The 144179-nt window shown below is 46.2% G+C and overlaps 3 protein-coding genes across 4 annotated transcripts; all 3 read right to left on the bottom strand.

Annotated features, from left to right (window-relative positions):
- Positions 1–14172: 14172 nt before the first annotated feature.
- On the bottom strand, positions 14173–15364 carry LOC140214408 (phosphatidylinositol 3-kinase regulatory subunit gamma-like). The gene is made up of 2 exons (XM_072285777.1): positions 15342–15364; positions 14173–14518 (listed from the first exon to the last, which is right to left on the bottom strand). Exons 1-2 carry the CDS (start codon positions 15362–15364, stop codon positions 14173–14175), a joined length of 369 nt encoding a protein of 122 aa, XP_072141878.1.
- Positions 15365–19671: 4307 nt separating this feature from the next.
- On the bottom strand, positions 19672–20544 carry LOC126518116 (uncharacterized). The gene is made up of 3 exons (XM_050167970.3): positions 20241–20544; positions 20044–20137; positions 19672–19892 (listed from the first exon to the last, which is right to left on the bottom strand). The coding sequence occupies exons 1-3, from the start codon at positions 20464–20466 to the stop codon at positions 19709–19711; spliced, it is 504 nt and encodes a 167-aa protein (XP_050023927.2). The 5' UTR covers positions 20467–20544; the 3' UTR covers positions 19672–19708.
- Positions 20545–46934: 26390 nt separating this feature from the next.
- On the bottom strand, positions 46935–115445 carry LOC126518117 (phosphoglucomutase-1-like). 2 transcript variants are annotated; one of them, XM_055064383.2, is made up of 9 exons: positions 115364–115445; positions 70364–70409; positions 69780–69820; positions 66607–66658; positions 57625–57903; positions 54324–54610; positions 51852–52155; positions 49730–49864; positions 46935–47268 (listed from the first exon to the last, which is right to left on the bottom strand). In XM_055064383.2, the coding sequence occupies exons 2-9, from the start codon at positions 70385–70387 to the stop codon at positions 47179–47181; spliced, it is 1212 nt and encodes a 403-aa protein (XP_054920358.1). In that variant the 5' UTR covers positions 70388–70409; positions 115364–115445; the 3' UTR covers positions 46935–47178. The 2 variants fall into 2 exon arrangements, with proteins under 2 accessions (XP_054920358.1, XP_054920359.1); XM_055064384.2 differs by lacking the exon at positions 115364–115445 and adding an exon at positions 113370–113382.
- Positions 115446–144179: the final 28734 nt, after the last annotated feature.

The raw sequence follows: 144179 nt of genomic DNA, 5'->3' as shown, positions 1-144179 counted from the left end.
TGTTCCGGGAAAGAGTAAAAAAGAAATAAAACAATTTCTGTTAATCTCATTTCACATTTTTTTCGATGCTCGCGGCCCCAGTTCGTCGATGTTAATACTATAGCGTGACGTGTTTCCTGTTTCCAATTTTCGCCGAGTGTCCGCTCTTGTTCAATCCCTCTGAAGTGCAATTCGAACTGAATTCTCGAATGGAACCCTCGAGCAGTAACCGCTCACGTACGCGATTGCAAACTACGCCGGCAACGAATTGATCCCGCAGAGCATCATCTTGCGATGCAAACGAACAATGTGGCGCTAGCTCCCGTAGAGCGGCAACAAAGTCATGAACGGACTCGCCTGTGTGTTGGCTGCGGCGGTGAAAGCGATGACGCTCGATGATAACGTTGCGCGACGTCGAAAACTGGTGCAGTAATGCGGCGAGTGCAGAGTCGTATTCGTCAGGAGGGGCCACGACAGACACGTCATCGGCGAGTTCTGCGGCACTTGGCGCTGCCGGTGCTGCGGCGATGGTACCTGCATGTAGCGTCTTATAAATACACTGGCCCTCCGCCCGCAAACAATGCAAAAGAATAGCCTTGCGTTGCTCCTTCTTGAATGTGGCGGCTCCGGATGCCAGCAAGTACACGTTGAACATCTGCTCCCACTGCTCCCATAGCAATGACGGACGGCCGGGCGTCGGAAGGAAAAACGGTGGCGGTGCAAGCCCGGTGAGGCTCATGCTGGGCGGATACGGACGGCGCAGCGGGGTTGGGGGTACGTTCACGACATCTTCGTTGCCAATGTGGTATTGACCGAAGGTGGAAGTCAGACTCCAGCCGTCCCGATGTAAAAAAGCCGTTTATTTAACATATACAATCAATATATATAATGAAGAACAGAAGCGCCCCCTGGGGAATAAAGAACTGAAATGAATAACGAAACTGAATATAACAGCAATGTGTCAGCATAACAACACACACTGACCAATTGCACTGACCCACCATCTACGGGAATGCGACCAGCAGCGTTCGGGAACGGTGACCAAAGTACAAGATGTTGGCACAGCGCTGTGTCGCCGCTTGACACATGTCGTGTACGTGCCGTGTGAAGTGTAGTTATTAAAGGGCCCCTGAAACGGTTCGGACAAATTTTGTAGGCGCATAGGGTACAGGTTAAGTAGAACATTCGCACCACAATTTAAGTGAAGCGTTACGTATTAATAGAGTTACAAGCAATTAGAAGTTACCCTCCTCCCTAGCCATGCCTTTCCTCCTCAACTCGCTCGCCGAGCGAGCGGCGCTAAGCTCCGCCTTCACTGGTCCTGCGTCACGATGCAACGTCACATCGTCCACTTCCGGTTGTTGGAGCACGCCTCCTCCCGCGCGAGACCTCTCCGCTGGCCGCTTGGCCGTCGACCGAGAGCCATCGAAGCAGCGTGCGTTGCGAGCATTCTGTCGTAGCGCCGAAGGTGGCCGGTATTCCGGTAACCACGGGCAAGCTGGTCATTTCGGCAAATGACTGGAGGCATAAACTCAAGCTGATGAAGGAACTTCAGAGTAGACGTACGTGAGCAGCCTGATCGGTCTGCACGGTCCAGACACTTGTTGGCGCAGCGCTTAACCAGTCAAACGAAGCGCTAATATTGCTCTAACCAAGTGTAAAACATTTTAAACATTTATAAGAACAACGTGTTGATGATTACACTCCTGCGAAAAATACACACCAGCAGCAAAGAAGAATGCACTTCGTTGCTGCTACTGTGTATGGTTGAGCTCTGTGCCACCAGGTGGCTGCACCGTACAGACCATTCACATTTACCTTTCTGCTCATCTCATGGCTCATCCCGGCACAGTCAAGCGGCCAGACCCTGTCCCCTTGCGCTTGTGTTTGCCTAATACCGGACTTGCGAAACGCTATTGCGTTAGTAATCTTCCGCTGTAAAGTGACGGCCACAAAAGCGCAAACCCTGGCGCCCATCGGATAGCCGCAGTCCGATGCGCAGCAGCCAGTTCGCTCGTATGCTGCCTTGCAGAGGGACACGATTTCGCAACTTCACATCTTTCCAGTCGCTACGTCGGCAGCCCACAACGCAACAAGGGTGATTCATCGTGCTCACGAAAAGACTGATCGACACTGACGGCGGAGCTCTCGTCAAAGACTGCGCACGTTGTAACACAAGCAGACGACACTTGCTGTGTGCCGGAAGTGCTCAAGTGTACTAAAAAACTATTCTTGTGTATTCTCTTTAAGTTATTTTCTTTTTACAAAGACAAAGTAACTAACATTCCAACTATTACGAGCATCATTTGTTCACCATAAAGTTGGAAAAACTATCGACCACGCGCCCTGGTCAGCCAATCAGATAGCTCGCCCATGTGACGTCATATGGGTTATTTGCATCATATGGGTAGGGGCGGCTTAAAATTCCGCCGAGCAGTGCGCTGCCATCGACAGCGATGTGCATTTTTAAAACCTTATAAAAAATTACACGCTTTACGCAGAGCACTTAGATGTGTCAATTAATGATCAGAAGGACCTACTCTAACGACTCAGTACGTTTGTAGAAAATCGCCAAAATCGTTTCAGGGTCCCTTTAAAGGGACACTAAAGGTTACCAGAAAGTCAAGTTAAAGTGGTAGAGCAATGTTCTAGAACGTCTAAGGCGTCAGTATAATCGCGAACAGAGCTTTAGTAACAGAGAAATTGAGGTAAATGCATGACACGATTTGAGACCCCCCCAGCGACATTCCGGTACTAGCCCGATGACGAAAGCACTCCTCATCATAATTCATGTCACTAGTACTCAACTACTCGTATTAAAAAGATCATTTCATTAGATTATAAGACGGAAGAAAGAAAATGCTACTTGTCTACTTCTATTCGATGGATGGGTGGATACAACTTTCTTGTACGTCCGGCAAGGTTTCACGCGACCCGGGCTCAGGTCTCCCACGGAGGAACGTCTATTCAATTCTAAGAAAAAATAACATTTTGACGTTACCCTTGAGTAGTATGGGTGATCGAAAGGTTTCGTTTCCGCTCGACTCTGCGCGCACGACTTTGCGCTGCGCGCGCTTTGGAGTTTCAGTTGTTTCTTTATCGCGTCGTGCTGCGGTTGTCCTGCTGGCTCGCGAAACTTGCATTTGGAACAAGCAGCGAGAATGCCACGTCCATGTGATGTCGTGGGATGCGCGAACGGTCCGCGGAACTTGGCCAAGGGCAGTTGCAGCGGCGAATCGAACGTTACTTATCACTGTTTGCCAACGAGTGAACCTCTCCGTTCGAAGTGGTGAAGTGCCGTACCTCTGCCACAGCGCCCTGGCAAAGAGCCGAAAAATCACGTAGTGTGCTCGCTGCACTTTCGTCCAAAGGATTACGAGTTCAACGCCGACTTACTGAAGTCGCATGAAGTGCCTTCCAAAGCAGGCCGTCGTCGTAGTAGTACGCAACGATGCCGGCAGCGCGAGCCCTCAACAGCAGGTCACGTTCATCAGTGCGTAAATCGCTGAACTCGAGCCCAGCATCACGAGCTAATGTGTCGTTGTCAGGGTCATCCATTGTAACGAGCGTCGAAGTTGGCGTCATAAAATAAAAAACCAGCTTATCGTCGTGCGCTTTCCCTTCCGCTAGCCACCATAGTCCCGCTTTCGCGCTGCTGTCGGCTCTGTCTTGGCTCTTTCTGGCCGCGCGTTTGCGTTTCGTGCAGAAAAGCCGTAGCGCCGTCTGCGGGAGCCGTTTTACTCACCGACGGCGCAACGTCACTATGAGACCATGACGTCAATACTCCTCGATCGGAGGGCGGGTGATTTGAACTGCGCTGGAGGTACGCGGACGCTTCAGAACGCATTTTCTCCTAAAATAAGTCTCTTCTTCGCACAAAACAAGCGCTTCGAGGTTTCTGGGATGGTATTTCAACAGTCTACGTTGACTTAATATTAACCTTTAGTGTCCCTTTAAGGGCGACCTCTGAGGCGGTGCACATTGCCCTGTGTACTGTCCCAGAGGTCAGGGGACAGGGCCCTTTCATTGAAGAACAGGTAGTGGCGGCCAATGTAATGATTAGGGAGTTAGGGCGAGCCCTGAGGTGTGATGTGGATGTGAACAGAATGATCGGGGGGGGGGAATTTTCCCCCCTTTCGGCCCGGATGGTATTCACTACGCTACACCAGCGGGATGGCAGGTAGGGACGAGGGTGGGTCGTAGGGCTCAGGCTTTTTTGCAGGCAAGCAGGGTGACCCTGCATGCCAAAACATAAAAGATAAAGGACAGGGGAGGGGGGGGGGGGCTGGACAGGAGCACGGAGGAGGAAGAGGAAGAATGATGATGAAGCAACATTTGCTGGGCCCGAAATAAATCGGTGGTGCATGCAGGCACCAGACGGGGTGGTTCCCTAGTTACGGGACCCATATGTTTCCAGCAGCTCCTGGCCCCTGTCCGTCAGTGCGAGCTGAATCGGTAGGGCGGGGCTGGATAACAAGGTCTCCCATCGCTCAAGGGGTTGGGGATGGGGGGTGTTGGTGGGATGGGGAGGAGGGGGGGGGGTCTTGAGTTCTGTGCACTCTGCCAAGACGTGCGGCAGGGTGCCCTTTTCTCTTCTGCAAGAAGGACAGAGGATATCGTATTCCGCAGGGTACATGCGGTTCATGAGTACGGGATGCGCAAGCGATCCCGCCTGCGCTCGACGCAGGATCGTCTGTTGTTGCCTGGTGAGTTTGGGGTGCGGTTCTGGCAGTCTGCACCTTTCCTCTCGGTACATCCGGGTAATGTCCCGAAAGCTGGTAACCGGGTGCGGTAGCTCTTCCGGCTCGTGCTCGGCCCGGACTGACATTTCTCGGGCATGGTAGTCGGAGATGGTGTTGCCTGCTACCTGCGAGTGAGCCGGGACCCACACGAGCTCTATGGCTCTTCCCGGAGGCTAGTGCTTGGCTAGAATGGCTCGGGCCGCGGATGAGATTACCCCCCTGCGGAAGCTTCTGTAGTCTGTCTGTGAGTCGGTTACTACGGTGTCCGCGCTCGGCTGTGCGAGTGCGAGGGCCACGGCCGCTTCTTCGGCAACTGCGGGGTCTGTTGTCTTCAGGGACGCGCTGACGATCAGCCTGTCTTTTGATGTAACCACCACCGCTGCACGGTCACTGTGTTTTCGGAGCGAGGCGTCCGCGTAGAGGACCGTGGGGTTCTCTTCCAGCTTCCGGGCTAGGGCGTTAGCTCGCGCGGTGCGCCTCTCGTCGTCCTTGCCCGGCGTCGTGTTCCGGGGAAGGGGTTTTGTCTGAATGATTGTTTTCCAGTCTTCCGTAAGGGCCGTCTTTATGGGTACTGAATCGATCTGCCATCCTATTTTGCGTAGGACGGCTCGTCCGTGTTCCGTGTGACTGAGCCGAATTCTCTGATTAGAGAGGTGGGCTTCGATGAGCTCCTCCACCGTGTTGTGGGCCCCCATGTCTAGCAGTTTTTGAGTGGACGAGTAAATGGCCATGCCCAGTGCTTGTTTCGTTGCCTTACGAAGCATCGTGTTTAGGGTGTCCCTATTCGCCTTCGTCAACTGGAGATACGGTGCGGAGTAGGTAACCCGCGACACGACGAACGCGCGTACCAGGCGCATGGCATCGTCCTCTTTAAGGCCTCGGTTTCTATTAGATACCCTCCGAATCATACCAAGTAGAAGAAGGCAGTAAATGTGGGGTTCATCAACATGCAGGGGGGAAGAAATCGCATTAAGTGGGGCGAAATAGAAGAACAATTACAAACGGAAAATTTTCAGGTATATGGAGTTGCCGAAACCCATTAAGAGATGAGGAAGAGCCACCATTCATTGCAGGATACACCTGGGTAGGGTGCAACAGAAAAGGGAAAGAACGCAGAGGAGGAGGCCTTGGGGCGCTAGTGAAGGGACAGGACTGGGAAAGGGTAACGGAGAGCTGCAGTGAGCACATGTGGCTCAAGGGCACCGTAGGGAATGTTGAGACAATCCTGGGAGTTGTGTATCTGAAAACGGCGAATGAGTCGAAAGAGGACAATGCAAAACATTTCAAATGTATGGCCAAGGACATCAGGGAGTTAGCTATGAAACGGGAGATAATCATCCTAGGTTACATGAACGCACATTCGGAAAACTTTCGACGGGGCGAGAGATCCAACAGGGCAGATGTGAGTAGATTTTTGTGAGGCTCATGATTTTGTGATAGTTAATACTGAAATTAAGTGCGACGGGAAAATAACATGGGAAAGAAATAACACCCACTCGACAATCGACTACTGCCTAATGTCCCACAAGCTGTATGAACGGTTGGGATGTATGGAAATTGATAAGGAAGGTACAAAAAGCCTGGGGAGTGATCACGAACGAATCAAAATCAGTTTTGGAAGGACAGTACCACTGGTAGAAACTAAAGAAAGGAAAGGTATGAGCAAATTGAATGACAGGCAGCTACAAGAAGTAGCGAAAAACATTGAACGCATGGTATCCAAGCAACCGCAAAGGGCATGGACATACGACGAGTTAATAGGTATTTTTAAACGAGAGCTAGAGAAGGGACAGATTAGGAAACTAGGAAGTAAGCAGGGAAAACATAAATCGAAAAGCTGGTGGGACCAAGTTAAGGAGGCCACAGAGCAACGCAAAAATGCGTGCAGAAAACACAGAGCAGCAAAGGGGAGCCACACCAGAAGAGGTGGAGACAAAATGGGAGGATTACCTTGCAATGAAAAGAGAAGCATTGACATTAATTCAAGCCAAGATAGCAAAAGTTAGGGTACAGTGGTTGTTAGAGATACGAAAAAAAGACAGAAATGCCACTAAGAAATTTTGGGAACACATAAGGCAACAGAGTAAGAAGACACAGGTGGTTCAGCACTCACTGGCCACACCAGAAGGAACAAAGGTAGAGGGAGAGGAAGCTCAGGAATATATTAGGTTAACAATAGAGGCAGCATTTGCAGAGCCAGTGGGTAGCCAAATGGTGAACAATGACAACAGCAGGACAGAATTAGAGGAGTACAGAGGGATGACAAGGAATGGGACAGAATTGAACACAAGGTCCCCGTGGGAACAGCGACAGGACCTGATGGCATACCTATGAAATTGATAAGCATATTAGGCCAGAAAAGTAAATTAAAATTACGACAACTTATTGAACAAATAGTAGTAGGGGGAGATGTTCCACAGGACTGGAAATCAAGCAGAATAATATTAGTTTACAAAGGTAAAGGAAGCAAGGACAACATTAAATCCTACAGGCCAATAACTGTCAGATCAGTCATATACAGAGTAGCAATGCAGATGGTGAAAAAGAGAATGGATGAATGGGCAGAACGTGAAGAGATCTTGGGAGAACTGCAGAATGGATTTAGAAAGAACAGAAGGCTACATGATAATTTATTTGTTATAACACAGTGCATAGAGAAAGCGGCAGCCAGGCAGAAACCGCTATGGATAGCTTTTTTAGACATTAGAGGAGCCTATGATAATGTAAACCGAGAAAAGTTATGGAGCCACTTGAGGGAATATGGTCTAGATAGAAAGATGATTGGGTTCCTACAACAAGTTTATACAGATAATGAGGTAGAGATAACATGGGAGGGGAAACTACAAAGCCAGCTACAATAAGAAGAGGTCTCAGGCAGGGCTGTCCATTGTCGCCCCTGCTTTTTATGATTTACATTAGCCAAATGGAAAAGAGACTAGAACAAAGCACAATAGGAACCGACATAAGCTGTATGCTGGAAGGGCAGAAGGTAGCTCAAGTACTAGCCGGACTGATGCATGCAGATGATATTGTACTGCTTGCTGACACCCGAGTAGGGCTACAGGAACTAATGAGCATATGTGGAGAGGAGGGAGAAAAATTGGGACTGCAATTCAGTAGAGAGAAGTCTGGGATAATAGTATACAATGAAGAAAGGGGGGAACCATTGGAAATACAAAGCACCAAGATTGATCGTGTTGAAAAATACAAGTATTTGGGCATATGGCTAAACGAGGGCAAAAAGTACTTGAAAGAACAGGAAAAAAATTATTGATTGGAAAAGTGAAAAGGAACTCAGCTGTAATGAAACACAAGGCACTATGGAACTATAATAGGTACGAGGTGGTTAGGGGCGTATGGAAAGGGGTTATGATACTCGGCCTCACATTCGGAAATTCAGTCCTGTGCATGAAATCGGAAGTTCAGGCATGCATGGAAACGAGTCAGAGAAGTGTAGGCAGGTTGGCCTTAGGAGCGCACGGGAACACCCCTAATGAGGGAGTGCAGGGGGACATGGGATGGGCGTACTTCGAAGGTAGAGAGGCAATAAATAAGCTAAAATATGAACACAGACTCCCAGCACTGGAGGAAACAAGGTGAGCAGAAAAAATGTACAAATATCTATACATGAAAAATTTGAACACAAAGTGGACACTCAGAACGAGGAAGCTGAGGAATAGATACCTACAGCCGAGGGAGGGGGTCCAACGTGGTTCTAGTGTGGGAAAAGAGGTGAAGGAGACGGAAAGAAAAATGTGGGAAGACAGAATGCTCGGAAAGCCAGCGCTATCTATGTATAGGTCACAAAAACAGGAGATTAAGAGGGAGCTCTTATTTGATAACCCGCGGGGCAGCTCACTATTATTCGAAGCTAGGACCGGCATTTTGAGAACGAAAACATACAGGGCTAAATTTGAAGACGTGGACCTTTGGTGCACAGACCTTCGCCTGACTCTGGCAGAGGGAACAGTGGCAGATATGGAAGGGGCATTAGGTTTTCCCGGGGAACGAGGGCAAATAGACGAGAAAAGAGTGGCAGTAACGAAGGGGAGGCTAGAGGATTGGTGGAGGAAGTCAAGGGATAGATAATACCATAAATCGGGGAGATAATGTTTCCTCTACTTTTTTAGATAGTTATTTTAGGGGGAGGAGGGGTGTGAAAACTAATCTAAGGAGAAGAGGATATAAAGAAAGGAAAGAAAACAGGAGGGGGAGCAAAAGGCTAGGTGGCGCCAGCCGCCGCCCGTTACAAAGGGTGTAGCCGCCATCCATCCATCCAGTGAGCGTCCGTGCGCTTTTCTTTTTTTTCCCGGGTATGTATTCGGGTATGTATCGCGCGCGACGCGCTTGCTCCCCACTTTTCTCCTTTGGGCACACAAGACTGAGTAAACATCGTCGGCTTACTGATTCAACCCCCCCTCCCCCACCCTTACGCGTTCACTCGTACGTACATCATGCGGTGCTCGGTCACGATGTTATCGCCCTTGGACTTCATATGAAACATGAGGACGACGGCAGGAATGCGCCTGGCGTGTCCATATAATTGGTGTCGGAATAATATAGTAAGAGTATCCGGCAACTGAAGCGTCCCGTGGCCCATTACCTTCCGCAAAAGAAGTAACAACATCAAACTTTCACCATGGGACAATTCGCTGCGCCGCAACAATGTTTTTTTTTTTTTTTCCTTTGTGGTGCGGGGGCACCGAAATGAAGAAACACAAAGTATGTTGGCTGCAATCGAATGCCTACTTTGGGCACCTAATGTGGCTACAGAAGGAATATCTTAGCAGGATGCGCCTGTCCCGCCTTCTTTCTTGTGATCGTCTACAAAGCGCATTCAATCTTTTCAAATACGAAGGAATATCGAAGAAAACGTGAGACGCTTGGTCTACCTGAAACCATATGCATACTGCTCAGTATCCTACACTGGCGAGACAAGACTTAATGGAGAGGCTGCGCTCAAGCGAACGCGGTGCAATCCGTCGAGTCCCCACAGTGATGGCGGCGAGCAACCATTGTTTCTTTTTCTCGTCTGCTAGCCACTAAGCGTCCAAAACTCTGCCAGGTGAAAATCCACTCGGCCATAGCAAACCGAACGTACACCGAAGTGCGCCGCGCGGTGGTCGGGGCAACACGAGAAAAACGTATGCGATCTGGCTGGCTTTGGCTGCTCACGGGTAGGGTAACGAGAACAAAAAAATTGAAGAGGCTCAATGTGTCCGCGCGACTAACTGTCAAAGCAGTAAACATAAGTAAGTACGTAGTTACCTTGGCTGGCTTTAGCGTCTTGACATGGTTGCTTTGGCGTAGGTGAAAGAAATGGTGGCATTTTTTTATGGGACATGACGGCACAAATGATCCACCACAACGCTTCGTCTTACCGGACCTCGCTGCGTGCTTTGTCAACTTGTCTGATAGTGTGTTGATTTGGCTTGTCTCATTGTATGTTCCGATGTAAGACTTTAGAAAAGACAATGCCCTTTGTCGTCAAATGTTTATAACAGCATTAAACCCACAAAGTTCCGCAATTGAAAATCTAAAGCACAACTTTGGAGATGTCAATGCACCTTTCACATCAAAGTTTGAGATTTATACCCAGAAAGTTTTGGAATTGACATACATGCGCTCCGTAGATTCCGCAGCCTCCGCGAGGTGCCACGGCGAGCCCATTTGCCATCAAAAAGCCCTTGAAACTTTGTGCTCAAATGGGGCTCCTTGAGCATTGCGTGACTCCCGGTATATTGGCGCTGCCGCGAAATCCAGCCCGACTTCGCAATGTTCAAGGTGAAATGTCTTTTCGAGCGTGAAAAACACATTCTAGACAGAATACAGAATGATTTCCGGCACAGGGGGTTGCTTTGGTCGGAGGTGCATGGACAGCACTAAAATATTTCGGGGGGGGGGGGCTGAAGCGCCATAAGCCCCCCCCCCCGCTTCCGGCTGCGCCCCTGATTTACATAGTTAATTCACCATAGCAGCAATCACCTAAAAGAAAAGTTTCGTGGTTAAGATCGAGAGCCAATCAGTTGCAAACGATGAAATGCTTCATGGTGGCCCTCGGTAGACTTTATCGGCAATATGGCACACCTTTCACTCAACTGTTGCAACCGACTGTCGTTATGGGCGAGGCACGCATTGTTCACGAAAACCATCAGTTTACTACAATTTCGAATTGAAACCATGAAGCAGCTTTTTACAGCCCCAATTGCAATGCCTTAAGTATACTCGATGTACTACAGCGCAGCCTAGGGTGCCTAGAAACGGGAAATTCAAGCACCTTCTGCCTCACCATGTCTCGATCCAGCGTTAAATATACAAACTGAGAACTATTCGCTTCATCTGTACATAAAACAGAACCTCGCAAATCTTCGCAAGGAAAACACCACAAGCCTTACATATTTCACTTGATTTTTGAACCTCCACTGGGTAATTATATCTTCAATATGTCCCATAATACTTACTAATGACGCTTCGGCTCCTTTCTGGATGCAGCCATACGGTCCAGAAGGCATATTTCACTAAAAAAATTTGGGTCGAGCAGCCTGTGTCAGTTCGCCGAACAGATTCGTTATGTATATTCCTCAAGCAACAAACACCAATAAATTTCTGAAGTGAGTTGCACGGAAAAGGAAATATATACACAGGGTTTCCTGTGGCAGATATCTCAATTCTAGTTCATGAGCTGGTCTATTCGAAACCGCGGACAATACTTGCACAAAATATTGAGACAAAAAAATTGACTAATAAGAATTCACTAATTAAGTTAAGTAATTACATTGTGGCCCATATTCTAATTTACGTATTCTAGCCTTGAGTTCGCAAGGCGGATCCACTTGGAACCAATTTTCGAGATTACACCAGTTTCGAGATATAAATTCCCGAACTTTGCGGAGAAATGCGTTGGCGTTCCAGTTAATTTGTTAACAAAACGTCGTTTCGTGTTCTGAAGCACACAAGTAACCGGAACGCCAATGCATTTCTCCGCAAAGTTCGGGAATTTATATCTCGAGATTGGTGTCGTCTTGAGAGTTCGTTCCAAGTGGATCCGCCTTGCGAAGTCCACTGCTAGAACTTGTAAATTGCAATATGGGTGTTGATAATTAGGTACAAAGAGAATTAGTGAATTCTTGTTAATTAGTCAATTTAGCATTTCGTTTTTTTTTTGTGCAAGTAGTGTCACCCACTTCGAGTAGATCGGCTCATAAACTAGAATTGAGCTCTCTGCCACAGGCAACCTCTAAAAATTTTCAAAGTGTTTGCTGAAACACCCTGTATATATTGGTATTACTTTTACTCTCTGTTGGTCCCTGCGTGGGAGACGTCCACTGCGCGCTGACGCGCGTCCTGCAGGACGTTTAATAAAGTTTATCCAATTACTTTTTGTATTCTGCAAACAGCTGTAAGCCTCAATCAGCTTTACTTCAAATTACTGCCACTTAAACACATGAAAAACCGCCTACTTTTGAGACGCAGTTAAGGGGGCAATGTCGTGTTGTTATAGCGGTTGCAGGGGCGTCGAGCATCACCAGCGCCCTTCAGCCACTCGCGTTCAACCGCGGTTGCTAAGGCGCTCTGCCTTCTAGATTTTCAATATATGCGGACCGGGCTCTTCCACGGTCCCTACTGTTCCCGCGGAAACATCTGTGATGTTACCACCTGTTTCACCGTGCCCGGCAGTCAGCGTCGGAGCGTAAACGAACTCGACCCCACTCCGCCATGCCGGCACGCCTAGGGACAAATGCATCAAACACGCACTAATCTCCTCTGTAGTGCCGTAGGCAGTCATATATAAAAGGAGCAAAAGTCCCCACATTTTCTCTCTCGCACCCACTATTACTCACGCATGCATGCAAACATCCGGCGCCTCCGCAAGTGCCATGCCTCGCTGTACTTCCACGTCAGGTTTAGTGATCATGATGAAAACACAAAATAGCGTTTTGCAGAACTCCCGCTTCCTCCAAAATATTTCAAAACACATGATCTCTCGACAGTAGAGTGCCAACATCGCGGATAATGGCGGCCGTGCGGCCGCCATGTGTCGAGAATAGAGCCTTTCCTCATGTTTTGGTGCCAATAATTGTAGCTTCGAGCTAAGTTCCATCAATGCGCAAATTAATCTCGCTTAGGCGCCCCACGAATTCCATGAATTTCAACATTTCTACATCTCGAGCATGCTTTCATGGCTTAGTGCGTCTTTAAATTGAGCTATATTGCTTTTTGTTCCGGGAAGTTCTTCTGGTAACTCATTGTTTTTGGCAGTTCATTAATTTGCACAATGATCAGCAACTTTGACAAAAGCTCGTTGTACTTGGCAGAAAACATTTCAACTCCCTCTTTCATTGCTCCAGTCAAACTGCACTGCTCATCTATTTTTTCTCCAGCCTTGACTCATGCTGCAAAAGCTTTTCACTTAGGTAAATCGTTGGCCTGTGTGCTTAAATCATCTCGCTCACTTGCAGTTACCCTAACCATTTCATGCTCACTGGTATCAGACTCTTGGAATTCTTTTTGCTTTCATTCATCACATCCCTACGTCGATAAAATGCTTGACACTATACTTTTCAAAGTGACCTTCAATACCTCGAGCAGTTCCCAATATGGTACAGGTTACAACACTCGCTGCAGCCTACATGTCAAACTGTTGGTTCTTGCCAAAATTCGTTTGACAGAAAAACAGTTATGCACAGCCATAATTCACCAAGTAAGACGGAATGCAGTCCAGTGGAGCACAGAATGGCAAAATGGAAAAGGCCTCTTAACCAAGATCAAGAAAAACCAGTCAGAGCCACGTTCAATGCTGTGCCAGGGCCACAACATGGCCTTTGATGCACCATCCTTTTTGTGCCGCTTAATGCCACCATATCCGTAACTACTGCTCACAACTTCCATGACAAGCTGTTCTCTGCTTTGGTGCGAAGTCTTATTTTCGGCACAGGATTTCCATTCAGCAGTTTTGTGTATGCAGGCAGGGACTGGACATAGGTTGCTAAGATCAGAAAAAAACATGCCAAGAGCTGCATGAAATGCTCCACCGGGCTGTAAAAAGTCTGATGGAGCCCCAAATTGCAGAAACTGGTTGGAACAGTTACATCATTCAGATAGAGCGGTCTGAGCCAGTCATATTTGACAAGCCGTAGACATATAGCGTACACATGTTTCAGCTGATCCTTTAATCAGGTAAACAGTTTACAGGTGAGAGAGTATGTGGATCTGCGCCACTGATCCACCCTCCCTGTACATTGTACAGCAGTTTTTGTAACAGCTGTATAATGCCTTTGGGCCCTGTGCAGCTATGTGTACCTGGTTGAGGTCTTCTACACTGGAGCGAATGAATAAGCAGGTAAGGAAAACAACGGTCTTTATTTGACTAGAGAACATTGGTGATAAAAAAAGCAGGCTATGTGCACATTATGCAGCAGGTGTCCTGTACTGTACAAGAGGGGAGCCAGCCTCAGCTGGAGCCAAACACCGCGTAGGCCATGGTAGTCTTGAGCAGTGGGTTGTGCTCCTCGAGTGAGTTGTGCGCATAGTGCTGCACCAGGCTACGCAGTGTGGGATGTGTGGTGAGTGGCTCTGCAAAGCCATACCCACGCTCAGTGCGTAGAATTAGGCAGTGGTTGACTTTGCCCTCAGCCACAATGGACAGTGCAAACTGTCCTGGATTCTTGCTGGGTCTCAGCAGGAAAGTACCATCGCAGCGACCTTCAAGCAGGCGCATGGCTTGGCTTCGGTCACAGTCGGCTACAAACCAGCTACTGTCAGAAGACGCCTCTTCCAAGCTGCCACTTGCACCTCTCCTGCATTAATGTAGAGAATGTATTAAGACATTTTTATGGCATACAGTACTAATGTCTTATCCCTTCCCCATGTCTTGAATATACAAAGTGTTTCACGTAACTTGAACCAAGGATTTAAAAAAAGTGGTTGACCCCAACTGAATGAAAGCAACGACATTGGTTTGCCGTCATGTGGCACTCCTTAGGGTTTTATATTGTGGCACTCCTTAGGTTTTTATTTTTTTTATATTGCACTTCAGGGCCAAGTGCGTTTTGTTACGTTGTAGAGGGCATTCGTAAACGACCGATCCAATTTCTTGTGGCAACATACATGCTGCGTGGCGATTTTTTCCGGCGTTTAATGAAAGTCAGCGAAATATGAAATAAAAACTACGCAACTGCGCTCATGCGCTGCCGTACTGCAGCGCTATCAGCCGCACTTCGTGCGAAAGAACCGTGCATGCGGACCATGGTGAAGTGAGCGGCCGAGGCTCTAGGCATTGGCTTAACAGTGCGTCAGCATCTTTCATGGTGGCACAAGGAAAAGTAGCACCATCGTCCCTGATAGGCGATAGGCTCGACGCACAGTTGAGTGCAAGACTATAGCGCACGAGCACAGTCATGTGGTTTTATTTTATATTTCATGGGCTTTCTTTATACGCCCAAAAAATCACCATGGACCATGTACGTTGCCACAAAAGATTGGATCGGTTGTTTTGAAATGCCCTTTATACGTTTCTTTTTAGCAGCATGAAAAAACGAGGACACAAGAAAGAAACACACACCACACCATGACTGCTGACTGTCAACTGTTTATTTTTTGATAAGCAAGCAACATACATACATTTCAGTCAGGAACCTGTACATGTGTCCACATTGTCACTCTCACATGTGCTGATAAACATAAAACCATAAAAGTTACCTGCTGGGTAACAGTGTAGACCAAGATTGAGACAAGCGATCACCAAAATAACTGTGAGACATTCTTGCAGTATCATCAAAAGAGAGAGCTAACATAAGAAGAGAATACAGGAAGAAAGAACAGGAAGAGACCGCTAGCATGTGATAGAAACGGATATGGCACTTAACAGAAAACCAGTGTAAAGGCAAAGGAGGAAGGCATAAAATCGTGTGAAGAAAAAAAGACAAAAAAAAAACCTTAACAAATGGGGATATCACACTGATCAACAAATAAGGCAATGGCTTCATGAAAGCAAAAAGGCTGAGAACAACCATAGAAGTGGGGGTGACGGAGACAATTTACAAACGTGGCTATAAGATCTTTTCACCAGGTGAGGAGGAAAGGGCGCGCAGCGAGCATTTCCTCCTCTCTGGCTTGTGCGATCCAGTGCAGCGCTGCTTGAAGGTATTGCTATTGCGTGCTGCAGAACAATTTTGAGATGCTTTAGATCGTACTTTGTGAAATTTACACAATGTTTGTTCATATAAGGTCATAACTACCGTTTCATATAGGCATCGGTAACTACAGTACGCAGAAATATCTCTTGGGGGCACAAAGATGCAACGCGCATTATCAGCCCCGGAGTGTGTATGTGTAGTGAACTATATCACATATATCTGTTTTAATTCACTGAAGAGAACCGGTGTCTCTCTATTACCAGCATGAAATGGTAAATCTGCTCACTATCCAATCGCTTGGCATAGGGACTAAAACATAAAAATCGGCAGGCGCTATCAAATGTTTGTGATACACTGGCATCGTTCTCACGAATTTCAAGTCTAGTAGGCTTGAAATCACTACATATGAGGCCGATGGTGCTGCTCAACACATCGATCACTGCGGTTGGTGAACCAGCATGATACATATATAAGCTATGTGCTTCGGCATTGCCTTTTTTGCCCTGGAACACCGTGATATCTGTAAGGGATCGCATAAAAAGAATGGAATGGATATTTTTGAGGACAAAATTTCCATAATACATGTGAGTGCGTCGTAGAGAATAGAAGGAACACAACCGAAAAAAAAAATTCAGTTGTCATCCTCTTTTTCAAAAAAGAAAGAAAACGGGCTAATGCCGCAATACGACCTCGCACAGTTACGCCGCACAACGTTTATAGATCTATAAACGTTGATGTCGTATGCTTGAACCACGCGTCGTATAGAACAAAGATATCTGTAATCCAGCAGCTATCACTTTTCTGGACAAGCTTAATTCACACTGTAAGGTATGCTGTTATTCTAACCAAAACTATTTTATTCATGGCTGGAAACCTCATCCACCGAACCAAGTAGTCACACAATGTAATCTGCAGCTAACAGTTAGAACGCTTGTCAAAGTATAACAGCACAGCTTCTCTTGTAGCAGAACGGCACCCACGATGTTACGATCGTCTCGTATGTTTCATTTCTCCTAAACCGCAGCTTAGAACTAGACGATAGCACTGCAATAAGGTCACATCAGTGAATGGAACATTCAGAAATACACAATTGATCTCCGAGGCTTATTGTAGGCTCAAGTATGCATGCACACATTGCGCTGCATGCTCTGTCTGCCTCAGCGCCAGCAGAAAGTCCAGCCATAATGACTTAAACCGCTTCAGTACGTCTCACGGAACCGTTTACCACGTAGAAGAAGCATGTCATACTCAATAGACCGCATGAGCGTGAAAACAAACGCCAGAAACTACCGCCGAGCGTATAACTGCCATGAGAGACGGAACGCTAGCCCAAGCCAGCATGCCGACTGCCCATAAACGGCACCACTGAGTAGCAATATGGTGGCACCCATGAAAAAAATGGTGTACAGAAAGAGCGAAACCTGGTGAAAACCTGGTGAGGGACACTGGAAATTTGGGCCACCTGGGGTTCTTTAACGTTCATATAATCTAAGTACATGGGTGTTTTCACATTTCGCCGCCATCGAAACGTGGCCGCCGTGGCCAGGATTCAATCCTGCGATCTCGTGCTTAGCAGCCCAACACCATAGCCACTAAGCAACCAAGGCAGACTTATCATGGTTAGCGGCCGGGGAAACGAAATCAGCTGCCGTTTCGTAGCAATGCTAGCATGGTGAGAGTGCAAAGAGTTAGTGAAAGAGCGCCTCCTTTTCCCTCTGTTTTCAACAGAGCCATCCACATATTGCGCTAACTCGGTTTTGAAGCTGTTTGCCACATGTTCATGTGTTCCTACTCATATTGCTCACGATCGTACTTCCATTTCGTCTGCTTGTTTCCACGTTGTTCAGTCATGCGTGTCGACAACAAAACTATGTCATTTTCTACCATGTTCCAGCACGTGATCATACTCTGTGACCCAATTGTGTTTGCCTCGGTGTTTGTGCAGCACTGACTTATACCGCTAGTCAGGTGTTTTTGTGCACAGCACGCAAAATCGTGCGCTGCGCGAAAAGAGACTAACGCAATAGCTTGTGTGCGACACTGTCAGCGGAAGTGCGCCGCGAAATAAATAAAGGGAGGGGGAAAAAGGGAAGGCGGGGCCTGTGATTTATGCATCACGTGATCCTTGACCTTCGGCACGGGAGGAATGTAGGGAACGAAGGAATTTTGCTTGCAGGGGCAAGTTGAGGCAAGTGGAGAGAGTTATGCTGGTGGTGACGCTCGTTTCCTAAAATCGTGGGTTCGCAATCATGGGTTGAAAAATTCACGCAGTGGAACACTCTCTCGAGGGAACGCAACTTCCAGCGTATAACCGAAATTTTCTATGTGGCTTGGTGAGCGGACCTTTAAAGCAAACATCGGCCTCCTACAGTTTTACAAACAAATGAGATGGTGCTCCAGATGCTGGGGCGTCCGGTAGGTGCTGGCACGGGCAGCGAGGCGATGCACTAGACCTGGTCACGGTGACACAGTGAAGATATGTATATTACATAATTAGGAGGGAAATCACCACTGGAAACACGCGGTATGATTTTGCATGCTAGCCTCTGTTTTATGCATATGATGATCGCCAATACAAATATAAAAATGGGCATGTGAGCGAGTGGCAGGTGCGCTCCACTTAGATTTGGAAACCCATTTACGCTCAGAAGACTTTGTATCCCAGTCAAGTACAACACAAAACATTTTTGCATGATGCTACTTCGTTTTACGTGAGCACGGTCAATAAAAGCATGTCTACGTAAAGAAGCGCCATTCTCCGACGGCTCCGCCGACCAAGGCAGTAGGCCTAACTCGCTGAACCTCGCATTCACGGCCGATGGTGCTTGCGACCTGGCAGCAGCTTGATATAGGCCGCTTATTTTCGCCAGCAGGATTAACGCGCTCTTAACTCTTTCGTTACCACGAGAAATTGGTAGTTCTTTATAGGTCTCGTGAAAAAATTATTGAGCACTACAAAATAATATTCCAGCACTCATTGCAGCATAGCATATTGTGCATAATGAAATGCTCTTTCTAAAAAAACATGTTGCCAAAAAAAAAAATTATTTGTAAAAACAAAAATTCTAGAAAGCGCCATTTTTGCTGCCAGTTGATAAAAACAAACAAAAAAACGATATCTACAAAAATATTAATAGCAAAGAAAATTCAGAATATATATTTCAAAGATAAATAACCCAGAAATAGTGCCTGAAAGAATACAGGCTCAGTACACCCCCGTTCTTCGAATACAAAAAAGAAACCAAGACCAGTTCATTGCTCATGCCATGCAATGAAGCAGTTCCTGGATATTGTGAAGCATAGGTGCCCTCCACAATTTTTCCAGAAAATGTATGGTTTTTGTTCAACTTTGTAGTCCACGTAACACATTTTGCAGTTCCTCCTTTTCGGCATCTTCTGAGGATGGTCTGATGAGAAGTCCAAAGAATGTACTTCACTAGTTTGTCTATAATCGTGCACCTTTTCCAGGACCGATCGTTTTCAGCAAAGCTGGACAACTACAAGATTATGCATTCAAGCACATCTGTTTGCATTTTTGCGCATTGTCTTTATCAACTCTGCACAAAAAAAAAAAACAGTAGAAAGATATCCCACACCATTGTAAACTGTCTTGCGCCGATCCGTAGTGCTGGGCCGAGATGTGCTATGGACGGCTTTCTTGGCGTGAACGGAAGTTTCTTTGCTGCCGATAGCAGCACATCATAACCAAGCGAAATATACACGTTGAAGATAATCAGTAGAGCTCTCAGGTGATGAAAAAAAGATAGGCAGATAAGCGTGCACGAGGAAGGAGACCATTCAAGGCCGTTAAGGAAACTCGCCGGTGAACAGCTGCGGATGTCCCATGCCGACTCAAAACGTCGCCGTCAGAGCTTGAATCTGCTTTACCGTCATCTTTGGAATCATAACTTGAGTTCTCACCAGTAAATTCAGGTGCGGGTGCAGCGTAGTTTTGAGCAGAACACCCCGATCCAGTGCATCCCGAACCAGAAATGTGCCGTCAGCGGCATCCTTGAGCTTTTCGGAGCACTCCTCCCTGCAAGACACAGGTAGTAAGCAACAGCGAATGGGCACCAACTGTCCATCTTTCGGTATGAGCAGCGCTCACAAATATGGGTACAAAGAAGAAATACACTGGACATGCACTGAATGAATGCAATGAATGTGTACAATTTTAAAGCACCAACCTGGATATGTCACCCCAATACCAGGAGGCTTCCAGGAGGCTCCGGTCCACTGGTGGCTGCTGGCTGGACCTTGATGGCCGCCGAGGTGGCAGCGCTGCACACAAATCGCACTATGCTACAGAAGCTCTTCTACTACTGCATGGCAAAAGCATTGGTACCAGGGAAATAGTCCTGGCCTACGAAGAATGAAAACCCACCAGGCGTGCGACCATTCTGGAAGACAGGCAAAGGCTCTCCCCAGTCCCCACGCAGCAGTAGTATCTCAAGTACACGTCCATGCCACCGTGCATTGCGCGCCATGGCCACCACTTGCTCCCAGGGTGGTCGCACAACCACAAAGGCCAAGCTATGTGCCAGCCGCAGGGGACGCTCACACCGGCCCCGGCTGTGGGCCAGCCGGCAGATACGGCAGAGGTGGGCCATCAGCGCCCGCAGGGCTCGGCAGTGCACTGCAGGCAGCTGACCGACCAGCCGCACCACACCTGCCTCGTCACCAGCCTCTGCAGCATGAATCAATTAGCTTGAATGATGATGAACAGTTAAAGCTAGAGTGTCTAAAGGGACCAAGCCTAAACAAGAAAATGGTTATCAGCAGGGAGTCAAACCAAAAAGCTTATGGGTTGGGTTTGGATACAGACTTCTGCATATTTTGTGGTTCAGTCCGAGCCCTAAATAAAAAATATAACAGCTTGTAATAAAGGAGAATGAAGAGATTTAGAAAAAGTTTTCAGCCTCACACACTAATTTAATTTATTGGAGTGAAAGATAGTGCATTTCAACCCTCACATGATGCAAACAGATGCATCTCCTGTGTCGCTCAAATTACACAACCTATTGAATGCACTGATACCTGACACGTGCAGGTGCACTGAGATTTGTTTTCCAAGGCCCACAGTGCCCAATGCTTCGAAAACACACTTCATTCTATTAAGTTGTGCATGTAAGATGGCTTGCACCTGTGCGAAACTGGCCTGTTGAGGTTAAGGGACAAATGAGAGACTGATAAACTAAACTTCACAATGATTCATGCCTGTGTCACAGGCGTTGCCTTTACAAATGATGTTCTGTTCTGTACAGTCTGCAACCAAGTTGTAACAATGCCATACCCGTGTAAGTTATATTATTTCCAAGGGCGGAAACTTAGAAGCTATGTTTTTTTGCACAAGTGTTTGAATTAACACGGCTATTATGTTATGGGCTTTCGCAACATTTTGTATTTTGCTGTACAGTTGATCAAGATTGATTATTTTATGACTATGCGGCACTGCACCCGGTAAGCAGCTACCGAGATTGCATTTCTTTTTTTTTAGATGTCTTATTTTGCAAAGCTAACTCACTCTACACCAGTGGCCTGGTATCAATTCAAGTACACGAATGAAATAGAACAAACCTACACTGCAAATTCCTTAAGGTTAAAAATAAAAATAGCTGACTTCCGTTAATTCGATCTTGATGGGTCGAACCAAATTGGTCGAATTAAACAAGAGGCAGAAATAATGCCAAAAGACACTGCTGTTTATTGGAAGTTATTTTCCACTGTACTTGAAGATTTATTGAATATATCTGAAAAAATAAAAATAAAGGCAAAACACATTCCAAATCGAGGTAAACATTTTCAAATACCAATGAAAAGTAGATGCGTACAGAAGCAGATATTTACGAATATGAGCTATTTATATCAACTGAAAACAAGCTCTTTGGTATGAGGCCTGAACTTTGTCGGAACGAAGATTCTCTCTCAGCAGCTGGAAAGTCAACCTCAACTGCCCCAACATACTCTCAGCCTGTACAACACAACACTCAGTGCTGGGTTGCACTGCTTTGAAGTCTATTTTTGTTAGGATGAGGGACACCTGCATTTCGGCGTCAGCCAACACTTTGTTTTTTGAGTTCAAGCTTCTTCAAAAAGGCGGTGGCACGCTTCCTTTCCCGTTAATTCTTCAATGCATGGATCCTGTCCCGTTCTCGTCCTTCCACCACGCCTTCACCCCACGGACCATTTGAAGCATCTTCTTGGTCAGTTGTACAGTCAACATCCATTTTTCGGACTCCCAAAGGACCGTGAAAACCTCAAAATTAAAAAAAAAAGAAAAAAAAAGGAAGCAAGAAAGAAAGAGGGATGCCTGTCAAACTGCTCTTAAGGGCTCAAATCGCCACATGGATGTCCGAAAAAGCTCTGGAGACCTTCCAGTAGATTTATTAGGCATATCGGTGCTCATAGTGAGACAGGAGATGGGGATGCACACATGTATAATTAAGAAATACATACTGTGTCCCGTTACAATTGCTCCTTTTCACACTTGTTAAGCTTCACCGAAATATTTTTCAGATGCTTTGCCGCCTAACACTGCTCTACTGAGGCGAAGCTGACTGTCAAGCACTGGCATTATGCAATGCATTGTTTTCCGAGCTTCGAAGCCAATCGCGAGGATTACAGAGGCCTGTATATATATATATATATATATATATATATATATATATATATATATATATATATATATATATATATATACATATATATATATACACACACACAGGGTACCCGCCGTGGTTGCTCAGTGGCTATGGTGTTGGGCAGCTGAGCACGAGGTCGCGGGATCGAATCCCGGCCATGGCGGCCGCATTTCGATGGAGGCGAAATGCGAAAGCACCCGTGTTCTTAGATTTAGGGGCTCTATAAGATCCCCAGGCGGCCGAAATTTCCAGAGTCCTCCACTACGGCATGCCTCATAATGAGAATTGGTTCTGGTACGTAAAATCCCATAATTTAATTTCAAATTTACACAGGGAGGCACACAGTCGCTTAAGATCGCTTAAAAGAAGTTGACCATCAGGACTAGAAATTTCGTAATAAATTATACAATCATCTGCAAACAGTAGCATTTGAACATGTATGTTTTCAGCAATGTCGTTAATGAACATTAGCAAGAAAAGGGGACCTAGGACAGAGCCCTGCAGAATACCGGAATCCACTGGGACCCCATCAGAAATGACACCATAGGTAACTACACTTTGACGTCTGTGCGAAAGATAGGCGTCAATCTACGAGAGAAGGCAATCGTGTTTTAATATGGGTTTTAATTTCAGCAATAATTTGTGATCTGATACGCGGGCTAACGCCTTCTCGAAGTGAAGAAAAATTATACCGACTTAACTTTGCCTGTCTAATGCTGCTGCCAAGTCATGGACATCAATCAGTTGCGTAATAGTGGAAAGATCGCGACGGAACCCATGCTGTGGGTTATCAACAACGTGATTCTCCTCGAGAAAATTGTTATGAGTTTGCAGATGTGCTCTAGCAATTTGACGGAAGTACACAGAAGTCGGCCTGTAGGAAGAAGTTGCTGACGGGTTTCGTTCTTTAGGAATCGGAGTGATTATGGCGAATTTCCAATATGACGGCAACTCTGAGCATTTTATCTATTTCTTAAAAACGAAGGTTAAGTACTTCGCACACCACTCAGCACAGCGGAATAAAGGTTGTTGGGTATTTCATCCATACCTGAACTGTCTTGGTGTCTAAGTTGAGAAGATCTAACACGCTTTCCTCGGTTATACAAATGTCAGTGATTGGAGGTCAATCAACAATGGAATATGACTGTGGTATGAAACCGTCGTCATGTGTGAATACCGAACTGAAGTATTGTTTGAGCGCCTGTGAAATTTCTAACTTGTAGTGAGTAGTCGCGCTATCTGTAGAGAGACCAAGGATCGATTTCTTGCGTGGCGCAAGATATCGCCGGAACTTACTTGGAGATAAGATAAGAAAGTTTCTCACACGCACAGTGAGGAAATAGTGTTTAGCCTTACTGATAGTGTTTCGTAATGACTGGCGTAGTGCGGAAATCTTATCGGCTGTGTCGGTGGAAGCCGTTTCGTATTCTGACGTCTTGCTTTTTTCAGTTTACGCCCCAGATGCACAATGTTTTTCGTCATCCATGGATTGCTGCTGCGCACTATTTTCCATTTTATTGGCACAAAATCATTTATGCATCGGTGAACTATGTTTTTGAAGAAGACCCACATGTGCTCAACAGAAGAACTCTGATTCATACAAACAAGAAAAAGAAGAAAACGAACTGTATAGTTCATCTAAAGTATCGACGTCACTGGCACGTGAGAACAAGGGAATAACTGTCTCTTTTGAGGCTTTGGTGTAGTGTGCAGTTACAAGGTTAAATTTAGCATTTTGTGGTCTGACAGTCCTTTTAAGACATCCACATGGGTCTTACGGCGTACCAGGTTGGCGGTAACAAGGAAGAGGTCCAGAGTTGACTGTGAGCAATTTTGTACGCGAGTGAGCTCTGTGACTATCGGAGCCAGATTATGCAAGAGCACTACGTCGAGGAATGATTGACAGGCACTACACTCTAAAAACTAGGAAGGGTATCGCAGGAGTGAAACGGCCGTTTCACTCTTCAAAGCGTCGTTTTACTCTCGCAAAATGTCGAGGAGAGTGAAATGCATTGTTCACTCTGTCACCAAGGAGAGAGTGAAATGTGCTTTTCACTCTCCCCTTCAGAGAGAGTAGAATGCCCGTTCTACTTTTGCGGCAATAGAGAACAAAACGTAGCGTAATCTTCTGCTTCAACTGTAGGCGGCTGGCCCCGAACATGGCAATGTTTCATTCATGCACGCTGAGCAAAGAACACATCGTTTTGCTTCTAAGAGAACAGGCCGCCGCAGTTCAAATGGAACGCGTAGCGAGCGCTCTACTTTTTCACTCGGATTTGCTCCACCGCGCGCGCGCGTGCGCGCTCAAGATCGCGGAACAACACAGCACCGGAGAAAGGTGATCCACAGCACAGGAGCTGCGATTGCCAGCCGAAGGAGGTCGCGTGGCAGCCATCTCGCGTCGCCACGAAAACACGACAGTCGTTCGTCATGCCTTGGATATAACAGCAAATCATCCACGGTAAGTGAATTCTAACTTAGGTGCACATTCTCCGTATATGTCATGCTATCGCCAGGAAGTCGTCGCTGCGCTTAGCCGACGCGATTGACAAAAGACTAGGCATACGCGCTGTGTCTCTCGATGTCAATCGAAAAAGCCAGTCGTCGCGATAACTGCATGTGATTTTGTCACTTTGCCGTTGTCCGTAAGAGCTTTAAAAATCGCAAACGCTGCCAGAACTATGGTATGTTCAATAAGACACCAGGCGAGAGGACGCTTAAAATGGTTCGTTCACCAGCCCGTGATTCCGAGCCTATGCGGAGCGTGATTAGCGTGCGTTTTGTGTGTTTGAATTTATTCAGTTTGGCAGTCTACTGTGTACGGAACGCTGTTGAACTAAGGAATCACATAACAGAAGGCGTCATTTTGCTGGCAGCATGCTTTTTTTATAAGTAAACCGCGTGCTTGACGGTGTCTCGCGCAGGGGAATCTGCGACCACTGAAGCTACGTGCAGCACCAGTGCTAGTTAGAAACTTTGCCGCAGGCATTCAGCTGCATGCTGCAAGAGGTCAATTGGGCGCGTTATCTTGAACTTACTGAAAACGCATGAGGAATCCATTTTTTATGCTGAAAAAAAGTATAAACCCCATATAAGCGATCTTGCGCGCGGCAGCTACAAGCGACGCGATGGAGATGGCTGTCGCGTTCGCTCGTCGCCAACAAGTCGTACTCCGTGCGAGCGACGATATTGAGCGACGCCTCCCCGGTGTTGCCGGCATGAGGGCTGCAATCATGCGTGACGCGTGCTTTAGTAATTTACGTTGATGTATTTTGCGATAAAAAGTATCATAAAATATTTCCGGAGGTATTGCCGTAGGTTCTCATCCTTGCACGTATAAAAATTGAATCATTTGCTCGTTCCGCGCGACAATCGGTAGTATTTGAGCGATGTATGTACATCCAGTTCCGGCTTCGCGCTATTGGCTAGTCGCTCATAGCACTTTCGGGCGACGAGCGATTATTTATAGATTTCCAGAACCGAGCCATCTGTTCAAGCGACGGCCCGTTTTGTCGCTCGAAACCGTCGCTCGTCGCCGTCGCGCACTAAATCGCTCTCACAGTGTTTATCCCTAAGACTGAACGGTTTTTGCTCATGTATTGAAATGGTGTGATTATAGGTAGGTCTGGTTTTGTCTCCTGTTGCGGTTTTCGTGCACGGTGCGAAACTGAAAGGATGCTTATGTCTACGAACTCGGTGAATTGTCGAGCAGCTAGTTATGCATCGGCATCGAATATAACGGCTGCTGTGTGGAATTACAATTGCAAGGGCGCTTTGCATACGCGTATTGTTTTGGACATGCCTGTGCATTTGCTAATATGGGTTGGCGTGTCAGAGTTATGTCATTTGAATAGCTAAATCAGCCTTCCTCTGGGGGTTACAAGCGTAATGTGTGCATTTTGCTATTGCATGGCAGATCAAAATTTGTTTATCGCTTGAAGATTTTTAGTAGAGAAATAAAATATCAAAATAAAATGTTGCTTTAATTCCGTGTTACCAGTCTGTCGTAATAAACTAATAACTGCGGTTTTACTGCAACTTTTACATGCCTTCAAGAATCTAAAATGCTAGATTTCAAACTGCAGCAGTAGTCGGCTTTGTCAAAAATGAACTCTATTGCGCACCTCGTACATGAAAATAAGTTCACGCCTTTTAGTAAGCTTAGATGCAGGCCGCAGTGAACTTTCTTGTTAGTATTGAAATGTGGGTAAGCTTGCCATAACAAGCCTTGTTGCCCTTTTTTATAGGCACATCCATATATCCATTGAACTGAAAAACAATATTTTCATCCCTACTGAGCATCATGTTTGCAGCTATAATCCTCAAATTATGGCTACAGCAGTGGCACAACCAGGGATGGTGCGGGGGGCACACTGGGCACGTGCTTAGGATGTGTCACAAGTGGTGTTTGTGATACACCAGACACATGACAGACTTATGATGTCTGAAAATGACCAATATTCTATTCATTAGCAGGAGTATTCTAAATTCGTGCTGAACGAGGATGAACTGTTCGTTATATCTTTTTTGTGTAAATCTAAAATTGAAATTAATTAAGCAGTTGACTGTTGCAGTCATTTGGATGTTTTGCATGCATTTCACTAAGAAGACTAAGACCTAAGACTTTCTTTTATTGCCATGGCCTTGACTGTCTTTATGTTGTTTTGCACCATGCCCTTGTGTTGACTTTTGCATACGATATTTTTCAGGCACCCGCTTTATAGAACACAAGAAGGCAGCTGCAAGGACACGAGGATGTGAAAGAGCCAGTGCAGCGTGACTTCACGTAGTGCAGAGGAGCCAATGCCAAAAAATCAAAATACATGGGCATGCAATTTGGACAAGAAAACTAGTATGTGGGTATATTGGGTGTACGATTTGACCAAATGTAAACAAAATCAAGATACAGTATGTTACACCAAGATGAAACTTCTCACGTGCTCCAGGCAGTTATCTTAGCATGGTATACTTATGTAATGTCTCCGATTGGAAAGTCAAATCAAGTATGCTCTCTGGAGACAAACACATAGCAGCAAGTGTCATTGAAAAGTTAGAGATGTGTTTTAAAAAAGCTGATTAGTTCTGAGAAGTGACTGCTTTTTGTCTTGCCTCTCAACAGATACATCCATGTGATAAAATATAGTTGTACAATGAAATTGCATATTTGCTTAGTGACATGATACATACTTGCAATGAGCACGGTGCCTGTGTTTACTATAAAAAGCAACAGCCCATGCTTGGTTAGGTTAGGCCCACTACAACATACAGGCATTGGTGATTGGCGTTTTTTTTTATTTCTGTGTCGTGAGGTTTATTGACGTGCGTATAGGTGCAATGGCACGCAGTATGGCTAGTACAAAAGGGGGGGGGGGCAGATATATGTAGCTCACTGTACACGACACAGGGCAAAGGAATTCCGTGTTCAGCAACTATGTTAAATGCCATGTACGTAAATTTTACAACGCTACTCATTCGAAGCGCGCACAGGTGCATATTGAAGAAAAGTTTTCCAGGAAACATAATTTAGTGCGTAATTTACACTAATTTTGCTCTAACCACAAGACATAATAATTTGAATATACTGCACAGAAAAACCTAGAGCGAATTAAATTGTGTGTCAGCTTCGTGTACATACATATAGTCTCCTATGCATTAGGTTTTTCGCATAATGCATTACTAGTTGACAGCCTATCTTATCATGTGTACTCTGTTACATTACAGTTGTTTATTAGTTTACTCATAGTTTTGCAACTTATGAAATGCCGGTGTATATATATTTTCAACATTTGACATAACCCTGTATGTTTTGTAGGGACAACCCAGGACGTGCATTTCTCAGCACCCCGTCAACTGCCAGAAGTGACTAGAACACAGGCCACCAGTAAGTGGACATCAGTTGCAATTTCACATTATGCAGTTGGCTGCTGCCTTGTACTGAGGCTTTTTTTTTAATGAGATGGTGGTGTCGTTCTAATGTACATTTTGACCACAAAGGTGCGATCATGTCTCACAGAGACATATATGGTTGCTATTCTCTGCGAGGGATGTGTTCTCATGTTCGTGAAACATTTGTGTTTGGCAGTATTGTCGCCCAATGAGTCAGTCGCCACTGCCGGCAAGTAGTTGCGAGAAACACAATATATTATGACGCTGTAAAGTTATTTCATTAATTTGAAGGAAAACTTTGCAGCAGGAAGAAAGGTTGCTATTCCAGGTAAACGTCTTTTTCTCACAAGTTATTTAACCAAACTGTGGATGCGTGAAATTCGTGACTTATGAATAGATTTTAATTCATCTTTTAGTAATGCTTCTAAAAGAGACTAGAAATAGCATGTGACTACCTCTCCAATCAGCAGATCATACACTTACAGTCATAAGTGGTAGTTCCATGCAGTCTCGCACTCTATATAACCTTTCCTTTCAGCAGCATTGGAACTGGCGGCTGCATTTTGAGAAGGAGGAGTGCACTTGGCACTGTATATGCATGTGTGAATTCGGTTTTCTTTGTATGTGTCGGCTCACTGACACAAACAGTGCTGGAATCAGTTGTACCATGAGGCTGACGACGCCTTCTGCTGCTAGAAATGCGGCACTTCATATTTTATTGTACTGCATGACATTTAAATCAAAGCTAGCACATCAAATGATCAAGAAAACTAACCGCTGTTATAGCAGTTTTCCTCAAAGAAAGCTTGTCCTTTATGGGCTGTGTTAATCTGAGCTCTCCACCGATGTTTCAGTAGTATTATCCCTTTGTGAGTGAGAGATTCGGGGCAATTAATCGTGTTAGTCTTTAAATGGTGTCCTAATTATGTGTATTTGTTGCAACAAAGTTGTCTAGATTACTTTATTGTGTAGTGTAAAGCTTATGAAACCATCAGCAACTAGTGAGTTGCTAACATGCATATGCATTTGTCACTATACAGCTGGCACTCGGCTGTACCACTGCAGTGCTGCGGAAATTGCCTGCACCAGCGGCTTTGCAACAGCTGTTTCACAGCATGTCGGTATTTGCTGATATATATAGTTATGTTGGGATGGGTTAGTAATACGGACCACTGCTACTCTGTATTGTGACAGATCCATGTGATAAGTGATGTAATGGGCTCAGCAAAAACCTGTGAATGTTTTACTATGGTACATAAAAAGGCTCTCCTTTTCGTCACTGGAGCAGGGGAGAAGAGCATGCAGGCACTCCTGAATGTACATATATTTCAAAACATGAGAGACGTGTATATGTATATATATATATATATATATATATATATATATATATATATATATATATATACATATATATATATATGAATATATTTATATATATATATATATATACACACACACACACACACACACACACACACACACAATTAAACTAAAGGCAGGGACATTCCATCTTTCATTTTGAATTGACTTGTACAGCGCAAAAATACAAAACAGACCACAGAGAAGGCCGCATGTTAACAGGTTTGATACACACAATAATTCAACAGATTTGATACTTTAGGTGTGCTATTTTACGCAAGGGGGAAGGGAAAGGGGAGAAAACCAGAAAAAAAAGTGGAGTGGAAAAGAAAGGAATCGTGCCAAAAAGCATGAGAAACATTGTGCAGCCAGGATCGCCAGCAGGACATTTAAAAAGCACTCTGATAAAATTACATACAGGGCCACCTTACGTATTGTTTGTTTCAATCAACTCAGATCACATGCAGCCATTACTGCAATGAAGTTGTTTCCTTATGTCATGAGGGAATGATGTGGGCCCAAAAAACTGTTTAGAGCTGAAGGATTATATTCCATGCTAGCCTCATTACCTGCTTTTTATCATATTGTTATCAGCTGCTTATGTTAGGGACAAAAAGTAAGAGTACGAGCTTTTTCCTGATTCGCCATTCCACACAACATGTCTTTGTGACTAATGTCCATGCAGATGATCCATAGATGAAAAATATTCAGTACAGCAGAATCTCATTACAAGATACACTTGGTTGTAAGAGACATCTGAAAATGGTTTGGTTGGTTTTCCAATGCTTGCCACTTTAACAACACTGTACACAAGAGACACCTTTGTTACCAACGACTTTTTAAGTATTCACTACTTTGAAGGGACACAACCCAGACACATTCACTTCATGCACCTTGTGTGCTCTGAAGGGCGTAAAGATCACGCAATCCTCACACAAGTCAATTGCGCATGTCTCTTAAGCATGAACTAGAAAAGGAGGGCAACGAGGACAGTGCAGGGCAGAAAGTGTCGACAGTTGAAGCTGACGAGCGTCTAGAAGCACTTCAAAGGCACTACGAGCAACAAGGCTTGCAAAGTGAAGTGTTTAACTTCCAGAAGTTAGGAAGGAAGCTAACACAATCTACAGTCACTAAAAAGCTGTGAATGTTTTCTTTAAAGGGCCCCTAAACCACCCAGGTGGAAATTTAGTTGCGGTGTTGCAGTTGTACATGTTAAGGCAACGAACACGTAGCCACGAGAATTTTTCGAAACGGTGCAGTAATAGTGGAGCTACGTGTTTGATTATCGAAAAGTAGTCCCCCCTCATTTTACTCTTTCATCTGGTACATGCCATCTGGACAGTATCGTGTTTTCCTCGCCTAGTACACCTCCAAATGTTACGGGACAGGCCATCACCAACGAGCTCTGTTGCTGCCGCGCAGGCCCGTCGTCCTGCGAGGGGTGGCGCTAATGACCTCGCCAATACAATGGAACTGTATGGTGACTCCAGTTGAAGAGCCTCATAGGGAGTCCCTTCTGTTGGCGTTTCTGTTCTTTGCCCCCACTGGCTGCCCACAATGGCATCGCGAGCAACGCGACGAGGAAGAAGGAGTGTGTATTTGCTTGCAGGCCTTGCCGGCAGTCGTACACTTTCGTTCGACCACTCGACAGCACCGGAAGCTGGTGACATCATGAGAGACAGCCTGGTGATGTCAGGACAAACTGGGGGGTGCAGGATAGGTCCAGAGAGGCCACGGGGTCGTTTTCTTCATATTGTGGTGCTCCCACAGGTGCTACACACTGTGGTGCTTGGCATCATCAATTGTGACGGCATTATGATTTTGATGAGCGTGTTTACTTCAAATGTTCAAAAAATGTCGAGAAGTGGTTTAGGGGCCCTTTAAGCCACCCTGAGCAATTATTCCTTCAGATATATCTAAACATACTTTAGTGATGATGCATAATAAAGTGATCTAGTCTGGCTCCTCAGTGTTTTAAAATTTTTGGTTTCAAGAGACATGTTTCCCGTGCCTCTTGAGTATCTCTTCTAATGAGGCTTAACTGTAATGTACACACACAATTGTGTAACTCCTCCTGCAAGTATTATTCATTAAGCCTGGTCACTGATGTGCAAAGCTTGTGGTTAAGTTTTGATGTCCATACTGTTTAGAGCTATGTTTATTAATTCAGGCTGTTCTTATTGATTCTTCGATGCAGGAGACAATGCCTACGAAATTATTGGCCCTGGTGACGAGAGCCTTCAAGGGGCAAACGACATCTCTGTTGCAGAAGTGAGCCCTATACCACCTGAAGTTACCATGACAGGTGGCACGGCAGCAATAGATAGAGACGGCCATGTCTACTGCAGCTGCAACAGTGTACGAGGCAAGCAGCAGTGTGTCAGCATCAGCAGCAGTGTCAGAAGGAACCGCCCCAGGCCTAGTAGAGTAACATGTGTGTTATCACTGTGACTTTTTTGTAGTGCATACAACTCATTTGCTCAACATACAAAAGCTTTGCACCACGACTGTGAGCCAGTGTTCTTGTGCAGCAAGTGCCAGACTAAGTTAAGTGTTATAACACAGTACAAGCATCACTTTAAGATATGCAAACATATTACAGTTGTTGCCTCCCCAGCCAGCCCACATAGCGACAACAATGTGGAACACATGGTGGGACACACCCCTTCCCCATTAGAAGATAGTAGAGACTGTCAGTGTTGTTGCTAGATTAACTGGTCTTTGTAGGCAACTAGAAGGACAACACAGGTGTCATAGGATTGTCGTTTATGTTGTTGTTGTTGAAGAGGTAAAATAGAAGTTTGATGCAGCTGAAGTGCCAACTGATATTGAGCAAATCAAAAACAACCACCTGAGAAAGCAACACTATCGAAATTTGGGTATCTATGTGCCGCCAACTCTGGTAAGGATGGCATAGGACAGAAGTGTGATGAAAATCACACAGACACTGCTGTTCCAGCACTGGCCACAGTGAGCAGTGACTTGTAGGGCAAGAGAGTCAACTGAAACGAACATTATGGCATAGTGTCATGCTCCCATGTGACCACTTTCCATGTTATTTTGCATGATACAGCTCAACCTTCAGAAATGAGACTGCAACTTGTCTGTAAAAAGCTTTCACAAAAAATTATTCATAACACTATTAACAGAGCAGTATCTTCTTTTTTTGTGGGTTCGAGGTTCCTGGGTGTCCATTAATGCAAAAATTGTGGAAAAAAAGAACATGTGTCGTACTTACACCTTTTTAACAAGTACGAGGGGGACAGAACTTTTCTATTCATGCATCTTCATCATACTATCAAGTTTTTAAATGCCTTTTATAATTATTATTACCAGTTGTACCTGAGTGCATTGTATGCATTTAGCAGGTGTAAAATCGGGTCAGTTGGATCAGATGCCTTATCTGCAAGGGAGCCCTATATTCAAGAAATGTGAATTAAAATAGGTACGTTAGAGACGCAGTCTTTCAGCACTTTATTGCTTGTGGTTCAAACATTGCCCAATACTTTTGTGGATGGCAGTTTCAACCGGCACAGCACTGCGATTTGTCACGGTTACGTGTCTTCAAAACGATGTTTACCATTTGTGTTGATCTGTTTGTGTGTTCATAGAGCAAGTTTTTAATTTATTTTTTTCCGCATTCTTGTGCTTGCACTAAGCTTGTATAAGGCAGTTACAAAATGGGCGTCACTATAACGAAGTTTTCTGTTGAGCTTACACTTGCAAATAATAGTGTTCAGATGGCCGCACTTCTATGTAGGTGCACCGATAGCTTTGTGTATGTTCTCATGTTTGTATAAAGCTTATATAAGCTAGTTACAAAATGTATGTCACTAAGCATTGTGATATTCTTTAAAAAACTGCTTGGTTTGTTTTACACTTGCAAATTAGTATTTAGGCGGTGGTATTTCCATGTTGGCCCACTGCTAGCTTTCTGTGTGCTCACGTGTTTGTATTAAGCTTTTACAAGGGAGTTACAGCATGTACGTTACTAAGCGCTGTGATATTTTTAAAGAACTGCTTTGTTGGTTTTACACCTGTGAGTAATAGTACTCGGGTGGCACTAGTCATGGGTAGGTACACAGGGACCATTGTATACATTATGCTCATGTAAAGCAGTTACAAAGTGTATGTCACTAATCACTGTGATATTTGTTGGAGAATTGCTGTGATGGTTTTACTCATGTGAATAATAGTGGTCAGGACACAGTACTTACGATGTATAGTTGAATTTATACAGTGCCAAGACATGGGCTGTATACGTACCAAAAGAAATGTATGTCATTATATTGTGATCATTACTGTTTGGATTTTATTAAACTCTAATAACGTTTTTTCTTGTATCTATTGAGGTATGGCAATTTGTCATGCAACCAAACTGAGGACCTGAACTTGTGCATACAAATAAACAGCCAATTTAAGAGTCTACTGCTCATATTCTGCGAAACCAGTTTAACAAATCTTGTACTACAATGCTGGAAAAATGACAGAGCTGACAGGGATGTACAGAAAGAGTTCTGCACTGGCTGAAGGACTGCCCCACACTGGAGTTGGTAATGTTGCGTTCATTGGAGTAGAACAGGAAGTGCACTTCTAATAAAAATGTGACAGTCAATGCAGAAACAAGGCAGACGAGCAGATGTGGCACACCTTTTTCAGGGCCCTCCATGCCGACTACTGCATTTCTAGTCTTCCTGTGCTCTTCGTATAAGCCCCTGTTCAGCCAAGGTTTTTACTCCATGACAGTTGTTCTACTGGGTTCGTAGCAATATTGAAAAAAAAGTGCAATGGTTTTCAAGAATTTTCGACGCCCCGACACAATAACTTAAAGGACCTCGTGCGATTTTTTTAGTAGTTTGGACAGGCAATAACTTTTTCACCAAAATCGTTAACGTTAATGCAAACAAAAGAATACAAAACAAATCGCATTTCACTGATTTCAAACATTTGAAAGACTGCTAATTTGCCTTTCACCGCTCATCACTAAACGCACACAAGGAAGCATTTAAAGAAATTGCTCGAAGTTTTTCTGCAATAGCACAATTAACTACTTGGACCTGCAACATTTGCAGTTTTTGAATACTGTTTGGTTTGACAGTGTATGTGATATCATCTGTTGCCTCAGCTTTTCACGACCAAATAAGCAATAGTCATTTGTAATTTCCTTTTATTGTGTCTAACTCTCGATTTACTCATCACGGCTTTTCTTTGAATGCCTCAACTGTTGAGCTTCCTGCTTCTCCTCCAAGTACATTTGTCGCCGGTTCCATGTGTCTAAAACTGGTATCTGCAGCTCCTTTGTAATTTCAACTTTAAGGATGTCGCTTTCCTTCTATTACCTCCACAGACAATTCTCTGTGGCATGCGAAGAGTGTCACAGAAAGAAAAAAAAAACGCTTGGCAATGTCTGCTAAGTCTAGCCAAGTGTACAAATTTAAGGACTTTCCAGTACTTCTAAAAATTCCAGGGTTTTCAATGCCTTGAAAATGGCATTTTAGAAATAAGGGGTTTTCAAGGATCGCTACAAACCCTGGATTCTAGCACCTAAATAATTTTACAAGGTTATTTTGGCATGGAGTTTGGAAATGCATGCTTTTTAGCTAACACTGCACCATCTCTGTGCATTGAAGCCACGAGAGCGCAACCATTTTGGAGTAACGAAAAATACTGAAAGCTTTTACTACCACTCTTTCTCTATGGAGCTTCGTATTGCCTAGTTTACGAATGTGCCTGGTTTTGGTGGGCGTTTCTTCGACATTTTCTGTGAGAAGTAGATGACTAACCCCCGTATTCAGAAATGTATCTTAATACAAAGCTCATGCTTGACTTTATATAAACGACGCCTGGTGGGAACGTCCCCTAGACGCTCACTCCCTTTCTTTTGGTGCGTTCACGACATGCGTCATTTAGATCAAGTCAAGCATGGGCTTCAAGTTATGATGCATTTCTGAATATGGGGGTAAGCGTGCGCAATTCCGGGCAACGCATTGTGCCATTGACACTGAGAGGAAACGGGAAAACAAAGTTAACGCCCTATGCTCCTAAACTTTCGCTTACCTGTGGTATGCGTGTATCGTGGAAAAAGAAACAGCGCAAACACCAGGACGAAAAAAATCAACCACACCAGCGCTTCGTGGTGTGGCATGTTTTTGCGTTGTCCTTGTGTTGCGCTGTTTCTTCTAAAATGCTGAACCAACTAGCCGGCAAGTCCATCCTGTGCATATATAAATTGAACACACGCATGAGTGTAGATGGTCTTCGAAGCTTTTAGAACGAGCACTGCCACAGGATACGAGCAGTGCATGCGTAACAAGTGGACACATTAGTCATTTAAACATGCGTGCCAATGCATTTGACGCGGCTATCGGCATAAGCAGTCTCCAAATGCTGGAATGCATGCGCTTCAAAACGCTAACGATCCGCTGCTATTGCAGGACAACAGCTCACAGCGGACTGAACCAAGCTCTAAACTAATGCACTTGAAAAGAACGCCTACACGGCAGCGTGAGGCACGTCGAAATGCCTGGTACTGGCGTCGCAGTTGCTCACCAGTATACGCGCGAATTAAATTCACATACGAGGATGGTTGGCGCAATACTTTGTATCCGCGTATTTTGGAGAACATGGACTGGAGAAGCACTCGATCATGAGCTGAACGGCACATTTGTTATTTTCCTGAGGTGACGACAAGCCGTGAATAGTTCTCACGTTGTCGTCTACGTTGTCTTCCTTCGTTAGTCGTAGCAAGGAATGGAAATGATGCAAACGCACACGCATTCCAGTACACAACAGCACAGCACACTGCAGAGAAACCCCACCCACCACAGCCGATTCATCAAATACGTTCGGTATATATATAACCTCTAAAAAACACTACTGGGCGTGGCGGCGCTGTGGTGTAATGGTTATGATGTGTGTTTTCAATTGTACAAATGCGAGTGTACGCGGGTTCGAATTCACATGATGTATAGAGCATTGTGAGACTTGATAAGTATGTGATTCCCTTGACAATTGTATTCTAATTAGATTGTGTGACTTCTGATTGTGAAATTTGCGAAGATATTTGCAGATTAAGTGTTAAATTCGCTTTTTTCTCTCCTCAGTGGCGTTCGTGACGCATACACATAGGCCGCTTCAGAGCAGTCACGCCTCACGGTAGGCAGCAAATAGCCACGAAAAAATGACTTTAAAATCCTGCATAACTTTGCTCACGCCTATTCTGAAGGCCGCTTGGAATCGGGCCAGTGTCTCTGAGGAGCCGCCTAGGGAACAGTATATCAGCGGCCTAATTTGATCAGATTGCCTGCATACGTGACATGAGAAGTAGCCTGCATGCGTGACCAGGACTTGGCTAAGAGGGTATTGGGAAGAGTACTAGTACTCTGTTCTGAAGGAGTACAAGCACTCTGTTTGGGGGAGTAGAAGTACTCGGTCTGGCGGTGTACTATTAACCCTGCGGGGAGAGTATTAGCACTCTGCGGAAGAGTAGTAGCACTCCCTGTGGGAAGAGTATTATCACTCTGCGGAAGAGTACTAGCAATCCCTTGCGGTGGAGTAACAAAACTCTGTCAGGAGGAGTTGACCTACTCTCTCTCAAAGAGGGTCGATCTACTCTCGAAAAGAGAGTGAAATATGGCACAAGCAGCTACTCCCTCAAAGAGAGTGCCCGGCACTCCCTTAGTTTTTAGAGTGTATATATTTCACTAGTACTTTGCATATTGTACGCATATTTTTGTTTCTAATTATCTCGTACATTAACCTTGTGTTCTTTGATATGTGTCATCTCTATGTTTCCATAACGTGCTAATTACTACATTTTTATTTATTTATACGCAGCATCTATTTCATTTGCTTGTATTTGTAAGCACCTTCCTTGTATTTGATTACTTGCTTCATTAACTTTGTGTATTCTGATGTGTATCACTGCTATGTTGCCATAATGTATTAATTACTATATTGTTAAACTACTAATACGTCCCACTGACAGTTTTTGTAACTTCGGGACCTCCTTCTGTACTAATGATGAATGATGAAATAAAATTTAGGTATTCTGCATCAATTGTGTAATTATTAGGTATTAAACATCACCATTGCTAGATGTCACAGAAGCACCACTCCCGAGGTTTTGAGCCACCTCTAGTAGAACGAACAAGTGATCTTTTTTCATGAAGTGGATTGGCTTCCCACATGACATCATTAAGAATACACAAAGCAAGCCTCCTCATTAACCCATTAGGGACCGGTTTCTTTTTTTTTCTTGCTATGTTGAAATAAATCTAATATATTAACTTACCTTTGTACTAATAATTCACTTGCAAAAAATTATTACTCTTGCCTAATTAGATTTTGAAATATAGCCCGTGACCATATGGTCACACTGGGCCCTTACGCTACCACACACATTTGTATGTGTGTGGTAGGGAAGGTATGAATTAGAGAGTTTCTCCAAAAAAGCAGGGCTTTGCTATAGATGTGCCAGGCTGTAGATGTGCAGGCAAAGAGCGAAAAAGAATGCAATAATGTTTAACAATAGCACAATGACGACAGCAACCAAACCAAAGCAGCAGAGGGGTACATGTGGTAGCAGAAACTTGCACTGTACCTATTGCACTTATAATCTTGTACTGCAGGTGAGTGCAGAGAGTAAGTTACCGCTACTGCACACTGTACAAAACATAAGCGCTCTATGTAAACTTCGTTTTGAGGCCATCATCACCACAATAACAAAAAAAGCTACATCTCTAAGTGACACAGGGACACACTAGGTTCAAGTAAACTGCAAGTAGCCAACACTACTGTCACTGTACAATGTCGTGTCCAATGAGGCAGGACATAGCCAAGGCCACATAGAATAAAAGTGACATTGGAGAGGAAAGGCTTTAGAGGAGGGTAATTTTTAACCACTTGCAGCTCTTTATATAGCATGGTGACATGAAGCTTTTTTGAGTAACCATTCGAGAAGAGATACTGTGTACGTGTAGGTAACACACAACTAAAATAGTTTCAGGAACCCTTTGGGTGATGAGGTTAACATTTAGTCTTTTTTTCTTTATGCACCGACAAGGTTCTGTTACACATGTACAGTTTTTCCGTGAACATTTTTTTCCCTTATCAATTTGGGTTGTACCTGTTTTTTCACCAACAAACTTCCAGTTGTGAATAGGTGCTCGTGTGTGCTTCTTACTTTCCTTGTATGATTTTGTTCTGTTTTCTTTAACTTCAGTCTTTCCTCAGCGGCAATGCTGATGTCATTGTTATTGATTTCTAGTGCTTTAGGCTAATATGGCCAGTCCTACACAATAGAGAAAGAGTGAAATAAAGAAATGCACAAGATATGCATGCTGGGATGTGAAGTGATTGCTTACGATGGGGCAGGGTGGACACCTTAGGGAATGATGGCTGGAACAATGTAATAATTATTTTCTTTTTCACACTTTCTCATTGGTCTCAGCAGCATTCTGCTTACATTATCATCAGCAGGTCTACCAGTAAATGATAAACAAATTCTGACATTATACCAGCTAATAACTGCCTTGCTCAAGATGGACAACTGAGCTATTTCATGATAGGTGTGTTTGAAAACTTGCATCAATACTGACTGAAGGAAATGCTATTTTGCTTCAGCTACCTAGAAAGAACTAGCATTAGTGGGGTTGATCTCTTGATATGTCTTATGGTAAACGAATGGAGGTGCATTTGCCCATTTAGAATGATAATAGTGGAAATTAATGGGACATTGAAAAGACACTTCAACATTCCGACAGTTGTTACAATTATGAAGGGCATGACAGTTCCCGTAGCATTACTGTTCTGCTTACCATTTAAAGGTTACCAGCTTACTGCTGTGGTTTGGACATTAAACTCTACATTCGACCTCACATTGTGTGTTCTTGTACCTGCCTTGAACCTCATCCTTTCCGTGCATATGAGGTGTGTTGAAAAAGAAACCGAACTTTTGCTATAACAGCTTTGCTGCTTATGGTACAACATCTTAGGTGCTGTCCCCTTCAAAGTAGTCCACTCTACTGGCAACGCACTCTTCCCATCTTTTCTTCCATTTTTGGAAAGCCTCCTGGAATGCATTTTCTGGAATGGCATGCAGGTCTGTTCTCGCATTGTCCTGGATCTCCTCTACGATTTGGAAAGGGTCTAGGTCCGGAGAATATGGTGGGTGGGGCACAAAAGGAGTGTGGTGTTTCGCTAAGTAGCTGCGAACAAGGAGCGACATGTGAGCCAGGGCATTGTCATGATGCAACATTCAAGCCTGATTTTCCCACAATTCAGGCCTCTTACTGCACACAGAATCTCTCAAACATGCTAGGGTTCCCTGGCAAACTTCTTTGTTTACCATCTAACAATGTGGCACAAATTCCTGATGGGCAATGCCTTTGCAGTCAAAAAACACAACCAACATCACCTTCATTTTTGACCGACTCATGCGTGCTTTTTTTGGATGAGGAGAACCTTTGGCCACCCACTGCGGCGACTGCACTTTCGTTTCAACATTGTAGGCATAAGCCCATGTCTCATCGCCTCTTATGATGTTCTTAAGAAAGTTTTCATCGTCATTGGCAGCGGCAAGCATTTCCTGGCTGATTTCAACATGGGTCTGCTTCTGTGCACCAGACAACAAACGTGGCACAAATTTTGCACTGACACTACGCATCCCAAGTTTGTCACTCAAAATTTCATGACATGATCCTATGCTGATACCCACTTCATCAGCGACTTCTCGAACAGTCAAACAACCATTTCCATGAATCACAGTTCGAACTCTCTCGATGTGGTCATCATCTGTGGATGTGGAAGGTTGTCCAGGCTTGGGATCGTTACCGACCAACATTCTTCCCTCTTCAAAACGCTTGAACCAATCATAGCACTGCGTGCGACTCGTATAGTCCTCCCCGTATGCTTGGCTAAGCAACTGAAATGTCTCTGTGAAAGCTTTCCCAAGTTTGTAGCAGAACTTCACACACACACACACTGTTCTTCCAATTCCTTCATTGTCACTTTGGCACCAATCCGAAGAGCAGCTTGTTCATGTGCTCACTTCAGCGGCTGTAGCCCGCCAACTAACGGTCAGAGCGAAATGCGGCAAATGGCAGTTTGTTGTCTAAACCTGCCGCTACATGCGCTCAGTAGCCGCAGCGCACTCCCTCTGCTGATTGGCATGCTATTTCAAAAGTTCGGTTTCTTTTTGAACCCACCTCGTATATATTACTGCACACACACACGAAAACCTTGAGTCATAAGTGAGCACTGTGTCTGTCCCCTTTCCTTTTCCAATCAGTTGACGCTGTTTTCGTTCTAAATACCTTCTAGGAACTAGGCCATCAAGAAACTGTCTTGCAAGTGCCCTATATTATCTGTGTTGTACAGTCCAGTTTGTCAGTCCACCTAAATTTAGCATTGTTTATAAATTCTGCTTAAGTGCTTCAAGATTTTGTGTATTTTATTCTGTACACTTTTACAGGTCAACACCACCACATATTTCATGTAAGTAAAAGTTTCTATGCAGAAAATGCTCGTTTTATTTGAATACCAAGCAGTTTAAGTGATAATGTATGTCCTGACTAGGTAAAGTTAGTGAAAAGTGACCAAACATATTTTTCAAAGATAGGCTATGTATATGTACTACAGGCAATACAAACCTCTATTTGCATGCCGCTGCTATAGGTCCCATGACCAGTGTGACTTGCTTTCTGTAAGCAGTACAGGCTGTACAGAGCTGTCAAGTCAGCTAGTCTTTAGTCTATCTAGCTTGCTTTCCTGGTGCTTTCATGTATACAAACCAGAAGGCCGCCTTCTACAGTATTATGCTTAAGATTATGAACGGTTGTCTGACACTGTGCCTTGCAATGTTCACAGGCATTCTGCTTACCAGGAGACATCATTTGTGTTGGCAACAGTAGGTGAGAGGTAAATAAAAAATAAAGTACACATTAATTTAAAAGCCTTCATCTTCACTACATTGTGCAACATGAGGATGCCTTTCCAAAGGAATGTAGCCAGTGCCATCTGCAAGCACATTGCTCACCAGCTGCAGTGGCTTCATATCGACACAGGTGACACGCAACGACATCATTGTGCTTGAAGTGAGGTGCATGTAAAGCACCACAATCCAATAAAACTGCTCATCTTTTATACATGTACTGCGTTTTTGCTTCCACTTTGAGGTTGACATGACGAGCCTGAATTCCATCAGCCATCCCATACAAAAACTGTCCCAACTTTCATTCAAATGACTCAACCTAACTGTGATAGGCTAGCAGTTTTCTTGCTTGGATATGCTGTTCAGTTTGTGCATGTTATAGTGCAGGCATACCACCAAGTGAGTTAAGCATTGTGAAAATCAAGTACACTACATTGCCTACTTAAGCACATGAACATTTAAGTAACAAAATCTTTTTCTGCTCATGCAGTGACCTACAGCTACAAAGGAAGACACAAAGACAGTGCAGACGTGTAGGTAATATCAAGCTTTGATGCAGACATAGTAAGCTGTGGTGAGGAATGAAGTGTAATCTGTGTTTCCACTTCTGCATGAATTTTGTGGAAGTGCTGGAGGGTCGAGGTTTTATACAGCTACTAATTTATGTACGTGGTCTAATAAACCATTGCAAAGTGAATGTGTGGCATCAGCAACAGATAGCCAGGCACTATCACAAAAAGAAGCAAAATAATGCTGGGGAGTGGTCGAAAGCTGCAGGTCTGGAGGAGAGAGATAAAAGGACAAAACTGCATCGATCAATTGGACATGACTGAAGGCATGCACGGTATGTCGAGCAAGAAGCAGACAGAAGGAGTATTAAGGAAACGCATGAAGGAGAAGTCTGACAGTGTGTGAAGGCAAGAGCATCACATAAAACGAAAAATTTGAAGAAAGTAGCAAATGAATGGGGAGATCAGATGCCAAGGAGCAAGCATTTTCCGCTAGAAATGTTTTTGCTGTTGTGCCTTAGCCGTGGTGCTGTAAATGGAAGGTGGAAGAAACAAGTACAGTACAAGTTGAAAAAGTGTTGTGGCAAGCGTGAGCGGCATTAGATCGGTGCCTCATCAAAATGATTGAATTTGCAGTGCTCATCTGCACTCAACAAAGTGTGGTAACCTGTGCTGCTGGAAGTGTGTGAACTATCTCGAGATTAAATGTACAATCAGCCAGCTCTTCCAGATTCAGAAAAGACTTAAGACCAGAGGTAAATTTCAAAAATTACAAGACGGCAACCTGATTTGATAAATCATATTTTGGATGTTTCCAGTAGAAGCACTTGCACCAATGGAAACAGCTGCATTAAAGGTTGGACTTCAGAAAGTGCATCAACACTACACCAACAATAAATGCAATTCCACTACATGGATGACTTGCCTTGTATGAAAACATTGTTTTCACCTTTTGCTCTCCTGTTCGCCACATAAGCATTGCAGATTAAACGAAGTCTCACTGTTTCGTGCGATGCGTTTGTCACTGGCTGACCACAAATGAATCGCTGTCAATGTCGTGTAATGAGCATTAAAAAATTCTCTTCAGCTCCTACTTTGTGACTGATGAGCCGGCTGTGCTTATATAGGTGCGGATCCACCTCCAGAGGGTCATCACTGAATTGCATTCTTTTTTTTTTTTTTACAGGAGCGTGGACGCCTGCATAAATAATGTTTTTTGACTGACTGCACATATGTTACCAGACTTTTTATCAATGTTTTAAATCACCCACACAGGCGTACGTTATCCTCTTCATTAAGTACAGAGGGTTAAACATCGACAAAATGATGCAGCTCAAATAGCTTGAACGTGTATGCGTTTTCTATCCGCAGTGACAGACAACATGGCTCGAGCGTTGCACAATGCCGTTTGCCTAAAGCCAGCTTCGCTGCAGGTTACCAGTGTCGCGCAAAGAAGCATGCGCATTGTATTGCGGCAAAGTATACCAATAGTGGAAAGCGGCCACTGTGATATACGTGCCCACTTGCCGTCACGTCTCCTGTCGCAGTACAAGCACGGAGACGCCGAACAAGTGTACTGGCAGGCATTCAGAGCTATTTCGCATGCGGTTGTAGCGACCTGAGCCCTTGTTTCGCCCACATAGAGCGCCCCTTATATGAGCTAGACATTGTAACAGCCGGGATTATTAACTAGCCAATATCAGTGTTACTGTACAGCTTTCACAAAGGTCTACTGCTATGAACTTTCATGACGACCATTTTTCTGTAGCATACATTTCTTCCGTATTCATCCGCAGGGGTAGTGTTTTGCCAGTGTGGCTGTACAGCTCTCACAACGAACTACTGCTCAGATTGCATGGCGACGCAAGTTTTAGTACTTACACATACAGAGTACAAGATTTCCATTCCCACGAACCTCCAAGTGTGCTGTATTCTCAGTTACATTAAGAACTAATGCATCGGCACGGCAGTTAATTCATAAACTGTTTCCGTTCCCGCGATTCCCCTAAAGTGTGTGGTATGCTGACCTTGATCAACGACACTAATGAACAATGCATCGGCACGACGTAATGCTTTGCCACTAAAGTTATCCGAGAAGACACCTCACTTCCAAACGTATCCCCTTGCGACTATAAAATTTAGTATGCTACCGTCTCAACAAAATAGCAACAAACTCACCTCGGACGCGGCTTTTTCGCCTTGCCGGCCACGCATCCTGTCGATTCTGTGCTGCAAGCTCGGCTAGGGACAAACGGAGCAAACGGTTTTCTTCCCCATAGTACCTAAACGACGAGAAATTTTGAGCACCTAAAGTCCCCACATTTCTCTCTCGCAACCACTGCTCCTCGCGCGTGCGCAGAAAGAGCGGTGAAATCCAATTTCGATGTGCTCGTGCGGAAAGCTACCCCCGTTGGAGGTGAAATCGTTCCGCCAGGGGAGAAACGAGCGCTGGCGTCTACGATGAAACTTGGCGTGCGGTCGTCCATGTCTAATATCCATACGCTATGCATGCACAGAAGCATTAACAGATCGACAGGCACTCCCTCTGGTTCCGCGCATGGCAGGAAGCGTATCCCGAAGGCACTTCACGGCAAATCCTTTTTAAAGCTGCGTTTTAGAATGTCCCGCATGAACACTACGTCGCGGCAGTCCAGAAAGATACGCTCAATCGTCTCCGGTTTTTTGCATATAAAGCAATTCACAGAGGAAGGTACAAAAAAGCCTTTGCTTTGCAACTACGGTTTCACTGGGAGAGTGCCTGTATGCAGTTGAAAAAAGAAAGATTTAACAGAATCTCTTACCGGCACTCTTTCAACTCTCTTAAGAACATCTCGTTCGGAACCTAAAACAAGTACTGTACGATACAACGGTACAGGCAAGAATACATCAACAAGATCTTTATACAACTTCTTACTAGTAATAGCGGCCAGATATTCACTAGAAAATCTTGCTTTTAGTATTTGGAAAGACGCCACCACTTGACGCAAAAAAGCACTTAAAGGCATTGGCCCCGTATACATGGACGACACTACATAATCAGGCAATGAATCGCGCAGTCGAGCTTGAATCATTGTTCTCAGAAAAGCATCCTTTTGATCACGCATGCTGAATGCACCCTGGCCGCTCACTGGGCTTTCAGCCGATGACAGAGCATGGAGGATGTTGGAACAACTGTAAGGGCACCGCACCACAGCGGTATTACGAGTCAGTGCCGCATAAACACTGAGGTAGACGCGAGCGGATGAAAGAACATGATCGCGCGCTGGAGCACGGTAGAAAATGGCGTAGCTTCGTCCTCTGCGCGCGCGATATGCCCGATGTGGGAACAAGCTGACGAAACGGAAGTGCTTTCGCGCTCAATATGAGCTGGAACACGCGAGCCGTGGCCGCAGCTGCGCTCTCGAGAAAAAAGTGGAGAGGGTTTCGCCATTCCAGAAATGCGCATTAACTGCTTCTCATTAACTGAAATGCGCAAAGCAGACTGCTTTGCGCTGTCTGCTTTCTTCGCGGACGATTATACAGTGGCCCGCATAGCAGCCCGTAAGTAGCGCAGTTTCGCCATGGCGCAATGCTTGCGCATAATTAGACTACTCCCAAAGTTTTGTTTGTTTGTTTATCCGCGATGGAAAGATAGATGCTCGGTGGGCTAGTGTATTACCGCTCCGTGAAGAAAGCAGACGACGGAAAGCAAGGGGTTGCTCAAATGGCGACACCCTCCCCACTGTTTTCTCGAAGCATCGCTGCGGCCACGGCTCGACATCTTTCTTCCTACGGTACACAGTAAAACAAAGAAATGCAGACATTTATTACTTCTATAAACTTTAATTCATATGTTGAAGCAAAGGACAAAAAAATTTGTTGCCTCGAATAATTATTGATGTTACGAGTCACTGTAGGTGACGTCACTGCACCGACATTTACGCAGGCGCACTTGGGCGACTAATGTAGACTCTCCGGCTGGGAGTGCGTTGGCTGCAAGGAGATGGGCGCACGACGTTTGGTTTGAAATGCCAGCTCGTTTCCTGACGCGTAGCGGTGTAATACTTTGCAGACACGATCGTTAGCGCGTATCGCATGCACTGCTCTTGTCAACTCGAAATGGCGAGACCTGGTGACGGGCCCTTTAGCGCGCGCTCCTGTCGTGTTCATCCTCTTCGGACAGCTCACATATGCAAACGGCCGCCGCACTACACACGCATGATATATAAATAAACGCGAAATCGTATCAATTCTTATATCTGGCAAAATTTGTCATCTGGCTGAAAATGGCGTACGTACACAATCATCGTCGCCATTACGAATCTGTGCTTTCGAATTTTCTGGGCGGAACGCTGCCTCCTCTTCGTCTCACTGGCATTGGGAAAGGATGGAACGATGCCTCGCGAGTCTTACACCTGTGGATGTGCGATACTGCACGCAACAATGCCCTCGATGCTTATTTTTGCAGCGCTGCTAGCACATCACTAAAGGGTTTGACAAGCGACCGATCTACGCAGCATACGCTGTTGCTTCGGAATTCATTCGCGCGTATCCCGGATAGAGTGATTCGCGCCGCGGCCGCTGTGGGGCGTCCGTATCGTCAAAAATTGCAAATGCGGAACATCATGCCGACGGCGACAATTCGCCCTAAGTGTGCACATAAATTCTATCTAAATAACAAAACAAAAACTGTAAGCGCATTCACCGCGCTGGCATGTTTTGGGGCATGCGACGACCGGGCGGAACTCACATTGTATGTGCAACGAAATAAGTCCAAATAAGTGGGTTTTATTGCCTCGAGGAGAATCAAATGTTGGCGGAGCAGCGGGCACGGAGGGTACGCTGCTCTGCACGCAGCGTCGTGAGATGCCGTTCGACCCATTCCTTTGTTGGCAGCTTCTGCGCAGTACAGCCTTGGCAACGGGGACTAGTTGCGCCCCGCGCCGGGCGAGCGGGGAGGCGGTGGTGGGGGGGGGGGGGGGGGGGTTTGTGGCGGCGAGCGACGCCGGTCCCAGCTCACGTGATCACGGTCGGCCTGGTGCGGCCGATGAAGTTCTTCATGTCCGAGATGTGGAGGGCGACGGCCACCAGGGGACGCAGCATCTTCTGCGTGGTTTGAAAAATGAAATGAGAAGAACGGAAAAACAATATGCGAGGCGCTCGGCGTTTTGTCGAGCGCCAGCTAGTACATATTGAGGATATGGCGGCCTAAGAACGCGAAATTACTTAGAAGGTGGTGTAACCAAGGTGATTATCTGTGTGTACCACGCAAAAGTACCGCAAACACACACACACACATTGTTGGAATGTCTCAGTGTAGTTGTTACCATAGTTGATAAATACGTGGCCAGTCGGTATGAAGCCTTGGGGTTTAAGACAGTGAAGATTAGCTCTGCAAACATAAGCGAGAGACGTTTGCAGTACTGGTGGCGCGTGGTAGAAAAGAAACACAGCGATAACCAATAAAAATTGGTACATAGCATCAGAATGATGTAACTACGGATTTATTGTAGGCATTAGAAGTAGAATAAAAGCATGCCTACCATCATAAAATTAAGTTGGATATGAAGTTGAATAGTACGTGCTGGATTGTGACCCACACGTTACAGCCCCTTCTCAGAAGGATATTCAGCCATAATTATCTACATTACTCGCAGCTATAGATGCAGCGATTGATGTATGTTGCTTCTAATGCTTGTGAATATCCGTTAAAACGGCTATCCGGTTTAACCGGAGGGAAATGAATCCGGTCTGGAAAACCAGTTATACGGATTTTGAGAAACGGATATTCGGGATATCAGGTTTAAATAACCGGTTAGTCGGATATTCGAACACGAATTGTTGGCGCTTAAAAAAGGAAAGGTGAGGGGGTCAACCAGAGCAGATGTCGGGTTGCGCGAGCGTTTGCAAAAGTAACTACAAATATAAGAATACAAGATAGAAAGAGAGGCAATTTCGAAACAAGTACACGAGAAGAAATATCCGCCTATTCGAATGACCAACCGAATAACCTATCACTCCGGTTATACGGTTTTCAAATCGAACAACCGGTGAATCGAATAACCGGATAACCGGTTCTTTTCCCTGCAAAACCGGTTTGAGGTTGCTGCACTGGCCGTAGCTACGCATTCTCGGCAGACCGTGACACGATTCCGGCACGATGACTCCCTGCCGCGGTGACTCATTGGTTATGGCGCTGTCTTCTGCTACTGAGTACTAAGGTCGCTGGTTCGACTGCCATGTGCGGTAGCCTCGTTCTTATAGGAACGCTTCAGTCGTCACTCCAATTTCCATCGAGTTACGAAGGCTTAGACGGGTCCCGCGAATATAATTCGACCACATTATATATGATCAACAAATCCTTTATGCGAGGAACTTCTGTCCTCGGTGAACACACTTCAGGGCGCCAAACGTACCGAACCCTCAATGCTAATGCGTCACTGTGACCACACGGATTTTAATGGTTTTTTTTTTATATTTAGGCCGCGTTCGCTCAATAAAAGTTCCCGAAACTCGCTATGTTCAATCTTTGGCTCCATTAGAACACAACGGACGGACGGAAAAAGCTTTAATGGGAAAAGAACCTGCGAGGTTGCCAGCCCGGGCTCAGGCCACACGGGCGTTATGTGCGGTGAGGCATAGCCTTTCCACCGCTGCCCGTTGGATAGCCCACAGTTGGTCGTCTAGTTCCGAGCTAGTCAAAGCGCTTAGCCATCACTCCTCGAGAAAGTCACACAATCTGCTCGCGCTAAAGAATTAGCCAGGCCCTAGAAGACGCTGCAAAAATCCATGGCATCACAGCGACATGGTGCGGGAATTTCAAGGCGGCGTCGCCACCTGTCTTTTGTTATTATGTTTTTTTTCTGGCTTACCAAGTGTATTATCGTGGTAAGAGTGCTGTTTTTGACATTGAAGCAGCGTAACTTACCGATACAGAAGAAATCTTCTTTCTCTTTAGTGTCCTTTTAAAGTCAGATCATGGTTTCGGTACATATATGAAATTCCAGAATTTCTTCTGATAGCTTTTTTTTTTACTGAGCAACAGCGGCAGAAGTACGAAAGGAAGACACTTTGAAAGGCATGACGTCACAGTGACGTACCGACGCTGGGCCTTCAGGGCGATATTTAAGAATAACACCATCTTCATTTGCTTTTCTTATAATCAAGCTCTCACCGCCATATTAACTAAAATACAGTTTCGAATGAATATTTCCTCCGTATAAACTGATTAAGCACTTCTCCTAGACCGTGTCTAACTACTCCACGGCCTCTGCGCAAGCTTTACGATAAGTGATGCTGTATAACCGGAGCGTTCGTGACAAAGAACAAACATATCTAAAAAATTACAAAGGACCAAGAGAATTGAGAAGGTTCCGACAGGCACACACATCGTTTGATATGCGAATAGCACGTGCCCCTGGAAACAGACCCTAGACGAATGAACGATGTCCCCCCAAAAAAAGGTTGAGTTGGGACTCCGTGGAATCCGGAATAGCCTCGCATAAAAATAAATGTAGGACAGCCACGGGCGAGCTTGCAATCACAGAGGGGCGGGGAGGACGGTTACCTGCGAGTCCTCCTTGCACTTGAGCGGGTCCGGCTCGTAGCTGTCGATATAGACCCGAATGGTGGCACCCTGGCTGCCCGTTCCGCTCAGGCGGTACACAATGCGGGAACCGTCGGTGAACACGATGCGCAGGCCCTGCGAGGGGGAGCGTTTTTTTGGGGGGATACACCAGAGGACCGCAGTCGTCCATTATTCGGGTGGCACGCGTCCCGATTGCGTCGAGTGTGCAGTCCCCACGACAGGCTCCCCACGACCGGAAGCCATCTACAGATATAGGGGCAGCGGTGATTCGTGAAGACGGCATGTCTAAAAAAAAAACCTGCCCCCATTTCGGCAATATGGAAAGGAAGATGGGCGGGAGCTGTGTGGGCAAGAGCGCCAGAGGAAGCCAAGGCGAATCGGCCCAGAACCGAGCGCGAGGTAGGTTTTAGTACTCCTGGCGCTCGAAGGCAGAGCTACACGCATGGAGGAAGGAAAAGAAAGTGAGGAGGGAGCATAACGCAACGCGATTGAAGACAAACCTTTCGGCCCAACACGTGATTGCACGTCAAATTGCGCGGTGGGGTTTTGGTGTACCCGCTCTGCTGGCAGAGCCACGGCAGGGCAGCCGAGCGAGCGCGCACCGAATAAAAACTACTGGCATAGCTATTGGGAGCCAAACGTCTAGCTCCGTGGTGTCTCTCGACGCAAGAGGTCACGTGTTGGGCCGCCACTGAGCAAAGCGACTGGCTTTACGGAGCTTGCGCTTTTCAAGGCTGGCCGCGTGACGTAATGATCTAACTTTTTCCTTCCTCTATGGCAATACGGCAGGATAACCGAACCAGCGCACGTCGATTAAGAGCTACTGGGAACCAAACATTGTGTGCCAATACGCCGAGTCTCAGAGGTCACGTGTTGGGCCGACAGTGCGAGGGAAAAAATGCTAAAGAAACTCTGAGAATTGTCTTCTAATGCGTAAGTATTCTTCGGCTCGGCTGTTACTTCGCTTTTGCTAACTTGCTTTTCCTAGCTTATGCCTGCCAACCCATCGCTTTTCCGGTGCCAAAGAAACCCGTGTACAGAACGGTGTAGTGATGGCTTGCCAGGAAGCTGCATGATACGATCAAAGCGATCGTATCAACCGAGTCGGGGCGCCGTCACAACCGGTTTCACAACAGTTGGTTTCACAACAGCTGGTCTTTTTTGCTCTTTCTTTATTAAATTTAATTTTCCATTTTTCTGTTTTTGTTACGACCTTGAGGCGGCGACGTCACCAGTGTTTTTTAACGCCACCAATCATTTATTTTTATTATGACAAATCATTATTATTATACTATTATCACATATACCAATCACTTGTAATTCTGACACTCAGCAGCCCCACAGCAGGCTTACATACCCGTAACGCGGGAAAGTAAGCTTTCAAGGCGTCCTGAAGAGATCGATTTTGTCTCTGATCAAGCTGTTTTTTTTTTTTTTTTTCGTCACGATTGTTTCTTATATCGCAAATTACGCATTCTTGTGCAGTTACAAGGCCTTACACTTTTCGTGTGACAAATCGATTTTGCTGGGGTACTCGCCAAAAAATGCTTACGCTTTAAAAGCGCAAGGTATAGCTTGGCGGAGAGTTCGCTTGTCAACTGGCTGGCTGCGTGGCGTAATGCTCCTTCCTAGTGTAGTTCCTTCCTTCATTCCTGGAACGCTGTGTCGCGCCTCAAGAAAGTTGGGTCCGAGACAGCGTTGCAAGGGACGCGACGCGATAGCCCGAATATGGTTCGCCGTAAGAAGATTCTGACCCGATGATGATCCACCGGCACTCCCTTTGAAACAGGGCCGTGAGAAATAGTGACCTAGCCTGCTTAGGCTAAGTAAGTATGCTATTCATGCTTTTCAGTCTAGCATTGTGTCTACGCGTCTCCATTCTGTTCCTTAAAACCCGATGTCGCTGACCGACTAAGAAGTGCGGGAGCGGGCCGTGCTTTAGCAGACGACCACACGACGCGAAGCCCCGCCTCCAAGCCCCTGTGCGCCTGCGCGGCTTAGCTTCGATGCGCGACCACGCCGTTGCGCGCTGGCGCTCCGCGGGCCACGTGGCCACCCTGCCCACGTGATTGCGTTGCGCGTGCGCATGTTGCGCGCCTACCTGCTTGATGGAAGTGGACCCGTCGATCGGGTCGGTGTACGTGAAGTCGTCGGCCTTGGCCACGGTGTAGACGCGGCCGTCGCACAGGAAGCGGCGCCCCTTGAAGGCCGGGTCGTTCATGCGGCCCTCAATGTGCTGCATCAGCTGGTGCGCGGCGCCGGTCTCGCACTCCTCGTAGTCGTAGCGCGTGAAGTAGTTGCGCCCGTAGCGCGCCCAGTGGTCCTCGCAGATTTCCTGGACGCCCTTGCCGCTGTGCGCCAGCACCGACAGCCACGCCAGGGCGGCCCACACGCCGTCCTTCTCCCTGCGCACGACACGGCGCCCCGAAGTTGCTGGAACCGCGAGTGTCCCGCGTAGCCCCCCCCCCCCCGCGAGACCACCAAGGTGAGGCCGCTCGCACTCTGTTCGCAACTTTCACTAACGTTACTAGAGAGATTTAGTTTAGGGGACGCAAGCGGCTTGCGTACGCAAAAACTAGTGGTAGCGGTCTGCGCATGCGCAGTAGCGTCGCCGCTAGTTCTTGCATACGCAAGCCGCTTGCGCCCCCTAAACTAAAACTCTTTACTGCGTATAGGCTCCCTTTAGGGAGCTCCCCGAAGGAGCCTATATACAGTAACTCTAGATTGTCACAGACGGTGGCGGCGCCACGCGGTCGGTTCGCGAACTAGCGAAGCAATGAGCTTGCCTCTGCCGAACTGGCGGCAGCTGCGTTTTTCAGGCACAAAAAGAAGTTCGTTTTGGTGCGATGGCGTCTCGGAGAATAAACACAAACACGGTTAAACACTCACTGGACGCGGCGCCTCTGTCCAGCGTGTCTTTATCCGTCTTCGCTGCGCCAATGCACCGGATTGAACCCGCATCAGCTAGCCCTAGATTCAGTCCTTCTGAACAGAAAGAACTGGGGGCTACTTGCTCATATGAATACCTTTCCAAAGTAGAAGTGTTGTATATAATGGGGGAGGGGGGTGTGATAATGGTTTGCACAGTAAATCCTAGAAAAAAGAAAGGAGCTGTCGAAGATCAAGGGAGGCAGAAAGAAAGTGCACCCGCCTCAGTGAAATGAATTCATCCCGGAAGGTCGGCGTACAAAAGTGCCCGTTGCATTATCCCGAGTATCAGGCGCCCGGCAAGTGCCTTTCCTATGCCCGTATAGCAACATCTATCTCGGCCGTCTTGTGCGTTGTTTTGAGTTCTGTGCGTAGTTCTCGCACTCTAAAGGTGTTTGAAATGTACGCACCACGTTGTGCCTTATACCGCCCGTAATACATGTCACGGAAAAAAAAGCAGGGAATGCAAGCCATAATCTAGTAACGTCGGTGGAAAGCGGCCGCTCTTTAGTCCGACAAACCTTGCCGAAAGCGGAGGGACCCAACGACTATACACCGAGAAGTCCGTGGTCCCCAAGCGTCATCACCGCCGCTATCGTTGCGCGGTGAACGATCATAGGGCTCATGGGCCTCATACACTAGAGTTTTGAACACACCTTGCTGCGGCTTGGGGGCGAGCTAGTGACGAGATTCTCTGGGTCACAGCTCTCCGCATTGAGTTACGCTGTCGCCGGTTTGTAAAGCCAGTCTCGGTTGCTTGTATTTGTGTGTTGAGGCCCATTTCATATTTTATTTTGGTGTTGCTACTGGAAAGGACGCCTGCGTTCGCTGAGAGCAGTGTGCGGATCATCTCGCCGAGATTGCGCCGCCTGTTCTTCGCTTAACCATGTAGCCACGCACAGAAACTCGCAGAATTTAAAAGAATGTCTATAATGGTGAAGAGGCCCACATAATTAAGCGAAAGTTCATAGAGCGATTGAAACTGTTTACAAGTATATGTTGCTTGCTGAGAGGGAAAGCGAAACAGTAAACGCGTTACTGTCAGTCAGTTACAGCACGATGTTAAAGGACTGGACATAAAAAGCGGTGTTTAAACATCTGTTGTCGCATTATGTGTCGCTCTACACAAATGAATCACAAAAAACGCAATCATTGCTGCTGTGCATCGTTCTTTCGCTGTAAGCAAAATTACTAAGCGTCAGCGCTAAGGGTACAGACACTCAATCGTGGTATCTGCCGACGGCCATGTCAGAAAATGTGCTTTTGCGGAACAAGCACCTATGTGGCCTGCAGTCTCGGCGTCAACACATACGGGAAGCTCAGTCCCGGCGCTAAAGCCGGCATCTTAATTATTAATTCTTATATTATTCTGATTAGCTGATCACTTCATCGTTCGGGGGCCACGGTTTTGAGTTGAGGCGCATTACGCGAATAGATACGCGTACAGCAACAGTCAAGCCGTGGTAGCTCGACATCGCGAGACTCGAGCGGTCCATACTCGAAAGCGGCAGCACACTGAAACTGCGTCTAATTGGTGCCTCAGCTCTCCGTTACAATTGTATGCATTGTTAATAGCCGGACGACCACGACACAGAGGACGGCGGCCCGCCCCACTCGAGGAGAAGCGACACGTCCGCCTACGCACCGGACGTGGTCGGAGCCGGTGCCGAAGCTCTCCTCGCCGCAGAGCGACAGGCGTCCGGCGTCCATGAGGGTGCCGAAGAACTTCCACCCGGTGGGCGTCTCGTACATGGGCAGGTCCTTGGCCTTGGCCACCCGGTCCACGGCGCCCGCGGTGGGCATGCTGCGCGCCAGGCCCCGGATGCCCGTCGCCTGGAAGTACGGGATGGCGTGCATGTTGTCCGCTAGCACGGCCAGCGAGTCCGAGGGCGTCACGAAGAAGGCGCCCCCGCCCAGGATCATGTTGCGGTCCTGCAGGTCGCGCCACAGTCATATCCTCCGCTGTTCATGAGTTGGTGGCACGTTACAGGTGGTAGAGACAAACACACACAAAAAAATGAGAACCATTCTACTCTGTGAAGATGGAATGGAAGCGAAAGCTGACGACAGTCGAAACTCTCAAACGAAAAGCAAAATGTTTTCGCTGCCATTCCATCTTCGCAGAGTGGAATGGTTGTCATTTGTTCGCTCAGCAGCGCGGGAACGTTCTTCGTCGGTGGTTGTTTCGCGCCGGCGCCGTTTGCATTCTCGTAGCTGTTCCCTCCGGCGCTCCTCGTACGCATGTTGTTCTTCGGGTGTGCGAACTATACGTGTCCGCCCCATCGATAACGCAGCTGTTTCTAGCGCCGACACCTCTCCTGTTTATATAGTGCGATAACCTTGAGGTCACGCTATTTTTCACGGCGGGCGTTCTAATCTGTTCCGCATTTTGACATCTGCGCCACCGCATTGCACCAGTATGGGTTTGTTAGAAATCGCCAAGTCCGTTTCTGTTGCCGGAAGCCGAAAAAACTACGGAAGGTTAGTCATATACAGCTTTCGCTGTAAAATTCTTGCATCTCGCCGTTGTTGCTTCATTAGATACCTGCAAACTCCATCTACGGCGACGGTGTTGTTTACATGCTCTGCTATTCCGAACAGTTCGAAACGGGCACCAAAGCAGCGCGGTTTTCTGGCCCAGTGTACACGTTGACGAGCGCTCTTTTTGCATCAGGAAAATGTTAGGTATACCGGTCATGTGTGTCAAACTGTGCAGTGACGCACAGGTCATGCCAGGGGCTGATGATGATAGTGTGTGGTGTTTAATGGCGCAAGGGCCACATATGACCAAACACTGACATGACGCGCGACGATGTGTTGTTAATTAATTCTAAATGAAATGAAAAATTGAGTGTTAATGGTAGATGTTACATGGCTGTGAAAAAGGCCTAAAAATCTGTCACTGTAAATGGTGTAAAATTTGTAGCTATTGAAATAATCACAATGATTAGTGTGCGCTATGACGAATAGAATTTCATTAGGAATAGACGATGGAATAACACATATCGGTGACAGTAGTGACAGCGCTCCAAGAAAGGCAAGGGCTGATAGGTACGTGCTACAATTATGCTAACAAAATGATTTTAGGGTGTTTGTTTCGGCTATTTGTTTCGAAAAGCAGTTTAAAACTGTTTTCATGTTAAAAAGCGGTTCAATACTCACAAAAGAATATTGGGTGCAGAGGGATGTGTTCGCGATATGCAGAAGGGAAAAACGTTTTTCTTCGTTGCTTCCATAGTAGCTAGGGCACACTGGAGAAGAACGTGAATAACTGCTAGAGTATTGCCAGACTTGTTTGCTACACGTCGGAGGATTGATTCCAGTCAAGAGGTAAGAGTGAGTACACTAAGTGTGTCCTCACGCCAGGGTCAGTGGCCGGGATCTACACGATGGCCGTGCCACGGAAAGATGGGCGAGCCATCATGGGCCATTCAGCACTTTCATTCTACACTTCTCACCCAATACAGTTCCTCTGGTAGCTCTTTGTTCTCCCAAAACGTGCAGTGCCCTTCTCACTTTCTCTCTCCTATTATCTTTCACGGGTGCGTCGTTAGAACTCGGTTGCAGTCTGTACGGAACATTCTTTGAAAGGTCAACACCTGTCACACAAATATGTGTAGTTTCCAAACCTTAATATATTGGTTCCTTGCTGGACCCTCAACGTCAACGGGCGAGGTGCAGGTAGCTGTAAGACAGCTTACAGTCGCAACTAAATGGAATCAAATATGTATTTGTGGAATCAAAAATGGGCATTGTGGCCTTCTAAAACCACTTCAGTACCTCTACGCGCCTCGAATCACAGTATATTCAATCTATAAGACACCAGAGAGTACGTCGGTCTGCATTACGTAGGGGCAGAAATAAATTGTTTCACTAAAACAAATTCGCGATTGGGCTGAAAGACATTGTTTTCTAAAATATTAATTTCTCCTTAATTCCGAAACGTTATGAACCCGTACGAACTGGTTCGAAGCGTGATATATTTTTGCCCCCGAGGTGAACCTGAACCGAACCGGAAAATATCCAGAAGCATGAACCTTAACCGAACCTGAGAACTTTTCAGTTCGACACTCTAGTCCTTACACAATCGGAAGACTTCCAAGGATACGACCCGAGACCGACGAGCGAAGCTTTCTTGGCGAACGGATTTTTTTTTTTTTTTCGTACAACCTCAAGAAACATTCGTAAAGTAAGCAGCTTCTGCCAAAAGTGCCCGGGCTGCTCGAAACCGTCATGTCGATCGGCTGTGTGGTGAAGCTTCCACGGCGATATCCTGACTCTACAGACATCTGGATGGCGAGCAAGAGAGTTCTGTTTATTCTCCGGGGCACCGGGGCTAATAGCCTGCTTTCAGCTTAGAAGTCGCGCGCAACGTGGAGCTTGTACTTTTGACGACGAATGTATTTGCATACTCTCCGCTATATCCGACCATTTACAAAGATTTCTTTGAACAGTCGATAGAAAGTCTAGAGACCTTCGTGTATAAGTCGATAGACAGTACACGAGCTCATGACCTTACACTTTTCCAACTTTTTCCTAAATAATATATGTGGACCATCTGTAGGCAAATCTAGGTCATAGACTAGGTCATAGACAGTATAAGGACTTATGACCTTGCACTTATGTCGAGTTTTCTCTATAGAATATCTAAAGACCTGGAACCAAGTGAAAAACAACCTAGCGACTTTTGTTTACTCTTTATGCTTTTACAGACAAAATAACAATACAGAAAGGCAAAACAGTCTGCAAAAAGTCTAAAGACTGTCTAAATCGATTCATGGTTAGAAATGTACGCGCCTGTGCCTCCGCGATACCGGCCACTGCTCCACACCCGTTACGGGCTCAGCAGGAGAAACCGTTGTCGAACTCCCCTTTGTAACAGCTTAGACCATTAACGAGGGCGAGAGAAAAATGAAGGAGGAGGAGGAGGCGGCTTATATACCCACCCCGTCTCCGTCGAAGGCGGCGCCCATGTCGAAGGGCCCCGTGCGCATCTCGTCCACCAGCTCCTTGGCGTACGTCAGGTTCGGGTCCGGGTGCTTGCCGCCGAAGTCGGCGAGCGGCTCGCTGTTGCGCACGTTCTCGAGGGGCACGCCCCGCAGCTCGGAGAAGATGCGCCGGCAGTAGGGCCCCGTCACGCCGTGCATGCTGTCGACGAGCACCCGGAACGGGGGCCTCGCCTCGCTGCCCACGATCAGGTTGCGGATGGCGTCGAAGTCGAACACCTGCGCAGCCGCGGAAGAGCGTCTCTTTCGAGGGCCGTTGCCTCTCAGAGCATTCGTAGTCGAAAAGAAGAAAAAAAAAACGAAGTATTTTGTTCGCGAGGATTGTTGGCCTCTCCAACTGATTGGCTGATCGATTGCTTGAGTGATCTACCGATTTCTGTAAGTAGGTGGAACGGCAGGTCGGTCAATAAGCAGGCGGGTGGGTAGGTAGGTAGACTGGTTGGATGACTAGTCGTCCAGTCTCATTTCGTTACCTTAAACATCAAGTGCAACGAAACTTTGGTCTGCGCAAAAGCCTAGCCTTAGGATGGTGTACACATAGCGCGGCCTACGTGCAGAATATTGCTTTTGAAATACGCGTGCACGCTTCAACTAAAGCACGAAAAGATTTACATTTTTTTTAATACTGAAACTTAAGAAAGAAACGACGCCATTACCACTTGCCGGCAGTGACGCATAATCCAGAACACGCAGCTCTTGGTCATGACCTCCGAGAGAAGGCGGCGCCCGTGGCGCGCTCAAAAAAAAAAAAAAAAAAAAAAGGAAGAAAGAAATCTCGGAGGCGACGTGCGAGGATTTGCGTCATATCCGCTAACCGCCAGATGTGTGCGTTGTCTGCAGCTAACAAGAAAATTAGGTAATTAACAGACCTGCAGCTTCGGTCAAGACTGCTTCAATAGTATGTATTACTCATTTATAACAAATCTAGCCAAAATAAAATTTCGCTGTAGTTGGCCTTTATACATCCCCTCGGTGGTGGTCGGGCGGCTAGAATTCTAGCCACCCTAGTGGTGACACTGCAAAAGCGGTGGGTAACGTCAATGCACTGCCAATATATTTAATGCAACATAAACACATCAATGCGTAATCAGTAAAGTCACAGTAGACTTAAACGTAAACACAGTAGAATGAGCACGTTCAGAGCTTCAAGGACGACTAGTTTTCCTTCAATACTTTGGACAGTGCTTTCCGAACCAGCAATCTTAGAGCCTAGTTCTTTTACAGTTGACATAGATTATCCTACCTGCTTTAACTTAACTTCTATTGCTCCCAATCGTTTTTGCATGGTTTTCTGTCCTTCGAGTAGCTGACGAACCAGTTACTCAGTAGTACCGGGCCCAGGGTTACACTCAACGTCCCCGCAGAGCATGCGAAAAACATTCCGTAAGTACAAAAATAATTTACACACACTGTGAGGGCACCCCAGGTCGACGAAACAACGATCGCTCGTTCTAATAGAGCCATATTTGTTACTAGCGTGCGTAAAAAGCAGGAATGGGTTCATCGTAATGTCGTTAGACTGCCAGCCGGTGTGCCCACTGAACGAATCCCAGACCGGCTGTTTCTTATGTAGGGTGAAGACGATGACGTCGAAGGGGGTGGTGTCGAGCTGTTCGTGTGGATTTGATGGGCCAGTTCTTATTCGCGGACTTCGTTCGAGTGTGCCGAGCCGAGCCGATTAGCGATTATTACCCCCCTCCCCCCGCAACCCGTATCGCTCTGGGGTAATCTGGTTTGAAAAAATCAGCCCGGTGCACTTGTGTTTGAACTAAGATACGACAAACAACTTATGAACGGCAGGGGCTACGTTTTTGACGCTTAAATGAAATGCGTGACAGAAAAACCGTCGCCGTGTCAACGCGCAAGGAACATAGTTCCTGCAGGTAATTTCACTTAGCGGAGCGAGAGGCAAAGTGGACAGACTTCACAACACCATGCGTCCATCTTTTTTACGAACATTAGAAGTGTGCCGAAGAAATATTTTTTTATTGTCCTCGGCGTTTGGACACTTGTTCTCCACACATTTTCGCCTTAACAGAAACATGGCTTTCGAACATTAATGATTCTCAAATCCTTGATGATGCCTATCGCTTCGCTACATATAGGGAGGATCGTGCTGTGCGCCATGGAGGCGACGTTTTACTTGCCATTTCTAACGACATTCCTTCTGCACGAATTTCTGTTGATACCGACCTCAAAATCGCCTGGGCTTCACTTAAATTGAACACCGGTAGCGGTTACAGGCGTATGCTACCAATCTCCTTCTTCCCCACCTACATTCGGTAGCGAATTGCATGATGTTTTTAATAACGTATCACCATGCTTTCCATCATCACCCCTTTATTTATTAGGTGACATTAGCCTTCCGAACATTAAATGGAACACTCAGCCTCCTTCATTACTGCCTTTTTCGTCTCGGGCAAACGAATGTTTAGATTTATGCTCCACTTCTTCCTTTTCGCAAGTGGTCAGTCAACCAACTGGGAATACTGCTGCCATCTCAAACACTCTCGACCTAGTACTTACCACCGAATCAAAACTAACTTTCAACATTACCGTCCTTCCGCCTTTAAGTGACCACTCTGCTATGCATTTTACCATCATTGCCAACCATCCGAAACATATCGGGAAAAAGAAAACAGTACTCGACTATAGAAGAGCAAACTTCGAGGCCATCAATGACAAATTACATCCGTTTCTTGACACATTCCTGATTAACTTTGATGACCGTTCTGTGCAAGCTAAGTGCGACACGTTTATTCATAAGGTAACTGAACTAATGAATAAATATGTTCACAGCCGTATCTTAACTACAAACCCACAAGCCCCTTGGTATAACACTCACATTAAACGACTTTCTAACCGTAAAAAGCGTATCTACCGCTCAGCTAAGTTGTCGTCACGTGCTTCGCGTTGGATGGCATACAAGGCGGCTTCTGACGAATATATTCAAGCGTTAAAACATGATAAACGTACTTTTTTTGCTGTCACTCTTCCATCTAGTCTTAAAACAAGCATTAAAAATTTTGGGCAATAATTAGACTTGTTTGTGATAACTTAATCTTATTAGACGACTCTACCGGCCAGCCTGTTCCTAAAAATGGTGCTGCAACTCACCTTAAGGAAGCCTTTCTGAACAATTTTTCGGAAGCTGTTAGTGAGCAACTTCTCGAGTTACGTGAATATGATTATCCAGTCATGTTCGCACTAATAGTTCATACAACGTGTGTTGCTAAACTTAGTGACAAAGTCGACTACAATTCTTCACGTGGCTTCGACTCAATTAACAATAGGTTCCTAAAGAACACTTCCGCATACAGTTCTATTATACTAACCAAACTTTTTCAACAGTCACTCAAAACATGCGCTTTACCTTATCTGTGGAAGGTTGGGAAGGTGATGTCGCCCCACAAATTTGTTAACAAAAACGTATCAACCAACTATCGCCCCATCTCGCTTACCAGCACGTGCTGCAAACTGTTAGAACACATTTTATTCGCAAATCTTGTCAACCTATTTGAAGATAACACATTTCTTTTACCTGAATAACATGGCTTTAGGAAATCGTACTCATGCGAGACAACTCGTATCCTTCACTCATCAGACGCATCGAACTTTCGATCGTTCATCATGCGCGGTCTGCATATTTTAAGGACTTCTCAAAAGCATTCAAGTCTGTCACACACGTCTAATTTACAAATTACCTCATTTGAATATTGATGCTAATCTTTTAAAATGGATCCAATCTTTTCTTGTTCATCGCTCCCAATACGTTACTGCTAACGGCTGCAATCCACCGGTGAGCTCAGTTGCTTCCGGAGTGCCCCAAGGATCGGTTCTCGGTTATTTGTTGTTCTTAATATATATTAACGACCTTAGTTCACAAGTAACTGCTAACATTATTTTCTTCGCGGATGACTGTGTCCTCTTTAGGGAATTAAGTACAGATTGTCATACTAACCGTCTTCAATCGGACCTTCATATAATATCTAACTGGTGCAGCTTTTGGCTAATGGAATTAAAAGTTCACAAGTGTAAAGCTATGCATGTATTTAGGACACCTAACGTCTCTCAAGTATACTATTTAATATACCTTCCTTCAGAACAGGTAACTTCCTACAAGTACTTAAGAATTCATATCACATACAACCTGACCTGGGCAACCCACATTAATAATATAGTGAACAATGCCTACCACGCTCTTGGTTACTTAAGGCGAAACTTCTTAAGGCTCCAACTCTGACATTATTGCGTTATAAGACATTGTCAACATCATCATCATCATCATCATCATCATCATCAGCCTGGTTACGCCCACTGCAGGGCAAAGGCCTCTCCTATACTTCTCGAACTACCTCGGTCCTGTGCTAATTGTGGCCGTGTTGTCCCTGCAAACTTCTTAATCTCATCCACCCACCTAACTTTATGCCACCCCCTGCTACGCTTCCCTTCCCTTGGAATTCAGTCGGTAACCCTTAATGACCATCGGTTATCTTCCCTCCTCATTACATGTCCTGCCCATGCCCATTTCTTTTTCTTGATTTCAACTAAGATGTCATTTACTCGTGTTTGTTCCCTCACCCAATCTGTTCTTTTCTTATCCCTTAACGTTACGCCCATCATTCTTCTTTCCATAGCTCGTTGCGTCGTCCTCAATTTAAGTAGAACCGTTTTCGTAAGCCTTCAGGTTTCTGCCCCGTAAGTGAGTACTGGTAAGACACAGCTGTTATACACTTCTCTTGAGGGATAATGGCAACCTGCTGTTCATGATCTGAGAATGCCTGCCAAACGCACCCCAGCCCTTTGTTATTCGTTTGATTATTTCAGTCTCATGATACGGATCTGCGGTCACTACCTGCCCTAAGTATATGTATTCCCTTACCACTTCCAGTGCCTCGCTACCTATCGTAAACTGCTGTTCTCTTCCGAGACTGTTGAAGATTACTTAAGTTTTCTGCAGATTAATTTTAGAACCACCCTTCTGCTTTGCCTCTCGAGGTCAGGGAGCATGCATTGCATTTGGTCCCCTGAGTTACTGAGCAGGGCAATACCATCAGGGAATCGCAAGTTACTACGGTATCCTCCATTAACTCTTATCCCAAATTCTTCCCAATCCAGGTCTCTGAATACCTCCTGTAAACACGCGCTGAAAAGCATTGGAGAGATCGTATCTCCCTGCCTGACATTGATACGCCTGAAATTAGAATACGCTACATCAGTCTGGGACTCTAATAGCCTTAACCTAGTTAGCGTATTAGAATTAGTTCGCAATAACGCTGCTTGTTTTATTCTTTGGAATTATATCAGAACTGCTAGCGTAATAGCCAAGAAAACTAGCCTTTCTCTTCATCTCTTGCAGCCCGGCGTAAAGTTTACCATTTATCGTTATTTCACAAGATTTTTCACCATACAACACTGCGCGATGTATTCATTCATACTGCACACTACGTATATCGCCACATCAATAATTCTTACAATGGTTCACGTCCCTTCTTGCAGCACAAATACATTTTCCAAGTCATTCGTACCTCGGGAGTCACTACAGTGGAGCCACCTTCCCGCAAGCATTGTATCCATCGGCAATAATTTCTTGTTTAGTGATGCCTTAACCAGCATCATTTGCTAGAAAGCGGTTTCATGTACTTGTACATCTTGTTCTTTTTTTTTGTAATAGCTGTTGTAACTGCTCATTGTATTACTAATGCATAATTTGTCAAATTGCATTTTTATGTTGTATTTTTTTCTCTTGTAGTACCTACTCTTTGAATTTACCTGTAACCCACTCCTCTCTGTAAAGCCTTCACAGGCCTTGAGGGCATAATAAATGAAATGAAACCAGGAATCTAATCCACTCCCATCAAAGGCCGAAGGTTGAATTCCCACCCAAAGACGTGGGTCTGAGTGCCTTAATTAACTGCAACCTACATAATACCTGTGCCATAATTAACATCGCCTTCATAACGCCAAAGGTCGTGGGTTTGACTCCCGCCCGATGTCCTGGGTTAGAGTACATTAATTAGCTATATATTATTTATTGGTCCCTATTAGCACCGTCCTTATTAACACCAAAGATCGTCAGTTCCAGTGCCTTTATTAACTCTATCCTTATTAACTGTGCTCTAATTAACAACACAGGTCGTGGTTTCGTAGCCTTAATTCTGATACTATGGCACACATTCACAATGGTGGTTCGCCAAGAAGCGGTACGTAATGGGTTCGGCTCCCATCAAAGGTCGAGGGTTTGTAGCCTTTTTGTACATCATGTGCTAACGCCGACAATGCGTGATTTTCCGCCTCATGAGCCAATTATTGCTATCGCATTAGAAATAATTTTTCACGACTTGGCATCGTACGCATTATTATATGATGTGCTTTGACATTAGCAATAACACAAAAATGCAGCCTACTCCTCTAATCAGAAATCTTAAGGTGCATTGCCATTTGAGTCTCTGATGTACTTGTGATGCCAATAAACATAAGGCGATGCATTTTTAATGAGTGTTTGATTTCACATGAAGTTATGAGAACAAAGAAAAACTGCGCAAAAAGAGGGCAAGACAGAGAAAGAACCACACCACACAGGCGCGCACAGGCGTCTACGCCTGTGTCGTGTGGTTCTTTCTCTGTCTTGTCCTTTTTTTGCGCACCTTTTCTTTGTTCTCATAATGTTATAACAACTAGCCCCTCACCGTACGCTTCTAGACTTCACATGAAGAATACATAACGCTCTCAGCAGAAACTCATTGTTCATCTTCGTAAGGGTGTGAATAAACATTGCCTGCTAGCGAGGACCTATCTAATGTTCCGGCATCGACCTGTTTGGCCGCTATAGACGTGACCGCAGGAAAACGGAAGCTGGTAAACGAATCCCATTCTACAGTACACAGGCTGCTTCGCGTGCTTAACAGTGCAGCCTCTCCTAGCAGTCTCTCTAGTCTTTTGATAAAGCTTTGACAGCTCAACCTACATCCTAACATTCTTCAATGGATTGAAGAATTTCTAATGAATCCATGGTAGAATGCATAAGCGCGACTGAACGAGGACGTAGCAAGAAACAGATTGACAGGCACAGTGCATTCTACGTCCTTGTTCAGTCACGCTTATGCACTGTACCATGGATTCTAACCAACTAGCCCGCCAACGTGTTTTAACCATCTAATGAATCGTTCTCAATCAGTATTTGTTTATAGCCACCTGTCTAACGCACTTCCGGTCACATCAGGCGAGCCGCAAGGAACTGTGCTCCGTCCTCTTTTATTCCTAATATACATTAACGATTTGCCCGGTCATGTTTCCTGCAGTATTAGAATGTTCGCCGACGGCTGTGTCGTTTACAACACTATTAGTAACGTTCATATTCAACTTACTCTTCAGGAAAATGTTAACAGCGCATTTAATTGGTGTGAGAACTGGCTAATGTCCCTCAATCCTACTAAATGCAATATTGTGTCCTTTTCTCATTGCCATAGTCTGCATCGCTTCCAGTATTCCATCGCTAACAACACAATTGGATTAGCACCATGTTAATAATAATAATAATAATAATAATAATAATAATAATAATAATAATAATACTTTATTGATGACTTGAGAAACATACAGTGGAAGAATCGGGCCTGCCAAAGCCACAGTGGGCTTGAACGGCAGTGCCTCGCAGACAGCGACAGAGCCATCAGTAACTCGTTATTAAACAACAGAGAAAAAAAAACACACACACACACTCACATGACAGGCTTCCAATCACGCATTCATGTGTCTAAGACCCTTTCTAAGACCATATTTCGTTTTCACATCTTGTATACTTTGAGGAAGTAGATTAAACATTGCTGGGACATAGTAGTTACGAAGTCTTCGACCATATCTCGTCTTACAGCATTTAAAGTATTATTATTATTATTATTATTATTATTATGCAAAGAGGTTGCTGTGAAAGTACTGGCCGATATAACCTTATAACCTTCATGTACACGAATGGTATATCTAGCCGGTCCTCCATCGAGCCATGCGTCAACGCAGTTACACTGCGTGGGTTACTGCTAAGAATAATTAATTGTTAGGCTTGCAAAAAAAGACAACGCACCTGAGTGCATTTTTTTTGTTGCGCTAATTTTAATCATCAGCAAGTGTTACTGTTAACTCGGGCCTACCGCTTTTTGGGCCACGTGTATAGAAATAGGTTTCGCAATGCAACACTGTTACGCGACCTCTATACATTTACTTCTTGTGATTATATCGAGGTGTCACGTGACACTGCGTTACTTCCTCAGAAGGTGTCGTGACTCCCATTAAGCAGCGCCCGTAGCAATGCGCACCCGGCTGATGATGATGAAACCTAATTACTATACCACTTCTTCCGTCTGTCTTCCACTGCACGAGCACTGCACGAGCCCTGCACGAACGTGCAGTGCTCGTGCAGTGCTCGTGCATTGAACACGTCCCTGAACTAAAGGACATCGTTAGGCAACTAAAGGAAATTGCTGCTGATACCAAAGAAATAAAGGAAGAACGTCTTGCAGAGAGTGCCCGGAACTCTCTTTGTTTTTAGAGTGCAATGCACTCGAGCTTCTAGATTAATTTTCCGTGGGGTACCTTATCGAACGCTTTGATAAAATTTAAAAAGAGCATATCAACTTGCCCTGACGACTCAAGTACTTCAGAGATTTTGAGTTGTTGTTTTGAGATTTGAGTTGTTGTTTTGAGATTGTTCTTTATTGAAACATATGTTCTGTGCATTGTATGGGTGATTCCAATGAATGTATGCACTGTTTGCTTCACTTTGCTGAGCGCTTCTAGGCTCCGGCTTACGTGGGTGTGAGCTATTGCATTTTTTGCTTGCTTACGGGGTTATCAGCCATTCGTTCTCTCACGCGACAGACAAATTTTTCGTTAGGAGGGCATAGAAAAGATTGGATATTTACTTACTAAAAGAGGTGATGCAGAAGTTCTATCAATTTGAATGCGATGAAGCCGAGAACTGCACATGAGACAAAAGGCATTACGTCAACAAGGTCAGCATTCTCAAATTGAAGCTGTGTGAACGTAACAATTACGAAGAGTCACCTATATAATTTTCAATCCCTGTCGAGTGCCAAATCACCTTTGTGGAAATCTCGCAAGGTATATTTCATGCAAAGATGTGGTTTTATTCGAGACAAAATTGGGAATGAGAGGTGCTCACAATATTTTCTCTAATTCAGGTTGTTCGTATGTGGCTTAATTAAATACTATGTGCTGCATCGGTGATCTCGACGCTCGAGATCTTCCTGTCACTGTCACGCTCTTGAGTCAGAGGGCCACTCTGCGAAATCGTGATGTTTCTGGAAATAATAAGGTACGTTTAATACTAGCGTGTAGGCTTATACCATTTCTACTGATAGTGTCGGCAGCAATACGGACAGACTTGGCTATTTCCGCCAGTACCTTATCACATAATTAATCTGCAGTGCATTTCGTTAACCATTCATTAATAATCTTAAAATGATACTTTGTTCACGTGCTTATTATATCTATATATATGTATGCATAAATTGAACTCAAACAGAAGCGACGCATTATCACAATGATACATGAACGCCACTTATTTGACCAACGACAAGTTCTTCAGCACGCAAGCCAGGGTTTCGGGCCGACGCCCGTCTTGTAGTGCACTAAGCGGCATGCTTACTTATGGAGCGTTCTACATCCTCACTGGGCCATATGGACGCTACCCAGCGAGAAAAAGAAAAGCGGCTCAACGATACACGACAGGCAGCGAAAGCCGCCAGGGCGACAGGGTGTACTGCCCAGATAGAATAAGAATGAATTCTGTAGTCCTACGCGCCAAAACCATGATTTTATTATGAGGCACGCCATAGTGGGGGACTCCGGATTAATTTTGACCACCAGGAGATGTTTACCGTACCCCCATTGCACGTGGCGCCGGTGTTTTTTGCATTTCGCCACCACTGAAATGCTGTCACCGCGGCCAGCATCTGATATCGCCCCCTCGTGCTTCGCAGCACAGCACTAGAACCGCAAAGCCATCGCTCCATGCAGAAGCGCCTGAACGAAACGCCACACAGCGTGGCGCCATTTCTTGAGGTAATGCAAAACCCGCGCCGCGGCGCTCGCGGGCTGCTGGCGTTCACCACTCATCGGCAAAAGATGGCAAGGAAGTGTGTATATGGTGCTCTGTAGCTGCCTTTTGAACGCTGCCATTGGAAATGACAAATAACAGTTCAGCACACTAGGACTTACAGCTTGAGCGATAGTGTGGACAAACACTAAGAACTCGGAAGGAATATTTATAATATATTGTTTGGGCAGTAACTAGCATTTGTAATGGGGTCCTGTATAAAGGGTTGGGGGCCAGAGACTGCATTTTTAATGTTTTGATTGCTTGCCCGGATGAACTCGTTTTGCTCTCGTTTGAATGCCCGGATATTCTCGTTTGAGTGCCCTGATAACAGCTCTGGCTTTTGGCTCAAAGTTACTCGGCGGCCACCAATAAAGGCAGCTAAACGCATATCGTGGTTTGAAAGACAATGCAAAAGCTTCACTGCTCCACCCCGAGACGTCGTATATCCTGTTGAGAGTGTGGATTTCTACTGTTGCAATCAAAACTTAAGGGGAAGTTCTAGCTCTGGGCCAACTTGAATTTACCTACTAAAATGCATGCATAACGCATAAATTTCCCTTGACAAGCCAATGGCATGAATGAAATAGAAGTCGCTGAATATAAGAATCATTCTCAAATTCAAGGAAATGTAGCAAGCCGTATTTTAGTTCAGCATCCCAAATCTTTTCCTTGGAATGCCGAACATTTGGAATATTCCATTATCAGGGCTATTTGGTGCGTGGTATCTGCTAAATATTCGAAAGTCTGCAAGAAAGCATACGTTCCACTATGAAAAAAGTGGCATGGAATTCGTGAACTTATTTACATATACATCTATAAATACACTGATGGCCACAATTATTACCCCAACGAGCATCATACATTGCCTTCACCCACCGTGGTGACATAGTGGCTGTAGCGTTGCGCTGCTAAGCCCGACGGCATGCACTCAATCGTGACCGCAGCGGATGCGTTCTGCTGGGGGTGAAATGCCAAAATGCCCACGTACCGTGCTTTGATTGCACGTTAAATAGCCCGAGGTAGTCAAAATTATACGTGAGCACACCACCACGGCGTGCCTCATAATCCTATTGCAGTTCTGGCACGTAAAACCCGAGAATGCAATTAACATCGTTTTCATCTTCACGAGTGGCGCAGTTGCACCCACCACAACGCTGTTTCTTTGCGTGATTTGGTGTTTTGATTTCGGCGTAGCTTGTGAGTGGTCTAGCTAGAAAGCATCGAAATCGCACGAAAATATTGTCGTCACTTTTGTAAAAGATGACCAAAGACTACAAGACATTACACACTAAACCAAGTAAAGTTACCACAATTTAACGGATCGAACTGAGTTGGGCAACATGTTCCTGCCTTCTTTCTTCACTATATTGCGCTGCCCCTTCAAGATGTTCAACCAGTACCAACTCGCACAAATGTCGATCCTTCTAAAGATTTATGTATTTGCATCACGATAACATGGCTTGAGATCAATTTGCAGGTTAGCATACATCTACACATGCCTGAATCTCGATGTCTGCTTTAAAAAAATTAATTGGGTTTTGCGGGCAAAAACCACTATCTGATTATGAGGCACGCCATAGTGGTGGACTCCAGATTGCCTTGTACCACTTGAGGTTCTTTAACGTGCACATAAATATATGTACAAGGGTGTCTTTGCACTTCGCCCCCATCGAAATGCGGCCGCTGTGGCCAGGATTTGATCCTGCAATGTCGTACTTAGCGGCCCAACACCATATCCACTAAGCAACCACAGCCAGTTCCAAATATCTGTGTCTTTGTTGTACATTGTCAATATCTCAATTGGAAACATGTAATACCCTCCCGCCAGCAACGGTACACCTGAAATACTAAAGCCACGGTGACTCAAAGCGATGCGTAGAACATATATAACATTAGGCTAGGTATTTAGCGGTCATTGTTTTGTTCCACTAACCATAGCCAACTACACAAATGAGTGCATAAACAAAATATAGCTTACTTATTGCTGCTACGGCCAGCATTGCCAGCTCTACTGTACGGCTGAAAAGAAAGAGAAAAGCGGTGTCATGACGGAAAAGCAAAACATTGTCTTCCTATTCAAGGTCTTGTCGATTGCATGTACTTATTAGGTGAGAATAAATAGAAGGTCTCGTATCGACTGTCACTCCGAAAAGATCACCCCTTCACCCTGACTGCCCGCCCAAACCTAAACTGGGCTTTGAAAGCTGTGCTCAACAAATAAAACTTCTTTATTTTAATATGTCTTTTTGTTACCATTGTCCAACAACTAGCTGTGATCTGAAGGATCACTCTGTTTCTGTTAAAAATTTATTTCCGAAGTTCCATGCAGTCGGTAAAACGAGCTTTGCCACGGATCAGCACTATTTATGAAGAAGAGGCGAATCTGTTCTGCAACTGACGGCGACAATTTCTTAGCTGTCGCCAACTCTCGTTTTTTAGTCAGTTATTGGTATTCAATTGTATATTTTACGTATGCTTCCTCTTGTTTGCATCTATCCCCGCAACACCATTGCAGAAGCAGCGTTATTTGCTCTCATGATGAAACAAGTTAGTGGACGCTACCAGTTTATGCTGAGAATGGCACATAGTAACTTCATGGTCTCTGCTCCTGCAAAAACAAAATATACGAAGATTAACTCATTACTACGGAAACTGAAACAAAATCACAGAACTGTTCAGTGACCGTAACGGCTACCGGCACACTGCATACAAACGCTTTATGCGGCCGCATTGACATGTAATTTGAGCCTTACGCCACACATAAATATGGCATCTGGTATAATACATTGCAAACCGTCCTCAGCAGTTGTGGTGGTTTTCAACAGCTTCGCTGGACATCCCACTTTGCCAGGCGGGACTAGCGATTCAATTTTTTGTACCCACAAACATATCCACCGTAGAAACAGTAGTGAACGCAAAATCATGCCCTCCCGCTGCATCGAGACATGGCAACAATCCAAGTGCGCGATTGCACTAAGCCTGCACTGCGCATGTCCACGCTGCACTGCGCATGTCCTCATTTTACCGCCCGCATCTAATCGAGAGGCATAATTGCCCTTTACCCAACTCTGCCATATAAAGCCGATCGGCTCCCGCACGGCCTTTCATGGGTTTCGCAGCACGACAACAATGGCGACAAACGCTGTGGGCACGGCGGCACTACTAGCATGCGGTGCACTAATCCCCTCAGCTTCGTTGTGCAGCTCGCCCTTGGTCTGTGTTTTCATGGCACCAAGAGCAGCATCGACCATCCCGGGATAACCTTTGTCACCCCACCGGTGAATGAAGCGGTCGTCCACGTGTGGGATACGCTGACATCATCAGACCTTCATCGACCAAGTCACCTTGAGACGGCAACATGCGCAGACTGTTCGGCGCATAAGCCGCTGCGAGCGCCACCACAAGAGTGGACAATATATATCCCGCACGGGCACTACATTGGCAGTGGGCACGGCGGCACTACTAGCATGCGGTGCACTAATCCCCTCATCTTCGTTGTGCAGGTGAGAAGGCCTTTTGGAAAATGCTTCCGCACTAGCAACCGTTTTTTGGTGGTGCTGCCGTGCCCGCAGCTATGTCACGGGGTGTTTGATACGGCTGTGTTTCTGTGGAAGTTGCTACTGTTATCGGGAGACGTCGAAACAAACCCCGGCCCTGAACTAAAGGACATCGTTAGGCAACTAAAAGAAATTGCTGCTGATACCAAAGAAATAAAGGAAGAACGCCTTGCAGATATAGGGACCAAATTAAATGCCATTGCACTTCTAGAAAATAAAGTACAATCTTGTCAGACCGAGATTTCCCGCATGTGTCGCGTAATAGAAACAATGGAACAAAGAATCGATGACGTTGAGAATAGAAGCAGGAGAGCTAACTTAATTGTTTATGGCATAAAGGAATCAGAAGAAGAAACAAGCGACAGTTTTGAGCAGATAGTTAGCGGAGATATCATACAAGATATCCTAGAGCTGGACTCTGCAGTTACCATAGAACGCATACACCGGTTGGGCAGACCGCCAACGAAAAAAGACTAGGCCGATAATTTTTAAACTTCTGTCGCGAAGCACTTTGAACAGTAAGCGTTCGCGACTAGAACGTTGGAGCAGCGAGAGGTAGTGTAGCCGACCGAGCACCGAAACAAGGTTGTTCTTTCTCGTCGTCGTTGTCTCTCTCCTAGCCACAGCCCCACTGCTCCCTATTTTACAGTACAGTTATCTCCCCCGCGGAGAAGGAAGCCGTCCCGGTGACCTACGGGTAGGACAGCACAGGCGGATCATAGTAGGGCTTGAGACGCTGGGCATGCACAATTTCGCGTCCACGACGGCGATGATCCAAAGGTAGCTCGAGGGGTTCCACAATATAGTTGACTGGAGACGTTTGTTCGATCACGCGGTATGGGCCTTGGTACTTCGACGCGAGTTTCGGTGACAGTCCAGTGGTAGAGGCTGGAACCCAAAGCCACACTAGCGAGCCAGGAGGATAGGATACAGGAGCATTGGAACTTTCTCGATGGTGCTTCTGGCGTTGCTGGTCTTCTGACGTAAATATACGGGAAAGCTTGCGACACTCTTCTGCGTGTGCAGCAGCTTCGGATAGGGTAGTTGTTTCCGTGGAGTCAGGGCGGTACGGAAGGATAGTATCCATTGTTGAAAAAGGTTAGCGTCCGTACAGGAGAAAGAAGGGCGAAAATCCCGTGGTAGTCTGCGTGGCGGTGTTGTAAGCGTAGGTCAGAAAAGGTAGAACATGGTCCCATTTGGTTTGGTCGGATGCAACGTACATGGCCAGCATGTCACCAAGAGTGCGATTAAAGCGCTCGGTCATGCCATTAGTCTGCGGATGATACGCAGCAGTGGTGCGATGAATGATGCGGCATTCTTTGAGGAGAGCCTCGATGACGTCGGAGAGGAAGACTCGGCCTCTGTCACTGAGTAATTCCCTGGGAGCTCCGTGGCGAAGGATGATGTGGCGCAGAAGAAGCCAGGCGACGTCACGTGCAGAAGCGCTGGACAAAGGGGAAGTTTCCGCATAGCGCATAAGATGGTCGATGGCCACGATTACCCAGCGATTGCCATCTGATGTGGTTGGCAGAGGTCCATAAATGTCGATGCCGACTCGATCAAAAGCACGTGCTGGGCAAGGCAAAGGCTGCAATGGGGCGGTTGAACGACGAGGGGGATCTTTACGGCGTTGGCAAACCAAACAGGAGCGGACATAATGATGGATGAATCGATACATCCCCCGCCAGTAGTAACGAAGACGTAGACGCGCGTATGTCTTCAGTACCCCTGCATGCGCGCACTGGGGATCGTCGTGGAACGCTGCGCAAATATCCGAACGCAAGTGTCGCGGGATGACAAGCAACCATTTGCGGCCGTCCGGGAGGTAGTTGCGACGGTACAGGAGCCCGTCGCGAATGGAGAAGTGATGTGCTTGGCGACGTAATGCGCGATTGTTAGTGGGTGTCGATGGGCTGGACAAAAAACGCAGCATGGACACAATCCATGGGTCTTTCTTCTGCTCCAGAAGAATGTCCGTGGCAGCAAGGGAAGACTCGGACAATGAGGCGTTCGGGAAGCTAGCCTCGTCTGTTAGTGGCGAACGAGACAAAGCATCCGCATCCGAATGTTTTCGGCCAGAACGATACAGTACGCGAATGTCATACTCCTAAAGTCGAAGGGCCCATCGAGCAAGACGACCGGATGGTTCTTTTAAGGATGACAGCCAGCACAGCGAATGGTGATCAGTTATGACATCAAACGGGCGGCCATAAAGATACGGACGGAATTTGGTTATGGCCCAAATTATAGCCAGGCACTCCTTTTCTGTGACAGAATAGCTCAATTCAGGTTTAGTGAGTGCACGACTGGCGAAGGCAGCGACGTACTCATCGAAGCCAGCCTTTCTCTGAGCGAGAACGGCCACAAGGCCAACGCCACTGGCATCCGTATGTATTTCAGTTGGAGCACTGGGGTCGAAATGGCGCAGGATTGGTGGTGACGTCAAGAGACGACACAGCTTTGTGAAGGCGGCATTGCAATTGTGACCAGGTTGAAAGGTTGTGGCCACCATGAAGAAGCTGCGTTAAAGGTGCTATTATAGTGGCAAAATTGCGGATGAAACGGCGAAAGTATGACGCTAATCCAATGAAGCTGCGCAGTTCTTTCAAAGTCGTTGGCCGGGGAAACTGGGCAACAGCTTGTAGTTTCGCCGGATCAGGCAGTACACCTTTTTTCGACACGACATGGCCGAGGATGACCAGCTGTCGGGCAGCGAAATGACACTTCTTCAAGTTAAGATGGAGGCCAGCATCGGCGATGCACTTTAGGACGCGTTCAAGTCGAAGTGGGAAGGGAAGTCCGGTGAATAGATAACGATGTCGTCCAGATAACACAGGCATATCTGCCATTTGAGGCCGTGCAAGATGTTGTCCATCATTCCTTCAAATGTGGCAGGCGCATTACACAGGCCAAATGGCATCACGGTGAATTCAAATAAACCGTCAGGTGTGATGAAGGCCGTTTTCGGACGGTCTGACTCAGCCACTGGCACTTGCCAGTACCCGGATCGTAAGTCTAAGGATGAGTAGAATTCAGCGCCTTGGAGGCAGTCTAGCTCGTCCTCAATACGGGGTAGCGGATAAACGTCCTTGCGTGTGATCTTATTAAGTCGCCGGTAGTCCACGCAAAAGCGAATTGTGCCATCTTTCTTTTTTACCAGCACTACAGGAGAAGCCCAGGGACTGTGCGAAGGTTGTATGACACCGCGTTGGAGCATGTCTGCAACTTGCTCAGCGATCACGCTACGCTCCGTGGCGGATACACGATACGGCCTGTGGCGTAAAGGCGCATGGTTCCCGGGGTCGATGTGATGGACAACAGTGGAAGTACGGCCTAAGCGAGATTGTTGTAGGTCGAATGACGTGCGAAAGCGGTCTAGAAGATGGACGATCTGGGCGTGCTGCGCTGGAGTGAGGTTGGGATCAATACTCTGGTAAAATGTTGGGTCACATGGCGGCGTGGGAGGAGAAACTTGAAGGGCCAGAGCGTCAACCGGAGGAGAAGCCGGGTCGTCAGGCACATCGTAAAGGAAGCTTGGTTCGATTTCGTCGGCATAACCAAGACACTCATTGTGGAGCAGCCTAGCAGGGCAAGGAAACAGGTTCGATACATAAAGTGCGCTCGAACCTTGTCGAATGGCAAGAAGGGCAAAAGGAAGCAAGAAAGGATGGCGGCGAGCAACAAGCTTAGAAGGCGTGAAAAGAACTGTGGAGTCGGAAAACCCAACGCAGGAAACGGGTACAAGTGCGGCAGAGTATGGAGGAATCTCGGTGTCGGCGGTGAAGAACACACGACAAGAAGTGTCATCAGTATCTTCAAAAACGTTGGTGCCGAATGGCGACAGCGCGAGTTCAGCACGGGCACAATCTATAACGGCATGATGAGAGGACAGAAATCCCAGCCTAAAATCATGGCATGGGAGCAGCGAGGCAGAACAACGAACTCAATATGGTATAAAGCGCCGCTTATAACAACACGCACGGTACACTTCCCTAAGGGTTCAATCGGCACAGCGCTTGCTATACGTAATGAAATGGCTGAATAAGACGTCGCGACTTTTCTAAGGGTAAGACGAAGCTGGTCAGAAATCACTAATATTGCGGCTCCCGTGTCTACAAGCGCATGAACGGCAATGTCTTCTGCATAAACTTCAAGGACGTTCGCAGGAAATAAATGAGGTTTTGAGGAGTTCGCTGAGATCGCAGTTCTTGCCTCCGGAACTGCGGTCCTTAGTTTTCCTCTCGGATAGCTTCAGGACGACGGATAAGCGGCGACAGAGAACGCCGACGGGGAGACGGAGACCGACGGGTATTGAAGGGTCGGGAAAGAGGAGACGAGGCTTCGAAGGGCTGAGCGGCAGTAGCAGAACGGGACGGAGAGTCGAAACGGTTACTTTGTGCCCTCGGAGAATCCGAAGGATACCATCCACGCCGGCGGCAAAGCCGTGCTACATGCCCAGGTAAGCCACACGAATAACAGATAGGCCGATTGTCATGGGTGCGCCATAGATTGAGAACAGCGGGCGTAGACTGTTGGAAATATCGGCGAGGTGGGCGGACGGGCTGCTGTGGCGGCCAGTAGCTGCTTGGGGGGGGCAGGCGAATATATTGCAGCTGCTTGCGGAGGTGAGGGAAAGGCGCTGGTAAATCTGGGTTGATTACCTGCAGAAGGAGGCCTTGGATTGGCGACAACGGCAGCGTACGTAAGTGGCACAGGCATAGGAGGCGGTTGATGAGCAAGTGGTACTTCGTTAGCGACTTGTTCTTGTATCAGGTGACGGAGATCTGGAGACAAGCGCGGCTCTGAGGCTGGAGCGACGGGCAGAAGAGAGAGTTGGCGCGCCATTTCTTCTCGTACAAATTGCTTGATTCTGCCGAAAATTTCGGAACTGCAAGGAGTAGAAGTGACACCATCACTCAGAGCTGAAAGCGCGACGTCCGGAGCGAGAGCTCGGCGCGTAGAAAGCCGCTGTTTGCGCAGCTCCTCATAGCTCTGGCAAAGCGTTATGATGTCGTTGATCGTCTGAGGATTCCTTGCCAAGAGCATCTGGAAGGCGTCGTCTTCTATGCCTTTCAATATGTTCTTGACCTTGTTATCTTCGGTCATATCTGGGTCTATACGCCGGCAGATGTCGACTACATCTTCAATGTAGCTTGTAAAAGTTTCGCCCTTTTGTTGGGCACGACAGCGAAGCTGTTGTTCAGCCCGAAGTTTGCGCACAGCAGGGCGACCAAATACTTCTTTAAGTGCCGTTCGGAATGCTGACCAGGTGGAAAAATCAGCCTCATGGTTGCGGAACCAAAGATGGGCGACCCCGGAAAGGTAGAATGGGACGTAGCCAAGCCTGTCAGCTTCAGACCATTTGTTGTGGGCACTCACTCGGTTGTATGACGACAGCCAGTCCTCTACGTCATGATCGTCAGTTCCATTGAATATGGGAGGATCCCGTTGGCGTGGCGCACCAGGACAGACGACTGGAGGCGGTGCCATGGGTGGCGCGGTAGGGCTAGTCTCCTCAGGCATAGGAGATGTGACAGGGATCGTCCGGCTTCGGAGTTCCAGATTGGCAATAGCTCCAGCACCTTCCACCAAATGTCGCGAAGCACTTTGAACAGTAAGCGTTCGCGACTAGAACGTTGGAGCAGCGAGAGGTAGTGTAGCCGACCGAGCACCGAAACAAGGTTGTTCTTTCTCGTCGTCGTTGTCTCTCTCCTAGCCACAGCCCCACTGCTCCCTATTTTACAGCACACTTCTAAATTCCCGCGACAAATCGGCAATATTGAAGAAAGGTTTTAAACTGAAAGGTTCAAAATTTGCCATCGGGGAAGATTTTTCTCCTAAAATACGAGACATTAGAAAGAAACTGGAATAGTGCCAAAGAAAATCGCGACAAACACGACAAAGTCTCCCTTGCCTTCCACAAACTGTACATTAACAGTCGCGCCTTTGTTTGGGACGAAGAAACCAATGACAAAGTACCCCTTAAAGAAAACGAAGCGGAATCAAGCAAAATAAACGGCCGGCCAATGACGCGGAGAAGAGCTCGATAAGACAACTAACAATCATAAATGTAAATGCAAGAAGCTTACTAAACAAAATAGAATCTTTCGAAAACCTGTTAACTGATCGCGAACCTGATATAGTCGCCGTCACGGAAACGTGGCTTTCACCGGATGTTTCCAACCAGGAAATCATTCCACCTAACTATTCAGTCATTCGAAAAGATCGGAGTTCCCGTGGTGGTGGCGTGGCTCTTGTGATTAAGAAAAACCTTCCATTTGTTTTACTGCCAGATGTGTCAGGTGCTGAAAGCGTGTTTTGCAGGATTCTTTGTAACAGTACTACTATTTGTGTGAGTTGCTTCTATAGAAGCCCCTCTTCGGGTGATGAGAGCATTTCTGCCATTCATGAGTTTCTACACCGATATGCTAACAACTCTAGAATCATCCTTATGGGAGACTTTAACCTTCCAGACGTAGACTAGATAACTATGCATCAGACATCATCTTCTTCAGAAATTCTGTTTGACCTAATGTTATTATTTAACCTTCACCAAATAATCCTAGAGCCGACGCGTAAGCAAGGTTCCGCAAACAATATCCTTGACCTTATACTAATCAGCGATCATTTTTCAGGGCACCAAGCACAGACAGAAATTATTGAAGGCATTTCAGATCACAACATACCGCTATGCTTGTTGCCTCTGGACTGCTCATTAAGAACGCCTTGTAATACGTCTATAGTACCCAGCTTCGAGAAGGCGGATGACGCCAGCATACTAACCCACCTTGCGCACGAATTTCAAGCTTTTACTTAAATAACCTCCGACCCGTGAATCGATGTAAACACAGCCTGGATTCATTTTAAGAATATGGTTTGCTACTGCGTGACTAACTATGTTCCGTTAAAAAACAAGCGATCCCACACATTCCCATTACGGCATGAATAGATAAGCTGACAAAGAGCGTATGAGGACGATGACGTGAAGCCGACAGCAAGACGATGGTCGGATTGCGAAGCAGGGATGACGACAATATGGCAAGCATAGCGGCATCCCGACGACGGTATGTCAACGAATGCGTGACAATGAATGTGTCACAGTGCAATGAAATGACAGCCTATGATCACGATTGAGCGTAGATAGCATGATTACGGTGGCGAGATGACTAAAGGAAGTTTCAAAGGCGTTTGTTTAAATTAAGAGCGGGGTCAAGTACACAGCCAAGCAGACAGACAGACTGAGTGCGCGAGAGATTGGCTCAAGTAGGCTAATAATGCTAACTGCATTACAAAATGTATCACCCACCCGACACTATAGCCGGAGGCCCCCGCCGTGCTTGCTCAGTGGCTATGGCGGTGGGGCTGAGTACGAGGTCCCGGGATCGAATCCCGGCCACGGCGGTCGCATTTCGATGAAGGCGAAATGCGACAACCTCGGGTGGTCGACATTTCTGCAGTCCTCCACTACGGCGTGCCTCGTAATCAAAAAGTGGTTTTGGCACGGAAAACCCCACAATTAATTGTTTTATAGCCGAAGTTACAACGGAAGCCCACACAAACTTCGTCCTTGTCCGAGTATCAAACGCTGCGCTGATATGTCTGCCTGTTTACAGTTGTCAACCAACTTGACCACGGTACGTGATCGAGTACCCTCCTGGATAGCTCAGACGACAGAGGAACCGGCCCGGAAAGGCACTCGACGGCCTTCGAGTCTCGCGCCAGGATGAATGTTTCTTCGACAGCGAAGCTTTCTTTCTGGAAAACCAGTAAAAGTTTCTTATACATGATCGGCTTATGTCGTGTGGAGACAATTTTCGTTTTTTTAGATAGTTTGGAGAACAATAAGGGCTGGTATATAACAAGTACAGCGTTGTTACACTTACAACGTTGCAAATGCTTCGGTTACGATATCTTAAGATAGCGGTCATCGTTGTTACACTTACAACGTTACAAATGTTTCGGTTGCGCTATTTTAAGACAGTGGTCTGCCCCACACAAACGAAATTACCACAAAGCCTGCTCGGCGGAAAACATCGATAACCAACGCAAGAATCATTAGCGCTTCTTCCAGTCACCATATTAAGTCGCAGTTTCGCCCGAAAGGCAACTCGATTGCGATAGCAAATTATTAGGCAGCAATATATGAAGTAAGGGCAGTTGTATTAGCGGTCGTGGGCGCTTAACAAAATTAACCAGCATGGTGCCACGCGCGCACCGACAAACATGAACTAATCTCATTGGATGGCCGCGGGCAATCGCTATCGAAACACTGGGATGAGTAAGAGCGGCAGCGACGGTAGCGAGCGATCTGCCTTTCGTGCTGCCTCTCGCTCCAATGCGAACTAAGCGCCGAGAACATAGCGCACACGGAGCTCCTCGTTACGCCTAAAGTCTGTATCCGCCGCGGGTCACCTTGAAGGCAGGGCCCAGAGCGGCAGGAATCAGGCGCGCCATTTACGGAACATTACGACGACAACGACGGTGACGGCGAAGCCGAGGCCTACGACAGAAACGGGCTAGTGGTATCGATATAACTGTTATCACAATAACAAATGCACTCCGAAGAGTCTGGTATCATGGCTGTGTAGACAAAGTTGGCTTTGCGTAGAGGACACTTCATAGTGCGACGCAGCGTGGGCGTGAACCAGCGTCGGCGGAGATTGGCGACGCCGGCCGGTAAAATGTAAAAGTGTTCCAATCTGTTTTTTTTTATTACAAACCGGCCAGAGCCCTCCGTGATGGGTCAAAATGGCTCGGGCTCTGCCCATGTGGCCGTGGAGGCCACCCACGTGGGCTGGACAGGTTCGTCACGTTACGGTGGAGAGAAAAACCGAAAACCCCATATTTACCTACAGTCCACCGCGTACACCGCGCCGGGTAGCTAGACGCATGTGCATTTTACACTAAAGTAGGGGTCTCGGGATGATAAGCAACCTCGAGCTCGCTGCAATGTGCAGAGAGAAAGTGATCTCAAAGAAGGAATTAATGCTATAGATTGTGCGCAATGTGCAGGGGAACGCGCCATCACCAGCGGCGAGACCATTTTCCTTCTTCCACTGGTGAGACGCGGCCACGATGCATTCTAGGTGATGAGGCCGGTGCGGAATGCTGCCTGCCGCATGTCGCGAACACCAACGGACGCCGGATTAACGTACGCCGGATACGTCGGCCACGCGTCGCGTCGGACTTTAGAGCGCGGCGCTTTCACTGGCGTGGCGTCTACGTGCCGATAGTGGATGCGTGTGAACGCTGTATTATCTAAACGTCGGGCTGTAAACTGGCCTTACCAGTCCCCTATCATACGAAACATAGAACACGTACAGGCGCCGAAATCTTAAACTGGTGTGCGCGAGCGGCGACTTTTCCGTTCGTCTGCGCCGTATGACGGAACCAGGCTAGAAACAGTCCGAGGCTAAGCTCATGCGGACGAAGCGCGCTCAGCTGGGCCCATCGTCTGCTAGACTGTTTCCAGCCTCGCCCCGTCATACGGAAAAGTCGCCGCTCGCGCACGCCAGTCAATGATTTGGGCCCCTAAGGCGCGCTCACACTAGCGGGAGACTTCCCGCAGCGGCACAGCGTCAACGTCGATGCTGCGTCGCGGCTGCTCGGAATGACGATCAAACTGCGCGCGTTTTCTCGCTGCGGTTGTCTTGGAATGTAGAGAGAGGAGGCGTTGAGGGAGGACCCTAACGAGCAGAGAGGGAAGGGGATAATCATGTGACACCAGATTTCCTACGTGGTCGTCTTGACCGTCTGCTAGCTCTCCTCGCGTCACGAGACGGTCATTAAGGCCCAACCACACGCAGCCCGGGATACGCGTCTCGCTACGCGTACACGTAAGCGTACGCGTCTGCGTGCGCGTACGCCGGTGATGAAGGGAAGGGCATCCAGCCACACGATACGCGCACACGTGCGCGCTTTGCTACGCGTAGCACAGGGCTGACAGACCAGCGGCCCAGCGATGGCGGAAACGGTCGTCTTTGGCTTTGAGAAAAGTTTATCTTTAATTTCATTATGGCTAGCAATTTTTATTAAATTTATCAATGTTAGAGCTAGTACATTGTTTTTAAGTTTAGAAATGCACGCTGTTCGCATCTATACATCCTTATGGCAAGAAAAGCTACATCAATTATCAACATCACGCGCGATAGCGTCTGCTTGCTCACAACTGCAGCTGACATCTGCGCGCGACCACGCATGACGTTGCTCCCGAGCTCTTGCTTAGCCGCTTGCTTCGCCGGCATCAGCGTTCTCTCCCCGCAATGTACCACATGAGAAAGAAGCTTTTGCTGCTGTTGCTCTTGCAAAGGCGGCGGGAGCGCAGAGAGCGTCTGCGGCCTCTGCGGCGACGTTGGTGGGTCCGGCCAGTCTTTCAACTGCGTAAAGAAGAAGGACTTTACGGCTGTGAGTAACTTCTTTCCTTTCGATGGGGACGCTCCAAGCATCTGAGAGCAGTGAGTACCCGATCGCATCACGCTCCGTTTTTAAAATGTTATCATGCGGAAATCTTGCTGAACACTACCAATATCTTATATCATCGTGTTCGTAAAGTCACAAGGTTTCCGAGGATACCGAATTCTTGGACGTACGACGACTTCACGAAGAACTATCGTCACCAGAAGATTCGACGCACATGTGGAAGTACTAGCGCTAGTCGACATTGGCCAGCGACGCGGCGCGGGAAGACTCTCACCTGTGCCGGGTGCGGTGCTTGTGTGCGCTCGCAGGACTCCAATCAACATTTTACGGCCTCTACGGAGTTTTCCTAACGCCAAGAAAGTCGAAGGTGAGCCGTTCCCCCCTCTTTTCAGACTTTTGAGTGGGAAAAGACTCACGTTTTGACGGAAAAGCCCAAGCCTAGGATTAGGTTTACTGCTGCGGACGGCCGCGGTCGATCCTTTTCCTTTGGTAACCGAGCATGCCGGACAGTGCTTAACAATTCTCAAGTCCATATGGACGTAGATGAGCCGATTCCGGGCCCCTCTCGGGCGTCAGACCTTCAACCAAATGAAGCGGGGGACATCCTGCAACATGTAACCTCAAATAATGAGGCACGGGGAAATAGCGACGCGTCTCTCGAGAACGCCGAGGATGTCTCAGCGTCTCAAACATGGACGGAGGACGGGTGGCACACCGTTCTATCACGTCGCAAGAAAAAGAACTGTAAGAAAAGCGAAAAGGAACCAGAAGAGGGAACCGAAATGAATATCAAGAAATTCGAGGGTGACTCGACAAAACATAGAGAGAGCCAGGCTAACAGCAACTTCCGACGTAGGAAAGGCCGTGGACCTCCGCCTCTCGCGAAGGATGACATCAAGGTCATTTTGAGGCCACACAAGGGCCTCATGGTTAAAGATCTGCTTTGATCGGAGCTCACTGTGGCAGTGATAGAGGCCTGCCAAAATACCTTTGGAGGCAGCAGTTTTTTGCTGCGGATCCATCCCGGATCCAATATTGTCATATTATCAACACCACACGAACAAGTGGCGGGAAGGCTGCGCGAAATCAGACAACTAAAAATCAGGGGGCAACTTCACTCCTTCAATGCATATGTGGCAGACCCAGAAGATGTTCTGCGAGGCATTGTTCACGGGTTAGCACCCGGAACACCTCAGGCGGAACTAATGGAGAACCTACGGATCCGCACTCAAGGTGTGAAGATTGAAAGAGCCCGCATTCTGGGCTCGACCAAATCGGCGATAGTGACTTTCACCGGAAAGGTGCTTCCAAGGTGTGTGTACTTTATGGGAGCGGAAGCGATCTGCTACCCATACAAACCCAAAATACAGGTTTGCAAAATATGCCGTTCAACGGGTCATCGTGCCGATGTGTGCCCAACACCCGATATCAGCATGTGTTCCAAATGTGGGGCAACTGAACCTAATCAGGGGCACGAGTGCTCACCAAAGTGTGCCATCTGTGGCGACGAACATGCGACGGGCGACAGTTCATGCCGAAAGAAGCTAAAGAACATCGCCCCCCGAACGTCTAGAATCGAGCAGCCTCGACGGAAATCGGAGTGGGTTAATTCGAAAAAGGACTTCCCCGAACTCGAGCAACAAAGGCACCCCCGATGGTTCAGCTCGGAAAGGGAGGAATCAATGGGTCAAAGGAAGTCCCGATCAAGATCACGATCAGGATCAAGACCAACATCGAGGGCACGCCAAACCAAAGCCAACAAACCCGAGGACAACCCTTGGAAAACAAACCTCAAGAATACCTCGACCAACGAAAACGACAAGAAGACGTCCCCCCAGACCGGAACCGGAGCAGAAGAAGCAGCTGCAAACCGACCAAACAATCAGGTGAGCTTGGCGGGGGTCGTGTCTCCCAGTGCTCCAATAACAGACAATCAACAATATAGAAAAATAATTGATGAAAACAAAAGACTAACGCAAGAAATTAAACAGCTTAAGATCCAAATGGAGGCAGAGCGCCAAGAATTCCACTTGGCAATCTCCTCATTGCAAAAGAAGTTCGAAAACACAGTTAAAACGCTGCAGGCCTCTGGCTCGGCGGTCAACCCTAACGGGCAGGAGTCACAAATACATCCCACCCAAGAAAAGGAAATGGAACTAGGCGGAGGAAGAGGTGATGAGCTTCTTGGCATCCCCACGCACACGAACAACCTTATAAAACAAATCCAGAACCAAGTCCAAGAAAATAGGAGTAGCATTGCGAATCTCCACGACCTTTTAACAAATTTCATGTCAGACATAAGATCACTCATCGGCGAGGAATTAAGAATCCAGAAGCAATATGTAAACGAGACTGTGGGGGGCTTGCAGAGAGCAATTAATAAGCGTCCTCTCGCTACCCAATCACCCATAAAACATCAAAGGCGGGTCGGGACGACGCGGAGGCTCTCGTACATCATGGCTCAAACTAAATTGAAAAGTGCGGAACAATTAGAGATTTGGCAATGGAATTGCCGCACTTTTCACAAGCGCGCAGCCGCACTCAAAAATTATATAAACGGTGCACCAATCCGACCAGATGTAATATGCCTGCAGGAAATTGGCCCCAAAGTGGTCAAGCTGCAGGGATATTACACCCTGCAAAATTCAAATTATCCCCGCGTTGCCACCCTGGTGAGCAGGACTATCGCGGCCAAAGCAGAACAGATAGAAAATATTCCGATCAATCATCAGATAATAAGCTTATTCCCTCTAAAAAGAGGCAAGGCAAGAACTGTAATACTAAATTTGTACAGTCCCCCCAAAAACAGGAATGAAGATTTTAGCGAACTCCTTGCGGAGGCTCTTAAAATCTCGGGTACCAAGGACCGCCTCGTGGTGCTGGGAGATTTCAACGCTCCCAACACCGCATGGGGCTACCCGAAAGACACACCGAAGGGAACGCGTCTCGAACACGCTGCATCCAGGCTGGGGCTGAGCCTGATCACACTCCCCACCATGCCCACCAGGATCGGCAACAGCGTGAGTAGAGACACGTTCCCGGACCTCACTTTCACACGTAACATCACGGACGCTACCTGGACCAACCTAGATGAAAATCTAGGAAGTGATCACTTCCTCATCAGCATTTCCCTATCGACTTCCAAACTACGCCGGGTGGCGGGGGAAACGACTCTGACAAACTGGACAAAATTCCGACTACTCCAACCTCCACCCAATGCTGAGCCGGATTCCATGGGGGAATGGTCCGATTTCATTAAAGCAGCACACGGGGGGGCATCTAAAAAGATTACACGGACGGTGGAAATACCAGCAGTGGACAGCCACCTCCTAAGCTTGTGGGAAAGCAGGCGTAAGCTGCTAAAAAGGTGGCGAAAACAACGCTTGAACAGAAACCTTCTGCGTAGGATCGCAGCTCTGGCAGAGGAAGCAAATCAGTATGCCAGTAAATTGGCAACTGAGGGCTGGATCGAGTTTTGCAATTCGCTACAGGACACACTGAGCACCGCAAAAACCTGGGCCATCCCGAGGAATATCCTAGCGCCGGAAAAGTCCAAAACCGCCACCAGCTGAACATTGCAAAGGATCGCGGAGGAATTTCCAGGCACGAATGAGGCATTAATAGAGGCTCTCAAGGAAAGATATGTCGGAGGGAGCGCGATACAGTCAACAGGCCAAATTAATTATACGGGCGCCCAAAATTCGAAGCTAGACGCCCCAATATCCACGGAAGAGGTTTTTGCGGCAGCCCTGGCGGCCAAGAAAAATACAGCCCCTGGCGCCGATCAGATTACCAACGCTATGATTAGAAACCTTAACGATAAAGTCATAGAAGCTATCACTAGGCAATTTAATGAAAACTATTGGCTTAAGGGAGAGATCCCCGAAGAGTGGAAAACTGCAACAATTATTACAATCCCAAAACCCGGAAAGAAGCCATCCCTGCAGGCGCTCAGACCCATTTCACTGACTTCTTGCATGGGAAAGCTCATCGAACGGGTCATACACACTAGGCTTCAAAATTTCATTGAAGACAGGGGTTTGTTCCCGGCCACCATGCTGGGCTTCCGCAAGGGCCTCTCGACACAAGACGCGTTTCTCTTATTACAGGAAGAGGTACTTAAAGGCGTACCCACGGGTGGGGAGCACCTATTGTTAGCTGTTGACCTGAAGGGCGCCTTTGACAATATATCACATAAATCTATACTTTCCGAGCTTAATATAATTGGCTGCGGAGAAAATGTCTTCAATTACATTAGAGCATTCCTCACGGGGAGGAAGGCTACGATAGAAATATCGCATGTCAAATCCGATTCGTTTCAAATGCCCAACAAAGGTACGCCTCAAGGAGCGATCATGTCTCCTCTACTTTTTAACATCGCCATGTGTAGACTTGCGCGGACCCTAGACGGTGTCCCGCTACTGGGTTATGCTATTTACGCGGAAGACATCACTCTTTGGGCTACGCGCGGCTCTCTAGCAGAGAAGGAGCAGACCCTCCAAGAGGGGGCCACTGCAGTTGAAAACTTTGCCAGGGCCAGCGGTCTCAGCTGTGCTCCCGAAAAATCGGAGATAATACGCATCCACGGGAAACGATATAAAAGTAATGGGAACATAGAAATTGAAATCGAAAATCAGCAAATCAAAGAGGTCACTGTTGCTCGGATCTTGGGATTCTGGGTTCAGAGCAATGGCAGGGCCAGCCACACCATCAGTTTACTAAAGTCGGCAACAAAACAAGTGGCAAGGATGATTCAAAGGATCACCTTTCACAAACAAGGCATGAGGGAAAGCGACACTGTCCGTTTAGTACAGGCGCTGGTTATCAGCAAACTAACATACAGCCTCCCTTTTCACACACTCAACAAGAGTGAGGAGGAGCTGGTTGACACTATTATCACAGGCGCCTACAAGGTGGCCTTGCGCTTACCGGTAGGCACACCGACAGACAAGCTCCTTGGCCTTGGGGTATACAACACATACTCCGAGCTCAAGGCGGCAACTTTAATTTCACAAAGAAGCCGACTTAGCCAGACGAGATCGGGCAGAGAGATCCTGGTGAGGGCGGGTATTCCACCACACCCCCAAAACTTGGACGAGGCACTGGTGGATATTCCTGGTCCCGTCCAAAGCAGAATCTCGGTCGCTCCTGTCCCAAGAAATGTGCACAAAGACAGAAACAAAAAGCGAAGAGAAGAGAGAGTGAAACAGCTAGGCAAACTAGTCAGAAAAAATGAGAACACCGTTTATGTTGACGCGTCTCAGTACAACTGGAAGCGTGCAGTAGTCACTGTCATAGGCAATGACAAGACTAGCCTAATCTCAAGCGCCTCCCTGACCACGTCCTCTATTTCCAAGGCAGAATGCTTCGCCATCGCCTTCGCAATCAAGGACCGGGAACGGACGGGGCCGTCGTACAACACCATCATCTCGGACTCTCAGGAGGCATGCCGCTTCTTTATGAACGGCCGTCTCCCTTTCAAGGTTAGCCGCCTCCTGGGAAAGGAACTCAAGAATACGTACAGACTGGTCTGGTGTCCAGGACACGCAGGCCTGGAGGGGAATGAGAGGGCTGACGCTCTAGCTCGAGAGCTCACGAACCGAGTGGAGCAACCATCGCCCTCCCATTCACAACCCGCCACTTCACAGGAGAGCCGACGTGAGGAGGAGAATAACGATCCAGCACGTATGGCACCACGCGATATTCTTGCTCACCAGCGCGGCATGCGGCAAAAATACGGCGCCCCCCACACATCTTTGCAAGGGGAAGACGCAATAGATCTCCGCAGGATTCAAACGGGGGTCTACCCAAATTTATTAAGATTAAGCAAAATTTTCCCAACGATGTACGGGCGTGCCTGTCCGTGGTGTAGCGACTCACCAACGTCTTTGTACCACATCTCATGGGGATGCCAAAATAGACCGCCGAATTTAAATGCCTACTTAGTTAGGTATAATCTAACCAACACACTGGAGCAATGGGAGGCACAACTCGCCAGCTCAGACCCGAAGGTGCAGAAGGCCCTTCTTGGTCACGTTCGGCTAGCGGCAGAAGCCAGTGGAGCCCTGGACTTGGGGCACCACCCATCAAGCTCCTAATCCCCTATCCCCATTTCCCCAATTCAATAAAGTTATTCTCTCTCTCTCTCTCCTTGCGATGATCTACAGTGGTAGAACTAGGAGCCAGTGTTTGGACATAGGGACTTATCTTCGTTAGGACAGCAATTACTTATCAGCGTTTTAAGTGCGCGCATAAGTGAAAGGGTTAAAGTAGTAATGCGGGGATCGTACTCGCAGCGCGCGAACGCCCAATTCGCAGAACAGCATCGCGTCGTCGGTGCAAGGTTCGTCCAGGTTGACAGCACCGATCGAAACGATAACGTGACGTACGCGAACAGGGGGAACGACAAGAGCAGGGTGTAGTTCGGAAAGCGCGAAAGCATAGGCGAAGATCGGGCTGATTAGCCGCCGGAAGCATACAGATAGTATATTGGATACGTGGTGACGACACCTCACGACGTTTCAACCGCCGTCAGTCTAACCCGTGTATGCCGTACGACATACGGTCATTAACTGTTCAGCTTCAGAGGGGAAGAAGCGCTTGAATTCATTTAACAGACAATCTGTAATACTAATTTGGAGCTCCCTTTATTATTAACAGTAGACCATACTGTTTACACAGAGCTTGTGTAGCACCCTCTTTTCTTGCGCAAAATTTCTAAGGATTAAGTTTTGTTATACATTTTCTGCTATTCAATATTTTATTTGATATCCAGGTTATTTTTTCTTCATTTGATTCGATTCTAAACCTACTTTTCGGTATTAGCACACCCGTACAAAAAGCTAAGGACTGCTAGTTATATTTGTGCCATTAGTATAGCACATACATTCAAGAACACCTTTTTACACATGTTGGTTGTCTTATATGAAGCATGTGGACGAGATACGATTTCCTATATTTTCTGCCTCTCAGAAGTGTGACTGTAGAATATGAAGTGTAATGTAATTAAATTGTGACCTGGGGGGCAGGTTAAAATTCTGTGCGACTAATTTCGGAAGTTTCTTGGCAGCGGCCGCACGATTTTATTATACCGTTAACTGGCTCTCCTGTTTCGCCGAAGCACTGTTTGTATTCAAGCACATAAACAAAGCAGGGGGTAAAATTAATGATGGCCAGTGGCTATACGTGTGTGTCAGTGAAAAGTGTACAGCTCCTGATACCTGCGCGTGTATGTGGGCAGGGCATGGTCTTGCTGCCAGGCAATAATGCACCCTTTTTTACAGATGCAACGGATACGTCAGGACGACCACGGATTTTTCAGCAAGTTTTTTCGCAAGGCGCCGCAGCTCTTGGACATGCTATTGAGCTTTTTAGCAGAGGACCTCACACGGCAGCACCACATTTGAGAAATCCTTGGAGCTTGGAGAACGACTTGCTGTAGCATTGAGGTTGGTAAAGGACAGTTGCTCCTAGAGTAATAATGTGCGATTGGAGGAATACAGAACACCGTTTGTTTGTCATTTAATGTATCATTTATTTTATTTTATTTACATATTACTGCCCGCCGCCTTTTGGAAGCCAAATCAGGAAGGAGTCACAAAACATTGCAGCAAAACAAAAGAAAGAAGGAAACGACTGACGATGAACGTGCATAAAAATACTAATACATAATAATAATAATTAATAATCACAGAATACATAATTATACACAACTAACTATTTATTAACTCATAAACAAATAAAAAAAATGGGACACGAAATGCTGATACAAAACGAGAAATAGTAATGATGGTACTGACAATGCGCGTGAAAAGAAATACAAGAAAAAAATGATCGCATGATCACAGAGACTGAGTTTCCGCTTACTGCATCACCAGTGTAACAGTTACGGCTAACTCTAAAAAAAACTGCCATCTACTGGCATCGCACAAAAGCTACCTCAGTGCTTTTGACCTTGCGCAACCTGTAAAACATGCACTGAGGTATGCTTGCACATGTAGTATTAAGCAAAGGTGGTAGCTAACCTACGCAAATGAATTTTGATCGTATGTCACCCGAAAAGGGCCCCCACAGCCATGTAGATCATTGTCAAGAAAAATCATGTCATCATAATTAGTATTCAAACAATTCAGACATGCGTACAACTTTTTTTTGAACTTGCATTCAAGCTACTTGGCATCCCGGTAAGACATAAAAGACGTTGACTTACTGTGTGGGGATTGAGGCGGCTAGACTCTGCAGTGGTGTGTAAGTCATATAGTGGCAATCGTGCCTGCAAAGTATTAAACAACTGCAGAACAGCACGACAGCCCCAAAAATTTCTTACATCTTTTTCAGCTTAAGACATTTTTTAAAGCTCGCATGCTGTTCACGGCTCCCGTCAGGTAGCCCTGCTTCCTGCCAGAGAAGCAGGGTCATACGTCTCATTTACACACTGCCTTCAATGTCACTGATTACGTACAAAGACTTTGGCCAAACATCCAATGCAGAACATGCAAAACCAACTCTGGAACTGAGCCACAGAACACAAAGAAAAAAAATGCAAGGAATGTGGCTTGTGGATGATAGTTGTGGGAGAGGTAGAGGTTGTCTATGTTGGCAGTGAACCTCGCCTCCTGGCTATGTGGTGGCAAGACTTTTCCCTTTCTGCTACCTCTTCTAATAATAATAAAACAATTTGAAAAATGCTTGCGCTGCTAGAACGCCCCGACAGGCTTTACAACTTGCAGCATATAACCAAAATTTTCAATGGGGTCTGGTTGAAGGTCCATTACATTTTTTTTATTTACAGGCATGTACAGGCATCTCTAGATGCATGCACAAACTCTACATGCACAGGTGGTGAACTCAAAAAGGTTCATTGCTGCAAGACAGGCTGAATGAGTAAACACAGATGAAAGCGATAAACATCTGTCTTGCAACAACAAACCTTTAGTTGCAAGTCAGTGCCTCTTTATTGTAGGTGTGTTGCTAAAACATGTTCACACATCTCTACAGCAGCAATGGCCAGCCAACCAGGCCCACAGATATCAACTTTATGAAATTCTTGAATACCGCACAAAAATATGGATACAACACAATGTAAAATGAACAAAAAAGAAGAGCTGAGGGGCTTTGACATGACAACAGACACGGAAACGTATATAAAGCATAAAGGAAAATAACTGTCATTTTATTTGTAATGTCAACATCACAAGGAGAAGGGAAATGAAAGTGGACAAAATATAACTTGCCACTGGTGGGAGCTAAACCCAAAACCCATTGAGCTGGAGGCTATTCCGCCATCAATTTCATTGTATGTTTATGTGCACTAGATTAGGCTCTTGGAGTGTTCTTGCACGAGTAGCACTGGCTAACACTACCAGGGTGAGATCTAGTACATGCACATACAGGCCCAAGAAAGTTTGCAGAGGGATAGCCATTGCTGCAGCTCTACTGGTAAAGCAATGCAAGCATAATTCAAAGGTTGTGGATTCGTCTCCCATTAGTGAGAAGCTACCTTTTCATATACTTTCATTTTCCTACTTATTTTTCCATTTCGATATAAAGTAATTAAATTCATCAATGATTTCCTTTTGTTTCATTGTCTCTTGGCTTTATTATACAAAAAGTATACATTAAAAACATTAATCTTTGAATTGCTCTCCTACTTGCATCAATTTAATTTTCAAGTCGATATGCGTATCCTCACTGACCTCTCTAATGTGTTTGAGCAGAGAGACGGCAAAAGTCCCAGGTCGTCCTGTGGTTTGCATCTTTTGATTGCACTTGAAACATTGCCTAATGCCTCCAATATTAACTGACTCTAATCTTTTTCCTTTTCCTCCCCCTTGACTTTGCTTCAGAAGCAATGCTTCTTAACGTATCCAGCCTACGACTGCCTGCTGAAGCCAGCGATGCTTCTGAATGCGGACTGCTGTGGTGTGCCTCAGAATCCTCAGGAACCAGAACTTCTCGAAACATCGATGATTCAAGAGATTCCAAAATGTCCTGAGACTCCACAGACTCATGCGACGCCGAAGACAGAGTCAATGCTGGCGCTTGTGACTCTTCACTTGACGGTGATGGCACTTCAAGTGTTGCCAGATCGGAAAACTGGCACATTTTTTGTTAAGATGTCTGCAGCACTTCCCTCCTTGCTCGATGGGGGCACTGGTGGAAGTTTGGCGAACATCCTGCATGTGAGCGCAATAAGGTTTGCACATACTGTCAATGCGTAAATAATGTGCCAGTTTGGATGCAAAAATATGTGAAGGCTCAAATCCGCCCAGATTTGTTTCAGTGTGTGATTTTATTAGAGTACACTGAAGCTCTGAATCAGTTTTGTAGGGACAAAAGTGGCTTGCCTACACAACCAAAATGAACAGTTTCTGCATGCGCTTGTTCTGCATGCGCATGCATGCAAGTGTAGCTTTTGTATCTTTTTCTGTTTTTGCTTGTGATGCATTTAAGCAGTTATTACGAGATCTGCATGCCTAAAGCCTAGTGATTACTTCTACTCAAAACAGGGCATGATATTTGGAATGTTTCAGTTTTGAAATAATTAGCAGGAAGCATTCCCCTACATTTACTCAGTAAAACCACTTAATAAATTTCATGTTGGAAGACCTATGCTTGCACTTTCTAAACATAGAGTAGTAGTACTGTTAGGTCTTGCTTTAGCATAAGGCTCTCTGCTGTTCGTTTTTCTACTTTAAACGTTCTTGGCTTGTAACTTTGTTTTCCTTTCACTTGTTTGTAAACTTCAGCTCATTCTAAACTGTTTTTCTTAACTGAATGTACATCTAAACACAGTGTGAAGCTGTGTACGTAGTAGTCAGTGCATTTGTTGTTTGTATTTAGGAAGTTACATAAAATAATGTTTGTCTTCTTGCCATCTGCCTTGTAAAGGGTGTTTTGGCCCAGCAAAGCTGACCTTAGCGAGCAAACCTTTCCAGAAGGTTTCTTATAGCCAAGCTTTTTTTTGCCTCTTCTCTGGACTTTCCTACCGCTGCTCCTACTGTCTTGCCAAATAGCTCGCCTCATACTGATATTAATGTAGTCGTTGAACCATTGTCATCCCAGCTGACTACTGGCTACTGTGTTGCACGAGTGACCAGTACTGGACGTAATGCAAATACCAATTAAAATAATGTAACTAGATCGTGGTTTTGGCATGTAAAATTTCAATAATCATTTTTTGCACAGTGCGAATGTGTTAAAACTGGATCATCTAGTCCTTCCTTGGAAATTTTGCTAAGCAGGAACAGCGTTCTCCACAAACATTGTGAAAGCTTCGCTTAAACCAGTAACCACAACACCTGGGATCTGCAGAATAACCGCAGGCTTATAATTAGGTAAGGACACTGCTGAGCAGACACAAAAAATTATCAATTACACAGCTGACAATGTCGTCAGTACTATGGCGCATTTATTCCTACAGCATGATGACACTGAGTGAATCCCTAAGCAAGCTAGGTAATATTTGAGGATCTGTGATGAAGCACCGATTTGCACACTGCTGGCAAGCAACAAAATGCAAAATTAAAACTGTGCATTGAAGTGCCCAAGGTACACGTGAATATAGCAACATTCAATTCTCAGTCAAATACTGGCCATTGACTTGCACACTGCCTTCTAGGATCAGTGCACAGAATAAAAAAAAAACTACTTGCATGTTTTGTGTTTTGTTTTTGTGTGTGCATCATGCAAGCCCTTTTCTATTTAATTTATCCTGCTAATTTGTATGTGATATTCTCTGTACTTCTGTCTTATGCTTTATTGTTAGGTTTTTAAGTGATATTTTACTTGTTATTTTGTACCTGTATTTCTGCTTTCTCAGCTCCCCACTGCAAAGCCAAACTGGCTTTGTGGGTAACTATATAAATAAATATACAAAGGTATTCTTGTACTGCTCGTATGTCCCCTTACCGGATCACATTTAACGAAATATGCGATAATCGGAGCAGCGATGCAGCACAAATATTTTATCGCCAATTAGACAAAGCTGAATATAATGCATACTGTGCGTCGACTTGCTTGTGTAAGCACAATTTTGAGTCGATTCCCATAAGTGCGGTGCATTGCCAGCTATATAATACAAACATACGGCATCACCGGTCAACGTGGTAAAGGGAAAGCACTAAAATCCCGTGTTTCATTTTTAACACGCCGGCTAAGATGGAAACTTCAAGATCACTTACGGTCTACACTCCATTGTGTAGCGCAGAAACATCATCTGGTCGAAAAACAGCCAGATGACGTCGTCGTGAACGTCGACTGGCACGGCGCGGCTCTTTTTTTTCTGAAACGTCTTCCCAGGCGCCGAAATTTATTCCTCGGGGACTTCCATCACTTCTGCAGCGCTGTGATAACGTCATCTGCACAGATGAAACGCGTTTTCGACATCTGCGAGTCTGCTGATGAGAGAGGCAGCTTATACCAGTGCCACACAGCTGGGCTTTCGATGGCGATCGAGCGCGATCAAATTTCTCGATTACGATCGGTTCTACGCAGATCGCGCGGTACAGGCAATCGTGATCACAAAATCCGACCCCGATCGGGCTAGATCGCGATTGAAACTGCTCCGCTATGACGCCCGTAAAAAATTCCGAGCACTCACCTGTTCGGCAGCGTTGGGCATGACGATCCACGACCACCTCGTCAAGTGCTTGTTCTAGTGGCGCTTGTGTTTCGCCTGCTACCAAAGCGCAGGTCGAGCCTCAACGCAGGCGATGAGCGCTTCGCTGTTGATCGCCTCCATAGCCTTTGTGCTCTATCGACACGAAACCAACAGAGACTCCCGGCGTCTCCGCACGATTCTGTAACTTCCAACAACCTTTCCGAACCGCCGGAAGTGTACATGCGGCCCACGTGACGTCGGTGCACAAGCTGCCACTTCCGTCGCGTACGCTCAAAATGACGCCCAAGATCAAGACCTCCTTGACGCGCGCGTTTCCTGCGCGTCTGCCCTCTCTAGACGCGTAGGACAGGCGCGTACGGCCTCGCAGACGCGTGACGCGCAGCCAGGCGCGCACGATTCACCGCGTGTGGTTGGGCCTTTAGAGGAAACGCCTGTCCACGGGATTGGCCAGTTGTTTCAGCTGGTGCGAGAGAGAAAATCTGGGGGCGTTCGCGCTTGAAATTTCTCCCTTTGCCTAGGTACCACGGAGGAGCAGTTTCTTTGGTCGTTCTGTCCCTAGGCGTGCCCTGGCGTGCCGGCATTTTGCCATGTGTGGGCTGGCGATCTGTGCGTCGCGTACAAGTTTTCCTCGTGCGTCTCCTTGGGTGTTGCTGGCGCAGTGCACTGGCGCGAACGATTGTTGTCGTTTGGTCAGTGGTCTCCCGTGAAGGCGAGTATGATATGGTGTTGCCCTGTCACTACCAGTGTCACACGTATACTTCTCATCGCGATCGGCACCGATCCGGATCGAAATTCTCGACTGTGATTGGGTCTCTCGCTCATTTTGTCCAAAGGAGGCAATCACGACCGCGAAATTCGATCAGGATCAGGCGTGATCGCGATGAGCAGTGAGCCGGAACTCAAGATACACACACAGCGCACACTGTCAACAATTTCATTGCGAAAGCATTGCGACCTTTGAAGATTATAGCATGGCACTAGTCACTTGATAGATATAGCATATGTTACATATATAGCGCGGTGCAGCGGGGGCGTAGAGGTAGAACACCCGCCTCGCGTGCAAGAGGTCCGTGGCTCGAATCCCGGTGCCGGCAATTTTTCACCGGATAAAAAAAAAATCCGCGTGTTGATAAAATTGCGCAAACAGGCCTGGAGTGTGGCCTGATCCCGGTGGCCAGAACCGGCAACGCACTCACTCACCAGAGCAGGATTGGCCACCCTGGTGCAGTATTTGGCCACAACCTCCTATATGAACACAACAATCAAACCCCGGCCCTCAGTCCGCAGCAGCGGCGAAGCAACTGACCACGGCGGCGGTCAGACCTGCGACGAAACAGAGGGTGCTAAGAATCACTGGCTCCGGACAGGCCGCCATTGGAATATGAACCTGGCAACGTTTAACGCTAGAACGTTATCTAGTGAGGCGAGTCTAGCAGTGCTATTGCAGGAATTTGAGGACAGTATATGGGATATAATAGGGCTTAGTGAAGTTAGGAGGCCAAAAGAAGCATATACAGTGCCAAAAAGCGGGCACGTCCTGTGCTACCGGGGCTTAGCGGAGAGAAGAGAACTAGGAGTCGGATTCCTGATTAATAAGAATATAGCTGGTAACATACAGGAATTCTATAGCATTAACGAGAGGGTGGCAGGTCTTGTTGTCAAACTTAATAAGAGGTACAAAATGAAGATTCTACAGGTCTACGCCCCTACATCCAGTCAGGATGACCAGGAAGTCGAAAGCTTCTATGAAGATGTGGAATCGGCGATGGGTAGAGTGAAAACTGAATACACTATACTAATGGGCGACCTTAATGCCAAGGTAGGCAAGAAGCAGGCTGGAGACAAGGCAGTGGGGGAATATGGCATTGGCACTAGAAATAGCAGGGGAGAGTTATTAATAGAGTTTGTGGAACAGAATAATATGAGGATAATGAATACCTTCTTCCGCAAACGGGATAGCCGAAAGTGGACGTGGAGGAGCCCGAACGGCGAGACTAGAAATGAAATAGACTTCATACTCTGCGCTAACCCCGGCATCATACAAGATGTGGACGTGCTCGGCAAGGTGCGCTGCAGTGACCACAGGATGGTAAGAACTCGAACTAACCTAGACCTGAGGAGGGAACGGAAGAAACTGGTACATAAGAAGCCGATTAATGAGTTAGCGGTAAGAGGGAAAATAGAGGAATTCCAGATCAAGCTACAGAACAAGTATTCGGCTTTAACTCAGGAAGAGGACCTTAGTGTTGAAGCAATGAACGCCGATCTTGTGGGCATCATTAAGGAGTGTGCAATGGAAGTCGGTGGTAACTCCGTTAGGCAGGATACCAGCAAACTATCGCAGGAGACGAAAGATCTGATCAAGAAACGCCAATGTATGAAAGCCTCTAACCCTACAGCTAGAATAGAACTGGCACAACTTTCGAAGTTGATCAACAAGCGTAAGACAGCTGACATAAGGAAGTATAATATGGATAGAATTGAACATGCTCTCAGGAACGGAGGAAGCCTAAAAACAGTGAAGAAAAAACTAGGAATTGGCAAGAATCAGATGTATGCGTTAAGAGACAAAGCCGGCAATATCATTACTAATATGGATGAGATAGTTCAAGTGGCTGAGGAGTTCTATAGAGATTTATACAGTACCAGTGGCACCCACGACGATAATGGAAGAGAAAATAGTGTAGAGGAATTCGAAATCCCAAAGGTAACGCCGGAAGAAATAAAGAAAGCCTTGGGAGATATGCAAAGGGGGAAGGCAGCTGGGGAGGATCAGGTAACAGCAGATTTGTTGAAGGATGGTGGACAGATTATTCTAGAGAAACTGGCCACCCTGTCACAGTCTTCACCCTGTAGCCAGGCACACCCTGTAGTCAGGCACAGTCTTCACTGATGCTTAGTGCGCTACTATGTTTAACTCTGCCTTCTTTCATTTCATTTCATTTCATTTTATTACCTTAAAGGCTCCAATAAATGGAGCGTTACATAAGGGGTGGCAAGAATAAAAATACATAGTCACAATAACAGGAAGTTTTTTACATTTTCGATGAACTTGGATGGGCACATAATGACAGCAACGTCGTTAGGAAGGCCGTTCCAGTCTGCAGCTGTGCGAAGAAAAAAAGAATTTAAAAACGTGACAGTGCGTGAGCGTGGACGGGCAACCTGTAGCTGATGGCTGGTGCGGTGAGATATGCGTGTAGGAGGAAGGATATAAGGTGCGATGCGCATAGGGCTATGAAAGAATTTGTGAAATAAAGATAGGCTGGCAATGCGACGACGGAGCGATAAGGGGGATAATGCGGATGCAGTTTTTAAGGAGGAAACGCTGATGTCAAAGGAATATGACGAGTGGATGAAACGAGCGGCGCGATTTTGTACAGATTCAAGATTATTAATTAGGTATGCCTGATGAGGATTCCAAATAGGCGATGCAAATTCTAGTTTTGACCTGACAAATGATTTGTAGGCTAACAATTTTACGTGTTGAGGAGCATGATGCAGATGGCGTTTTAGAAATCCTAACGTCCTGTTCGCGGATGATATTAGGTTAGTAACATGAGGATTCCAGGAAAGATCGCTTGAAAGTGTTACTGCTAAATACTTGTATGAATGAACTAGTTCAACCGGAACTTCAGATATTACATAAGGAAATAGGAGAGAATTACGGCGACGGTGAATGGACAAATATTTACACTTACGCGGGTTAAGTTCCATTAGCCACTCGTTACACCAGTCCTGGACTGCATTAAGATCACTTTGAAGAGAAGATTGGTCAGCGGTAGAAGTAATAACACGATATATCACACAGTCATCCGCGAACATACGTATGCTAGATGTTACGTTTAATGGTAAATCATTTATGTATATTAGGAAAAGTAGCGGGCCGAGCACGGATCCTTGTGGGACGCCTGATGTTACAGAGACTGAATTAGAATTCCTATTATTAATGGTGACGAATTGTGAACGATTAGTCAAGAATTCTTCAATCCACTTCAGTATATTAGGGTCAAAATTTAAGTGGGAAAGCTTTATAAGAAGGCGTTTATGGGGCACTTTGTCAAAGGCTTTAGCAAAATCTAAAAATAATACGTCAGACTGAAGATTACAATCAAGGTTAGAGTGCAGATCGTGTAAGAAAGCGGCAAGCTGAGTCTCGCAGGAGTAACCACGGCGAAACCCGTGCTGGGCAGGATTAAAAAAGTTGTTCGAGTCGAGAAATGCCATGATGTGAGTATAGATGACGTGTTCCATGATTTTGCAGGGAATACTAGTTAGAGAAATGGGACGGTAATTTAGAGGTGAGTTCTTGTTACCTGATTTGTGGACTGGAACGACCTTCCCTTGTTTCCATTCTTTGGGCAGTTGGCCTGTGAGGAGTGACTGAGTGAATAACATGCACAACAGAGATGAACATGTATCTTTGGTGTTCCGTATTTACAAAAGAAACTGAAATACCGCCATCATTTTCAGCACCACCCTCAGTAATAAATTATGCTATGCCACCAGTTGTCTCCACGTCATCTGGCATTTCGTCCCTAATTGAAACCATGAAAATTTCATCTTCATCCGGTATCGACAATATTAACCCAAAGTTTTTGAAGAATAACAAGGATATTTGTGCGCAATTTTTATGCTTACTTTTTTCACAGTCACTGTTAACAGGTCAACTACCACGCGAGTGGAAAAGCGGTAAGGTCGTTCCAGTCTTCAAATCAGGTAAAAAAAATTCACCCCTTAACTACCGTCCCATTTCCCTTACCAGCGTACCCTGCAAACTCATGGAACACGTCATCTACTCCAATGTCATGAGCTTTCTCGATTGTCACAACTTTTTTCATTCTGCGCAACATGGTTTTCGAAAAGGCTTCTCATGCGAAACACAGCTGGCCATTTTTATTCATGATTTGCAGGCTAATCTTGACTCTAACGTACAGACCGATGCTATTTTTCTTGACTATGCAAAAGCGTTTGACAAGGTTCCTCACAAACGCCTACTACTTAAACTTTCATATTTGAACCTTCCCTCTAATATCTTTGAATGGATAGGAGAATTCTTGACTAACCGCTCACAGTACGTTACCGTTAACAATCACAACTCCAGTCCTATCCCAGTAACGTCAGGTGTCCCGCAAGGGTCTGTCCTCGGTCCGCTCCTGTTTCTAATTTATATTAACGATTTACCAACGCATGTCTCTAGTAATATTCGCATGTTCGCCGATGATTGTGTAATTTATCGCAAGGTTAATAACGCTTCTGACCAAACATCTCTTCAAGACGACCTTAACCGCATTCAGGAATGGTGTGCCAATTGGTTAATGGAACTTAACCCTCAAAAATGCAATATCTTGTCCTTCACGCGTCGCCGTAACCCACTTCATTTCCCATACGTCATAGCTAACGTCCTTGTACAACCGGTTCTATCCTACAAGTACTTAGGCATTACCTTGTGTGGCGACTTGTCCTGGAGTACACACGTTACGAACATCATTTCATCCGCTAATAAAACACTTGGATTTGTAGACGTCATCTCCGCCAAGCCCCTAAACATGTGAAATTATTAGCGTACAAATCCCTCGTCAGACCAAAATTAGAATATGCCTCACCCATTTGGAACCCGCACCAAGCTTACCTTATAAATGCACTCGAATCAGTCCAAAACAGAGCAGCCAGATTCATCCATTCACCATATTCTTACGACATCAGTGTGTCAGCTTTGAAAGCTGAATCCGACTTATTGCCCTTATCACTTCTTCGCCGCATTGCCAGCCTTTGCTTGTTTCATAAATTTTTCCATAGTTCACTAGGTCGCGCACCCTACATCGTCCCTCCAGCCCGCATATCTCATCGCACTCGTCATCCTCTTCAAGTTTCCCGACCTCGTGCCCGAACTACCACTTTTGCCGCATCATTTTTCTCCCGTACTGCAGCAGACTGGAACGACCTACCCAACGACATCGCAGCCATCACGTGCTCATCCAACTTTGCCAATAATGTTACCAGTCATGTTTCGTTCTGTTAACACTCGCTCACCAAAATATATGTACCCACCCCTTATGTAATACCCCTCGTGGATCTTTAAGGTAATAAAATGAAAAGAAATGAAATGAAATACGCAATGCCTCATGACCTCGAGCGTACCGGAATCTTGGAAGAACGCTAACATTATCCTAATCCATAAGAAAGGGGACGCCAAAGACTTGAAAAATTATAGACCGATCAGCTTACTGTCCGTTGCCTACAAACTATTTACTAAGGTAATCGCAAATAGAATCAGGAACGCCTTTTCTGTCAAGCAAAGGACCAGGCAGGATTCCGTAAAGGCTACTCAACAATAGATCATATTCATACTATCAATCAGGTGATAGAGAAATGTGCGGAATATAACCGACCCTTATATATAGCTTTCATTGATTACGAGAAAGCGTTTGATTCTGTCGAAACCTAAGCAGTCATGGAGGCATTACGGAATCAGGGTGTAGATGAGCCATATGTAAAAATACTGGAATATATCTATAGCGGCTCCACAGCCACCGTAGTCCTCCACAAAGAAAGCAACAAAATCCCAATAAAGAAAGGCGTCAGGCAGGGAGATACGATCTCTCCAATGCTCTTCACAGCATGTTTACAAGAGGTATTCAGAGGCCTGGAGTGGGAAGAATTGGGGATAAAAGTTGATGGAGAATACCTTAGCAACTTGCGATTCGCTGATGATATCGCCTTGCTTAGTAACTCAGGGGACCAATTGCAATGCATGCTCACTGACCTGGAGAGGCAAAGCAGAAGAGTGGGTCTAAAAATTAATCTGCAGAAAACTAAAGTAATGCTTAACAGTTTTGGAAGAGAGCAGCAATTTACAATAGGCAGCGAGGCACTGGAAGTCGTAAGGGAATACATCTACTTAGGGCAGGTAGTGACGGCGGATCCGGATCATGAGACGGAAATAATCAGAAGAATAAGAATGGGCTGGAGTGCGTTTGGCAGGCATTCCCAGATCATGAACAGCAGGTTGCCATTATCCCTCAAGAGAAAAGTATATAATAGCTGTGTCTTACCAGTACTCACCTACGGGGCAGAAACCTGGAGGCTTACGAAAAGTGTTCTACTCAAATTGAGGACGACGCAACGAGCTATGGAAAGAAGAATGATAGGTGTAACGTTAAGGGATAAGAAAAGAGCAGATTGGGTGAGGGAACAAACGCGAGTAAATGACATCTAAGTTGAAATCAAGAAAAAGAAATGGGCATGGGCAGGACATGTAATGAGGAGGGAAGATAACCGATGGTCATTAAGGGTTACGGAGAAAGTTAGGTGGGCGGATGAGATTAAGAAGTTTGCAGGGGCGGTATGGCCACAATTAGTACATGACCGGGGTTGTTGGAGAAGTATGGGAGAGGCCTTTGCCCTGCAGTGGGCGTAACCAGGCTGATGATGATGATGATGACATATATAGCAAAATATATAGCATGTTCACAGTTTGCCCTGTGTGCGCGTTTTCGTTCCTTGCTTGTGCCCCTGTCACACTGGTATCTTACCGTCCTCGCGAATTTTTCCGTGCGTCGAACGCTTCGAGAGGGCTCAGTTGCGCGTTATTCAATTGCCATAATTTAAACATTAAAACACTACTAACTTGTAGCGTGGGGTCTCTTTTTCACGTTTCTGTGTCTTCGTCCGCTTCCGCTGCTGCCTTAGTATGTCAAACGGCAAACTTCTGACTGCTGTTGCAGAAGTCTTGGCGTCACAAGTTGGCGGCTGGACGTAATAATATTTATTTTAAGTCCAGCACGCTTGGGCCTGCGCCACTCCAATCCTACGGGCCATCCTGCTTCCAGCTTTGATCTCCCCACTACCCCTTGGGTGCCCTGGGGATCCTGCGCCGCCTGCTTTATTATAACTTCAGGTCTTCTCCTGAGGCCTCCGGTTGCATGTGCCCTCCGGGAGCAGTGCTTGTAAAAAATCCAATCTATCGTCGCGACTTGAAAAGCGACCCGCGACTTATACAACACCAGTCCGAACCTTGCCTGTCGAACCAAGTCATTCTCACCTAATTATTTAAATGATTAAGCGACTTCTGTAGGTGTCGGTCAATGTCATATTAAGCGACTGGCGAATTTGTTCGCTTTACTGGACGGATCCTGCATCTCGGCATGCATTTTGTAGCTGTGTATTCGTATAGATGTAGGAGCTCGGTGGGAGATCTATTAGTGCAGGCTGCATGCGCTAACACCATGTGGCAGATACTGCTTGATGATTTCTAGTATATCATACCCGCGCGCAGCTATCGTGTGCGCCACAGCCCTTGTAAGTTATTTGGCTCAGCCATAAGTTTCAGCTTAGCTCCGACACCACGTGAGTGCTGGTTTCCCATGTCTGTCTGTCCACCCAGTTCTTTAAGCTGACAATGACCGCTGTCATCATTGATTTTCATTTTTCGTTGCCAGGATCGTGATCCCCATCTTCACACTGCATTAGTACAAATAATAAGAAAACTTTGACCACTATTTTCACCACTTTGATTAAAGTTCATGTCCCTGCAATAATGTGCATTTCACTCTATATATATCTATACATTTCTTTTCTTGGGAGTTCTTCGAAAGTATATTTTTTTCACTAGAAGGTTGGTAACAATGAGCACCTCACCGTCATGGGCTACAAGTCTGGTGCAATGTCCCACTCATTATAAAAATCTTATATATGGATCGTCATTTGAAGAAAACCAATTCTTTAACAAATGGTCCATTCTGCATTATGGTTCTACCTACCTGTCTTCTACAAGCTATGCATTAACATATGCAAGAACTGTATATAATGATAGTGATGAAGCGGTGTATCTGAAATAACCTTTGACATCATCACAGGAACTTGGAAACAGGTACCACATAGTGATAACTCTGATAATCATTTATCATGTCTTATACATGGCTGGACATGTTTTCGTTCGCTTCTGGCCTTCCTTGCGTCACATGATATTTTCTGTACCTCACGATGAGACCTTGAAGCATAGGCATCTAAGGCTTTCACCTTAAAATGGAAAGACGCAAAATTGATTGCTTCAGTGTTGCTTCCCATGAAAATGAACTACTTGTACTTTGTTTAATTTATTCACTTGAGAAATGCACATATAATACCATCCATGTTAACATAGCAGCATAGACGGTGACTATGTTGGGTGCTCCGGGGCCCGAGCCCCCTCCGGAGATTTCCAGGGGGGGGGGGGCTGAGCCCCCCACCCCAGGTGAAGCCGAAGCCTCCCTTCCCCTCCCCCCCCCCCACACACACACCTAAAGTGCCAATACCAGTGCTTTGTCACCCACATCATTTGAGGTTTCTTTTCAGTTTCCTCGACTTTTTCCCTTGAAATTTTACTGAGGCTAATAGCTTACTGCATCCTTGTTGGCGCAGACTTCAACGGCTTTTAATTCATATTTTCGATTATTTCTGCAAAAAAGAATATTAAATTATGCTATTTTATGTGCGGAAACCACGATCTCATTGTGAGGCACTCCGTAGTGGGGGACTCCGGAAACTTGGACCACGGGGGGCTCTTTAACATGTACCTAAATCTAAATGCATTGGTGTTTTCACATTTCACCCCCATCGAAATGCGGCCGCCGTGGCTGGGATTAGATGGGATGGGGGTACAAAAAAAAAATATGCGTGCTGCTTGTTATCTTCTCTGCGATCGTCGACACTAGGGCGGCCGCGCGGTGCTGTCGGCTGTGTGCAAGGAAAAAAAAAAGAAAAACTTCGCCGACGATCACCATACTCCCTAAAAGAGGTGGCCTAATTAAAGAGAGAGACGGTAGAAGCAGCTGCACGACCGCCGTGTCGCGGTCTTTCTGGCGGCGTCGTGGCTACCAAACGCGGATGCACCATAGAGTTAACATATAGAGTAACGCATAACACCTTAGAGTTTCTTTGCGCTAAAAATATTAACACGCAGTACCAAATAGCCCTACCAGTCTGCTTTGTCGAACGTATGGATGCGCGGTCACACTACGTTCCACGAGGCCGCGCGTATACGAGCAGGCACGCATGGATTGCGCTCGACGGAATCGGCACGTCGGTGTCATCATCATCAGCCTGGTTACGCCCACTGCAGGGCAGAGGCCTCTCCCATACTTCAACTACCCCGGTCATGTACTAATTGGGGTCATGTCGTGCCTGCAAACTTCTTAATCTCATCCGCCCACCTAACTTTCTGCCGCCCCCTGCTACGCTTCCCTTCCCTTGGAATCCAGTCCGTAACCCTTGATGACCATCGGTTATCTTACCTCATTACATGCGTCGGTGTCGCACACACTTAAACAGAACTGCGCATGCAGAAGACCAGAGTCTCTTCTCGTGTTCCCTTTCGCGCTTATCTATTCAGTGTGGATGTTACGTTCAAAAAAGAACGTCCCTTGTTTGGTCTCTCTTCAAGCGAGGCGTCACGTCTTTACGTGATAATTATGTTATCTGGATGCTGATTAAACGGTAGCTCAGATGCCACGCCGTTGCGCAGTTGGGCGCGAGGCCACGCGGTTTCCATTTCGCTCGCATTGCGATGGCGGAAGGCATGCAAGAAAACGCTGGTATGAATTTTGACCAGCTGGAAGGCGGGGTGTGCGGGAGTTAACGTTCGCCCAAAGTGCGGTGCGCGAGCGTTTTTCCTAATGCAGGCTCCTAATCGAACCCTCGACCTCTTACTGAGCAGCGCATCAATAGGAACGGGTGAACACGATGTTTTTTCGCGTTTTTTTTTTTGTCCTGGCTGTTTCGTACACATTACAAGGCGTTTCGAAACGACCAGTACGACAAAAATAAACATAACATAAACGAATGTCCTGAGAACGCCGAGTTCGCCAGTAAAAAAAAAAAAAAGGCAGAAAAAAGACACTATACCAACGCTGCTGTGTCCTTCGTCAACCGGTTGCTCCGGTGCCGTGTTTTCCTGTCAGATCAAACACCACGCCGCCGACTCCACCCGCTCGTCCCCTTTTTCGCACAACCATCGGCGATCGTTTCTCGCGTCCCTCTTTTTTTTTTCGGTAGCCCTTTGTCGAGCGGCGTGTTTGAGAGGAAGGGGGCACGCACGAGGAACGGGGAGTCGAGCTTCCCTCCTCTCCCGAAACGTTCACGCCCTCCCCAATACTCGGCATGTCTAAATCCGTGCAGTGAAGCGAAAGCTACGGGTCGTGATCGACTCGACGGCCCAAAGCAGCAACGAGAACCAGCTGCGGTGTGTCACCGAGAGGACGCCCATTCGCAAACCGCTAATGGCTCCTTCATTCGGCCCGGAGCGCAGAGTGGTGCAGGGAAGCAGATGTGCTGCCCTTTCCCATCAGTTGTTTCTCTCTCTCTCTCTTCAGCCAGCGTCGCGCACGTAGGCGGGTAACACGGTGACTGCTCTCTTCTGGTACTATATTTCCTGCTTGATTAAAACGCTCTGCTGGAACATCAAGGAATGCGCCAAAGGAAGTAACAAACAGATCACTTAATGAAGTGCAGTAGGCTACAAAAGATTACGGGACGCGTTATTTGCGGCAAGAAGCTGAATTCCCGCGAATGACCGAAACAAAGCCTCGAATCCAAAGTTGCCGCCCACCGTATATATATATATATATATATATATATATATATATATATATATATGTGTGTGTGTGTGTGTGTGTGTGTGTGTGTGTGTGTGTGTGTGTGTGTGTGTGTGTGTGTGTGGTGTGTGTGTGTGTGTGTGTGTGTGTGTGTGTGTGTGTGCCACGTCGCTGGACAGATCAGAATGACGTCGCTTGGAGCAAGTCAGGCGATTCCTTATTTTTTGCCTAATTACACAATTCGTGATTACTAATCGATAAACTTCTCAAATAGTATATTGAGAGTGAAAGTATCATTATCAAGCAACGCAAAATTCTGGAAAGTGTCACGGGCACTTTTACGCATTTCGCGGTCTTTCAGGATTGGGAAAATATTTTCACGTAGCACGTATTGAGCAACAGAAAGCTGGATTGAGAATTTTTTAGCATGGTATAGAATTTTCTCACTGGCACTCTTGCTCAGAATATACTAGCTGAGCAGTTGATTAACCGAAATAAAAAAATAGTCGGACTTTACCGTCTAGCTACGTGGCACTTGCGCATATTTAAATTCAGGCACTAGTTACTTGGGACACATGGTTCGTTTGAGGTTCCTTAACGTGTACCTTAACCTTAGTGCACGAGCATTTTTTGCATTCCGCTTTCATCGCAATGCGGCCGCCGCGGCTGTGATCGAAGCCGTCACCTCGAGCTCAGCCTAGTCTTTACACACACGTGTGTGTGTGTTAAATCTGCTAAATGGAAAAGAAATCGCTTTTACTGTTCAGCGCTCCGTTTCAGGTGCAACGCTGTGGAAGCTACGCACCAAGTCCGGTGACGAAAAGAAGTATCGCTCCGCGCGTTCCGTCCATGCTTCACTGCGCGCCAACGGCGTTTGCTCGCCCGAGCGAGCGCGTGAGACTGCCGCGACGAGCTGGGGAAAAAAAAGGACGAAAAAAAACGCCACGAAGAACAAATTGATTTAAAACAAGGACAGTGGGTAGCCATATACCACAGTTTATTTCAAAGGATTAACCCTTTCTGTTTTTCATTCAATACTGAACCTAAATAAAGAAGTTTCACACAAATTCGATCAAGATTATCGAACTGTTTCTCAGTGCGGACGCAGCCACAGCAGAAGGTATCGCTAGCCTCCATAGCGTTGTACCTGATGATGTCCGAAACGCAGTAGCGTGAAGACAAACATCTGATCTCAATAGTAGCGACAAAACATACCTAATGATTCGTCCTTGGCGTAAGATGAGAGTAAGCGATGATCGATTTTACCATTTATTTGTTGCTGTCAGGGCGAAGGGACAGTGTCACACGTACACTTCTGATCGCGATCGGGGCCGATCCGCATCGTATTTCTTGATCGCGATCAACAGTGATCGCTGCTACATGGCCAAACGATCCGGACCGAGTTGTCGTCTGCTGATCGTCGGCAACCACGTCGGGAACTCGAAGAACTGCATAATGCCTTGGCTCCAAATTCAGATTTGCAAAATGTGATTAAATTTGGACAGTATATCAATTTTATGGCTTACAGTATCGCTGATAAAAATATTTTTAAACGTTCTTTCTTGAGCTGCCTTCCCTTTTTGTTTTAGCGTTTTCAGAATACTGCGCTAGAGTGCGCAGACTTCAGCCTGCAGCAAGCAATCGCGTTCAAAGGGCCTGATCGCGATCGCCATTTTTGGATTTTGACTTTTGGAATTCCAAGGTGTCCTTACGTATCGCCTAATAGATGCGAATGCAAAGCCTTGAAAAGCCTACTGTAATTCACCTTAATCCACCTCCAACAACGCTAATCCACCTTAATCTACCCTAACAACTTAACCCACTTCACCCACCCTAATGCTCCTCAATATGTCTTAATCCTTGTTCATGCAACTTAATCCTCATTTATACACCCTAATAACCTTAGTCCCCTAATCCTCTTTAATCCATCCTAATCGGTGGTAATACTCCTTCATTAACCCTAATTCACCTTAATCCACCCTAATCGACGTTAAGCTTTCTTCATCCACTTTAATCAACCGTAGTACTCCTTAATACACTTTAATCCTTGTTCATGCACCTTAATCCCCCTTAATAATCCTTGACGTAATAGTTTTGCGGAAACCCGCAAGGTGGAGAGAAGTAACTAAGGAAAAATGAGACGTCTTTGTAGCAATTGCTACGATTGGGTGGATGTCTCATTTTCCCTCAATCATCCTTAATACACCCTAATCGGTCTGAATACTCCTTCATTAACCTTAATTCACCTTAATCTACCCTAACACAACTTAGCCCACTTAATCCTCCTTAATCCACCCTAATCGGTCTTAATCCTGCTTCATCTACCTCAGTCCACCCTAATCCTCCTTAATACGCCTTAATCCTTGTTCATGCACATTAATCCTCTATACACCCTAATATACCTTAATATCCTTCATCATCATCATCAGCCTAGTTACGCCCACTGCAGGGCAAAGGCCTCTCCCATACTTCTCCAACTACCCCGGTCATGTACTAATTGTGGCCATGTTGTCCCTGCAAACGTCTTAATGTCATCCGCCCACCTAACTTTCTGCCGCCCCCTGCTACGCTTCCCTTCCCTTGGAATCCAGTCCGTAACCCTTAATCACCATCGGTTATCTCCCCTCCTCATTACATGTCCGGCCCATGTCCATTTCTTTTTCTTTATTTCAACTAAGATGTCATTTACCCGCGTCTGTTGCCTCACCCAATCTGCTCTTTTCTTATCCCTTAACGTTACACCGATCATTCTTCTTTCCATAGCTCGTTGCGTCATCCTCAATTTCAGCAGAACCCTTTTCGTAAGCCTCCAGCTTTCTGCCCCATATGTGAGTACTGGTAACACACAGCTGTTATACACTTTCCTTTTGAGGGATAGTGGCAACCTGCTGTTCATGATTTGAGAATGCCTGCCAAACGCACCGCAGCCCATTCTTATTCTTCTGGTTATTTCAGTGTAATGATCCGGATCCGTGGTCACTACCTGCCCTAAGTAGATGTATTCCCTTACCACTTCCAGTGCCTCGCTACCTATCGTAAACTGCTGTTCTCTTCCGAGACTGTTAAACATTACTTTAGTTTGCTGCAGATTAATTTTCAGACCCACCCTTCTGCATTGCCTCTCCAGGTCAGTGAGCATGCATTGCAATGGGTCTCCTGAGTTACTAAGCAAGGCAATATCATCAGCGAATCGTAACTTGCTAAGGTATTCTCCATCAACTTTTATCCCCCATTCTTCCCACTCCAGGTCTCTGAATACCTCCTGTAAACATGTGGTGAATAGCATTGGAGAGATCGTATCGCCCTGTCTGACGCCTTTCTTTATTGGGATTTTGTTGCTTTCTTTGTGGAGGACTACGGTGGCTGTCGAGCCGCTATAGATATCTTGCAGTATTTTTACGTATGGCTCATCTACACCCTGATTCCGTAATGCCTCCATGACTGCTGAGGTTTCGACCTAATCAAACGCTTTCTCGTAATCAATGAAAGCTATATATAAGGGTTGGTTATATTCTGCACATTTTTCTATCACCTGATTGATAGTGTGAATATGGTCTATTGTTGAGTAGCCTTTACGGAATCCTGCCTGGTCCTTTGGTTGACAGAAGTCTAAGGTGTTCCTGATTCTATTTGCGATTACCTTAGTAAATATTTTGTATGCCACGGACAGTAAGCTGATCGGTCTATAATTTTTCAAGTCTTTGGCGTCCCCTTTCTTATGGATTAGGATTATGTTAGCGTTCTTGCAAGATTCCGGTACGCTCGAGGTTATGAGGCATTGCGTATACAGGGTGGCCAGTTTCTCTAGAACAATCTGACAACCATCCTTCAACAAATCTGCTGTTACCTGATCCTCCCCAGCTGCCTTCCCCATTTGCATAGCTCCTAAGGCTTTCTTTACTTCTTCTGGCGTTACGTGCGGGATTTCGAATTCCTCTAGGCTATTTTCGCTTCCACCATTGTCGTGGGTGCCACTGGTGCTATACAAATCTCTGTAGAACTCCTCAGCCACTTGAACAATCTCATCCATATTAGTCACGATATTGCCGGCTTTGTCTCTCAACGCACACATCTGATTCTTGCCTATTCCTAGTTTCTTCTTCACTGTTTTTAGGCTTCCTCCGTTCCTGAGAGTCTGTTCAATTCTATCCATATTATAGTTCCTGATGTCCGCTGTCTTACGCTTGTTGATTAACTTAGAAAGTTCTGCCAGTTCTATTCTAGCTGTAGGGTTAGAGGCTTTCATACATTGGCGTTTCTTGATCAGATCTTTTGTCTCCTGCGATAGTTTGCTGGTATCCTGCCTAACGGAGTTACCACTGACTTCCATTGCACACTCCTTAATGATGCCCATGAGATTGTCGTTCATTGCTTCAACACTAAGGTCCTCTTCCTGAGTTAAAGCCGAATACCTGTTCTGTAGCTTGATGCGGAATTCCTCTAGTTTCCCTCTTACCGCTAACTCATTGATTGGTTTCTTATGTACCAGTTTCTTCCGTTGCCTCCTCAAGTCTAGGCTAATTCGAGTTCTTACCATCCTATGGTCACTGCAGCGTACCTTGCCGAGCACGTCTACACCTTGTATGATGCCAGGGTTCGCGCAGAGTATGAAGTCGATTTCATTTCTAGTCTCACCATTCTGGCTCCTCCACGTCCACTTTCGACTAACCCGCTTGCGGAAAAAGGTATTCATTATCCGCATATTATTCTGTTCTGCAAACTCTACTAATAACTCTCCTCTGCTATTCCTAGAGCCTATGCCATATTCCCTCACTGGCTTGTCTCCAGCCTGCTTCTTGCCTACCCTGGCACTGAAGTCGCCCATCAGTATAGTGTATTTTGTTTTGACTTTACCCATCGCCAATTCCACGTCTTCATAAAAGCTTTCGTCTTCCTGGTCATCATGACTGCATGTAGGGGCATAAACTTGTACCACCTTCAATTTGTACCTCTTATTAAGTTTGACAACAAGACCTGCCACCCTCTCGTTAATGCTATAGAATTCCTGTATGTTACCAGCTATTTCCTTATTAATCAGGAATCCGACTCCTAGTTCTAGTCTCTCAGCTAAGCCCCGGTAGCACAGTACGTGCCCGCTTTTTAGCACTGTATATGCTTCTTTTGTCCTCCTAACCTCACTGAGGCCTATTATATCCCATTTACTACCCTCTAATTCCTCCAATAACACTGCTAGACTCGCCTCACTAGATAACGTTCTAACGTTAAACGTTGCCAGGTTCAGATTCCAATGGCGGCCTGTCCGGAGCCAGGTATTCTTAGCACCCTCTGCAGCGTCACAGATCTGACCGCCGCCGTGGTCAGTTGCTTCGCGGCTGCTGGGGACTGAGGGTTGGGGTTTGATTGTTGTATTCATATGGGAGGTTGTGGCCAAGTACTGCACCAGGGTGGCCAATCCTGCTCTGGTGAGAGAGTGCGTTACCGGTTCTGGTCGCCGGGATCAGGCCGCACTCCAGGCCTGTTTGTGCGATTTTCTCAACACACGTTTTTTTTGTATTTTCCGGTGGAGAATAGCGCGGCACTGGGATTTGAACCACGGTCCTCTTGCACGGGAGACAGATACTCTACCGTCCCCGCAGTAGTTAAATTAAAAAATTAAATTATGGGGTTTTACGTGACAAAACCACTTTCTGATTATACGGCACACCGTAGTGGGTGTGCCGTATAACGTGCCCCCAGATCTAAGTACACGGGTGTTTTCGCATTTCGCCCCCATCGAAATGCGGCCGCCGTGGCCGGGATCCGATCCCGCGCCCTCGTGCTCAGCAGTCTAACACCAGAGCCACTGAGCAACCACGGCGGGTCCCGCAGGAGTTGTACGCCTCATTTAACCTACAGTGGTGCCCTATTTGATCAGTCAAGGTTGACCAATCTGAGATCGGTTATACCGCACGGATGGCACTCGACTAGAGAACCTGGTATTTATGACTTGCACACGTGTCATCATACCTTATATATATATATATATATATATATATATATATATATATATATATATATATATATATATATATATATTAGGAGGGTTCCCGTACAGTCACAAAATAAAGGAAAAGACAATAAAAAGAAAGGGAAAAAAACAAATAGAAAAAAGGGGGAAAAAAAGGAACCTGACAGGTGATTTGAACTCATGACCCTTGGATGTTGCCCGGAAAGATAGCTCAAGCGGTTGCTTCGTCAGGCCCCAGGTTACATTCAAGCGCCATAGCTCCTGCTCCGAGCCTCATACTTACGTTGAAAAGGACTGATGTTGTCCGCGACAGTCGAAGGCATAAATTCTTGGGAAAAAGGGGGGGGGGGCAGATGAGGGGGGAAATATGTGCTCACCGAGAGGTCATCGTCAGCACGAGCCCACCACCAGGCACCTTACTGAGATGTGGGGGAACTTCGCGGCCGGAACGAAGCCTCCCTTCTCCGCCGGCCCAGAGGGGGAAACGCGTTTTCCGATCGCTCAAGGTTGCGCGGACAAAGCATAACTCTAGCGTCTAGGAAAAGCTTAACCAGGTGCGATGGCGGCACGCATAGCGTGGGAAGCTAGCCGCCAGAATAACTATACCAAGGACTGCTGCTGATGAGGGCGAAATACCTTCGTGTAATTAAAATAACCCTAATTGGACTACTTTCGAAAAGAAAGAAAAAAAATGGAAACGGCCCAGAGGGCCATACTACGAGAGCTATGACTGATAGTTTTCTATATATATATATATATATATATATATATATTCATCTTATCTATGGGATCGCATGCGCGCGCTGTTTCTTTGTCTCTGCGTGTAGTACAGTTAAGAGAGCCAGTTTAAGGGCGGAGAAGAAGAAAGAAGAGAAAAGCAAAAACTGCAGCGCCGTGGTTTTAAAGCGCACCCGTGGTAGAGAAACGGAATGCGATATAAGCGTGCGTAGCCATGATACGCACACGACAAACTGCCTTAAAATATTTAGACTTGAGGGAAAGCTTCGGTAACAAACGATAGCACAGCAATCAGCACTCGAATATAATTATAACCCTAATACTAATTGTAAATATTCATCTCATCTATGGGATCTAATGCGCGCGCTGTTGCTTTGTCTCTGCGTGTAGTAGTTGAGAGAGCCAGTTTAAGGGCGGAGTAGTTGGAAGGCATACTTTCTAGGAAAAATGGCCGCTCAAGGAGAAGAGCGAACTCGAGCGGCTTTAGAGACTACGAAAACTGCCCTAAAATATTTTGACTTGGGGGAAGCTTCGTTAACAAACTATAACACGGCAATCAGCACTCGAATACGACGAGAGAAATTATTGAGACGTGGAAAATTCCCTTGAAATAAATCTGGTTTGCGAGACAAATGCTTGTATGTATTGAACCTCTTAAAAGATGAGGGGGGGAAGGGAAATATGCGCTCACCGAGAAGGCGTCGACAGCACGAGACCACCACCGGGCTCCTGACAGAGATGTGGAGAACTTCGCGGCCGGAACGAAGCTTCACCTCTCCGCCGGCCAAGAGTGGAAAACGCGCTTTGCGATCGCTCAAGGTTGCGAGGGCAAAATAGTATAGCTCTAGCGTCTAGGAAAAGCTTAAAAAGGTGCGAGGGCGGCACGCATAGCGTGGGGAGCTAGCCGCCAGAATAGCTAACTCAAGGACTGCTGCTGACGAGGGCGAAATACCTTCGTGTAATTATAATAACCCTAATAGGACTACTTTCGAAAGAACAAAAAAAAGAGAAAGGAAACGGCCCAGAGGGATATACTACGAGAGCTATGACTGATAATTTGCTATGTATATATGTATTCATCTCATCTATGGGATCCCATGCGCGCGTTGTTGCTTTGTCTAAGAATCAAGGAAAGGAAACCAAAATTGCAGCGCCGTGGTTTTAAAGCGCACCCGTGGTAGAGAAACGGAAGGCGATATAAGCGTGCGTGGCTATGATACGCACACGAAAAACTGCCTCAAAATATTTACACTTGAGGGAAATCTTCGTTAACACACGATAACACAGCAATCAGCATTCGAATAATAGCCCTAATAATAATTGTAAATATTCATCTCATCTATGGGATCTAATGCGCGCGCCGTTGCTTTGTCTCTGCGTGTGGTAGTTAAAAGAGCCAGTTTAAGGCGATATAAGCGTGCGTGGCCATGATACGCACACGACAAACAGCCTTAAAATATTTAGACTTGAGGGGAAAGCTTCGGTAACAAACTATAACACGGCAATCAGCACTCGAATACGACGAGAGAAGTTATTGAGACATGGAAAATTCCCTTGAAATAAATATGGCTTGCGAGACAAATGCCTGTAAGTATTGAATCTCTTAAGAGATGAGGGGGGAAATATGCGCTCACCGAGAGGTCATCGTCAGCACCGGACCACCACCGGGTACCTTACAGGCATGTGGGGGAACTTCGCGGCCGGAACGAAGCCCCCCTTCTCCGCCGGCCCAGAGGGGGAAACGCGCTTTCCGATCGCTCAAGGTTGCGAGGGCACAATAGTATAGCTGTAGCGTCTAGAAAAAGCTTAAAAAAGGTGCCAGGGTGGCACGCATAGCGTGGGGAGCTAGCCGCCAGAATAGCTATCTCAAGGACTGCTGCTGACGAGGGCGAAATACCTTCGTGTGATTATAATACCCTAATAGGACTACTTTCGAAAGAACAAAAAAAAAGAGAAAGGAAACGGCCCAGAGGGCTATACTACGAGAGCTATGACTGATAATTTTCTATGTATATATGTATTCATCTCATCTATGGGATCGCATGCGCGCGTTCTTGCTTTGTCTCTAAGAATCAAGGAAATGAAAGCAAAATTGCAGCGCGGTGGTTTTAAAGCGCACCCGTGGTAGAGAAACGGAAGGCGATATAAGCGTGCGTGGCTATGATACGCACACGAAAAACTGCCTCGAAATAGTTAGACTTGAGGGAAATCTTCGTTAACAAACGATAGCACAGCAATCAGCATTCGCATATAATTATAGCCCTAATAATAATTGTAAATATTCATCTCATCTATGGGATCTAATGCGCGCGCCGTTGCTTTGTCTCTGCGTGTAGTAGGTAAAAGAGCCAGTTTAGGGAGATATAAGCGTGCGTGGCCATGATACGCACACGACAAACTGCCTTAAAATATTTAGACTTGAGGGGAAAGCTTCGGTAACGAACTCCGCCAGAGGAGCAGCGTGAACTCGAGCGGCTTTAGAGACTAGGAAAACTGCCTTAAAATATTTTGACTTGGGGGAAAGCTTCGTTAACAAACTATAACACGGCAATCAGCACTCGAATACGACGAGAGAAGTTATTGAGACGTGGAAAATTCCCTTGAAATAAATCTGGTTTGCGAGACAAATGCTTGTATGTATTGAACCTCTTAAAAGATGAGGGGGGGAGGGAAATATGCGCTCACCGAGAAGGCGTCGACAGCAAGAGTACACCACCGGGCTCCTGACAGAGATGAGAACTTCGCGGCCGGAACGAAGCCTCCAATCTCCGCCTGCAAGAGTGGAAAACGCGCTTTCCGATCGCTCAAGGTTGCGAGGCAATGGTATAGCTCTAGCGTCCAGGAAAAGCTTAAACAGGTGCGAGGGCGGCACGCATAGCGTGGGAACCTAGCCGCCAGAATAGCTATCTCAAGTACTGCTGCTGGCGAGGGCAAAATACCTTCGTGTAATTATAATAACCCTAATAGGACTTCTGTCAAAGAAAAAAAAGAAAAGAAAGGAAACGGCTCAGAAGGCTATACTACGAGAGCTATGACTGATACATATCTATATATATGTATTCGTCTCATCTATGGGATCGCATGCGCGCGCTGTTGCTTTGTCTCTGCGTGTAGTAGTTGAAGGAGAGGAAAGCAATATTTCAGCGCCGTGGTTTTAAAGCGCAACCGTGGTAGGGAAATGGAAGGCGATATAAGCATGCGTGTCCATGATACGCACACGACACACTGCCCTAAAATATTTAGACTTGAGGGGAAAGCTTCGGTAACAAACTATAACACGGCAATCAGCACTCGAATATAATTATAACTTCAATGCTGCCCGGAAAGGTAGCTCAGTGGGTTGGTTCGTCAAGCGACCGGTTACTTTCAAGCGCCATAGCTCCTGCTCCGAGCCCCATACTTATGTGGAAAGGGACTGATGTTGTCCGCGACAGTCGATTTTTGCTGATTCTGAATGGTTGGAAGGCATAATTTTTTTGGAAAAATGGCCGCCAGAGGAGCAGCGTGAACTCGAGCGGCTTTAGAGACTAGGAAAACTGCCTTAAAATATTTTGACTTGGGGGAAAGCTTCGTTAACAAACTATAACACGGCAATCAGCACTCGAATACGACGAGAGAAATTATTGAGACGTGGAAAATTCCCTTGAAATAAATCTGGTTTGCGAGACAAATGCTTGTATGTATTGAACCTCCTAAAAGATGAGGGGGGGGGAGGGAAATGTGCGCTCACCGAGAAGGCGTCGACAGCACGAGACCACCACCGGGCTCCTGACAGAGATGTGGAGAACTTCGCGGCCGGAACGAAGCCTCCCCTCTCCGCCGGCCAAGAGTGGAAAACGCGCTTTCCAATCGCTCAAGGTTGCGAGGCAATGGTATAGCTCTAGCGTCTAGGAAAAGCTTAAACAGGTGCGAGGGCGGCACGCATAGCGTGGGAAGCTAGCCGCCAGAATAGCTATCTCAAGTACTGCTTCTGGCGAGGGCAAAATACCTTCGTGTAATTATAATAACCCTAATAGGACTTCTTTCAAAGAAAAAAAAAGAAAAAAAAGGAAACGGCTCAGAAGTCTATACTACGAAAGCTATGACTGATACATATCTATATATATGTATTCGTCTCATCTATGGGATCGCATGCGCGCGCTGTTGCTTTGTGTCTGCGTGTAGTAGTTGAAGGAGAGGAAAGCAATATTTCAGCGCCGTGGTTTTAAAGCGCAACCGTGGTAGGGAAATGGAAGGCGATATAAGCATGCGTGTCGATGATACGCACACGACAAACTGCCCTAAAATATTTAGACTTGAGGGGAAGCTTCGTTAATAAACTATAACACGGCAATCAGCACTCGACTATATTTATAACTTCAACGCTGCCCGGAAAGGTAGCTCAGTCGGTTGGTTCGTCAAGCCACCGGTTACTTTCAAGCGCCATAACTCCTGCTCCGAGCCCTATACTTATGTGGAAAGGGACTGATGTTGTCCGCGACAGTCGATTTTTGCTGATTCTGAATGGTTGGAAGGCATAATTTCTTGGAAAAATGGCCGCCAGAGGAGCAGCGTGAACTCGAGTGGCTTTAGAGACTAGGAAAACTGCCTTAAAATATTTTGACTTGGGGGAAAGCTTTGTTAACAAGCTATAACACCGCAATCAGCACTCAAATACGGCGAGAGAAATTATTGAGACGTGGAAACTTCCCTTGAAATAAATCTGGTTTGCGAGACAAATGCTTGTATGTATTGAACCTCTTAAAAGATGAGGGGGGGAGGGAAATATGCGCTCACCGAGAAGGCGTCGACAGCACGAGACCACCACCGGGCTCCTGACAGAGATGTGGAGAAGTTCGCGGCCGGAACGCAGCCTCCCCTCACCGCCGGCCAAGAGTGGAAAACGCGCTTTCCGATCGCTCAAGGTTGCGAGGCAATGGTATAGCTCTAGCGTCCAGGAAAAGCTTAAACAGGTGCGAGGGCAGCACGCATAGCGTGGGAAGCTAGCCGCCAGAATAGCTATCTCAAGTACTGCTGCTGGCGAGGGCAAAATACCTTCGTGTAATTATAATAACCCTAATAGGACTTCTTTCAAAGAAAAAAAAAAAAAAAGGAAACGGCTCAGAAGGCTATACTACGAGAGCTATGACTGATACATATCTATATATACGTATTCGTCTCATCTATGGGATCGCATGCGTGCGCTGTTGCTTTGTCTCTGCGTGTAGTAGTTGAAGGAGAGGAAAGCAATATTTCAGCGCCGTGGTTTTAAAGCGCAACCATGGTAGGGAAACGGAAGGCGATATAAGCATGCGTGTCCATGAAACGCACACGACAAACTGCCTTAAAATATTTAGACTTGAGGGGAAGCTTCGTTAATAAACTATAACACGGCAATCAGCACTCGAATATATTTATAACTTCAATGCTGCCCGGAAAGGTAGCTCAGTCGGTTGGTTCGTCAAGCCACCGGTTACTTTCAAGCGCCATAACTCCTGCTCCGAGCCCTATACTTATGTGGAAAGGGACTGATGTTGTCCGCGACAGTCGATTTTTGCTGATTCTGAATGGTTGGAAGGCATAATTTCTTGGAAAAATGGCCGCCAGAGGAGCAGCGTGAACTCGAGTGGCTTTAGAGACTAGGAAAACTGCCTTAAAATATTTTGACTTGGGGGAAAGCTTCGTTAACAAACTATAACACGGCAATCAGCACTCGAATGCGACGAAAGAAATTATTGAGACGTGGAAAATCCCCTTGAAATAAATCTGGTTTGCGAGACAAATGCTTGTATGTATTGAACCTCTTAAAAGATGAGGGGGGGAGGGAAATATGCGCTCACCGAGAAGGCGTCGACAGCACGAGACCACCACCGGGCTCCTGACAGAGATGTGGAGAACTTCGCGGCCGGAACGAAGCCTCCCCTCTCCGCCGGCCAAGAGTGGAAAGCGCGCTTTCCGATCGCTCAAGGTTGCGAGGCAATGGTATAGCTCTAGCGTCTAGGAAAAGCTTAAACTGGTGCGAGGGCGGCACGCAAAGCGTGGGAAGCTAGCCGCCAGTATAGCTATCTCAAGTACTGCTGCTGGCGAGCGCAAAATACCTTCGTGTAATTATAATAACCCTAATAGGACTTCTTTCAAAGAAAAAAAAAAGAAAAAAAGGAAACGGCTCAGAAACTATACTACGAGAGCTATGACTGATACATATCTATATATATGTATTCGTCTCATCTATGGGATCGCATGCGCGTGCTGTTGCTTTGTCTCTGCGTGTAGTAGTTGAAGGAGAGGAAAGCAATATTTCAGCGCCGTGGTTTTAGAGCGCAACCGTGGTAGGGAAACGGAAGGCGATATAAGCATGCGTGTCCATAATACGCACACGACAAACTGCCTTAAAAAATGTAGACTTGAGGGGAAGCTTCGTTAATAAACTATAACACGGCAATCAGCACTCGAATATAATTATAACTTCAAAGCTGCCCGGAACGGTAGCTCAGTCGGTTGGTTCGTCAAGCCACCGGTTACTTTCAAGCGCCATAGCTCCTGCTCCGAGCCCCATACTTATGTGGAAAGGGACTGATGTTGTCCGCGACAGTCGATTTTTGCTGATTCTGAATGGTTGGAAGGCATAATTTCTTGGAAAAATGGCCGCCAGAGGAGCAGCGTGAACTCGAGCAGCTTTAGAGACTAGGAAAACTGCCTTAAAATATTTTGACTTGGGGGAAAGCTTCGTTAACAAACTATAACACTGCATTCAGCACTCGAATACGACGAGGGAAATTATTGAGACGTGGAAAATTCCCTTGAAATAAATCTGGTTTGCGAGACAAATGCTTGTATGTATTGAACCTCTTAAAAGATGAGGGGGGGGGGGGAGGGAAATATGCGCTCACCGAGAAGGCGTCGACAGCACGAGACCACCACCGGGCTCCTAATCGACCCTATTCCACCTTAATCATCATCCACGTTAATCCACCCTCTTCCTCCTTACTACAGCTTATACATCCTTAATACACCCTATAATCCTCCTTAATTAACCCTATTGCTCCCTAATCCACCTTATTCAATCACTAATCATTAACCTATCATTAACCTCATCGCACGATATTTTCTGCTCACAACGAGACCTTGAAAGAGAGATCTAAAGGCGTGCGCCTTAAAACTTAAAGCGCAATGTGGACCAGCTAGCGCTCACCATCTGCAATACCACGGGTATACTTGCCACTGATATTTTCAGGGCCTGCATTCATTGTATGACTGACGCAAACAACGACGTAAGCTGAAAATAGCTCCTCTAGAAGTGGCTATTTCAATTTTCAGTAAAACAGGCAACGGATCCTAACGATCGCGAAAAGTGCGATCGAGAGGCTGCATCTTCGCACATAAATATTCACAGCGGAAAGCAGGATCTGTAGTGCTGCATTTCAAACTGAATAACAACAGTGGGTGACGTGCGAGGTCATGGAGTACCAGCAGAATAACCCCATTTTGATGCAACATACAAACTGCCACAGCAGAAACGCTGGTGAGCCGGCCGGAAGAATTTTTAAAGGATGCAGCATTAGGGGATGCTTTGATACAAGCAATAAGAAAGACGACTCGCCTCGCAAACAACACTGTTCTTTGCCGGAACAAAGTTCTTTCGGCCCATGTTATGCAGCCACTGCTTCCTGTGCAAGCCGTCAGGCTTTCCTTGCTGTATCATAAAAAACTGCACAACCATCTTCAGGCTTGTTGCTGCAGTTATATTGCTAGATATACAGGATATATATATATATATATATATATATATATATATATATATATATATATATATATATATATATACAGCATGGCATAGCGTTAGCACAGAGAGCAGGATACACAGCGTACAACGTGCGCTACGCCGAGCTAGCCGAGCTGAGGAGAACAATGGCGAAAAAAACGGAAAAACACAAACAAAACGCAAGATATCCGCGTTTCCAAGGGCAACGGCAGGGAGACCAATCGTCGTACAGGAAAACGGGCACAAGACCGCGTCCCGCGGGTGGAGGGGGAGGCAATGGGGCGAGGAGGTTCAACGGCGGCAGAGTTCAAAATGTGGTGTTACTTTCAAATTATCGAGGGACATTACGCTGCCACGGGCTCACGCGGCCGCTGCTTCCGAAATCGTACTCGGCAAATAACCCCACTAATCGACGCATCAAAGCAGTCGTGCGCGGATGTTCGCGTTCGCATACATTATTGCAGTGAAAGTAATTTTCGATTATCTGGCTGAGCCACGCAATACGGACGCGACTCAGCGGCACCGAAACACGTATACCGAGCGCGTGTAAAGGCATCGCCGTCGGAGCATGTAGCTTCGGGGCCGTGTTGAGTCGTTCGATACTGTTGGTCGCAACAAAGAAGCCAAATCGACATCCCGAGGCCTGCATTTTGTGGCTATCAATTGAAATTTCTATTTATTTATTTATTTATTTATTTATTTAGCCCTTGGACGCCAGCATATGATCGCTAGGATCGGCCACTAGGCGTTCGACGGACGCAGGAACACAAAATGCCCCCAAGCCGGCGTTCTTCCAGACAAAACTTTCAGGCGGCAAAGACGCTTCGCTGCTAACTATCGCACATTGCAGATTCACGACAGACCCGTGGTGCGCTTTGCGCGGACGCGACCGATAAGAGACATCCGGCATCAGAAACGGACGGTAGAGATAAATAAATAAAGGGAAGAAAGAAAATGCGCAGCAACGAGTACCCTTCTCGTCGACCCGAGGTCGTGCTGTCTCAAGGACTTATATCGCGCCGACCGTCCTTGACGGCAAAAAGAGCCGTCGCCTGACGGCGTTCTCAGGAGCGTTCCATCGCGTACCCCATGGTCACACGGGGACCTTTCTAAGCACGATCGAGTCCGAAAGGCATCGAATCTCTCGACGGTGGCTGGCTCCCTTCCGCAGCTTGCTCAAAGTAGGCAATCGCGATCTAGAGACTCTGACCCGATCGGCCTCGATCGCGATCGAAAGCGACCCGGTGACCTGGCTGTGACCCTTCGGCGCTGTTCCGCCGCGGAAAAAACGACGCAAAAATGCTGACGCAAACTTGCCAAATATGTTGCGCCGCTAGCCGCTTGAAGCTGGCTTGGGTCGTAGCATCTCCTCGCTCGCCTTCCGCGCCAACGCTGAATTTTGCCGAATCGAATGGTGGCAGGCTCGTGAGCTGCTCGTGCCCTGCTCGGACTTCGGCGCACCAGACGTGACGTGGCGCAGTGCGCCTAGTTCCTCAAGCACGGCCATTTGCAGTGGTCTCGCAGGGGGCCCTCGCGTTTGAAAAGACTGCACTAAAATAGGGCCGTAATTTGAGCTCTTACCGATTGCCCTGCCACCTGTGAATCGGTAAGTAAATCAACAAACGCCAAATCTTTGCACGTTTGTTGCTTAAATTGTGCTTGAAGCTTTTTAACAGAGTGCGCGCAAGTGTGGCATGTCCTTCGATTACGTCGCGGTTTCTGGGCCGTGGTGGACGCGGCGTTTCGTCAGTGGTGCGGCCTAAGGCGTCTGGAACGCGTGCGAGGATGACGTTGCGGAGCGCGTGCCTCGAGAGAAATTACACGACGTTCGTTGTTGCGGCACGTTTCACGACGGCAGAGTCGAAATTTCTTCAAACAAGGGCAGAATTCGGATAGGTCTCTGCCCCCGTCCCCTGGGACGACTTTCGCTTTGCCCGTCTGTCAAATGTCTGAAGGAAGAAGAAGAAGAAAAGAAAAAGAAGCTAGCCGCTGCGTTTGTAATTTCCCCCCTTACTCTAATTAGCGTTTACCACATGTATGAGAGCGTCCAATTTCAAGTAGGGGTGTGAGAATATTCAGGACTTTCGAATAACGAATCGAATAGTCACTATTCGTAAATGAGAATATTTTTTTCGAATACCTTGCGAGTATTTAAAAACGTCAAACGCGCATAAATAAACATAAATTTAGACCAACAGTACGGTACGTTATCACCCCCGCGGGCGTAGTATAGGCATAAAACATGAGCACTTGCGCAGCGCAGCATGCTACGTCACTTAGGTAGCCATACTGTACAGTGATCATTCGCACTCTCTGAAGAATCCTGTGCATGCGAAGAAACTACTCGTTTGCTCCTAATGCTCCATTCGTGTTTTAATGAACAACACTTCATAACGTACTGCAGTGACAAAAGCGCGGTAACTTTAATAATTACTAGTTGTTAACAGCGTATTACATTAATTGTGACACCGGCCATTGATTATTCGAAAACTATTCGAAATGTATTCGACGACATATTCGATTCGTATACGCTTCGGTCTCTGAAAAAAATCACAACTCGCACACTCGCAATTTGTTTACTACCACGTCCCTTTCCGTTTGGTTCCGTGGGCGTGCCTTGTTACGATCGGCCTGTGGGGGTAGCGTCCTTCGAGCCTTTCCCAGCCCGCTGCGACGAGTCGCTTTGTAAAGCCAACAATGCGCCTCCTCGGACAGCCCAGCGGCGCCAACAAGGCTAGCCACGTTCGGCGGACCGAGTATTGTTAGTTGGTTCGCTGTCGCCTTCACGGCCTACTTGGAGCAAGGGAGCTCCTGGAAAAGGGTGTTTTGCGGTGCTTTCTCACGGGCTCCAGAAATCGTCAGAGTCGATTGACAGATGCGACGGCTAACTGTGGAGTCAGCTCTGGAATCAAGAGACGCCAGCTTGGGTCAAGCGATCAACCCCTGTCTACGAGGACCCTCTCCACTGGGTGTGTTAAGTGAAACCAAAGTGCGGAAGTGTGTGTGTGAATCCTCCCCCTCCAAGGCGGGTCGACTACGACGACTTCGGACGCTCCCATTGGACGAAGGTTGAACGGCAGTTTTCCCTCACCTAGGGATCTAGGGAGGACAGAGGGTTTTTAAGCCGCCGTTTTCGGCTGCTCGGTGTGCTTCCTTTTCAGTCATGTTAGACTGATGAAATGTATCTCCTGTCGTCATGTAGATATTGTTCTCGATGTGAGCAAGCTCCTCCCTTCAACAGCGTCCTTAGCGTGGATGAGTCGGACGACGGCATGGGTCGGCTACCATTTATTTCATGCCCGACCCCAACTCTTACAGCCTCCATTCTCCGCAGCAGGCATATGAGATAAGTGTGAGCTTAGAGGTGAGCAGCAACCGGGTTAGTTGGTATTCCATGCTGAAGTGACTAGCGCAGGAGTGGACATGGTACACAAAAAGGCGACCAACTAGCCCGGTCTCACACGCTGCGTCAGTTCATTTCTAATTCGTCGGGATTTGTTGGTTGTGTTAATCTTCATCCGTCTGTCCTCGTAACGTTGATCGTAATCACTGTTTGCCGTGCCCGCGTCATTGGATACTGCATTCGCAACCAGCAGCTGCCCGCAGGCGTCCTAGCAGTCTTCGGTTTGCGCTTGTCCTTGTCGGCTTTTTGCATCCCGTGTCCACTCCTGCGCTCTTCAGCACGCAATATGAAGGCTCGATAGAGCGAGAAATTGAGCGCGAAGGGTCAAATTACAAATTATGCAAATATTAGCTCGCTTATTAGCGGACGTAGCCACCAGCCAAGCAGGCATCACCGTAACTATAAACAGTAATGACTAACATATTTATTGCTCCGAACAGAGAAACACTAGTCGCGTTTTCCACGTGTATGCTTACGGCATGTTTATTTTATTTGTTTATTTCTAAATATATTTATTAATGCATATCTTACATGCATTTAGGAAGCATTGGCTAAACCCCCGTGGTTGCTTAGTGGCTTTGGCGGTTCGCTGCTATGCACGAGGTCGCGGGATCGAATGCTGGTCGCGGCGGCGACCAATGGAGGATCAATGGAGGCGAAATGCGAAAACGCCCGTATATACCGTGCATTGGGTGCACGTTAAATAAGCCCATAGGGTCAAAATCAATCCGGCGTTCGCCACTACGGCGTGCCTCATAATCAGATCGTGGTTTGCGCACCTAAATCCCCAAAATTTAATTTGTTTAGGCATTGGCGTAGGGGGAAAAGTTCAGTTACATCCACGTAAAACAAGCGTCATTCGACAAGGAAAAAAAAAATTTACCGACGATTACGATACACCCTGAAATTTTAGCGCAGCTCTACACGTGTTTTCATTGCGCCATATATTGGCTGGCGCAGACAGTCTGGCTTGTGCCGCGCGTTGTAAACGGAGCGCAGTGTGGCGCGACTGCCTCGCTAATCGGGAGATCGCGAGAGGCAGCGCGTGGGTGCGATTCAGAGCAGCCGCCGCCGCATACAGACCTCCGCTCACGCAGCACTTTGCATTCCACCGTTGAAGCACGCTTTATGTTATTTTCAAATTGTATTTGATTCTATATAGCGTTTCTTTTTTTTCACCCTGCCGCCAATTTTAGGACAAAGAAAGCTTTTACAAGTTCCATTTCGCCAACTTGTGCTATCCACTCTAACTTCGCCAGTCATGGTAGTTATAGTTCTCTCTAAATTATCTCCCTCGGGGCGCCTGCGCATGAAATTCAGCCACATGGATGCTTTTCTTGCGATTTACAACTCTCTTGCGATTTACAACTCTATTGGGGACATAAAGCGAGAGCGTTACTAAATTTCTAGAATTATATGTTGCAATTCTATAATATCGAAATTCCTTATATAGCTCTCTTCTCGTTTGTACATTGTTTATCTCACCCGTGCACGCTCTAATATCCCTCTAATTTCCTTTGGTTATAATCTGACTATAAACACTTGTAGAATTGTCTGCTTCTTGGCCAGTCCTCCACGGAGGTTGGAGGATAGAAAGGTTCTGTTTGGAGCGTGACCTAGCCAGACGAAGGGCCGCTCTTCCACGTGTTCTCCTTTCGGAGCAATCTGATAATCGCATGCGAACAATCTTTTTAAAGCAATTTTTATCCCATTTTCGAAACACCTAGTAGATATAAATCTAGGGAAAACACGGGGAAGGCGGGAGATGGAAATTCAAGACGATGAGCAAAACGAGAACAAGGGGAAAGCCGGGGCCAACGTTTCGATAAGTGGACTTTTCTTCAGGGCGACGTATGCGTTCCTCGCCGCAGTATAGTACACAGAGACGCTTTCTTCAGACGAGCAGCCTGCATGCGCGGCAGATACAACCTGCGCTGAACGATGCACGTCTGACTACACATTCCATGGTGCCGTGAGAAAAGCCACGTGGAAAGAGCGCGGGACCACAGGTCGGATCCACTCCGCGGTCGAACCAGAGCAACCACGAAGGCCGTTGTTTATGAACCTTGAAGGCTTTTTCTTTCTTCGTCTTCTTCTTTTGTGGGGAGGAGTGGAGGGGGAGGGTAATGTGGCGGCAGGCGGAAACAGAGGAGGAGAAGAATATGAAACAAGACTCGAACGGTGGTTTTGTGGAACCCGAACCTCAGCGCTTCGCCGTTCCTGGACACCACGCTAGCCGCGGTGTTTATGCGTTCGTTCGGCGACCTGCTGAGTGCTCTTACGACCATAAATTTTCACTTCAGCAGAGGGGCACCGTCTCGGGTAATTCGAAACCCAATACCGACTGTGGGAGGGGCACGACGCCGAGGGACGCCGAAGAAATTGTTTCTGCCACGCAGGAGTCACGCTTGCCTTCGTGGAACGCGGCCTGCAGGAAGCACGCAACGCGGCTTATGGTCAGCGGGTTTAGCAACAGCGGGTGGTTACTCACGGGAAAACAAACGCCGTTGCTGGAACAATCCGCATATATGAGTGCCCTCATAAATATTTGGAACTTTATGCAACTTTTGTTTCGCGGCAGTCATATTTAAGCGCCACATGGCAGCGGGAGAGGAGCGTGTCGCGTGGGCCCATAGAATAAAGACTGTGGGCAGTCGAAACTGAAGCGTTGCTTTCCCGAGTTTTGCATCTCACGTTTTGTACCTCCGCATAATGTGACACGTTACATTACGCGCGACCGACCGGTGGGCGTTCGAAGTGAAAGAGCGGGACCGCAAGTGCATCGTCGAAGAAATAAGTAAAAAAAAAAAAAAACTACGCTTATTTCAAGCATTTGAGCAAAGTGCGTCGATCGCAGTTGTGCCAGCTAATAGATAACAGAGACGTACCGCCAGAGCCCTTCGAAAATTTTCGTAAGGGACGGCAATATCATCGACAACCTCTTAGTGATAGTTCCGTGTGGCTTGAGTGTTAATTCATTGCTATGCAGTCCACTTATTAAGTTTACTCCCAAGTTTTGAAGCGGGATTTTGCCAATGTGAGCTGGAGACTGCACCGAAATATCTGGGCCACATATGCTTCCGGTGATGATGCCAGCACGTGATGGCAGGATCACCGTTGCTTGTTAATTTAATCAGTAAGCGAATGTTTACAAGTTTACAGAGCCGATAAACATATTATCCTTACTACGTATAGCTGTCTGCTAATTTGCTATTGCAATCGATGCTTCGCGCCGGTAGGGCGAAACTGCGACTTTTTTTTTTTTGCGACTTCGGGATAAATGATCCTAAATATCTTCTCAAGATTGTTCACTTAAAAATTAACAAATAACAAATACTATACACCTATTTGAGTTCACAACTAAAGTGGGTAAATGCTTTTCTTTCGATGCCACAATTCAGTTTGTCATCGTTACATTTGTCAATGTAGTCGCATCGCTGTCTGTCTTTAGTATTCTTCGTCGCTTTTCTTGTGGGTCACTGTTCTCTCCCCCTCTCCCTCGGGCTGTTTTTCCACGCGCGAGCTGGAATTAAGGCAGGTTCTGCGATTCTGTGTCCGGTGTGCGGAACCCCTCGCAGCTAGGGCCCTGCCGGGCGGCCATTCTGTCGCCAACGTATTCTGTTTTGTACAAGCTGTTCGACGAAGGCTTAATTAACGGCTGCCTCGTGGATCTACTGTTCACGTCTGCTTTCTGTAGACCCACAATTCTTCACGAAGTTCGTCAAAGAAGTCTGCAACGATCTGCGATAGCCGTATCGTTAAGGACGAACATTAGAGCCTATTTCATGCAACTAATAAATCAAACAGAAAGTTTAATTGTAGCCACGCGTTGTACATGTAAAATTAATATTAGCCCCAAGAACTTATGATAGACACATACTCAAAATGCAATAACAGTTAAGCTACAGATATAGGAAGTCTTGCGATGGGAAAATGAATTGGCTATACCAGTCATTCACTTATCATATTGTACCTATGTTATCGTGAAAGCTACAAAATTTCATATTTTCGACAAGAAAGCTATACTCCTAAGGTTCATTCCCGAAAAACTTCCCGCCCCTCTCTATATTTCGCGTTTTCACCCTCTCCGAGTTGTCATCTCGGGCCGGGTCAAGGCGCCCGGAGCTGCCATCCGGACCCGTGGCGCTACCTTGTGCGGGTGGCGACACTTGTTCTTACAACGCACGTTTTAGTACAGCTGCGCGAGCAGCATTAGAAAGCCGCCGCACCGTGTTTGAACCTTATTTACTGTAACCGCCATCATCGTTACTGTTTATCGCAGACGGAAACTTAAGGCAAGAAGGCGAGAAGTCTGTGCATGACTGCCCGTTCTCGCAACCCGTTTTGGCCCACACATACGAGTATGCTTGTCATCGACGTTCATTTAACGTTTCGATGACGTTGAGGTTTCCTGATAAACTGTGTAGGAAGTTTGTTTACGTAATTACACAACTTTGACCCCCCCCCAAAATTATCCTCGAACACCCAACGGGGACGCACTATCCGGCTATTCTGTCCCTCTATATATACACCTCTTTCAGTTCTCCCTGCTGATACACAAAGCCTTGTAAGAGTCGCCCCTCTTCCACGCCGCATATATTCGCCCCTCCAACGGGCCGTTTCGTGCCGTGCATCTCGCGTTTAATATTACCATCCGCACTCATATCCGTCACATCCCTATTGCTTCACCGACGCCAGCACATCGATCGATACCTCGCGGTTCCGCTATCGTCGCACACTACACATGCATCCTATACGATAGCAGAGCTGCATGCCCTGGCTGCAGCTTTCCGTCATCTATATACCTCCGAATTCTTTATAACCGCCTGTCAAATTTACTGATTCGATGGACGCTTTTGTCGCAAACTTCTGCAAGGAACGCTTCCCGCCCCACTTGCCTCTCTCATAGTGCATTCTTTACGCACACCGGTGAAGGTTGTGTTGACTCCTGGTCATGCGGCGTTGTCGGGGAATCAGTGGGCTATGATCAGCTCGCCTGTGAAGCGTTACGCCAGCCGCCGGACATCCCTGAACGAACTCCCCACAGTTCGCGCGGCTTTCCCCCTCCCCATCCAGGACTCCCGCATCCGCATGGCGTTCTATACTGCGGCAGGCGCAGTATTTGCTCACTGCAAGCCGCCTATACACCTTCTCCGTACATCCTATACGATAGCAGAGCTGCATGCCCTGGCTGCAGCTTTCCGTCATCTATATACCTCCGAATTCTTTATAACCGCATGTCAAACTTACTGATTCGATGAACGCTTTTGTCGCAAACTTCTGCAAGGAACGCTTCCCGCCCCACTTGCCTCTCTCATAGTGCATTCTTTACGCACACCGGTGAAGGTTGTGTTGACTCCTGGTCATGCGGGGCTGTCGGGGAATCAGTGGGCTATGATCAGCTCCCCTGTGAAGCGTTACGCCAGCCGCCGGACATCCCTGAACGAACTCCCCACAGTTCGCGCGGCTTTCCCCCTCCCCATCCAGGACTCCCGCATCCGCATGGCGTTCTATACTGCGGCAGGCGCAGTATTTGCTCACTGCAAGCCGCCTATACACCTTCTCCGTACTTTCGCAGATGAAGTTCCACATGTTTGCCTTTTTGTGGAGGTCACCCCAACTCCCAACACATCTTGTGGCACTGTCCCACACCTGTATCTTCCCCTCTCCTTCCTTGTCCCTCCATCCCTCTACGCAATCGGCTACGAGGCTGACACAAGCCACCTCCTTACCGGCACAAGAGTACTTGGTGGAGTTCATGAACGCTTCGTTGAAGCATTGCACCGGCGAGGCCTTGGAATGAGGGCCTCCACCAGCTCCATTACTGATTTTAAATAAACTGTTCACGTCGCTCTCTCTCCATGATCCCACGGGCTGGCGTGCTGCGCACGACACGCTTAATTACTGCACTCGCCGCTAGTAACTCCAGACACACTTTTCCTGCCTGGCGGCGCCGCGGAATAGTCAACGCGGGTGTCTGTTAACTGTTGTGTAATTATGCTCGCCGTGCTTGCTTAGTGGCTTTGGCGTTACGCTGTTATAGGCACCAGAGGTCGCGGGATGAAATCCCTGCCGCGGCGGCCGCGTTTCGATGGGGACGAAATGCAAAAACGCCCGTGTACCGCGCATTGGACGCACGTTAAAGAACACCAGGTGGTCTAAGATATATGTAGACCCCTACCTGCCTCATAATCAGAGCTTGGTTTTGACCCGGAAGACCCCAGATTTTTTTGCGATAGCAATTGCCGCGCGCCCTACGCTGTACGGGCGAGTGAAATCGTGCGAGGGGAGCCGATGATCGCGGCTTAAATCTCGCCCCCGCGAAAGGGAAAAAATGCGGGAAGGAAGCGCGCCGTCTTGCGTCGCGCGCGAGGCACCGACGTTGCGAAGTGCCAGGAGGAGGGGAGGGACGGGGACGCGGCGTTCTACTCGGCTGCAACAGCGCATGCGGCGGCTGTTCGTGGTCGCGCGGCCGTATCTTGAGAGCGATCTGCGTTGGGGGCAGAGCCTGGGTGCGTCGGCGGCTCGTAGCTTTGCGCGTGCTGTGTGTTATCGGCGCTCAGTTCAAGGGAAACAGCGCGAAAGTCACTTCGCTCGCTGCTGCTGCCGCGTTTCCGCACGCCAGCGTTTTTACAGCGAGTGTCCGCGGTCATAAGAGTGTGACGTGATCGTGTTTCCTGTGCTCGCTGACACCATGTTTGTTAATTTAGTTATCAAGCGAATATTTACAAATCGACACGGCCAATAAAAGTACTATCCTTACTTCGCACATTTACTGTCCGCTTATTTGCTGTCGCAATCGATACTTCGCCGTTGGGGCAAAACTGTGACCTTCATTCTGCTTTGGCCGGCCTTCGGGCTGCGAAGTACGGAACCATCAAGGCATATACGTTTACATATTGGTGGTTGTAAAAAACATCCTCACAAACGGAAGGAAAAAGATAAGTGACAGTATTTTGTCGAGAAAAATTTCCGACTTCTTTGCCAAATAAAAGTTTATTCTCTCTTCTCTTGCTAGTGAATCAGCCTTCATCATCCAGCGCTTGCGCAATTTCACTTCGCGAGGCGCACGCTCGGCATACCTGGCACGGGTCGTTGCACCCGCTTGAAATAGCGCAAAGCAATAAAAATATGAGGGGACATTCGTCTTTTGAAGCGAGACAAGAAGTGAGGGGTGTAGGCTACGTAAAAGCGTAAACGATGAAGGAGCACGTCGAACTTGCGGTCAATCTTTTGCTTTGGTAAAAATTAGCACAGGAACGGGTCAACTCTGCGCGGCAGCTTTCGCGTAGTGCTCGCGATTGAGAGGCGATTGGTAAAACTTTGTTGCTTTCGGGAATTAGCCTGGCTTCGGCATTTCTTCTTTTAAAAATATTTTCCTCCTTGCGAATTTGTAGAATACAATTTTTTAATTGAGTATAATACTAGCCTCCCAGGATGTGCCAGTGCGACTGTAATGGATACGAAACGTTGCTTGTGCTATGCGCTCAATATGCGCTCAATTCAATGTGTACATTAGACAGCATACATGAAAGCCCACTGCCATGCTTAGCAGAAACACCCAGGACACCCAGGACAAACTGGAAAGCATAAAATCAGGACAATTGCAACACAAGTTTGGTGGTAGACGACCTCAGTAACAGATTGCGTCACAACAGCCTTATTTTTAAAGCGGTCATTGAGGAAGACTCAGAGACGTGGCATGAAAACGAACGGCTTGTAACTGAGTTAGTTTCTAAATATTTAGGCATTGCAGCTGGTGAAATTGAACGTGCCCATAGAATAGGACAGAAAAGACAAGGCCATATTTGGCTGATAATTGTGAAATTCCTAAACTTAAAAAAAACACATACTGAAAAATGCATTTAAACTAAAAAAAGGTTTGAATCGTCTCATGTGGATTGATAAGGATTTTTCAATGAGGATGCAGTCCAGAAACTCCCGAGATTTCGGACGTTCCAAACAGAAGCCCGCTGAAAGGTTCAAACTTCTGATTGACAAGCTTCTACTAGACAACACGATTTCTCTTTGACCATACCACTAATGAGGTAAGTGCCCTCCCGAAACGTCACATCCTCGTGAAAACCCAGTGATGTAAAAATTGAACGCTGTGATGCATGTGTGTCAATTCTTGTGTCAAACGTCCACAGCTTATTTCGAAAGCAAGATCACCTCTGTTCTTATCTTGAATCCTGTTCAGTAGATGTTCTAGGCACCGAAACCTGGTTGTCATTCGACATTTTGGATCGTCCTTGTCTCGTCAGTTTTCATTATTTAGAAAACATAAAACTGAATCGAGAGGTGGCGGTGTGTTAATCGCAGTAAAATCTAGTTTGGAAGCTTGCGTATTGAAACTAATTCCTGCCTCAAAATTTTAAGGGTTGCTCTCTGTCTGCCCACACATTCTACCTCTGTCATTGGAGTCTGCTATCGTCCACTTGATTCATCCCACTACTTTCCGGATTATCTAAACAAGTCTTTAAGTTTTGTCCAGAACAAGTACCCGACATCAGCAATATTTCTTGTCAGCAATTTCGACTATCCCAATATTGAATGGCATTGATCCCGACCCCTCTATGGCACAAGAAAAACGTCAATGCCAATATTTTCCTGACATGCTCTCAACTTTCAATTTGCATCAAATTGTTTCTGTTCCCACTCATGGTGATTCACTCTGACCTCATACTAGCCACAGAACCAAATAATGTTACGGAAAATATATTGGATGGTATCAGTGGGCACAATATCTTGCATTGTGAATTCATAGGTGCCCTGAAGAAACATGAAAATAGAAAGAAATTAATATTTGATTACACCCGCGTGAATGTCAGCGGGCTTGTTAGTGACCTTTCCACCTTTTCTGTCGGCTTTTTGCAGTCATTCCCTCATTGCAACATAAACACAAACTGGGTTTTTCTTCATGATGGGCTGATCACACTTAAAAAGAAAAGCATATTCCAAAATTCAAAATAACAGCCTGCACAGAAAGCACTTGGTTTGCGACGCATGTGAAACCTTTATATTGCAGAGCTGAACTATGAGCATCTGCGGAAGATTGGAGGCCCTATCGTGAGCACGCACACTTATGCAGGACCGTAACAACAGCCAAAGATAAATTTTTCAACCATGACATTTCAGACATGCTTAGCAATGACACAAAAATTTTGGAAACCCAAATTATCAAACTTGACGGTACCGTTATCTAAGGATGGTAACATTCTTTCTCTTGCACGTGTTGCTATTGAATTCAACAAGTTTTTTTATCATCCGTTTTCATGGATGAGACTCCTGTACCTAGTAGCTTTCAGGCCCCTATTTCGCATTCAAGCATGCACAAAATTATTATCGCTTCTGAAGTAGTACAGTCCTGTATCGATTGTCTTCCAACTAGCTCTGCTCCTGGTCGTGATGGCATCTGCCCTAAACCTAAGATATTCAAACCTGCAATATGTCACATTTTAGCCAAGCTTTTTCAGCAATGTATTGACACGGGATGCGTCCCAAATGATTGGACGGCAGCTTGCATAATTCTCATATTAAAATCTGGTGATTCGTCTAACCCATCAAATTACAGACCAATTTCTTTAACCAGCATGTGCTGCAAACTTCTCGAACACATCATTTCATCTGCTCTAATGAAGTTTCTTACAAAACATAACTTTTTCTCATCAGTCGGAATGGACTTTTACACGATTGATTTGAATTAATGACTTACATATCTCCACTCATTCTTTTTATCGAATCGATGTATTATCTCTAGACTTCGTGAAGGCTTTTGACAAGGTTCCTCAATTCTGGCTTAATCATAAACTGACAGATCTTAACATACATGTGAGAATAACTAGGTGGACTACCATCTTTTTAACTAACCGGTAGCAATCAGTTTTCATCAATGACCATTTGTCTCCATTAAATCATGTCAAATCTGGAGTACCGCAAGGTTTCATGCTCAGGCCTATTTTGTTTTTAGATTATATTAACGATATTAGTAATGGTAGGCGTTTCATAGACTATTTGCTGATGATTGCGTGATCTACTAACCCTGAGGACACCTGCTACCTTCCATCTTACATAGACAATCTGCGTAAGTGGGGCACTAAGCAAGCGGAAATCAACATTAATATAACAAAAGCTATCAGATTCGGGACTACAGCTAAACCCGTGTTATGCAATTACATAATTATAAAACATGCCCGTAGCCTCGGTATTCACTATATCTGGGTGTTCATTTGTCATCCGATCTGTCATGGAACATTTGCGTAGATGTGATTTTCACTAGAGTGTTTTAGTTTAGAGTCATTACGGTCCTCCCCGCTCCAAGTTGCCCCGCTAAGCCACATGGTGGAGTGGTGGGTGATTGCATGTTTTAGTTGTATGTCTAGCCTAGCGGAGCAGAGGGACGGATGGATAGGTGCTACGAGTGTCCCCTTTAGAAATATGTGTGGGTTGCGCCATGAACCTCTTGTATTGCCTAATGTTCTACCTATGTTAACAAAGAAAAAAAACCCACGATGACTTCGCATAACCAAACTTTCTGAACTTTGTCTTTGCAAGCCTCTGTTGTTTGACGTTTCCCTACTTTTTGTCCACGAATCTTCCATTCGCTGCTTACCAATCTTTACTGCACACATTTTTACTTTCCCTCTGCTCTTGCTGAACCCAAGGGCTTCAAGCAGGCCAGTGGTGTATGTGTGGGAAAACTTTTATTGTAATGATGTCCAGAGGCTAGACTTCTCAAGCCAAGGCGGGCCGCACCTACATTGGCACTGTCAGGCCAAGCCTTTCAGCGACATCATGGGCCCCCTGGACTGCCCTTAGATGGTCCTGAAACAATGGGCTTTGAATTTTTTTCTCCCACTGTGTCCATTCTTCAATGAGTTAAGGGGAAAGTCGCGAGACACCCCGCCAGCATATATCTGATTCCAATGATGCCAGTACAATCATTGCAGTCCATCTTAATCTCCCTCTCTGGATATATTTTTATAATCGTATATAGGCCAGTGGTGCCTAAATCTACTGCTGGGGAGATATTTCACATTCTAGTAAAGCATGCTCTATTGTTTCCCTAGCTTTACCGCAGCAAGCACATGCTTCTTCCTTCTTATATCTTGCTGTATAAGTGCGTGTTCTAAGGCATCCTGAGCTCATTTCAGAAAGTAATAAGCTTCCCTTTGAGTTATATTAGATTGTTTCTTTCCCAATATTGTTATTTCCTCTTCAGTAGTTACTCATAGCAGGTTTATTTTCCATTGGCGCCAGCCACGAGATTATCTCGGCCTCTCTGGCTTTCCGCTTGATGTTCCTTTCGTATTTGCAGTGCCTTCTGGCCGAGTTCAGGGTAATGAAACAAAATAAAAGCACCTATAAGTAAAACTTATAAGTAAAGCTTTTATAAGTAAAATGAATACATATGGCTTATTTGTCCATAAAGCATCTAAACGTGAACTTGTAATGCATTACCGGTCCATTTTATCCAGTGGAAAATAAAGCCCCATCTTGGGAAATGCCACGTGATAGCCAGCGAGTTGCATTTTGCATCCAATCTGATCCTTTCTGATGCTAACATGTCGCACAGCATGCATCACATACTCCCGCGCTGCGAGGTTTTCAAATGGGTCAGCATGTGCACCTTCTAGCAGACATAAGTCTTCGTCTGTGCCAATCTATCTTGTAAAGAGCAAGGCAGGCAAGGTGCCTCGATGCACGTGCCAGGGTGGGTGTGTGCATCGACCACCCTTGCTAGAAAAAAATGGCAGCAACCTTCTGCTCAGGCAGCTTGTAAGCGGACCGTCTTTCTGACTCCGCCAGCGTGCTTGCAGCTAAGCGGAGGGCGCATGTGCATTCACGCTTTCGCTGCGCTCAGCTGCTTAGCCGAGTGTAAAAACGGCAAACTTGAACACTCTACTAAAGCAACCAGATCACTTGGCTTCATAAGGCACTATTTGCACTCGGCTAACTCCGATACCAAATTTCTGGCTTACACCACCTTAGTATGCTCTAAAATCGAATATGCCTTCTTAATTTGGAATCCACACATGAGGCCTACCTCGAACACAAACTAGAGTCTCTGCAAAATAATGTTGCTCACTTCATCACAAGAAACTACTCGCATACTTCTAGAGTTACGGAAATCAAATATTAGATTAATTTAGCTCCTCTCAATATACGCAGGCTTCTGACACTATTGTCCTTCTTTCATAAACTTTACTCCAATCGGTTGTCCCACGTGACTCTAAATATCAGACTAGCTCGTGACATGTGTCTTGACGGCTTGATCACCAACTTAAAATCACACCCATCTTCACCCACACTAATCCGTTTTTACACTCACTTCTTCTCCTCGCTATTTGTCACGACTCATTTGTACATAATTTGAAGTTGTTCCTAGAAATCTGAACTACCTCTTACCTTGCTGTTCCGTTCCAGTTGCATTTCTTGATGTTCTTATTTAATATGCAATTTTGCTTTCCTGTTTAGTAATGTATACTTAAATTTTTTTCCATTGTATTGTAATGTAAAACAGCTCATTGTGATAAGTCAAGTATTTTAGGAACCTTAAACCTTGTCATTACTATGTTTTTTCACACATTGTATATACCCTGTAATAAGTCGTTTTTTTGCACAAATTTATGTTGTTCCAATTCATATTTCTTGTTTAGTTGTGTACTTTTGGTATGTTTTGCTCCTTTCATTGTAATCCCTGTAAGAGATGGTGTTTGCCATGAAAAGGGTACCTGGCCCATAATATCGTCCGACTCATTCATGCAAAGGATGTTGTTGAAGGGAGGAATGAGGAGTAGGGGATTTATTTACAATATCTACATGAAGGGTGGAGAACATTACATCTGATCAGTCTAGCATGACTGAAATGCACACTGAACAGCCGAAAATGTCTGCTTAAACACTCTCTGTCCTTACTAGATCCCTAGGCCAGGGAAAGCTGCCATCTAACATTCATCCAATCAAAGCGTCGAAAGTCGAAAGTCGTCGAAGTACCCGCCTTTGAGGGCGAAGGTTCACACACTCTCTTGCACTTTTGTTTTACTGAACACACCAAAACCAGTGAGGTCTCATAGACAGGTGTTGTCACGCTTGACTCAAGCTGGCATGTCTTGGTTCCTGAGCTGACTCTGCAGTTAGCTGCTGAATCTGTCATGACCGTGACTATTACCAGAGTACATGGGGGAACGCCATAGAACAAACATTTCCAGGAGTTTTCTTGCTCCAATTGGTCCCTGAAGGTGACAGCGAACCAGCTAACAATCCTGTCCGCCAAACGTGTCTAGCCTTACTGGCTCCGAAGGGCTATTCGAAGAGGCGTGTTGTTGGCTTCACGAAGCGATTCATTGCAGCGAAGCCAGAAGGTCGCTATCCCCGCTGGCCAATCGTAACATCCCCCACCCCTATGCCTCCAGGGCTCTTTAGGGTACTTGAACAAAAAAAGTGTGTTATAGAAGTTAATATGACCGGTATAAACAGCAGCGTCGCAGCAACACGGACTGCTGCAGACGGCGGCGCCAGGTGTGCTGATGACGTTCTGATCAACAGAAGCTGATACTGCTCTTTAGTGCCTTATCCATCCATGTCAAACCATTATGCGCCGCGTGGACCATATCTTGAACTCTGTGTTCTTGTCGATTTGCCTTGAAGAGCGGGCCCATATCTTGAAAGCGATCTGCGAAAGGTGCAGGGTGCGGTGTGTGCTGAGAGACTTGCGAGCGCTGCTTCGATCTCGTGGTAGCGACAGGCAGAACAAAGGTAAAGCCACTCGCTGCTGCATGCTCTGTCTATATTGTATGCACTTTTCACTTTGTTGGGTGCTTGAAGGCTGTTCACCTCCGCCGTGGGTCGGCCCAGTATTGCACTATCTCTGGGATCGGCCCACATTTTTATCTTGCGTGATGGACGCTTGGTAAGCATAGAAATGCTTACACATTTAAGAAAATTTTAACACCCAGAACCCATAGCACAAATGGATGCAAAGATGGCAGTGGTGGACACAAACAACATTGCTACCATTCCATGCACTCAATTTTGTTACAAGGTGGTTTGCTGGCCTCTGCAAATAGATATGAGTCGATTCATCTGCAAATAGATATGAGTCGATTCATCAGCTAACTCTAGCTCTAGTTGCTGATACCCAACCGACCTGGTGAAGCAGTGCTGATTAGGGCCAATGGTCAGGGTTGTGTGCCATGAAATTAGTTTTTGGTGATTGTGATATGGGCTGCAAGCAGTTACAGGAAGGTTGGTGTTAATAAATTGGTACGATTGGGAATTGTTTCCGAGATCATTCGTACGAGTTTTTGATAACTGATGAAGCACTGCTGTACGAGTCCACAAGATCACAGCAGATCTGCTTTCCATGTAAAGCTTTCATCACTTTAACTTGTATATTATTCTACTATATGCAGGGCTCACAAACCATATACGATATTTTCCGGACAATAATTTGACCCTGGCACAAGTAACCTCCCACTCTTTTCACAAGTCAGCAACTATCACGAGTGTGCACAGAAGTTAGTTCCTGTACTTAAAAGATCACAAATTGACATACCGTTCTGAACCACGTGCAAGAACACATGTATGCAATGCAAACTGTGTGCCTTCCAGTGGCCAATGGGCCTGAGCGCATGCCATTGTGCTTGCTATGATTGCTGCTTTTGTCACCGTACCCTGTTAGCACTGCATATAGTAATTGCTTCGATTGGTGTTGACAGCCAGGACGAAACTTATACTGAGAGAGGCATGCCTGATAATCAGATCGTGGTATTGGCATGTAAAAACCCAGATTTGCTTTATTTGTTCTTGTTTCGAGATAAACCAAGTGCCCTTGAAATGCTGCATGCAATGCATTGACCTCGGGCAATCCATTGCATTACTGCAAATATTACTCAATATTTGAAAAGTCTAGTAGATGATCCATCTCAAACTGAATTACTTGCACGTTCACTATTTGTTTCTTATATTTAAGTCTTCTCGTACACCAGCTGAAGACGCTGCGTTGCCCTGAAAGCGTGAAAATACCACACTTTTGCGCAGTTCGCGTAGCCAGGTTTCAGGCAAGTTGAATTGTAGCTAAATGGTGTAAATGGTGTAGTAGAACCACCACTATGCATGTGTTGGAAGTCCAGTGCTTAAGTTAGAATAAACCACCCGGTTACCTTTTTCCCCAGCTACAAGTAAACAAAAGCTGAAGCGGCCTTCAAGTGTCCAGTGTGGAAAAAGATGTTTTGCGGCAATGGCTGTGACTGAAGACAACACAGGTGTGCATGTGGTTTTCCAATTCAAGCACAGAGGCCACGACTTTGAACTGGGTCGTGTTTTTCTGTCCAAGTCGGAAAGAGCTGCTATTGCTGGTAAGAAACCGCTTTTGCCCTGCTTTATAATACATAAAGAGTGGTTGTTGAGTTCTCAACATCCCAAATACAAGACAATACTCATGCCAGACCATGCAATGAACTTGGAGCACATGTTAGTGCATTTGAAATTCATAATTTCCACATAATTCGAGGCCACCTTTACTGACTGCAGGGCATTACAGTTAATGACATCATAAACATGTTTATCATTTTGCTACATTGTATCAATGCCTGAAGGGTTCAGAGAGAGGGAGAAAAAAGGGAACCGTTCTCCAATTTCACAGCGGTAACAACTACCTTGGCACAGCCGGTGGCCTATATTTGACCTATATGGCTATTCCTATTGCAGGCAACGACTTTAGTTATTTTATACTTGTATGCACCACTTCATGTACCAAGCAGGAAGGTGTTGTGCCTCCTGGTGCACTGTAGGCCACGCAGCCGACTGTGGCTTTTTCTTTTTCTGTTTTATTTTTCAGGCTTTCAATTAACTGTATTGGTATTACTTATGATCCTAGTGGGATTCAATGTCTCAAAATAGCAGTAAGCTGGAATAATTTCCACTTGGGAGTACTTAAGGTGCATTGTACATAATCATGTCTGCCATTTTGCCTAAACTGAAGTGCAAGTATTACAGACATCGATGAAACTGCGACCTCTCGCCACTACTGTAAGTCATCCACAGCAGATGTGCTTTCCATGTGAAACTTTCATCAGCTCAAGTTGTATGTTACTCTACTATATGTAGGGCTCACAAACCATGTGCCATATTTTCTGGACTATAATTTGAACTGTTTATGAAACTGCATATGAAAGCACATGTGTCATTTGCAATGCACATAAGACATTCACCTTCACTTCTTTTGTTATGTGTGACCGAGCAAATTGTTCTAGTGCAGTTGTAATTTCTTGCCTCTCCGACGCCTAGGCACACAGCTGCTTTCATTAGCCCACAAAATTTTTATTTAATTATTTACAAAGGCTTTCTACCTACTCAAATGAAAGTACTTGCAACATACTGGCATGGTAGTAATTGGCTGGTTCTGGGTGTTAAAATTTTCTTAAATGTGTAAGCATTTCTATGCTTACCAAGCGTCCATCACGCAAGATAAAAATGTGGGCCGATCCCAGAGATAGTGCAATACTGGGCCGACCCACGGCGGAGGTGAACAGCCTTCAAGCACCCAACAAAGTGAAAAGTGCATACAATATAGATAGAGCATGCAGCAGCGAGTGGCTTTACCTTTGTTCTGCCTGTCGCTACCACGAGATCGAAGCAGCGCTCGCAAATCTCTCAGCACACACCGTACCCTGCACCTTTCGCAGATCGCTTTCAAGATATGGGCCCGCTCTTCAAGGCAAATCGACAAGAACACGGAGTTCAAGATATGGTCCACGCGGCGCATAATGGTTTGACATGGATGGATAAGGCACTAAAGAGCAGTATCAGCTTATAATGATCAGAACGTCATCAGCAGACCTGGCGCCGCCGTCTGCAGCAGTCCGTGTTGCTGCGACGCTGCTGTTTATACCGGTCATATTACCTTCCATAACACACTTTTTTTGTTCAAATACCCTAAAGAGCCCAGGAGGCATAGGGGTGGGTGATGTTACGATTGGCCAGCGGGGATAGCGACCTTCTGGCTTCGCTGCAATGAATCGCTTCGTGAAGCCAACAACACGCCCCCTTCGAATAGCCCTTCGGAGCCAGTAAGGCTAGGCACGTTTGGCGGACAGGATTGCTAGCTGGTTCGCTGTCACCTTCAGGGACCAATTGGAACAAGAAAACTCCTAGAAATGTTTGTTCTATGGCGTTCCCCCATGTACTCTGGTAATAGTCACGGTCATGACAGATTCAGCAGCTAACTGCAGAGTCAGCTCAGGAACCAAGATATGCCAGCTTGAGTCAAGCGTGACAACACCTGTCTATGAGGCCTCACTGGTTTTGGTGTGTTCAGTAAAACAAAAGTGCAAGAGAGTGTGTGAACCTTCGCCCTCAAAGGCGGGTACTTCGACGACTTTGGACGCTTTGATTGGATGAATGTTAGATGGCAGCTTTCCCTGGCCTAGGGATCTAGTAAGGACAGAGAGTGTTTAAGCAGACATTTTCGGCTGTTCAGTGTGCATTTCAGTCATGCTAGACTGATCAGATGTAATGTTCTCCACCCTTCATGTAGATATTGTAAATAAATCCCCTACTCCTCATTCCTCCCTTCAACAACATCCTTTGCATGAATGAGTCGGACGATGGTATGGGCCAGGTACCCTTTTCATGGCAGACACCATCTCTTACAGGGATTACAATGAAAGGAGCAAAACATACCAAAAGTACACAACTAAACAAGAAATATGAATTGGAACAACATAAATTTGTGCAAAAAAACGACTTATTACAGGGTATATACAATGTGTGAAAAAACATAGTAATGACAAGGTTCAAGGTTTCTAAAATACTTGACTTATCACAATGAGCTGTTTTACATTACAGAACAATGGAAAAAAATTTAAGTATACATTACTAAACAGGAAAGCAAAATTGCATAATAAATAAGAACATCAAGAAATGCAACTGGAACGGAACAGCAAGGTAAGAGGTAGTTCAGATTTCTAGGAACAACTTCAAATTATGTACAAATGAGTCGTGACAAATAGCGAGGAGAAGAAGTGAGTGTAAAAACGGATTAGTGTGGGTGAAGATGGGTGTGATTTTAAGTTGGTGATCAAGCCGTCAAGACACATGTCACGAGCTAGTCTGATATTTAGAGTCACGTGGGACAACCTATTTGAGTAAAGTTTATGAAAGAAGGACAATAGTGTCAGAAGCCTGCGTATATTGAGAGGAGCTAAATTAATCTAATATTTGATTTCCGTAACTCTAGATGTATACGAGTAGTTTCTTGTGATGAAGTGAGCAACATTATTTTGCAGAGACTCTAATTTGTGCTCGAGGTAGACCTCATGTGTGGATTCCAAATTAAGAAGGCATATTCGATTTTAGAGCATACTAAGGTGGTGTAAGCCATAAATTTGGTCTCGGAGTTAGCCGAGTGCAAATAGTGCCTTATGAAGCTAAGTGATCTGGTTGCTTTAGTAGAGTGTTCTAGTTTGCCGTTTTTACACTCGGCTAAGCAGCTGAGCGGAGCGAAAGCGTGAATGCACATGCGCCCTCCGCTTAGCTGCAAGCAGGCTGGCGGAGTCAGAAACACGGTCCGCTTACAAGCTGCCTGAGCAGAAGGTTGCTGCCATTTTTTTCTAGCAAGGGTGGTCTATGCACACACCCACTCTGGCACGTGCATCGAGGCACCTTGCCTGCCTTGCTCTTTACAAGACAGATTTGCACAGACGAAGACTTATGTCTGCTAGAAGGTGCACATGCTGACCCATTTGAAAACCTCGCAGCGCGGGAGTATGTGATGCATGCTGTGCGACATGTTTGCATCAGAAAGGATCAGATTGGATGCAAAATGCAAGCTCGCTGGCTATCACGTGGCATTTCCCAAGATGGGGCTTTATTTTCCACTGGATAAAATGGACCGGTAATGCATTACAAGTTCACGTTTAGATGCTTTATGGACAAATAAGCTATATGTATTCATTTTACTTATAAAAGGTTTACTTATAAGTTTTACTTATAGGTGCTTTTATTTAGTTTGATTACCCTGAACTCGGCCAGAAGGCACTGCAAATACGAAAGGAACATCAAGCGGAAAGCCAGAGAGGCCGAGATAATCTCGTCGCTGGCGGCAATGGAAAATAAACCTGCTATGAGTAACTACTGAAGAGGAAATAACAATATTGGGAAAGAAACAATCTATTATAACTCAATGCCTTAGAACACGCCCTTATACAGCAAGATATAAGAAGGAAGAAGCATGTGCTTGCTGCGGTAAAGCTAGGGAAACAATAGAGCATGCTTTACTAGAATGTGAAATATCTCCCCAGCAGTAGATTTAGGCACCACTGGCCTATATACCATTATTAAAATATATCCAGAGAGGGAGATTAAGATGGACTGCAATGATTGTAAAGGCATCATTGGAATCAGATATATGCTGGCGGGGTGTCCCGCGACTCTCCCCTTAACTCATTGAAGAATGGACACACTGGGAGAAAAAAATTCAAAGCCCATTGTTTCAGGACCATCTAAGGGCAGTCCAGGGGGCCCATGATGTCGCTGAAAGGCTTGGCCTGACAGTGCCAATGTAGGTGCGGCCCGCCTTGGCTTGAGAAGTCTAGCCTCCGGACATCATTACAATAAAAGTTTTCACACACATACACCACTGGCCTGCTTGAAGCCCTTGGGTTCAGCAAGAGCAGAGGGAAAGTAAAAATGTGTGCAGTAAAGATTGGTAAGCAGCGAATGGAAGATTCGTGGACAAAAAGTAGGGAAACGTCAAACAACAGAGGCTTGCAAAGACAAAGTTCAGAAAGTTTGGTTATGCGAAGTCATCGTGGGTTTTTTTTCTTTGTTCACATAGGTAGAACATTAGGCAATACAAGAGCTTCATGGCGCAACGCACACATCTTTCCAAAGGGGACATTCGTAGCACCTATACATCCGTCCCTCTGCTCCGCTAGGCTAGACATACAACTAAAACATGCAATCACCCACCACTCCACCATGTGGCTTAGCGAGGCAACTTGGAGCGGGGAGGACCGTAATGACACTAAACTAAAACACTCTAGTGAAAATCACATCTACGCAAATGTTCCATGACAGATCGGATGACAAATGAACACCCAGATATAGTGAATACCGAGGCTACGGCCATGTTTTATAATTATGTAATTGCATAACACGGGTTTAGCTGTAGTCCCGAATCTGATAGCTTTTGTTATAATAATGTGGATTTCCGCTTGCTTACTGCCCCACTTACGCAGATTGTCTAAGTAAGATAGAAGGCAGCAGGTGTCCTCAGGGTTAGTAGATCACGCAATCATCAGCAAATAGTCTATGAAGCGCCTACCATTACTAATATCGTTAATATAACCTAA

This window comes from Dermacentor andersoni, unplaced genomic scaffold (assembly GCF_023375885.2).
Source record: "Dermacentor andersoni unplaced genomic scaffold, qqDerAnde1_hic_scaffold ctg00000033.1, whole genome shotgun sequence".
In the NCBI taxonomy this organism is placed as follows: domain Eukaryota; kingdom Metazoa; phylum Arthropoda; class Arachnida; order Ixodida; family Ixodidae; genus Dermacentor; species Dermacentor andersoni.
The sequence above is the reverse complement of the archived record's forward strand: the minus strand, read 5'-3'. Positions and strand labels throughout refer to the sequence as shown.

What these genes read in the sequence shown, in the direction of transcription:
- LOC140214408 (XM_072285777.1), bottom strand. Translation starts at nt 15,364, where the DNA reads ATGTACAGGTTCCTGACTGAAAT. An exon ending in TACAGGTTCCTGACTGAAAT is followed by an intron (nt 14,519 to 15,341) that starts GTATGTATGTTG and finishes ACATTAATGCAG; the next exon opens with GAGAGGTGCAAGTGGCAGCT.
- LOC126518116 (XM_050167970.3), bottom strand. Translation starts at nt 20,466, where the DNA reads ATGGCCCACCTCTGCCGTATCTGCCGGCTGGCCCACAGCCGGGGCCGG. An exon ending in CCAGAATGGTCGCACGCCTG is followed by an intron (nt 20,138 to 20,240) that starts GTGGGTTTTCAT and finishes ATTTGTGTGCAG; the next exon opens with CGCTGCCACCTCGGCGGCCA. An exon ending in TATTGGGGTGACATATCCAG is followed by an intron (nt 19,893 to 20,043) that starts GTTGGTGCTTTA and finishes TGTGTCTTGCAG; the next exon opens with GGAGGAGTGCTCCGAAAAGC.
- LOC126518117 (XM_055064383.2), bottom strand. Translation starts at nt 70,387, where the DNA reads ATGTGCCATTCTCAGCATAAACTG. An exon ending in GCTGGCCGTAGCAGCAATAA is followed by an intron (nt 66,659 to 69,779) that starts GTAAGCTATATT and finishes TCTCATGTGCAG; the next exon opens with TTCTCGGCTTCATCGCATTC. An exon ending in ACCGGCTCCGACCACGTCCG is followed by an intron (nt 52,156 to 54,323) that starts GTGCGTAGGCGG and finishes TGTCGTGCGCAG; the next exon opens with GGAGAAGGACGGCGTGTGGG.